Here is a 144,179-nt window from a genome sequence, read left to right as displayed (position 1 = left end):
ATGACTAGATATTCGGGGATGAAGGTACGAATCCAATCTAAAAGAGAAAGAACTCACCCTAATACTAGGCCTCTACTTATTCTTCTCATATTCATGTGCGCTTTCTGACTAACATGCAATCAATAGGTTAATCCTAAAACTGTTTAATCTATGTTGGTTGAATATTAATGCACAAACAAAACTATTATTGGCGATCACTTGAATTAAAATCATATTACCCTAAACAAGATTATTAATTATCTTATTAAGCATGATTTCAAGTACAAATTCCCTTTAAACCTGCACAAAAGGCGTGATCAAGCAATAACAATAATATATATCAAGCAACATGATAAAACAATCATCATCATAAAAATAATATTCTCATTCATAAAGCTTAATATATTAATAGCAAGATCCTAGGCATGATACTAACATGATTAATAACAAATCTTAGCATGTCACTAAACATTAAAGATCAAAGCTTTAATCCTAACATGATACTAACATGATATTAGAAAGAATAAGAAGCAACCTAAACATGATACTAAAAAGCAATAAAAGCATCCTAACATGACCCTAGAAATTAGAATAATATAAACATGCTTTTTATATCAAAAGAATAAGTAATTAGATTACATAATTTGTTGCCTCGTATCTCTTTCTAATAACAAAATACACGCGTTAGTAACTTCAAGGAAAATATTAAAATCAAACAATTAAATTAAATAATTGAAATAGGGATTTGGGACCAAACCCTTAGAAATTATCAACCTTTCACGTCTAGGGCGAAGACAACTTCGAACTTGGCTAGGTGTGTCTAGAACTTGTGAATGTGGAATTTTGTAAAAAAAGGTAGGCTTAGAAATAGAGAGAAAGAAAAGCTATTAGCTTAAGAGAGAAAAGAGAGAATTGTTGATGATTGTGAATGATTGTGAATTGTCAATTGTGAATGATGATTGTTGGTGATTTGAAAACGGGGGTCAAGGACCCTATTTACAGAAAAATAGTCCGAAAACAATAGAAAATACTTCAAGTTCTATATGGAATAAAACTGGTACCTGTCGCCAGCGACAATGTCTGTCGCCATGCGACAGAATTAGCGCACAGCGACAAGATCTGTCGTTTGGCGACAATTAAGAGATAAAACCCGCTTTCAATACAGAATCCTTTTCCTAATATAATTAAGTAATTGGAATCCGCGTAAAACAGTTTCAAGATCAGATTTAACACTTGTTTTATTTCAAATAGAACTCTTTAAAATATAATTATTAATCCTAATTCTATTAGAATTTAAAAGAACCTTCTAGATTATTCTAGAAGATCAAAGTCAATCCTAATAATTTTAGGAATAATAATTAATAAGCCCTCATCTAGATCATTGGGCCGCATATAAAAATCATTTCGGGCCCAACTTAGTATTTTGGCCATAACTTCCTCATTATCCATCGGAATTGAGCTTATAATATATCGTTGGAAAGTTCTTTGCGAGCCCAATCCAACTACAGTATTATTGGACCCTTATCATGGACTAAACTAAATTGGACTGGCTATTATCATAAATAGAGTATATTTTCAAAAATAGAAAGAAAGAATTTTAATAAAAAAACCGCATCACTAGACTTTCCACACTTTCACTTCGTTCGATAATCATATGAAGTGAAATATACTCATCACTGGGTTTGGTTTTGGGGAGACACATTTGGGTGTCTACAACAACTTATCTCCCCTAGGGTGAACTTAATATGGTGTGTTATGGCACTCCTCTATGATTTTCCTTTTTATGTCTTCACACTTCTGTGGTATACACCATCTCTCCTTGTATCTCAAACTCCCATTCTCATGAATCTTGAATTCAATCTCCGCACCACTAGTCACACGATCCCTAATCTTCTGAAATGACTCATCCTCCAGTTGCTTCTCTTTAATCTCCTCAAATATGGAAGGTTGGATGGTTAAGGCACTCAGCAATCCCTCTAACTCTCCTTGGTTAATAACCTCAAGATTAAACATTCTCATATCCTCACACAACTCATTGGCCACAACCAAAGCATTGACATTATGACTCGACTTTCTGCTAAGGGCATCTGCAACAACATTCGCCTTTCCCTCGTGATATTGGATGTGGACATGGTAGTCTGTGAGAAACTCTAGCCATCTACGTTGTCGCATATTCAAGTGATCTTGGGTGAAGATGTACTTCAGACTCCTTATGATCCGTGAAGATCTTACAAGAGACACCGTAAAGGTAGTGCCTCCAAATCTTCAAAGCGAACATAACAGCTACAAGCTCCAAGTCATGGGTAGGGTAGTTGACCTCATGTGGCTTCAGTTGTCGCGATGCATACGCTATCACCCTTCCATTCTGTTGTAGGACACATCCCAAACCATGCTTCGAGGCGTCACTGTATACTTCGAATCCATCTCTCCTATCATGTAACACCAGCACTGGTGCAGTAGTCAAACGCTCCTTGAGGGTCTAAAAAGCTAATTCACAACTCTCGTTCCACTCAAACTTTCTCTGCTTCTTCATAAGGGTAGTCATGGGTCTGGCTATCCTCAAAAAGTCTTTAACAAACCTCCTATAATACCCAGCTAATCCCAAGAAACTACGAACATCAGTCACATTCTTAGGTGTAGGCCACTCACTAACCGCTTTTGATCTTCACAGGGTCCACAGATACACCCTCTTTCGAAATGTAATGCCCCAAAAATGCAACTTTCTCCAACCAAAATTCACACTTGGAAAACTTGGCATATAGCTTATTCTTCCTAAGAGTTTCAAGGATAGTTCTCAAATGATGAGCATGTTCTTCCTCATTCCTCGAATACACCAGAATGTCATCAATAAACGCAACTACAAATTTATCCAAGTACTCATGAAACACTCGATTCATCAAGTCCATGAATATGGCAGGTGCATTGGTTAACCCAAAAGGCATGACTGTAAACTCATAATGCCCATAACCAGTTCTAAAGGCTGTCTTTGCAATATCTTTATCTGCAACCCTCAACTGATGGTACCCCGACCTCAAATCGATCTTTGAAAACACACTTGCCCCTTTCACTGGTCAAACAAGTCATCTATCCTAGGTAAAGGGTACTTATTCTTCACAGTCACATTATTCAACTCTCTATAGTCAATACATAGCCTCAAACTCCCATCTTTCTTTTTCACAAACAAGACTGGTGCTTCCCAAGGTGATGCACTAGGCCTAATGAACCCCTTGTCTAACAACTCCTGCAATTGAGCCTTCAGCTCGCTCATTTCAATTGGTGTCATTCTATAAGGTGCTTTTGAGATAGGTGCAGCTCCAGGAACTAAGTCAATGGTAAACTCGACTTCCCTCTTAGGTGGCATTCCCGAAATCTCTTCTGGAAAGACATCTAAAAACTCACTCACAATGGGTACATATTCTATTCGCCTACTCTCATTCATACTCAAATCTTGAACACAACAAAAGTACAACAAATACCCCTTGTTCACAAGCTTCTTAACCTTTAAAGCATAAATAATCCCAAAACCCTTAGGCTTTCCTAACCGTCTATAGGACATCGTCTTACCCAAAGGATCACTCAGGTGCACTCTCTGTATCTCACAGTCTATCTTGGCCTTGTATAAACTTAGCCAATCCATCCCCAGAATGACATCTAAGTCCCCTAGGTTAAACTCAATAAGATTCGATGGAAAGATAGCTTCTCCTATTTTCAAAGGCAAGCCTTTGAATATTTTATTACAATGAACAAGTTTGCCCGTAGGTAGACTGACTGATACATCAACATGACTCGATTCAGTTAAATTTAACTTGCGCACAATAGAAGTAGAAATGAAAGAGTAAGTTGCTCCAGAGTCAAACAAAGTGTTGACGGAGACCGAATGAATAGAAAAAGTACCAGTGACTACGTCCGAGGACCTCTCAGCTTCTCAGCGTCTGGGAGTTTTGCTTCTTCCTTGGTAACCATTGTTGTTGTTGTCGTTGCTAGATCTGTTGTTGTTGTTACCATTCCCAAACTTCCCATTCTGACCATTTCCTTTATTCCCCTGGTTCTTGAAATTGTTAGGTCTCTGTTGAGTATTCCCGCCATTCCCACCATTTCCTTGTTGTTTCTGTTTGGTGTAGCACTCATACTCCCTATGCCCCTTTTTGTTGCAGAACCGACAAGTCACCAAATTCCCATTCCCATCACAATCTCTCCCAAGGTGGTTTCTCCTACACCTCTTACAATGGTAGCTCCTCTCTCCATTGTTAGCATTAGAAGAATTGTTAACATTTTGGTTACCCCTATCAAACGAGTTCCCATTCCTAGGCCTCTTAAAGTTACTCTGGTTCTCAGGTTTCCTAAAGTCTTTCCTTTTCTCCCCGGCCTTAGCACTCTCACCCGTATCCTTGGAGTTCAGATGGTACAGGTGTGCAGCCCTCTCGTATACCTTATCTAGGGTCTTAAAAACCTTCCCAGCTAGATCCTTCTGTTACTGCTTGGTTAACCCCTGCTCAAACCTTTGAGCCTTCAGTTCTTCAGTCGGCACAACCTCGGGAGCGAACCTAGCAAGGGTCATGAACTTATTATAATACTCAGAGATTGACATATCTCCCATTTCTAGACTTATAAACTCCTGAGCCTTTTGTTTCTTCAGGAATGGAGGGTAAAACTTGTCTCTCAAAGAGGTTTTAAATACTTCCCATCCAAAGTTGGGTTCGGCTCTAACTAGTTCAGAGTTATCTCTCCACCATATGTCGGCTTCGTCCTTAAGGTACATGGCTTCCTGGTCCACTTTCATGCCCTAAGGGCAGTTTAGTGCCACAAATAATTTGTCGAACTTGCGAATCCAGTTTTCTAAGAAGGTAGGGTCAGCACCTCCCTTAAAAACTGGTGGCCTGACTTGGGCCAGCTTTTTAAACATCTCTGCTTGAGGGTCGACTTGGTCTCCCCGGTTTTGGTTCAGATTTTCAGCCAACAAACGAATAGCATCAGCTAAGGCAGCGTTCTAAGCTATTCTAGTTCTACGCCTGAAAGAGAATAAATATACACTCCAATTCAAATACTATTCACACATATTCATTAAATCGAAATATTTCATTTTTCCACATAAATTGGTTCAAAAGGGTACCTTGGGTTTGCACCCTTTTGTCCCAAGCAAAATCATATAATACCAGCACGATTCTTACGCAGGATTAAATAAAGTTAAGAAAATAATTCCCATCCCACGCCACTCTTATTAAACTCAATCATAAACAAAGAAATTATCCCAAAATTATACGTTCATGAAAATTTGACTTGCTCTCACTTACGAATTAAAGTAAAATGGAGCTTTTAAAATATAATAATCAACTCTTATTATAACTTAAATAAAGGTATGAATCCCAAATAATAACTCTGTAGCTCTAGCTACTTATTAAAATCCAATAATCTAAATCAAGACTAAAATGAGGTTCTAATAACCATTTTTAATGACAAATGCCTTATTCATACTAACTTCACCCTAATAAATATAATCCTCAAGGAATCACATTACAGTTATTATCTTTCTTCTCATCATAATTATTAACATCAAAATCAGGATCATTTTCATCATTTGAGCCCTCAATAATTATTACCTTGTACAGCGGATTCGGGTTTCTAGTAGCTATCTTCCTAGCATTTGGATCTTCAAGTGGTGGTTGTAGCCATTCAAGATCATCTTCATCTGAAAATTCAATAAGAGTATACTCATGGAAAATTCTATTGTAGGTTTTTATCTTATGCTTTTTATTCTTTGCTGTCTTAAACTCATATAAGCTCTGGTAATCATCCTCATCAGGTTGAGGTATTGCTGGTGTAAGAATCCTTTCCATAGTCTCCAGAGTATCTTCACTTCGAGTATCATTCTCGTCCTCAGACACAACTATGGGGTCTCTCATAGTACCATTCATGCTTTCAGACGTGATTATTGAGTCGCTCATCTCCTTTCTACGTCGACCCAACGTAAAAAACATTCAAAAGCATAATACAGGAAAATCACACAAATAAATCAATTAGAACACCAATTGCAACATGTTAAAAAAAATAAACACTTCATGTGATAATTAAATGGAAAGATATGTATGAAATATGCATGCATTCCCTTCTTAAGTCTACCTAAAGCTCACCAAGTAGACAAAACAAATTTCGAAATTATTTTAAATAAAATAATTTAAAACATACTTAGTTTCGAAATAAAAAAAAAATATTTTAGCCTTTGAATTCAAAATCTTCAACCATTAATTAGGCGCCTAAGACATACTAAGCTAATTGGCATTAGTGGTAATTAAATCTAACCTAAGCTCCCAGATACCACTTTGTAACACCCCTATAATTCTCTCTTTAAACCTGTGAGAACCCTGAACAAAATCCAAGAGAATTACTGGCGTGCTACCGCCTCGTGTTCAAACGTTAAGGCTATATCATAAATTAGCATCGGAAAAACTAAATCAGTTATATAAATAAGTTTCAAAACCAACGAATGAAACCAAATTAAGTGTTACAAGTTGGAACCATTAAGGCCCTTATCCAAAATCCAACAAAAGTATCAAATAATTAAAACTGGAGTTTAAATAAATTCAAACTTGTGAAAAGAAATAAACTGCGGTCAATAACCAATACTCCACTCAGAATCCCACAACCCCGATGCGAATGCTGCATGTGTAAGAACCTGTGGTTAATCTGCTCCCCAATATTACAAATGTAAAAATTGGATCGTCACAGGGTCATTGAGAGGCGAAGGCCATGACCAAAGAAAGACACACAAAAGCACGCAATCAGCAAAGCTGAGTACATACAAGCTGCGAAACAAATTAAGAAATCTCTAACATGCTACTAATAATTAAACATCATGCAACATTAAATTACAGACTCAACACACGACTCAACTACTAATTTTATCAAGACTTCACTAGTTGGTAGTAGCTAACTCATTTTATTTATTTCATTGGATTAAGCAATAGACAAGGTTGTCCAACCCATGCTCCATTTGGAACATCAATAAAAGAAAAACCCCATGCCTCCTTTCGAAAACATCAATAAAACATCCAACGACCACGGGCGCGACTCCATGACCGTAGCTAGTATGAGATCTCATCTAACTCCTAGTTTTGAAAAGTATTTGAAATAAGAGACTCGTAGATCAGACGGCCTCGAGAAAAGTGCACGGCTAATACCCCGTGTACCCCAATCCTTGATTGTCATTACTCCAGATGTACACAAATCCAGAGTTTTATTGCTCATCCATCTTGCACTTTACGTGATTTACAAGTTTAGACTTGGTGATGACTCATTTGCAAACAACACAATCAATCCATTATCAAGTCAATCAAGTAAAGCAAACTTTCAAATTTCAATTCTTGATATATTCGTGACAAGCAACATTTATTATTTAATCCTTTAACTACCTCGGTGTATAAACACCTTGAGTGCATAAAGCACCCCACAAACTATATAAGACTTAAATTCTTCCTTTACTCATTCTTTTTCCATAATCATGAATGAGTAATAAATTAATCATTTCACCAATCACATACCTTTGCCTCTAAGCGCACCGTGCATAATTAGAGCATAAATATTACTTGCAATATAGCATAGTGCACATCATACGAAATTCACAATGTATAACCAAACAATTTAACCCAGTCATCCCTATACATGATACTAAGTTCTCGATCCGTCCTTAAACATGCACCTAAAAGCAAGGTTTCGTAACTTGTACGTACCTTGAATAAACAAATTGGTTGGCCACTTTAGGAACTAGAAGTCGGCTTCTACGAAGTCCTCTCCTAGACCAAACAACAAGAACTAAATCAATACCCAAACAAATAAATTTACAGTAATACCAAACTACTTTAAAACCTCTCAAACCATCAAAATAAAGCCTTTAAATTGTTCCCATTAGTCAATAGTAATAATATAACATCCCAACTATAAGTTTATATGTAAAATTATGAAAATATAGTGTATAACACGAAATTCCAGCAGCTTTAAAGTAACTAAATAAATCTGAAATTTTAGTTTAAGTATATAAAATAACCCCATAAGCATACTTACTTCAAATTATCACTATATAGCAAGTTAGTGTGTTAAAAACCCAAAAATATACCAATTCAATGCAATTAGAAGCTTCAAATTAAAAGTATACAAATCTGAAAATTTATACTTGAGGTTGTAATTTAAAGTTCAAAGCTTTTTAATCATAAAATACCCACAATAATTATTTTATAGGCTTAGAAGCATAAAAACATGAAATTAACATAACTTGCTCATAAAAATCAAAACTTTAATAATCCAAAAACTTATATATAGTCAAAATAATTAAACTTTGATGTAATTTAAACATAGTATAATTAGATAACTTGATTAGCACGTTTTCAAGGCCTAAAACATGAAAAATCAATGTTTAAACCCTAAATTTTATACATACATAAATCTAAAATTTTGTATAATAAATTAAACATGTCAAAACCCCACAAATTCATGATCTTTTATAATCTAAGTATATTATCAAACCATAATAATAATTTAGAATCAAAATTAGACAAATATTAGAACTTTAAATCAATTGAATACAAATAAAAGGAGTAGAGAAAAGGGAGGAAGAAGGGGGCGACTACTATCAAAAGGTGGATGTACGGTGGCGCAGGGGGGGCGGCGGCGTCTGCTGGGTCGCCGGAGGTGGTGCGTCGGCTGGGCAGCGGCGGTTGCTCAAGGCTTCAAGTTTTTTTTTTTTGTTTTTGTTGTTGTGTACGTGAAGGAGGAGGAAAAGAAGTGAGGACTTTTTTTTTCTTTTCTTACGTGAGATAGAGAAAGAGTGTAGGGGTTTGGGATTTTTATTTGGGTTTTATTTTCCTAATCTTATTAGGAGTAGAATTTGGGTAGTTGGGCTTGAGTAGGAATTGAGTGTTTGGGCTAGTAATTTAAAAGGGGTTATGATTTAAATTGAACACTTAACAATTTTGGCTTGAAAATCCTATTGTTTAGTCAAAATAATTCATACTATGAAATTAAAATAAAAAAATTATTTGTATAAATGATAAATAAATATATTAAAAATATAGGGGATTACACAGTAGCCTTAAGGGAATTTTTCGAAAGGCTAAGAAAATACAACATGAGGCTAAAGAAAATAAATATATTAAAAATATAGGCGCTTTTGGAGTCACTTCAGGAAAACTCTTGGGCTATGTCATTAGCTCTAGAGGAATAGAAATAGACCCAACTAAGATTAAAGCAATCATGTCAATGCCGTCGCCCAAGACCGAGAAACAAATTCGAGGATTGATTGGCCGGTTGCAATACAAAAGTAGGTTCATATCCAAGTTGACCACGATATGTGAACCAATATCCAAGAAACTTAAAAAGAATGTACCAGTAATAGGGGACGATGAGTGCCAAAAAGATTTTGAAAAGATCAAAGCCTATCTCGCGAATCCTCCTGTATTAGCACCAGCGCTTCTAGGAATTCCTCTTCAATTGTACCTAACAGACACTAAAGAGACAATGGGAGCTATGCTTGCGCATGAAGTAGAAGGTAAAGAGAAAGTCATCTACTACTTAAGTAAAGATGATCGAGTATGAAGAACGCTACACACCACTTGAGATGCCTCGCACTAGTGTGGGCCACAACCAAGCTGAGACACTACATGCTCGTTCATACAGTCTATGTGGTATCTCGAATGGACCCACTAAAGTATCTTTTCGAGAAATCTACACTCAACGGGCGAATATCGAGATGGATAGCTAACTTAGCCCAATTTGATGTAAGGTTTATGCCTCAAAAGGCTATCAAAGGATCAGTGGTCTCGGACTTCTTAGCAGATTTCCCAATAAAAGATTTGACACCAATGCATGAAAATGATTTTCCAGACGAAGACTTAATGCTTACAGAAGATGATACTTGGACATTATACTTCGATGGAGCTTCAAACCAAAAGGGTTGTGGCGTAGGAGTACTATTAGTATCACCTAAGGAAGAACACGTCCTAATCTCCATAAAGCTAGACTTCGACGTTTCCAACAATGATGCAGAATATGAAGCAGGTGTGGTAGGCCTCGAAACTGCTTTGGCATTAAGAGTAAAGAAACTTTGAATATTCGGATTTCCAAAAGATGGAAAGTAAGGAGTGAAAGCTTAACTCCTTATCAAACATACTTGGAAACTCTTACTGATCAACTTGAAAAGGTGGAATACACATATCTACCAAGAGAGGAAAATCAATTTGCTGATGCCTTGGCAAGACTAGTCTCAATGGTTAGAATTCCTAAGGAAATTGAGCAAATGCCTTTAACAATAGAGAAAAGGCATAAACCAGCTTACATCCAAGCTATAGAAGATGATGAAGTATTTCAAGAACAAGAAGAAGAGGAAGAACCTTGTACACCGACATCCTCAACTATGTCACCAAAGGAGAATATCCACTTCACGCTAACAAGAGAGCAAATCAAGCTCTAAGACTTTTGGCTTCCCAATATGTGCTCATAAACAACGAGCTACACAAAAGGGTACCTAAAGGTAGAGCTCTCCTATGTGTAGGCAAAAAGGAAACCTAAAGAGCAATGAGAATAATCCACGAAGGAGTGTGTGGAACTCATATGAATGGAAAAATGCTAGCCCAAAAAGTGATGCGTCAAGGATACTACTAGACTACCATGAATAGGGATTGCCATCAATATGTAAAAAGATGCCCCAAATGCTAAATATACGCTAACTTACAACATGTTCCTCCATCACTCCTTTACCTATAAATCGCCATGGCCATTCTCAACATGGGGTATAGACATTATCGGAAAAATCACTCCTCCCGGGACAGAAGGTCATGAATACATCCTAGTGGCAATTGATTACTTCACAAAATGGGTTGAAGCGGCATCATATGCGAAACTCACCGCAAAACAGGTAGCACTTTGTATCGAAAGAAACATAATATGTCGGTATGGAGTCGCACATGAAATGATAAGTGACAATGGAACTCACTTTCAAGCGGAATGTGAAGAATTGCTTCAAAAGTATGGTATTCAACACCATCATTCTTCCCCATATAGGCCTCAAGCAAATGGTGCAGTAGAGGCATCCAATAAGAAATTAAAGACCATCATCAAAAAAATGACAAAAAAAATTACAAATATTGGCCTGACAAACTCCATTTTGCTCTTTGGGGTTGTCGCACGTCAATTCGCTCGTCCTCCTTAGTCTATGGGATGGATGCCGTACAACCTGTAGAATTAGAAATACCTTCCCTACGCATTGCGTTGGAGAGTAAACTCGATGAAGTCGAATGGACTATAGCAAGATATGAGGAGCTAATTCTACTCGATGAGAAACGACTAGAAGCTCTACATCATACTCAATGCTACCAAAGTCGCATGGCTAGACTTTAACAAAAAGGTTAAGACAAGAAACATTAAAGAAGGAGACTTAGTGTTAAAAGCATTAAGGAAAAATGTTCTAGACCCAAGAGGCAAATTTAGGCCTAATTGGTCTGGACCGTGCATTGTCAAAACTATCCTATCAGGAGGTGCCGCGAAACTAACGGATATGGATGGTAATGAATTCTCAAATATGACAAATCTTGACCAGCTTAAGAAGTTCTACCCATGATAACTTGAGTAACATACTCAAGAGAGCTACGTTTGGCTTGATTCCTTAGGAAAGGATACGTAGGCAACCCTTTACAGGGTGCGGCCACTTTAATTTTTGCAAATCTCACATCCCCGCATCAGTTCGCCGACACAGAATAAGCGGCTCGCAGAATTCAAGACCAACGCAGCCCGACAACATCTATCGCCCAACGACAAGATTCATTGCAGCGCGACAAATCCAAAATTCCAGTGCCAATATTTCTTCATCGATCTAGGCGAATTTTTGTGTATTTCGAGAATTTTCGACTTCCGTACTCGAATAATTTTCGAAATTAATCCAAGTTGTTTTCATTGCATTAATAAATAATTCAATGTAAAAAAGTCATTTTAATTTATAAAGTTGAAAATTGCATTAGTAAAGGTAAAATAAAGGCTTAAATATAAAATTGACTTGAAAAAAAAATTGCCTAATAAATTGATAGTACAAGCAATGCTCTAATCTGTCTTCTCTTTTCTAGCCCTTTTCCAATTCTTCTCCGCCTCTTATTCATCATCCATCTCTTTCACCAATAAGGATCCCTTAGAAGATCTGCACACAATTTTAGAATTGATAGTTTCTCCAATAGCCATTACACCATGTTTCTTTTCAACCCATATTTTCTTTTCTGCAGAGTCAGTTTTCCTTTTTTCCTTGCCCTTGGTAGTAATTTTCTTCTTAGGCATAGCAGGGGTCTTGAATTCAACTCTTTCACCTAAGCGTTCCTTAGGAGGAATTTTCTTATCTCCTAGGTGGTCTTTCACATTAGTCTTGCTCATCTTTCAGACTTTGTTCTTGTCCTTTTGAGATCTACCAAATAACCACTGCTTCACATCCTTAGATAGAGAAGGAGAAACCTTTTGGGTAACAACTTCCCACAAAGGTCTAGCACACCAATAGTCATCAAACCTCTTTATGTCTTGTGAAACTAGAAATTCATAAGGGCGACGAAGATCTCCGAAGGGAATGGTTTGAGCAAGCCCATATTGTCTCTTCACTCTAGATGGATAATAAAAGGTCAACTTGGACAAGCTAGGAAGACAACAAAAAGGTTAGTTATTAACACCAACCATCTTCTCAATCTTCCACCAAGGAACAACCCATTTGATGGCAAAGTCGCGAGTCTCAAAGATCCTACCCCACTCCCGGCGGCCCATCTTTATGGAGAAGCACTTCTTCCTTCTTACAAAGCAATTTGGTGTATATTTTTCAATATTGTCAAGAGGGCCGATTAATTCAAGCCTCTCCATTAGCCACATCTGCAAAAAAATTCAATGCAAATAATTATTATTACTATACAAAATTAAGTATTTTTTATTTCTGTAATTAAAATTATTAATTTTCTACCTGTAATAATATTGGAGAACCTCGAAAAGGTGCTTTTGGATTTCTTTTTAATTCATCTAAACTAAGCATAGTTTCTCCAACAATTATTGGCATTGGATTTCTTCCTGACTCAATTTGCTCCATGACAGACACTAATATTGTTTGACCCTCATGAATATTACCGCTAGTGAGGAGATATTGGCTAAACATGCAAAAGAGGAAAGCTCTTCTCTTATAAACATGAAAAGACTCAGAGCGTGGTCTATCAAAATAAAAGCGTGCAAATTCTTTCAAATTAACCACATTCCCATGCACTATGTCTTTTAAGTCCCTATCCCTAAGGTTCAGGAAACGCTCAAAATCTTTACAATAATATTCGCTCACCTTAGGAATTACCGCAAGATCTAAAGAAGGGAAGCCAAGAATAGCACCAAATTCTTCCGGTAAAGGGCAAATTTCATCATGACCCAATCTAAAGCAATGAGTGTCTAGATCCCAATACTCTAAGGCGGTATGAATAAAGTCTATGTCAAGATCTACTCCCTTAATGCCATACAAACCCCCCAAGTGGAAAAAGTCAAGCTCCTTCCTCTCCTTAGCAGTCAAAGACCGACACCACTCACGAGTAAAATCGCTAAAACTCTTAGACATGATGGAAAGTTAAAGCTGAGCTTATTATTTTTTCAGTTCGAATTATACTAAAATCGACATATTTGGGGGCTAATTATAAACAGAACTGACGCAAACCAAATCCCGAAAGAATCCGGAAAAATAAAAGCAGCGCGCCGCGACAGGGCCAGCGTGCCGCGACAAGACCAGCGCACCGCGACAGGAGCGTCGTGCCACGACAATTTAATTTTCCTCCGCGTCAGAATTACGCGCTTAGCTGACCATATGTTATTCGACTTTGACTCGGATTCGTACTTTGACTTTACGGTTTTGATTCCTTTCAAAGCCTTATCAAAACCTTTTTTGGCAATTTATTCCAAACACTTATCCCATATTTGATTATTTTGAGCTTAATTGAATTTAAGCTTATTTTTAGTCAAACTGAATTTTATTTTTCATTTTTCCTTTTTTGGGGGAGAAAGTCGGATACCCTCCATTAATAATTAAAATGACAGAATTTTTTGCGCAAAAATTAAGCACAATTTTTTCACACACTCACATGCACATAAAATGAAAAATAAAAAATGCAAAAGATAAAATAAACATAGTAATCATAGGATATATACAATATGTCTAACATAAGTGTCGAGTCATATAATACAAAGCAAAGTCCTACAAAGTCAAAATAAAAAATATATACAGGCACAACTATGATGGCGGAGGACGCAAGTGTGGAGGAACTCCAAATATGTCAAAAAACTGTGCAGTCCGAGGAGTCGATCCCTCACCAACATCACGATCATTGATGGTCGGAACCGAAAGAGGGGGCCAGTCCATCCTGCCTCAACCTATTGCTGTACTCCCAACTGTTGAGGCTGCTGTGGCTGTAGCGACGATGAACCAACCTCATACGTCCCACCACCCGCTAAAGGAGCCGATGTCGCGCCTCCTTGGCCAGTCAGCCTCTTCGAAGCACCCTCAGAAGAAGAATCAGAATCCTCGAGTACTACAGTGTGGTTCGACTCCGCTCGACCACCTTGGCTCCCTGCCAAAGTACGTTGACGCCTCGAGCCGGGATCCGGATCTCTCCCTCCGATCCTCGGGTCTCGTGCGAGTACGTGTCGGAGTAACATGCTGAAATAGAAAGACAAATCAAGTCAAGCATGGAAAATAAGCAAATAGAGTAAGCAATGATGTCAAGAGAAATACCTCCATGCCGTCATCACCACGACGACAGCTAGCTCGATGACTCAATCTTGGCGTCCATAGCTCTCGCCATCCTCGTCATCACCTCACGTGAGAACTGTCAAGAATAAAAGTCAGGAACAATCGAATAACATGTATGTAAACAAAACAATGATAAAGGACTTACTAAGGTCTGGTGACGAGGTATCGACCTCTCTACCAAGCGCCAGGGATCAGTGCCAAAGGAATCATCTCCTTGACCGGGCCAAAGGACCCTAGATAGGTGATGGACACCGGTGGAGGCACAAACTTCGCAACTGCTGCCGCAGCCTGTCGAAATAAAATCTAGGTGATTAAGAATTTGCTAGGGGGCTATCAAAAGAATAAATTAAAAGGCACAAAATGTACCTCCGCCTCCTCTGATATGCAAGGTGGTGGAGCCAAACGCGGCAAGTGACTCTCGCCATAACTACGGTCCGGATGGCTATGACGCTGCCAATCCGTACCAGCTGGCGATCTGCCTAGATGGACTCTCATGTCCGCCTGGTCCAACATGTGTCGTGGGGGACGAGCAAGAACAGCAAAGGACTCTAAAGAGTGCTGAATCGCAACTTTCTCACCCAGATATACCACAACGTCATATGTCCCCTGAAAATAGCGACGTTGAGTTGTATACTGGACAGCCCGCGCAGAAAGGTCGAAATCGGCCAATGGCCAAAATTGGACCTCGGGTCCCTACAAAACGAACACCCATTAGATAAGATCCTACTAAGGAGCAGAAAACAAAAGTGTTAAGCAAAGCATACTGAAAGAAGCAACTCTCGAACATGGGCAGTAGCAGTCTGGTCACTGTAACGGCTGACAGGCTAAAGTCGTATCACCTAATCAAAAGTATTACCTAAGTCCTCTAACTAATGTAGATAGGGAAGTAGGGTCGAATCCACAGGGAAACAAGTCTTTCTGTTCCTAATTTATTATTATAATCTAAATTATCAAGTAACCAAATTTGTTGTCGTAAAAGGAATTAAATTAAGGAGAATAAAAGTAGAGAAGAATAAAAGTAGGGAAGAATAAAAGTAAGGAGAAATCAATTAATAAAAGCCTAGGGTATAGGTTCACCAATAAATAATATTCCAGGGTAAAACACAACAATCAATCATCAATACATCAATTAATCAGACCATAAAGGGCTTTCGCTACGTATTACAATCACAGAGTTAATCTACGGGTATTAAATCTCATCTCTCAAATCTCGACTTAACCATTTATAAATTAATCTACCTATTGAAACTAAGCCTAAACATCCATTCTCATCTCTCGAATCTCGAATCAATATTGCTAAATTCATACAAAGTAAATCTGGCCAAATCTAATTGCATAGCATTAAATCAATCAATAGGAAATTAATCAAGCATTGACAATCAACAATAATAAATTACCCGTTCATATTATTTATGGATCCCCACAAACCCTAGAAGGAAAACTACTCACACATAATTAAATCTAAACTAAATAAAGCAATTAAACAAGACATAATCAAATAAAGAGAATATATTACTAGAAAGAATAGAGAAGAAATTGTTACCAAAGTTAAGGGAAATAAAGGATGGAATTAAACCAAGAGTTGTAGAGAGAGACACAAGAGAGAAATTAATACTAAGAGTTTAATTAAGGGGAAGAGAGAGAAAAGTTAGAGAGAGAAAGAAAGTAGGAAGGAGTAAAGAGAGAATAAGAGAGAGTGAGAGAGTATGAGAAAAGAAAACTAACTAAAAACTAATTAAAGAAAAGCTAAACAAAACTAATTCTCCCCCTCACTACCTACGTACTACCTCCTTCTTTATAGGAAAAGAAAGGTCAACTTCCAACTCCCACTAAAACTAGGAAACCAAAACAATCTCCTTAAGCAAATAAAGATACGTGAATTCAGCGAAGTAAGGCCTAAGGATTTGTAGGCCTGATATCTCAAATAGCCTAACGTTGAGTGGACTTGAGTCGTTGTGAACTCGCTGATTATATTTGCCCGATCGGGCCATGCCTCGCCCGATCAGGCCCGGTCAGATGGAGCTACGAGCTGGGCCCTATGGCTTCTTTTGCTTTGGGTCCATTTCTTCTTCCTTTCACACTTGGGTTGCGACACTAATTTGGTTCATGATAATAATACAACATTGAAACTTTGCACCTCTTTACTTAATCGAGCCCTTACTCACCGAACAAAATTCCGTTAACTCGGCCTTGGGCTTAAAATATTTGGTCATAAAATACGATCTAACTCCAATATCTTTGTAGTAGCTCAATAAGCTCGGGAATTGTCATAAATCTGCAAATTCCTACAAAATAATACCAACTCTACAAAAACACTAGAAAACGTATATTAGTAATAAAAATAGCTCCGCAGAGCTCAAATAAGCACAAATATGACCATGGGACGGGGAATAAACATATATATAAAATAGACTCATCAACGACCTCCCCAACTAGCAGCAATAGGAAGCCCTCGAGGTGAAGGCCTCGCCGGTGAAAGAGACGGGAAGTACTTGTAGAACCGGACTTATAATAACAAGGAAGCGTCAGCAAGTGCTAACACATATCTTATGTAAACTTTAGTAAAGGGAAGCAAAGTATACCTCTACGATCCTCCTAAAACTAGAAAGTGTGACTTCCTCATCAAAGCTGCGATGGCGACAAGCAAGTCGCAATCCAAGCAGGAAGTCAGCATAGGCCATGCTGGCCCAATCATATGTCCCGACCATATGAAGGTCACGAAGAGCAGGCAAGTAGTAGAGTAGCACTCGACTACCCTTGTCAGGAGAGAAAGTCTCTGACAGAAGGATCAAAGCAAAGATGCGCACCCGCTGCTCCGGGGTGGTCGCATCATCTCGAAAAGCCTCTACGAGCATAGTCCAACGAATGCATCGGCTACTAATATGCAACGGCCGAGCCTCGCTGCGAGCTCGAACAGAGATAGGACCGATCAACTCCTTTACCTCATGAGAGAAAACAGTGATATCGCTGCCGAATGGAACTGCAGCTGACCGGAACTCTAGTCCAGTGATGAGAGTGAAGTCGACGGGAGTGATGGTAATCTAACCCCAAGGAAAGTGAAAAGTGTTGGTGGTGTCCCAAAAGAACTCCACGAAGGCTCGAATCAGGAAACGGCTCGATGACAGAGAATAGAGAGCCTGAGTGGCTTGCAACAGTGGAGTCATACCACAAGACTCCTACAGTCCACGCAACTCCTCGTCGGTCATCCCGAGACGAACTCGCTCTGAGATGTGAAACAAGGGCGCGAAGTACAAGGTACTCCCATCCCACTCAGGTAACTCCCCTAAACTGGTAGAAGTACCCTCGCCGGTGTCGACAGGCTCGTCCTCTCGGTGAGCCCTACGAGAGCGTAAGTTGGAACCTCGTCGTCGAGTCATGCTAATTATGAAAGAAAACAGTAAATTAAAAGTTCCATAGTATCCAAGGTTCGCCAAGCTGCATGATACTATGTTCGTAAAAAACAGAGTACGTAGTACTAAAAAAGAGCATGTTTTTTATTCAAGCAGAAATAGCATTTTCAAGCAATCAAACAATTCCTTGCAATACTAGGACAAATATTGTGACAAATTGAGCATGAATAGATAACAAAAACATGAAGAACAACCACATTGTTCTCACGAACTCAAAGAGCTCAACAATGGCAAAACGTACATTTCTTCGCCAAATTGAGTCAAACAAGTCTCAAAACACTCGTAAGGTGATATACAAGCATAAACAAACAATTTCATGGCAAGAAATTCAACAAACAAAGCGAATTAAGCAATATAAGCTCTGAATTTCCCAGAAAACCGTGAGTAAACAGGCACAAAATTCGCACAAAATTAGGTGTTTGAGCAAAACTTACATAGATCGACAAACTAGAAATGACAAACTTTGATTTACAAAAGATTTGAGTGAATTTCGTTGAGAAACGAAGGAGAACGAGCAAGAAGAAGTTTCAAGCGAAACCGGCGAACAAAAGAGGCAGCAGCGAAAATGAGGAAAAAGGAATTTGAATCCGGAAATCCCGACTCCGTTGCGCCGCGACAGAAATCATACGCTGCGAAAAACCTGTCGCGCCACGACATTGCGTGGCAGCGTGCGCTGGCTCCCTCTCTTCAGCGACGCAATCTGTGGCCCCCATATTGATTTATGCGGACCTCATGCAGCAATCATGGGTTCCTGGGTATTGCCAGTTAGCCCCTATAAGGGTATTGCCAGTTAGCCCCTATAAGAAAATTGACATGATTAGTATTCGGCTCGATTACAATCGTAGAAAAGTGATCGACCTGATGATGATCGTCTCACTTAGCTAAAGCTAGGGGTGAGCATGGGACGGGTACCCATACCGTTAGTACTAACGGTTCGGGTACTCGATAATCAAAATCACTAAAAGTGATACTCATAACCGGAACCGATAAGTTCGGGTACCCGGACTTCGGTTACCCGGATTTTCGGATCGGTTATCGGGTACCCAATAAGATATCCAATAATGATAATTATACTTAATTATGTAGTTATAATGATATAATTTACAACTAATTAACAACAATACCATATGATCTTGACCAAATTATTAATAATATTACTAATCATTGATATTATAAAGTGATTATGAAGTAAAGTAAAAGTTTAGATTTATATTAATAGATTTAAGTAGGGAAAAAAAGCAAAAAAAAATGTTTATCGGATCGGATCGGGTAACCGTTAATTTTAAAATGATACCCATAACCATACCCGATAACAAATTATCGGAATGGGTACCCGAACCGTTATGGTTATCGGATCGGGTACCCTAATTTTCAGAACGGTTACGGATCGGTTTTTCGGGTTTTCGGTTTTTCGGGTAGTTTTGCTCAGCCCTAGCTAAAGCGCCTTAACATGGGCTCATATCAAGCACCAAGTATTGGTTCATAAAGCAAGCACAAACATCAAATGCATATCAAAGTTACAAGTAACGACACAACAAGCATTCCAGAGTGCACCAGCAAGCAAACTGAGGATTAACAAGCAGTAATCTTCAATAATTTTCCTAAGAAAGTTATCACGCAAAAATAGAAGATTGCTAAAAGCAGAGCGATCTTCGATGATGTTCCCTAAGATGTGGAAGATCGTCAACAAAACTGAAGATGGCTACAAGAAGCGGTCTTCGACGATGTCCCAAGGTATAGAGGAGATTGTCTACAGCGACGAGGTACTGCCACAACACTGGAGATGACGAGGTACAGTCACCTTCGACGATGTTTCCAAGGCACTGTGGAGGATTGTCGCAAACAGATGAAGATAGCGAGGCACTGTTACCTCCAAGATGGCATTCATGAAGCACTGTGGAGGTCGTCAAACAAAAATCGGTTACCCCATAGGTGTGTACTCGACGGTGCAAGATACGCGTTTCTAACTCTTATATTTGTTTAACTAATGCTAGTTTGCAGGTATCGGTGTTGCAAGGGTGATTTAGGATCGCAGAAAGTTCTGAATCATTCTCCGTCCCTATCGCTACTTTGACTTTTGTTTTCGAAATATGTGTTTCTCCAAACTCAGTCAAAGTGGGGGCTTCTGTAGACACCTAATTGTGTCTCCCCAAAAAACCAAACCCAGTGATGAATACCTTTCACATCATTGATTATTGAACAAAGTGAAAGTATGAAAAGTCTTGTGATTCGGTTGTTTTAATAAAAATATATTTCTTTCTGTTTTAAAAAATGTGCTCTATTTTTATGAAAATTTCCAGTCTAATTTAGTTTGGTCCATGATAAGGGTCCAATAATAGTGTATTTGGATTGGGCTCGAAAAGAGCTTTCCAACGATATATTATAAAGCCCAATTACGATGAATAATGAGGAAATTATGGCCAAAATACTAAGTTGGGCCTGAAATGGTTTTATATGGCCCAATGATCTAGTGGAGGGTCTATTAATTAATATTTCTAAAGTTATTAGAATTGACTTTAGTCTTCTAGAATGATCTAGAAGGTTATTTTGAGTTCTAGTGGGATAAGGAATAATGATTATATCTTCTAGAAAATAAAGAATTCTATTTGGATTAAAATAAGTGTTTCAAAAGATATTATATCTGATTTTCAAAGATAAGTACGGACATTGATTAATCTAATTTAATTAGATTAAGGATTCCGTACGGATTTTAGAAAACGCATGAACCATCGCAAAACGACAAAACTAGCGCGCCGCGACAAAGCTGTCGCACGGCGACAAGGCTGTCGCGCCGCGCCGGACCCTGTCGTGCCGCGACAGAGGTAGTTTTATTCCAGGTTGGATTCGGTCTTTTTCTGATCGTTTTCGGACTATTTTTTTTATAAATAGGGTCGTATTTCCCCGTTTTTAATCATCAACAAGTTTAATTCGCCAATCATCAACAATCATCTCATGTATTCTCTCTATTCTTTTTCTAAGCCTACCCTTTTTACAAACACAATTCCGCATTCATAAGTTCTAGACACACCTAGCCAAGTTCGAAGTTGCCTTCGCCCTAGACGTGAAAGGTTGATAATTTCTGAGGGTTTGGTCCCAAATCTTATTTCAATTCTTTGATTAGATTTACTGTTTTAATATTGTCCTTGAAAATACTAATGTGTGTATTTTGTTATTAGAAAGAGATACGAGGCAACAAAGTAAGTAATTTCATTGTTATATTTCTTTAGAAAGCATGCTTATATTATATTAATTCTTAGTATCATGTTAGGATGTCTTTATGATTCCTAGTATCATGTTAGGATGTCTTTATGATTCCTAGTATCATGTTAGGATGTTTTTTTTTTATTGCTTTCTAGTATCATGCTTAGGTTGCTTCCTATTTTCTTCTATCATGTTAGTATCATGTTAGGGCTAAAACTTTGATTTTTAATGTTTAGTGACATGCTAGGATTTGTTATTAATCATGTTAGTATTATGGCTAGGGTCTTGCTAATAATATTATTATGCTTTAATGAGATTATGATGATGATGATTTGTTGTATTAATATTATCGTGTTCCTTGATATTATTATTGTTATTGCTTGATCACGTCCTCTCTTGCAAGTTTAAAGGGAATTTGTATTTGTAATCACGCTTAATAAGATAATTAATAATTGTATTTAGGATAATATGATTTTAATTCAAGTGATCGCCAATAATACTCCCTCCGTGTTTTTTTAAGTGTTACACTTACCAAATCCGGCCGTGTTTTAATACGTGTTACACTTCTTTTTTGGCAAAAAGCTACATTAAAATATTATATTTCTCTCCTCTCATGGTCCCCACCTAAATCCACTACTACTTTTTTTTATTATATCTCTCCTTTCACATTCATTACTTTTGAATAAACTATTAACCCCACTATCTTTCTTTTATAATTTTTTTTAATACTCTAACTACCCCACTTTCCTCTTATTTTATTAGTCAATTAAATTGCCTAAAACTATGTGCGGGTCAAACTGTAACACTTAAAATAACACGGAGGGAGTAGATTTGTTTGTGCATTAATGTTCAACCAACATAAATTAAACAAGTTTAGGGTTAATATATTGGTTGTATGTTAGTCAGAAAGCGCACATGAATATGAGAAGAATAAAGTAAAGGCCTATATTTAGGGCAAGTTCAATCTCTTTTAGGTTGAATTTGTACCTTCATCCTTGAATATCCAGTCATGGTTTAGGACCACTATGGAGTTAGCAAGCTCATGGATCGTGAAGGGGTGTAACCTTCATCCTGTGAACGGTTTACAAGTTCCTAAAACTTGTTGACGACTCTTTTGCTCTAGCTTTCTTCCCTTTAGACGCCACCATACTTAAGTGTATGATCATAGTGGGATTCAAGTTTGGGATGCTTGAAATATTCCCCACATATATAAAAGTCAAAGACATGACAAATATATTGCATATTTAAGCAACCAAATACTACACTAATTGTTGTACCTCTGTGGTTGACCTTGCAGCTTTCTAGAAGTGCTCTTTGTACACAATCCCAGGGAATTTGGTCTTGAAGTTTCTCCAAATGTGCTTGCAGCAGTACCTAGTGGCTGCATCAGGCATAACTCTAGCAAACTTTGAGTGCTAGAAAACTCAGATATAGGGTTTATAGTTTAGGAATCATGCACTTTTTGTGTTGGTGGACCCTCATCTACATTATTTAATGAGTCACTACCCCCATTGCTTTCCATATCACTACCTTTCCCACTTTTTTTCTCACTATCTGTGTAAAAAGAGACACTGGCCCATAAATTAACCTCCTATTGACATCATCCACCTTCTCCTCATGCACAACATAAAGGTGTTAAAAACCATCTTTCTCAGGTGCTTCAAGAAACTCTGATATGTCCTTATCTTCCTCTATTCTAGCCCTCCCAGTGTGTAAAGAACATCCCTTTTTCCTATACCAAATTTCCCCAATCTCATCAAAGCTTAAAGCAGACTTAATCCAGTAGGCAAACTCAAAATAGCAAACCTCCTCCATATTCACACGCAATGTTATCTCGTACTTTGTTGGGTCTACATTTGGTTTTTTCTCATAAGTTGTAGTGTTTTTCTTAGTCACAAAATAGCCACCACAGTACATCCCAATGTTAATGGGTTCCATGAATTTAAACCGAGGTTAAACACATTCATTCTACCATTAAACCTGACAAACACACCAACAAAAACAAATTTCCAGAAATTCAACAATCTAGGGCAACAATTTCACAATTCCATACAAAATTTTCAGCAATCCAAACCAGTTTTCATGTATAATTTTCCCCATCACAGTTCAAAATCATCAAACAACCAACAACAATTAGGTTAATTATGTTTGTTTTATGTTGATTTTTGGTGATAAACCCTAACAATTTATACGCAAATTGAGCAAATGAAGAACATACATGGGTTTGTACTTCACTATGTAATTGGGAAATGTTGTTTTGCGTCCAAGCATCGTCTTTTTTCATCCTTTAGCCATTGCAAACAGTAAAAAAATGAGTTTGTTTTCTTATCTACAAAAAACCCCAATTTTTTTGGGCAAAATTTGAGTATAGAACTGATTAATTAACACTTACCTCAATTTATTTTTTAAGTATTAATGGCGAGCTAAGAGAGAGAGAGAGAAAAAAACCCAATTTGATGTGATAGTGTTGCAGAACATTCATGGAGGAAAGGAGAGAGAGAGTAAAGAGGAAATTCTTTGGAGAATAAGGGGAACAAATAAAAGGGGGAGTGCAATTATCAAAACGAGTGGCAGCAAGTAGGAAAAGAAGAAAGTCAACGCCTGAAAGTGTTAGTCAATGCCCAAAAAGAGGGCCCAGGTTTCATTCAACAAAAAAAGTGATCGTGGTGGTTTTTTTATCAAAGAATGCTTTAAAAGGATTTTTCTTGTAAAATGAGGCATTTAAAAGGTTTTTTCTGGCAAATTTTTTTTGGTGTTTCACCCAGTTCACCCTTTGGGTTAATCCGGATTTGGAGATCAGTTCTGGGTGGTTAGGTTCCAGTCCCCTCCCAATTATTGTTGCGGGGATCGAACACGGTTCCTCCCTACCAAGTGTAGTCCCAATCACCACTACACCAACAACCAATTAGTTTTTTCTGACAAATTTTCCAATCAATAACTGAATACTAAAACAGACACCAAGAATGACTTGTGTCACATCCTGGTGCTGTTTTTTCCCTCCAATATTCCCCTTCTCTTTTTAACCTTTATCTTTTGTTAATATTTGGTTTTATAATAATATCATTCTAAATCTTTTATATTATCTTTAGGAAATTTTGACTTTTGCTACCTATCAAACACATCAATTTCATTTTTGCTACTATGAAAACTTTTATTTTATTTTACTACCTAACATATGCCTTTTTTTTAACTTTTGCTACCAGTTAACGTTTTCAGTTAATAATTCCGTTAGTGAGATCCAGCCACCCTCATTACCACCTTCCGACCACCACTACCTCCTTAGCCACCCTAAATGCCTCCCCGTCAGCCACCAAAATAAAAAATAAAAAAAAAAATTTAAAAAACCAGCCACCAAACTCAGCCCCTCTCGTAGTCCTGGCCGGCGCCGGCGAACCCAGCCTCCTCCCTTCCCCCACCATCGCAGCCCCCTCCCTTAGCCCACCATCGCAGGCTCGCAGCCCCCTCCCTTCCCCCACCATCGCAGCCCCATCCCTTTCCCCCACCAACACAGGCACGTAGCCCAGCCAGCAGCCACCCCTCCCTTTCCCCCTCCATCGCAACACCATTCACCACCTTCGCACCAACATCGCAGCAGCCTCCGCTGCTCCATTTCCAACCCAATAATACCTCCGCTGCTCCATCTCTAACCCAACAGCACAACAGCCGTACAGTCCACCACCTCACGCCAGCAACAGGGCAGCAGCAATTCCTCCCTCAACCAACCCATCAGCCCAATTCGCCACCTAACCCAGCTCTGCTCGCGCCACAATCGACCACCTATTCGCCACAATCAACCAACCACCACAGATTTCCCCCTTGTTGCTACCCCGACCAGCCACCACAGATTTCCCCCAAAAATCAGATTTCCACCCAAAAATCGAAAAAAGGGTCGACTTTCATCCGCCGGCGAAATTCCGGAGCCCCGAGACCATTACCTTTGCCGGCCGCCAGCAGGGGAGGGTGTTTAACGGGAAGGGCTGGGTTTTTTTTTTAATTTTTAATTTTTCATTTTTATTTTTAATTTATTATTATTTTAAAAAAATAAATAAATAAACTTAACGGAACCCTAACGGATTCCGTTAACTGGTAGCAAAATTTTAAAAAAAGGATTTGATAGGTAGTAAAATAAAATAAAACTTTTCCCTGGTAGCAAAAGTGAAATACACCTGTTTCACAGGTAGCAAAAGTCAAAATTTCCTTATCTTTATGACAAATATATATTCCTTTTTATTTGGTGCTCATAATTATTCTATATAAATTTACCTAAATAATTATTTCAACTCTTTTTTAAAAAAATATTATTTCAACTCCTTTTTAACTATCTTTTAAATGGAGTATTATTAGATTTTGCCAAAAAAAAGTTATAATAAATTGATCATTTAATAGATGTTACAGAAATTACTTTAAAACATCACTTATTTTTTTTCTACCTCTAGCTAATATTTTATTTCAATTTAAATTCAAAATAATTATATATTCAAGTTAATTATAATTTTGTTTATGAAATTTTACTACTATACGTACATATTATCACAAATTGATTTATAGAGTATATTATAGCTATAAAATAAATGTTTTGGTTAACAAATGATTTTTTTAGATATAAAGGTGATATATTATTTGTAATTTTGTGTATGTTTACACTTTTGCTAATACTTTTTTTTGGAGATTTAAGTTTGTTGTTTGATTGATTTTTGATGTTTATTAAAAATGCATTTATAAATAAGTATTCACTAATATGACCACTAGACCTGATCAAGCCTCGCCTGAAAAATTCTCGAGTACGGGTAGACTAAAAAATCCATTTTGTAGATGATTTGTTGCTTTAGTAGAGATTATGACATTATAATTTCTATATATTTGATTTGTATGCTTTATCAAATTTTATTTGTTGGATATAATTAATTTTCTTAAAAAAAATTAGATTAACCGTGCATGCGTGCATGACACGGGTCTTAAGCTAGTATATTATAATACTACTAGCATACAACTTTAGTTTAACCAATTTAACCAAAATATTTAAGATTTAAGATGCTAGTCCTAATAAAAAGTTAGCCGAAAGAAGAAAGGAAAATTCCCTAAAATTGCGCGTTGAAGGTGCGCTGTCTTCCTCTGTCCATTTTCTCTCTCATCCCCAACTCAACTCGTTTAGAAGAAAAAAAGGCAGAATTTCTTTCTTCTTTTTCTTCCTAAAATTTATTTTCTTTCTTTTTTATATTTTTTTAAATTTTTACAACCTTCAATTCAATCACTCTTTCAACCCCCTTTTCTCTCTCTCCTACCTTCAGCATTCAGATCTGACCAAACCTCCATTGAAGCAGCTTCTGAGGTAAGTTGTTTCTTTTTGTAATCATCATTTCAATTTCATAATCTAGGGTTTATCTTTGATCTAATTTAATTTAATTATCAGTGCACTAAGTTTAGGATTCGAAAATCTCAACTATTGATTGGTTCTAATTACTAAGATTATCAAAGATGCGATTCTGTTGCTAGAAATTTGATAATTGAATCACATATCCCTAAAATTATGTGAATTTTCGAGCTTTATTTGATAATTGAATCAAATTTGATTGCTAATGTATTGCACAAGCCTTTAATGTTAGGATTCAACTATGAAATTAGATGCCCTGGCCTGTTTGGTTAGCTTATAGGATTTTATGAGTGGGATTTGGTTCTTTGTCAATGTTGATGATGTTCTAAAAAGGTTTCGAGTTACAAAGGGAATACAACATGGTTTAGCTGAGGTTATGTCATGAATGATAGTTATCCAATACTATTTTACAAAGACTTGTACGGTTATGCTGTTTTAGTAACGAGGGTATTAATTTTAACGTCTTGTCTTGTATCGAATCATTGCTTTGAAATGGCAATCTGATGAACTGCGTTTATATGTTGTGTGATCAGTTTTTATTTTTTATTTTTTATTTTTATCAAACTGTATTTTCGATGTGCAGTGCCTATTGAAGGGGAGAGAGTTGGAGGATGTCGATGAAGAAGGCATTTGGCCAAACCATTCGAGACTTGTAAGTTGTTTCGTAACCTGGTTATTTACCCCTTTTTTATGCTCCTTGAAGAAATGAAGAGGAATCACTGACCTCTTACTCTAATAGTATCCCTAAATACCAGATTTCCTAAAAGTGTGCATTACCAATTGCTAGTTGGTGTGTCGAACATTGTTTTTGAGTCTTAGCTATGTTCTACATGCCAACAACTGGGGAATATGCTGATATGTTTTATAATTATTATAAATTTCATGTTAGACATGCTAAATAATCAGATACTTTTGTTTGCCTTGGCAGAAAAAGGGAGGTCAACAAGAAAGTTCTTAAAGTCCCTTCAGTAGAGCAGAAGGTAAACCCTCTCTTATTTTTGATTGAGATTTTATCATCAATACATGGTAATCAATGTCATACAGCTGTGCAGTACGCTTCATCTTGCTTGCTAAATCTCAGTCCTTTCCATTTCTATGGATTTCTAACAGATACTGGTGTTGCTAATTCGGGTCTTTGGTTCTCTGAAAGTTTTTGTATGTATATTTAACTTTGATAACATTTGGATGGGTTTATGACTTCTACAGGTTCTTGATGCAACTAGCAATGAGCCTTGGGGTCCTCATGGGTCACTTCTTGCAGACATTGCACTGGCTACAAGAAATTAGTAAGTCACATTGACTGCCAAATAAATCCCTCTATTTTCTTTTTCGATGTCTTAGTTTGAAAATGCTAATTTTGGTCAATTTTTCACACTTATGCAGTCATGAATACCAAATGATCATGGCAGTATTATGGAGGAGGTTGAATGATACTGGCAAGAACTGGCGGCATGTTTATAAGGTCTGGGAATTTAACAATACAAACTTTCTTGATATGTACTTCCCTGTTGTTTTTAGTTGTTACACTTTTTACTTTTTGCACTTGGACCATCTTTGGTGATTTATATGCTAGAAAAAAAATGTCTTGTGGTTTCTTTTTAGATTCCTCTCAATGTATATAACAAAAATATTCACTTATAACTTTACCTATAGATAATTGAAACTCTATGTATTAATCATTCAATTTGTATATTGGCAAGTGTGAAAACCAAGTAGTGTAGATAAAAAAAATTGGAGGGAGTATTGGAATGTGTGTTACTGTTGATTGTTTAGGCAATTGAGTACTTGAAGTTCTCATTTTGAGTTATGACTCACCTTCTCTGCAACTATTATTGTTTGTAGTTTGTTACCAGAGTTTGGATTACCTCATTTAAAGAGAAGAGGATGACATGTAATGGTTGAAATTGAGGGATTTGAACGATGGTTGTGACCTTTATAAACTTAAATTCTTAGCACAGAGGCAGGGGGATGGGGTGGAAGTGGGAGTTGTGTCTAAATTTCAGTTCATTAAAATAGCTGATTGCATTGTACAAGGGAAAGTGGGTAATGGAGATGAGAGTGCAATGGCTTAGTATGCCAGTTTCTTTCTTAATGAACAGGGGTTTACTGGTCCTATTCAATTTATTAGTATTGCTGCTGGTACTGGTTCTAGCTGAAGATTAAAATGATGACTATGAAAGATTAAAGACAATTCTAATCTTTCTATTGTTGCTTGATCTAAGTTTTGTTGATATGTATGGCATTGATGCTTTCAGGCTTTGACAGTTTTGGAGTACTTGGTGGCACATGGGTCTGAGCGTGTTATAGATGAAATAAGAGAACATGCTTACCAAATATCAGTAAACATTCAATCTTCAAGTCTTACTTTTGATATCCACTTTTTAATCGTTCCATTGTTATTACTACTAAGGGTCCCTCTTCACTTGTGTGTGATTCTCTAAACCATTTCTCTGTAGACATTGTCCGACTTTCAATATATTGACTCCAGTGGGAGGGATCAAGGAAACAATGTGCGAAGGAAATCTCAGAGCCTTGTGCAATTAGTAAATGACAAAGAAAGGATAATAGAAGTTCGGCAAAAGGCTGCTTCTAATAGGGATAAGTGAGTTATATTTTCAATTGTCATCTAATGTTGCCATGTAGCAATTTCTACTTGTGGATGTAGCTTCATGGTCTACTCTGTTGAGTCTGCTCCTAATACTTCTTTTGTAAATTTCTTATTTTGTATGGCCTTTGATGCTTGATATTTTTGCTGCTTTGTGCTACCCCTTGAATGTCAGATGATGCTTCTATGCCTAACATTAACTACATTAAGTGGTATATGAATGTGGAAAAATCTCTAAGTTAAATTTGCCTTGGAAGACATGTTCTTGTGGCTTCCAACTTTTCTTTGCTAGTTTTTCTTAAGTAGGAGTAAGCACCTAATACAGACATGTGAAATAAGTCTCAATTTCCTTATGACAATGTGGGGCTGGTAGTTATTGATTTGGGTTGAGAACAAAAATTAGCTATGTTGGAAACATAAATGACCAACACTTGCTTTTCCTTTTTATCTAAGAATCTCTTGTTGTATAGTTATCTGGTGTTTTTTTTTAAACATATTTCATAAGGTAGCTTATTTGTTGATAAATGAGAAACCTTATATTCCCTCCGTCCCATAATATAGTTCTTGTTTTCCTAATTTGAAGATCCAAAATGTTGTTCCTGTTTCTATTTTTGGATAATATGTAAAGACCATTATACCCTCACTTTTTTAATTTTATTCATTGTACTTCCTAATTTACCCTTGAATTTTGCACATGCCTTGTACTTTTTTCCTCTTTCTCTCTCTCACTTTTGTCTATTATTGTACTTTTCACTTTTATTAATGTACTTCATCCACTTTCTCCTCCTATTTCTTAAATATCGTGAAAAAACACAAATAGGAACTATATTATGGGACGGAGGGAGTACTAAATTTTATCAGATCTAGTTGTTGTTGAGATAATTTTACTACAGGTCAATAGTGTCAGGGCTTTACTGTGTTCATGCTGTCTCATGATGTTTGTGTGAAACCCTCCCCCTCCACCTCCCCTGTATTCTTCAGATTCTTGTATTGTTTCGACTCCCTTGGAGGCTTGGATTTGTTTCGATGGAAATTGTTGCCAGGCACTTAAAACTGTACAAATCTGAAGTGCCCACCACTCTCCCTTAATTGCAACATTTCTCCTCATCCACATCCAATTACTATGTTTTATTGACGAGGATGCCTTCTTGTATTTGGTGAATGTAAACTGTTCACTGTGAAATTCCATATACCGAGCTATGGATTGGTTGATGAATAATAAATATTCAGTATATTATACAATTTCTCTTTCCCATATCAGTAGATTCAGGTTAAAATGACATGCATAGATCTGTACAATTAAGTTGTGCATGTATGATCTCGCCCACAATTTAGTGGAAAATTTGTTTGTTCTAAAACATGTGGTGAATTGGTTGCTTAGCTGTTTTTGGGCAATTCAGTATGTTTGTGTAAAGCTAAATTGACTTGTTAACAGGTTTCGCAGCACATCTGCAGTGGGTGGAATGTATCGACCTGGTTCAGGTGGATACGGCGATGATCGGTATGAAGGCCAGGATGAACGCAATGGTTATGGAAGGGAGAGAGAATGGGGCTCTAGAGATGATGAAAGGTATGGGCGTTATGGGGATTCCTATAGTAGAGAGGGAGATCGTTATGGGAGAGACTCTGAAGAAAATTATGGGAGAGATAGGTATGGGGATGACGACTCCAGAGGAAGAGCTCGAAGTGATGATGACTACCAGTATGGCTCAAGGGGTAGGAGTTCTGACAGAGATGGAGATCGTGCTTACGATGATGAGGATCGTCATTCAGCTCGGTATGTTTATATGTATAGTTATATGATAGCAATATGAAGCATCCTGTTGAAATTGTTAAGTAAATTCTTTCCCTGTTGCAGAGGAAGTACTGGCAAAGCAGAAGATCATAACGATGGAAGGTATATAGTTGCCTTTTCAGTTCTATTGTGAATCAGTATTACTTACATACTTTGTAATTTTTATTGACTCTTTTTCTTCAACTTCTAATGCTATGAGCCTATGAAATCAGTATTATAATTTTCCCTCATTTAATCCTTTTGGTGCCTTTTCACACTCCCTTGGTTTGTGGGTGCATTGGTTTGTTCTGCAGGCCAATTGAGCGCAAGTTTTCTGAACAAAATATTGGTGCTCCTCCTAGCTATGATGAAGCTGTGGGTGTTACTAGAAGTCCTACTTACAGTGACAGGTATTGTCGGCCACAACTTTTGGTTTTGGTGCATCATGTACATAGTCATTTTGTAGTTGCCAATTTCATTTTTTTACTCTACTTCTTGTAGGGATGGAGAAGCACCAGCTGCCTCAACCCATCAATCATCTCCCCCCACCGTAAATGCTGCTCCTCAGTCATCATCCCCAGTTGCTAATGCTGCCCCTCAATCATCATCTCCTGCTGATAGTATTAATCCAAGTCAAGTAAATCCTGAGAATGGTGTTCAATCTCATCATAATATGGAAGCTGATACTTTTGATGAATTTGACCCCCGTGGTTCTGTTTCAGGTTCGTAACAAAGTTAACAATTGCAATGTGGTCGAAAATGGCTAAATATCACTGGTGCATAAACAGCATGTGAACAATAAATGCCATAATTTAATGGAATATAATGCAGCAATTAACCCTATCTTCAAAGTTATATAAGCGGTTTTTGATAAAAGAAGCATAAATTAGCCTCTGCTGTATGTGTCAAATGTCCTGCTTGTAGAAATTGCTATATGGAGTTCTCGTGCTCGCAAAATTCTCATTTTACATCAGCCAAAGTCCACTCATATCCACAATCATTGTTTTTTATTGATCTAAGAATAATTATTATGCAGAGTCTGATATATTCCTTTCTATTTTTGCTCACAGCTGTACCAACTACATCGAACACTGTTGAAATGGACTTGTTTGGGTCTCTTTCAGATGCATTTGCACCAAGTCCATTAGCTATCATGCCAGCTCCATCAGATGTTTCAGACTTTCAATCTGATTCTGGGAACACTGCTTCTAACCCCTCGTTTGTCGCACCTTCAGGGACTAATGTTCCTAACCAGGTAGAGAATTAACCAGAGATTAATTTTCTACAGGACCTACACATCTAGCTTTATAGAAAGAAAGCTAAGCAGCATTGTTTTCAAGTGAAGTTTGATATATGCACACCTTTTAGTCAGTGATGTGTGTAATTGAATATCACTTCCACAGTATATCTTATATATGTCAGAAACTTTTTCATTCTGAGAAATGGTGGTTGTAAATTTTATCCTTTTTATTACCTACTCAACTTCAAATTTTATATTGTCCCAAAAGAACTTTTTGCTTCACTTTTATCATTTTTTTCTGTCCCATCTATCTATATATTATCTCTTTGGTTAATTTCTCTATGTTTTTCTTTTTTGATACCCTTCAAATTCATACTACATATTACAACTATATAATGATCATCACATTTTAGCTAATTGATTGTATCAAATTTTAACATTAGTATTATGATGACAGTCTTTTGAAGATCCATTTGGCGATTCACCTTTCAAGGCCATCCCGTCAGATGAGGCACCAACTCAATTCCAGAATTTTGCATCCCCGTCACCATTTCAGCCTGCTGTGAATCCTTCAGAGCATTCACATCCTGCAGCTCAGAAGGTAGAGACTCCTAATCTGGAGTTTGCAGATACTTTCTCAGGCTTAACTTTTGATCCGCCTACTGTTACCAATGTACAAACTCCACCAAATCAACAATTTTTGCCTCAAGAGCCACAATCCATGCCTGATAATGATATACTTGCTGGCATTTTACCTCCTTCTGGACCTCTACCCCCACCGGCTTCTGTTGGATCTTATCCCACTTCATCAAGTATGCATCCTGCAACTGCTTCACAAGCAGCTTTTCCTCCAACTTCTCACAATTCAGCAGGAACTGGTTTCATGACCCAAGCTGGACCATTTTCCCAAGTCCCTGCTCAGAACTCGGGTGTGCCACCCAGCCATCATTATTCGCATCCCTATTCTGGTCCTCCCACTGCTATGAGTTCAAACTTGGCACCCCAGACACCAGCTGGAGCATTAAGTCATCATAACAATAATTTCATGGGTGATTTTCTTCCACAATCTGGTGCAAACATTCCCTCATCTTCACAGTCAGCTCCCTCAAGTTCTGCAAATGCTTTGGCTCTTGTTCCACAACAACCTGCTAAGAAGTTTGAGCCTAAGTCAGCTGTATGGGCTGATACATTGAGCAAAGGTTTAGTTAACCTGAACATTTCTGGACGTAAGTATATTATTCATGCACTTTATTTTTTATGTTTATTATTTCATCCATATGTATTTTTTCCAAGTACTGAAAAATATTTTCCTTCTCTTGCAGCAAGTATCAATCCATTGTCAGACATAGGTATTGATTTTGAATCCCTTAACCGCAAGGAAAAGAGGATGGAAAAACCTAGTGCAACTCCAGCAACTTCCAATGTCACTATGGGCAAGGCCATGGGATCTGGTTCTGGAATGGGTCGTGCTGGTGGGGGTGGGTTGAGGCCTTCTCCAAACCCAATGATGGGTCCTGGCATGGGTGTTGGACCTGGTGCTGGTATGGGTGGTGGACCTGGTGTTGGCATGAGTATGGGAAGTTACGGGTCTATGAATCAACAACCAATGGGCATGGGCATGGGGGGCATGGGTATGGGAGCGGGAATGAACATGGGTGGCATGGGTATAGGAGCGGGAATGAACATGGGTATGGGGCAAGGAATGCAACACCCCAATGGTTTAGCCCCTGGATCAAACATGAACAATTATAATCCCATGATGGGAAGAGGTGGTTACCCACAGCAACCATATCGATGATTGTGGTCTTCCCTGTGTGCATTTCTGAAGTAATTGAGTAGTCTGGTGATACATGTACCTGTAACAATAGCTGGTGAGCAAGCGTATATAGACATGAGAATTCTTTATTCCTATCTCCATATGATCTCATTTGACACTGGCAACGACTGTACCCAGTTTCCAGTGATGGTATCAAGGATCCCCCTTTTCATACACGATTCGAATACAGAGGGAAGTAAAATTCTGTTTGATTGAGTTTTGTTATTATTATTTTTTTGTATGATGAGAGTTGGCCTACCTCAGGCTTCACAATATTTGTTATATTCTTGGATCACATAAGAAGTATGATGTGGTTTGTCCGTCAGACAATAAAAGTATTAATGAAGAGAATTATTTCATTGCACGTTGCTTGAATCGGGATTTTGCCTGAATCGGGTTTGTCCGTCATAATAATATTAATTTTACACTTATGTGGCACAACACCGGACGAAAACTTGGTATGTCAAGTGTCGTTGTCTCTTAGTCTATTTGGCCGGAAGACTCGACTATATTTATTAGTAGACCTGACAATTTTGACTTAGACTCGATGACCTGACCTGTGACCCAAAACCGACCCAAAACCACAAAATTGACCCGACATGGCTCATACCCGACCCGAAAATGGAGTTGACTCTATCTTGACCCGATACTCGAAATAACATGATCATCAATCGATGATGACCAAAAGTGAACTCTAAGTCTAAAAATATAAAGCCCCCACCATTAGACTGCTGAGCACATAACATTAATAATTGCAATGTTATATATTAATAACTAGATTAAGTCCCGTGTCACACACGGTTTTTACAAAATTTTATAATAAATTATGTTAATTTAAAATCTATCAAAAAATAATCCTCATATTTTAAAATGAAATGAAAAGGTTTGAATCTAATTTATATCTAAAATTGAGTTCCGAATCAAAAGTAAAAAATATAAAATAATATTTTATAAAATAAAGGAAAGTTTGAAAAATACCACCACGTAAAGTAGTGAATTTTGACATTACCACCTCAAGTTTTTTTTATTGTATCGTACCACCTAGTTTTTTCCAAAATGCTTAAAAGTACCATCACTTTTCTAAGTGACGTCATCATGGGTCCCACAAAACGACCTCTTTTTCATTTTCCCTCTCTTTCCCTTTCTCTTCTCTCGATTTCCCCTATCTTCTCCCCTCTTTCTACCTATTCATCTTGCAAATTTGATTTTAATTATAGCTTTTTCGCAAATTAGGGTTCTAATTTATGCAATTAAACCTTCAACGAACTGAATTGATTAATGTAATTAGGGTTTGGGTAATTAGTTTGGGGGTTTTGCTCAATTCAAAAAATTAGGGTTTATGAATTGATTAATTGGATGAATAACTGGACAATTAAAACATGTGATTGGGGCAAAAACACAATTAAAAATATGTAATTGGGGCGAAAACACTAACCCAATCCCGTGATGATGTCACTCAAATACGTGGTGGTACTTTTTAGCGTTTTGGAAAAAACTAGGAGGTACGATACAATAAAAAAAAGCTTGAGGTGATAATGTCAAAATTCACTACTTTACATGGTGGTATTTTTCAAATTTTCCTAAAATATGTGAATATTAACTTTTTAATAAAACGGATGTTCAGTAACTTACTGAACATTCGTTATAAAGTGACAATAAAATGCGCAAAAGTTACACTAAAACGCACAAAAGTTACTCTGACATACATAAGAGTTATTTATGCTTCATTGATGAATTTGACAAAAGTGACACTAAATTTGACAAAAGTGTACCCGATGTACAGTAAATTACTGAAAACCGGGGGTATACAAAAGCTGTTGTTTTTTAGGAAGTGAATATTATAATTATATGATTTGGTGAATATTTTTTTAAGAAAGTTAATCACAATTATATAAAAAGTGAATTTTTTTTCTAAGGAAATTAATTTAATTAAAAAAAATAAAGAAAAAAGTTTTGATGGGAAAAAACGGCACCAAAAAGTGACATATGTCATTCTAGTGTATGTTTTATTATTATGTTATTGATTTCTCTTTTTGTGCAGGATCACGTGACCCACCATGTACAAGGGTGGGTCCACCCCTTTTTGGGATAGCTCTAAATGAAGTCCAATAGCCTCCACGTACCCCTTTGAATATTGGCGATTTAGTGAGCTTCAATAGAATTCCAATTCATTTGGACTAACAATGATAAGAACACCTAAAATTTTCAGTTTTTTACAGTACTTTCGGTTGGACATCTGTACCATATCCTTTCCATCTCATTCTAAAATCATGTAAATTGTGAATGACACTCAATAAGCACATAAGTTTAATCTACCTTTAATTGATTAAAAGCGTGAATAGTGTCCTGATTGTTCAATATTCTCCAAAAACACAAGAAGTTTAACACTCAAAAACAAAAATGTCGTAACAAATTTTCAGTGACTAATTTATTAATTTGGACACACGTAAATAAGTGTCATTTCACGAGTTTGGTGGATAGTTCATTCTCCAACTTTTGGATGTAGGGTTATGGGTTGAACCTCACTTAAAAAAAAAAAAAAAAAAAAAAAAAAAAAAAAAAAAAAAAAACTTATTGTATGAAAATTTTCAAAACTCCTTTGCTCTAACGGCAGTAACGGGTCTTTTTCTTGCTAAAAAAATTAGTCAATGTCATTTTTCACGAGTGACATAGTAATTTGCCTGTAGCTTTGTAAGAATATAAGTTTTGCATGGGATAATATCTGAAAATAGAAAATATAAAATAAAATAATAATCTAATAAGAGCAACCATACAAATTTAATTATTTTGGGTACTTTATGTCTCGTCTTGAAATTATTGGGCATCCAATTTTTCCTTGCTTGGTCATGAGAAGATTTTTGAGCTATCCGTTTCATGGTTAATCCAAATGTCGTGTAGCTATTCAAAATAAAATAAAATCAAAATATCGTGTAACCACTAAACCCCCAAATTTGTGGTCAAGACGTTGAAGAGAGACGCGTTTCTTATTTTGGGCTTATGAGAGTGACCTTAGGTGAGACCTTAGATATTGTAGCACAAGTCACTTGAAAACGTGCCTAATTGGTAAATTTATAAGCAAAAATTTGAATTTCATCCGATTCAATTAGTTTTACACCAAAATATAATTTGATCCAAAGTATTTGTTCAAGTTTGCATTTGGAGGTTTTAGAATACTCGCACTTCATAATTTCATATAAATATCGGAGCATTTGAAGCTACAACAAAACATCAAAAAGTAGAATTTTCATTAGCAATAGGAAATTTGTTAGAGATGATGTATACACTTGTATCATATAATTCCATGTTAATATTTTTAAAAAACTTTGTAAGATCTTTAAGATTATTTAATTTAGCCTTTTAGGATATGATTTGCTTAATAATATTGATATAATCATATCTTTAGACTTTATAGTATATTAAATATTCTTTGTTAGACTCCAAACGTTGAGGAAATTGGGTGAGTACAACTGTACAAGTGTTCACTGTAGTTTGACAATTTTGCATTTCATGTTCTGAATGAATGAATTAAATTAAAGATAAAAAAAAAAAAAACATGAAATAGTATCTTACATTCAAAATTTGAGAGAAAATTCAGAATATTTCAGGGAATATATTCTTACAATTTGATTACCTGAACTGGAATGATCAAAATCAAACCTCAAAAATTGGAACAACATCAACCAAATATTAACAAGATACAACTCCCACTTATATATACACTAGTAATACAAATATATAATAAGGTACTAATGAGACGAGATAACTTGCAAGCTACTAATGAGTCGTCAACATTTATTACTAAGCAAATCACGGCTTCTTATCACAAACGACTTGGTCTTGAGTGTCTTGACGGCCCTAAAGCCTTAGCCATATCTCTAAGCACAAATTTCTGAATCTTCCCAGTAGAAGTCTTAGGCAACTCATCCTTAATCACAACAGTTTTAGGTACCATATAATGTGGCAATTTCGCTCTACAATAATCAATAACATCTTGGTCTGTTGGAGGATTTTCCACGCCTTCTTTCAAGCTCACAAAGGCACACGGCGTCTCGCCCCAATACTCATCCGGCCTAGCCACCACGGCCGCCTCGTTCACCCCGGGAAAACCATAAATGACTGATTCAACCTCGACACTACTAATATTTTCACCCCCACTAATAATAATATCCTTTGATCTATCCTTAATTTCTAAATACCCATCTTGGTGCATCACACCAACATCCCCTGTTTTAAACCATCCATCATTTCCCATACATTTGGAAGTTGCTTTAGGGTCTTTTAAGTACCCCAACATCAAAAACCCACCTCTAAGAACAATTTCTCCTACGGATTTCCCGTCTTTCGGGACCGGTTTCCCGGTATCTGGATCAATCACACCCACATCCCGGTTAGAGAGCATGTTAAGAACCACAGGAGCCCCACACATGTGTGTAACGTTGTGGGCCCGAATAGTGGCGAATACGGTGGGGCCATCGAACTTCCGTAGACAGATGTTCGTGGCCCCGACTGCTGCCATACCCCATGTGAAGCTCCAGCCGTTGGCGTGGAACATGGGTAAGGTCCACAAGTAGACTGGCTGCTTGGGTACGGACCAGTCGATAAGAGCGTCCATGGACATTATGAACGCTCCTCTGTGGCTATGGACCACTCCCTTGGGTGCCGAAGTGGTACCCGATGTATAGTTTAATACAATCGGATCCCACTCACTTTTTGGTCGTACCCACCTAAAGTTTGAGTCACCCTTTTTAATCATCTCCTCATAGGTCGTTAAGTATTGATTACTTAAGACTTGAGATTGGATTCCGTCTTGATTATTATAAATTTTTAAATTTTGATCGGCTTCCTCTATTAGGACAAGGCGTGGGCGAGGGTGGGAGGGAGGGAGGAGAGCCAACGCTTGGAGAAGGACTGACGAGAGTTGATAGTCGACGAATACGAGTTTTGATTCCCCGTGGCTGAGGAGCACGGAGATAGTCCTCGGGTCGAGGCGGGTATTAATGTTGTTAAGGACCGCACCACACATAGGGACAGCAAAATGGAGTTCATATGCCGCAGGTGTATTAGGGGCTAAAACGGATACAACTTGGCCTCTTTCAATTCCATAGGACAAAAGAGATGATGCGATTCGAAGACATCGATCATGGGTATCGGCCCACGTGTAGGTGGTGCCTCCGTAAACAACGGAGGCACACTCGCCGTACACGGTGGCCGCTCTTTCAAGGTAGCCTAGAGGGGTAAGTGGTGGAGAATTAGCAGGTGTGGGTTTGAGATGATCCATTTGAGGAGTTTTAGACAACAAAGTCAAAAATGTGTTTATTTTGTAGGTTACGTTTAAAGGGTAAATTGCAAATGAAGTAGTGTATATATGTAACGATAAGGAGAAGAGATATGATTCACATGTCACTGTTTTATCATCAATAATGGATAGATTATTGCAACGATCTCGAAAGTCGTGATAATTTAAATCTTTTTGTAAAATTACCACGAAATTTTCATTTGATGAAGATTTGAGAGATGTCGTATTTTTTGTGTATTATAATGTGTGATATGATGTAATTGAATAATTTAATTTTGTTTTCTCTATCTTATCTACCTAATCTCCTTTTTAAAGAAATTCCTAATACACTTTGACCTTTAAAGTTTTTAATAAATAAACCTCATTGTAGATTGGGAAATTGTGGATGTAATCCAGTACTCCTTTCATTTCATTCAAGTGCTCTTCGTTGGACACTTAGGGCCTGTTCATATTTACTGAACTGAACTGAACTGAACTGATTGAAGCTGAACTGAACTGAACTGAACTGATTGGAACTGAACTGAACTGAACTGATTGGAACTGAACTGAACTGAATTAAGCTGAAATGAATATTTTATGTGAGAGGGAAATTAAGAGCTGAACTGAACTGAACTGAACTGAACTGAACTGATTGGAACTGAACTGAACTAAACTGAACTGATTGGAACTGAACTGAACTGAACTGAACTGATAGGAGCTGAACTGAACTGAACTGAACTAAAATTAAGTAAATATGAACAGGCCCTTAATAGTCTTCAAAATTTAAGAGAATAATAATGATAGTGTCCATGTGATGCACGGATTTAACCAAAACAATATTGCATACAGTTGTATATTTTTAAAATAGTTTTAAGTTCAATACGTAACTTACTACAATAATAATGTTTTATACTACAATCCTTAATTCAATAGTATAAAGGAAGTGGATAAGAAAAACAAACGAAATATGGAATAGGATAGGTCAAGATGAGATGAAAGAGGAGCGAGAGTTTAGCTCGATAGTCAAGGCGATCTTTTGGGAAAAAAAATTAAAATCAGTTTATTTTTGGAAATCCAATTCAAATTGCTTCTCTTTAAATTAAAAATCTTGATTGTCAAAAAAAAAAAAATTGACGTCAGCTTTACATTAGGTTGGAATTTTTTATATTATGAAAATATTATGTGTACAATAGTGATTTACTAATGTCAATGTTTCATATTTTAGTAACAGTTAATATGTAGATTATTTATTAACATTAAAAATTTTATCTCAAATAAGTGCACTTGCAAAAAGTAATAATTTTTGTGATTGTGTCGGTGTAGAATAATATTATTCTTTTAATAGATTTTGGCAAGAAAAGATATAACACATTTAAAAAATAATAAATTTTTGTATGTGGCTAGCCACATCCGGCTGGCCACACGATGTGGCCAGCCACAATTTTTATTTTTATCTTTTTAAAAATACCACAAGTCTTCTCTCTCCTCTTTTCTATTAGCTTCTTCTCCAAGACAAACCACACATCACCAACAACCATATCTCTACTCCACCCATTTTCTCTCTCCTCTTTTCTTAGCTTCTTCTCCAAGCCAGATCACACATTACCAACAACCATATCTATACTCCACCCATGTTCTCTCTCCTCTTTGCCAAATTGCTGCAATTAAAGGCCGAAATTGTAGAAATTGGGTGTCAAACCACTGTGGAATTTTGTGATTAATTAACCTTAAGATCATCAACAACATTTGAAGTAGTGAAATCAATGAGAACCGAAGAAATGTGAGCTCGTTTTCTTCGTGGAATCTTCGATCGAACATTCTTCGTCAAAATTTCAGCAATAGAAACAACAATAGTAATATGAGTAGATGGTAGAGTATTTGTAGGGTGCGACTGGTTTGGTCAGGAGTTACTTTTAGGGTGTTACTAATTTGGTCAGGGGTTACTTGTAGGGTGTTACTGGTTTGGTATGGAGCCTACAAGCAACCCTTGAATAAGTAATCATACAAGTAACCCTTGAATAAGTAACTCATATAAGTAACCTCTTGAATAAGTAACTCATACAAGTAACCCTTGAGGTAACCCGTACAAGTAACCCTTGAATAAGTAACTCATACAAGTAACCCTTGAATAAGTAACTCATACAAGTAACTCGTACAAGTAACCCTTAACCCCTACAAGTAACCCTGGAATAAGTAATCCATACAAGTAACCCCTGAATAAGTAATTTATACAAGTAACCCCTAAAAAAACCAAGTAACCCCTAAAAAATACAAGTAATCCCTGAATAAGTAATCCATACAAGTAACCCCTGAAAAATATAAGTAACCCTCACAAAACTAGTAACCCCGTTATGCGTGTGAATAGTAACCCCGTTATACGCGCGTCAGGGTCCGTTATTTTTGCTAACTTGGCAGCAGGCCACACCGTGTGGCATGCTGCACCAAATTAAAAAGGCTCTGATAGATTAGTTGATCGCAAACTATTGGGTGCGGGCACCCGTACTTAGGTATGTGTGAGTCCGATCTTCAAAGACGACAATGATGATGAAGACGACGATGATGATGACGATGAAGACAAGTAAAACATATAAGCCAAGCTAGCCGCACAAAAATTTATGTGCGGACGTCCGCACGCAATAGCTTTTCTTAGTTGAGTGTGTGTAGAAGAAATAAGAAGCTTGATTGAAAATTACATTATAAAAACATTATTATTGTACCCCGTTCGATATCCGGGTTGTTTAATAATCCTATTCGATTCGTATATATTCAATAATATTTAATAATTATGATCAATTTTTATATTTTAATATCATGTAAGTAGATATATTTATAAGGGTGTTGATATTGCCAAGGCCAAATTATTAGATTATGTTTGTAATATTAGAGGTGATCATTGCTCGGGTCAGGTCGGGCCAAGCTTTGGGTCCGAAATTATGTGCCTAAACCCGCCCAAAATGCCCGAGTCGTGCGACTTTTGGGGTCATTTTCGGGCTGGACAAAAACAACTAAAATTACATAAAAGCACATTCCCAAGCCCGCTCAATAAGTTATAAAAATCGGGTCAAACCCAACCCATTTTCGGGCTGAAAAAATGTGCCCAGGTACCGCCCAAAATCGTGTCAGGCCGAGTTCACTTTGATCAGCTCTACGTAATATATGATAATCGGTCTATAAAAATCAAACTTATTAACAATATTTGTAATGTTTTAATAATCTTTTGTTCCCAATAATGTTTTGTAATCTTTTATTTATTACTATAATAGTAGTTAAATATTTCAATTAAAATCTTTCCCACTCTAGCTAGTGATGACGATAAACACAATTAGCTAGTCGTCATTTTCCGGAGAAATATATCATACACTCAAGGAGTTCTAAATCATACGATTAATATCCATAACCCCTGCTTATAATCAACACCAAAAGATATAGTTGCAAAACACTTTTTAATGATATTTAAGAAAAGTGGGCCTCATTTGGGATATTGTCAGGAGTATAATTTAGTGGGTCATGACTCATGAACTTTAAATAAGGGTATAAATACAGATTTAAAAAAAAAAAATTCAATCATAATGTGTTGTAACTATTGTGACATTTTAATTTGAGAAAAGTGTTGCAAGTATTAAGAAAAATGCAGGAAGTGCAAAGTAGTAGTTTCACAACTTCGAAAAAAGTAGTAGTTTCTCAATGTTAAAGTAAATTTTTTTGTTTCTTAAAAAAAAACTTTGTATATCATAAAAAGGTTAAAATCTATAGTGAGTGTTATATACATAACGAAAAGAGTATAATAACCACTTACATGATACTCTTAAGAAATTAAGGACTAGTAACTATAAGAGATACATACTGATAGGGTTGGCCCAAGTTACTCAAAATGAGTAACAAAGCCTGTTACTCAAATGGCAATGTGGTAAATACTACGGAGTACCATTTAACTTTCTCTCTCCTCACCCCTCTTCTACCTGAAGTCTTCACTACCACAACCACCAGCAAAAGATTCACAACCATGGTGTTGCACCCCGACCTCACTTTTTCACCACCACAACCATTATCACAACCAATTTGCAGGTGAAGGGTAACGACAAGCCCGAAAACCACCCCAACCACACCCACTTGACCCGAATTCTCGAAATACATCCGCTCACAGACATCTACCTCAACCTCGACGGGGGGAAAGACTGTGTTTTCTACATCCCTCTTATACTTCACTTTTTCCCCCTTCTTCAACCACCATCAACATTCAACCATCTACAATCATTCAATTTTTGGATTTTGCAAAAGATAAAATGAGTGAGGAAGCTAAGCCAGCAACAGACACTGGAAAACACGGTGCCGAAGATCGGAAACCGCCATTGATGAGGTTGATTTGCTTAATTTGTGGAATTTGTTGTTGATTTGCTCCTTTTTTTCTTTAGGTTTTGATAATCTTAAGGTGGGTTATCGGGTTTACGATTTCGGAAGGGGGTTGGTCGGACGTGTAGGTGGGTCACCGGAGGTGGAGGGTTTAAGGCGGCGGCTAAGTTGGGGGAAAGGGCTGCTGCCAAGGGAGGGGGAAAGGGAGAAAGGTGGCTGGTGGTTATAGTGGTGGTGGTGTTTTTTTATAATTTATACATTAATTTAATTATTAAATAGTTAAGTGAGAGTTAGAGAGTAATTAGAAGAGATTAGAGGTTAATTAAGTTAATTAGTGATACCAGGTTTCTTTGAAAAAAAATATTAACTTCGGGTTTTTTACGATAAAGCTTTTAAAATTTTTTTTTTTCGCAAAATGATGCATTTAAAAGATTCTTTTTGACAAATTTGTCTTTTTATTATAAATATTAATTATGTAGGATTATGTATTTGGAAGCGGAGATAGTTTTGAAATTATATCCGTCGAGGAGGGGATTGGGATGAATTTTAGACCAGCCACAGGATAGGGATGGGAAGACCAACATCTGCCCCGCCCTGCCCTGCCCCATTGACATCCCTACTTTCCAACATTCACCTATCATTTTTTGGCTTTGACCCGTATGTGCCGATCACATAACCCTTATAATTATGCTTCCATTCCATCTTCTTCACCCATTTCTTCATTAATTGCCAATGAAACAATTTTTCAACTAAAGTATGAATTTCATTCTTATTTAATTTCTTGATATTTCAATGCAAATTCTTCAATCTCAATCTAACTCTTAACCTTCTCATAAAGCACCAAAACTATTTTTTGCTTCACTTTAGCTCCTTTTCAAATTCACATGCTCCTCATCTTATACTCACAATGATACTTCCTCCGTTTTCTTTTACTTGCAACACTTCCCTAAAACGGAAATGTCACAATACTTGCAACATACCATAAAAGGAAAGTATCTTTATTGTTTTTTACAATTATACCCCTAATTTACTTCCCTCATTAACTGTTAAACACCCACTCACTACCTAACATAATTGATTACTATTACTAATCTTTCCCTCCCTTTTATTGACATACATACTTTATTTTCTAGGATTCTTTTTATTTTCTGGATTGTTCTCATATTTTCTTTGAGTTTCACATGAACATTGAAGAACCCTAGTTTCATTATCCCACTTTCTCTCTCATCCAAAATTTCAGATCTTGGCCAATTTTCCCTCAATTTCGTAAATTCTTCATAAATTCTGTACATTTGGCCCATTGGCTTCATCTTGAACCAAGGGAAGATGTATTATCGTGCATTCGTGCGTAGGAAACCGACCGCAAGGCTCGAAATGTTGCCGTGTCGGGCTGCAAGGTGTTCCTAATTTAAATACTGGGTATGTTCTAGCTCGAATTAGGATGCAACCAGTTGATTTTTTTTTATTTTTTTTCTTTATATTGCGATTTGCATGCATTAGAATTGGAATTTATATTATACACTAATTTGGGGGTAATATTATGCGATTGATTTAGATCTACCATCTGAAAGAATCAAGTTCATTTTAATAAGCTGATTGGACATGCATTTTGTTCAATTTGGATGTCATTTGATGTTTTGACTATGGAAAAATCAGTAGTACTCTGAACAAATATGGTAGTATGCTTATGATATTATAAGCATTTTAATAGTATTGCTTCTTCCAAGGTACTAATTTGGGATATAAATAATTGATGTATGCCTTTTTTTAATGGATAATGGGAAAAAAAAAATTGAAGTTCTATGATTACTATGACTAGTGTGAATGTGTGATTAAATAAATACGTACTTAGTGGATAGTGAGTAGGAATCTGGAATCCTAATGATAAAAGATTAGTTGTATCTTTTTAGATACTATCATTAATTTATTCTTGGTATCATGATATTAGACATGATTAAATAACCCCTTGTTCATTTCAATGTGATCAAGTGTGGATTCATAGGTTATATTGCATTCTAGCAATTACAACTTTATTAAAATATTATAGGTTTATGACTTTCCTTTTTAATTGTTTAGCTATATGTTCTCTCTTGGTTTATTAATAAGTGATTGTTATTGTTATGAGTTGAATACTTTGTTTTAGTTAAATTTACTAGCTAGGTGGTGTTTAAAAGAGGTTTTTGTCTCTTGTTTAATAGTGTAGTTTCAAGACTTCTCCGTGAAGCAGTGCTAAAAATGAGTAGGATACGCAACATCACAGGTAATTTGTGTCTTAATCATCATCATGAGGAGGAAGACGACTACAAAGCAACGGGTCACAAAAAAAGTTGTGGTCTTGTTAAGGAAAATCCCATCCCTCATTCAAAGCCACACATCCTTCCTCCATATGCCCCTTCATGGGAAAGACGAGCAATTAGGATTACCAATGACACTGGCAGTTTCAAAGACATTCATGGCACTATTTACTATGAGTATGAAGATATCCCTCCATATGATCCTTCTGCGTGGGAAAGACAAGCCACAAGAAAATGCAATGTCACAAGTATTTTCAAAGATATTCATGGTAATATTTACCGCGAGTATGAAGATCTACATCACCCTGATGTGGAATGGGAACAGAATCAACAAAGGCTTAAACGGGAAACATGTGGGTCTCAGGCATATGATAGTGAGGAAGACTACAAAACACTAGGTGACAAAGAAATGTGTAGTCCAAAAAAAGAAAATTCTTGGTCAAATGATGACTCCGAGTTCATCCCTAACTCAATGCCACAAGACCTTCCTCCATATGATCCTCTTTCATGGGAAAGGCAAGAACCATGTTTCCACTCCCCTAAGATTGAAAACACATGGCACAATGTGAGTGAAGCTCCGGATACCCCAGAGGAAATCTGGAGAACTAATGTTCTCACTCCATGTAAACTTCGTATCGGGAATTTGGTATCTCTTGATGTAAGATTACAGCAAAGGGATTCACCAGGTAAATTATTAACATCTGCAGCATATAAATGTGTGTACATATGTTCCTTTGTTAGATTTCAAGCTGCTAATTTATTTTTTCAAATGTTGTTTTCTGTTGCAAGCAAAGTAGGGTCTGCTGCATATACTGAAAAGGGTGAAATACTTCCATTGAAAAATGATTTCATGCATAAGATGGATTATGACTCCGACGAGACTCAACCTTGAAGAACATGGGTTGGTATGTCCTATCTCTTTGGTTAGATTTGCATGAAAAAATAAAGTATAAAGGTTATAGTAAGATATGCTTGTAATTAAGATGTAAACTATAGTCATGCATGCAATTACAATTTTCTTACACAAAATATTGTGTCCCCATAGGGCCATAGATTACAAGTGCATGTTTACAAAAACTTCTACTTTTCACCATTACAATTTTCAACTACGTTCTTAATTAACTGAGTTTTTACAAAAAACAATCTACTTTTTTCCACCACTTCACATCTCATAAGTTGGACCTTTACATCGATACAAAAAGTTGTTTTCTTATGAAATTTTCAAAAGTGACTTCCTTGTTTGCATTATTGATCTTTCACAACATGTTGGCATTTGATGATTCACCCCTTTCTATGATTCCTTCGTTCAAAAAATTGATCGAATCTAGGACCAACTCATTTGACACTTCAACATAGGATGGTAATAGACCCAACCTTTGAAGTCTTTTCTTGCCCTTATGAGGATTTTTGAAATTGTTGCCTCCCTTGACTTTCATAATTTCCTCCATTACATACATTGAGTGAAGCCAAGTCATGTTAATGATCCTTGGATCATAACTAGCATATGAGGTCAGAACACTTTCAACCAACTCTTCAACTGATTCAGGAAACTCTTAGTGTTGAATTGCTTGAATTGCCCTAAAAAACCCCAAGTCCAATACATTGAGGTCCGGAGATTGAGCAGGCTGGCAGATTAGGTGCATGTCAAAACCATCCTTATTTGCTTCTTCCAAAAATTCTGGATCATCAATGTTGATGTGAGGCCTTGCATTATCTTGCTGGATCCATATAGTCTTGCATGCGTTTTCTGGCCATGTAGCTCTAATTGCAGGCATCACTTCTTCTAAAATCATTTTCTTGATGATATCCCTTGTGATGGTTTGTTTTGCTTTCGTTTCTATAGTGCCCTTTTCTCTGTTTTTGCTACTTCTTTGTGCTGGCACTTGTTCAGTGAATGGAAACATCCCTGTTTTCCCATCCCAATTTATGTATCCATTTGAAGCAATGTGTGGTCTGGCCGATGTGCCCATGAACATGACTTTTTGCACGTGAGTCCTACTTTGAACAGCTCTGTATGGATCTTGTTCTTCTGATAGCAGGTAAAATCTTTGTGTTATCCTACTCATGAAAAACCATTTTTCATCGATGTGGACCATGTTGTACATCATCTTAAACCTTGGTAATGTGTGAATAGTTCCTGGTATAACTCTAGATAAAACAAACTGTAATCTTGTTGTTCTATGTTTGTCTGTTAACTTCTGTTTGATTGAGTTTGTGTGTGATCTTAGAATCCCCTTCTTAAGTAGCCTATAAACTGTAGATGGGCTAACACCAAGTGCAGCTGCAAAAGATCTTAGTGTTGTTCTCTGTTTAAGTGGAATAGAGCATAGAATTTCCTCATCGGTAAGCAAAGGCTTCCTGCCACAATTTTTCTTTGCATGATTAACACAAATGTCTTGGCCTTCTGTTTTTTGTTTTTTAGCTTTCGACCAAATCCTATGGATTGTTGTCCTATTAACACCATATTTAATACCTAAGTGCTTCATTAATCCCCTTGGTACATTCAAGTTTGTTGTTTCTGCAAACAGTTCCATAACTAATTGTTGCCTCAATTCATTGTTCATCATTGGTCTTTTTTTCCCTAAAATGTGTCCAGAATTTGGGTATGGGATCTGGTTGTCAATGTTAGCAAAAGATGGAATATTTAAATCAATGCATGCATCATTATAAGCTTCATACTCATCATGCTCATCATCAGAATCAGACAAATACCATACCTCATCATCATGAACATCATCATCATCAATTTCAGCATTTATGGCATCTTCCATTTGAAGCATTTCTTCGACAGTGACGATGTTAATGTTGTTGTTCTTCTCAGGAGTGTTGGAATCATTGCCAAAGTGATTGTTGATTACACCTTCAAGATCAAGACGCTCTTCCATCGTAATATCCGGAAAATCGTCAAAGCCTTCGCAAATCAAGTAGCTTCCAAATGAATTATCCATGGAACAAACATGCAGTGGAGAAAAAATCAATAGAAAGTGTTGTGTTCAAGTGTAATTTAAGAGAAATTAGAAAGCTTCTTTTATCTGAGAGAAAGTAAATTTAGAAGTGGAAAAAAAATGAAACATTGGAATTGTGTTTAAGTTTTTTAAATATGATGTAACTTTGATAAAGTTTGTCAACTTTTTAAAATTTGGTGGGGTTGGCGGGATATTTAAATTTTTAGAGCTTCCACCAAAATTTTGGGCTTTTTAATCAATTGTAAAAGCCTTACGTGGGAAGCACTCAGATTTAATTACACTTTGATTAAAGTCATTAACATTACTTGGGGACCATGTGCACATGCTGTTGGCTTGTTTTCTTAATAACCGTGCTCAATGGTGTGTTGTAAGTAAAAGAAAACGGAGGAAGTATAATTCTCCATGAACTCTCAATTGGATAAAATTTATCATCTAAATAACATATGAATTTGCAAAACATAACAAATTCAAATTCGAGAAGAAAAAAAACCATAAAATCAAAATCGATCTTGCTTATGTTGCTTGATTTTCAAAATCCAAACTAATTATGCCTCAAAATTTACAGATAATTCTAGCATGTTGGTTTATCGACGGAAAATTGTGGAAGATACAATAAGTCTAGAATTGGTGAATCTCAATGAAGCTTCTAGATGTAAGTGGAATATTGAGGAGCATGTGTGTGGATGTTTCCACACTGCTCTTCCACCTCCATATATCATTAAATATTAATATTGAGCATCATTTGAAAGCATGCAACCCACCAATATCCTCCAATGTCCCACCAAGTTTCTGATCCTCGCATACACTCTTTAAGTGTTTTCTCCTGCTCATAACGTTTCAGCTTAGAGATATTATTCTACAATAATTAGATTAAGGAGGCGAACTCACTACATTAACTTGGTTTGGGTGATGCTTTCACACCATGGAGCACCAATGATATGCATCAATTTAGTAACCCATTGAGAGGCAAAAGGGACCCAATGCATTCAACGACAACAAAATCATGATCAACACTACTTTTGCTGGCAATGTGTATATTTCTTTATTGTCAAAACTTTACTCAAGCACAAATAATAACACAATGATCAAATTAAATACCTTTATTGAAGTGCAACAAGTCGTAAAAGATAATAACTCTACCACAACATACTCTTTTATCACATATACCTCAAAATTGACAAAATATCAAAATAACAATGGAAAATAAGTATAAACCTAAAACCTCTAGATCGAAATAATGACCCTTATACATTTTATCTAGTAAGGGCATCGTACAAACTTTTTCTTGTTAAGGTTAAACGCGTCCGTTGCACCAATCTGATTCGTATTCGGATGTAGAGTCAATACAAAGCAAATAAAGTATTTATTAATAGGTAGGATGTATATTCATCCCAAAAATGGAAATTGTGTACGGGTATATTTTTTTTTATTAATAACTCAACGTTATATGAACGATTTATCTATTTAATAGTACTATATCAATAAATGGACATATTATATTAGATATATTTATTTGCAAATTTAATTATTAAATTTAATTTAATGTAAATTATAGGAATATGATTTTTTTTAAGATACACATTAAAGCAAATAGAACAAGATTATGTAATAATGTAATATCATGTATTTTTAAACCCGTTTTATGAACTATTAATTTTATTTTGACTTGAATACGTCATATTTATTAATAATACATATTATTATGTTTAAAAGTGATTCAAAAGAATTTTATTTAGTTTTATTTACGAAAATAATTTGGTTAAAATTATGTTTATTAAAAGATTTTGATATGCAAGCCGAGAATTTAGTAGCCGAAAATAAGATTTTTCTACTTCGAGTATTTCTTTGCTCCAAGTCAAAGGACCTTAGTCCATTTTCACTCCTAAAGCATGACCAAAGTCACAAACTTCCTTTACAAGCTTGAATACTTGACCTCCAAGTTGTTAACATCATACATGATGTCAATAGCATGACCTAATAAACTTCCTCTACAAGCTTGAATACTTGACCTCCAAGTTCTCAAACTCTATAAATAGAACCAATGTTCAACCATTTTAATCCAAAAGTCGCTTGCTCTTAAAGCTCTATCCTTCTTTTCTTCTTTCTTCCTCCCATTTTCGTATTACTTCATCCCGTATATGTTTCTGGCCATTTTTCAACCACTTTTGATCATTTTTAGCCTTTTGTTGTTTGAGACAAAGTTGTTTCTCTCAAAAAATACTTGAAGTTAGGCTCAAGAATCACTCAATTCGGAGTTATATACTATGAGATATGACTTCTGCAAGATCTGACTTCTTCTTTTCAACGCGAACCTTCCCGTGAGCTTTGCTACTTTATATTGTTTTGCGGTTAGTCTTTCAAAACTAATATCGATTTTCAATTTATGATTTTTATAAGGTTTCATATTTTATGCTTATTTAGAATACTCCATACAATGTTTATTTAGGAGATAGTTCGTGGTTGTAAATCTAGGTGGAATAGTTATAAAGATCAAGCTAGGTACGTACTCATGGCTAGATCTTTAAATATGTGATTTTATACAAATGTGTTTTGTGTTTTGAATGATGAAATATGTTTGAATGTTGAACAAGGATTTATGAATGTTTATGAAATAACATTTGAAATTACTGTTTGATCTTTGGAAATAATTTCAATGTTCTAAAAAGTTGTTTATACACATACTTGAATTCAAATTCTTTTTAAAGAACAAATGTTATTGAAATTCCATACATGCGAATTGGAAGGTTGATTTATCAAAGATATATATTGGATTTTTATGACTCCCACTATACGGAGATAAATTGAAGACTATGGGCTATGTATGACCTAGTATTTCCCCTTGATAGCATAGGAGTTACTAGCTTGGGGGTGTGCACACTTAGGTGGAAAAGTGGTTTACGAAAACATTGATCTTCCATTTTTATTGGAATCTATTTTGGGAAAGTCGTTGGTTTTGAAATGTTGATAATTTTTGGAATGTTTCTAAACGTTTCTAAATGTGAAATTTCTATTTATGGAAGGTTTGAATAATTGTTATTTATAAATGCTAAATCTTACGAAAGCATGTTTAATGAAATAACTGTAGGAACTTATAGGTACAATATGCGGAAAATACATGAATCATATTCATGAAGCACCTAAAACCTAAGATCATGCATAACACATAAAGAATTAGAATTAATACCTTTGAAGCGTGATTCCACTAGTGATCGAGCAAGAACAAGAACAAGGGAGATAAAGAACCCCAAACGTGATTCCTCTACTTGGTCCACGGGCACAGATTAAGACCTCCACTAATACTGTTAGTTGCAATTGAACCCTTCAATTGACCTTCTATGGAGAAGAATGAGCAACGGACCAAACACGAACCACGACGAACCACCACACGCGCCACCTAGGGTGGCCGGCCGTGAGTTAAGGTGAGGGAGAGAGAGCCGTGAGTTTAGAGAGAGATTTTGGGATTTTGGGATTGGTTGCCTTGATTGTCAAATTGCACAGTGTGTGAATATGACTACTTACTTGCAACCCTAGGCATGGATCTTATTTATAGATCCCATCCATAAATAAGAGTCCATGTCTTAAGCCCAAATCCTAATCCCAATCTAACTAGTCTAACTCTTTTCCTATTCACGATTGATTAAGTGCTCATGAAGCCCATTAATGGGCCTCCAACTTGCTTAACCCAATACCCTTGTTGTGTGACCTTATAGGATCCATTCTAGTGGGCTTTGGACTATTTGACTAGCCCAAAGATCATTGATCATAGTCTAGCAACAGATAATGAAGACCCAAAAGAACGAACTTATTATCTCCATAATAGTGATCCTTGATATATCTAGTAATTGCACTTATCGAAGACATAACTCCTTCAATCTCCCACTTGTCTGAGACAAGTACGCAATATTCAAATTCCTTAAGTCAATGTGTGTCAATTTGATAATATGATTGCATCTCATGTCGTGATCATATTAATCTACAAATCTTTTCTTGAAACTGAGTTAGAATTACAAAACAAATGGTTACTATGTAATCCATTTGAGCACGGCCATGCATTTTCTGAATTCTCCCTCCTCAAGGGGCCAAGACACATTCCTAATTAAATAGGTAGACTCAATCCTATCTTGTGGCAACTAAAGCTCCCACTCAACTTCTGAAATGACCGGGAAACATCCTTTATAATCTCCAGTTACGGGCAAACGTTTGAATGTACCACAGTCACAACATCAATTGAATGAAATCAATGTTCCACTCATGTCAAAGGAATCCACTAATATATCCGGAAGCTCTATACTTGAACTTCAAATTAGGTCTATAGTTCGATCATGCATCATTCATGCATACCCATGTGATTGACCGGACATCATCACTATGCCCCTATAGCCCATGAAACTGCGCTATCCAATCAATCTTACATGCTAGTCCATTCATTGAAATCATTTATGTCCACTTTAATGATTTCGGACTAGGAACTTAAATAATATATGGATTTTGTTCACCTGTGGGGTTTCATTCACTAGGTCATCAACCTGATGAGCCCATCAATCCATAATTATTTTGGACATTTTATTTAATATCGAAAAACCATAATTAAATAAGAGAAATTATTAATTTCTGATTAAACATAATTCTGCCAATGAATGTATTACATATGTAATAAGTCTTTCTCAAAAACAAATACAACTTAAATTACATCATTAGCTTCAATCCAGTTGCACTAGTATGCTTCTCATGCTTAGGCAATGGAAGGGGTTTAGTAAGCGGATCAGCGATATTCTCATCCGTATGAACTTTGCACATCTTGATATCTCCTCTGCCAACGATTTCTCGAATGAGATGATACTTCCTCTCAACATGTTTGGATTTGAAGTGTGACCTAGGCTCCTTTGATTGAGCAATGGTGCCATTATTGTCATAATGCAACTCGATTCCCTTTTGAGCACTTGGTACTATGTCCAACTCAGTTAGGAACTTCTTAATCCAAACTGCTTCCTTAGCTGCTTCAACAGCAGCCAAATACTCTGATTCTGTTGTAGAGTATGCGACAGTGTCTGCGACAGTGCTTTGCTTTGAACTCTTCCAGCTCACTGCTCCTCCATTCAGACAGAAAATGTATCCAGATTGTGATCTGAAATCATCTCTATCTGTTTGGAAACTCGCATCAGTATAACCTTTGACAACCAACTCATCTTCGCCACCATATACTAAAAACATTCCTTTAGTCCTTCTCAAGTACTTAAGGATGTTCTTGGCAGCTGTCCAGTGTGCTTCACCTGGATTTGCTGAAACCTGCTACACATGCTTAGAACATATGCAACGTCTGGCTTTGTACAAATCATGGCATACATTATCGATCCTATTGCAGAAGCATAAGGAATGATAGTCATACGTCTCATCTCGTCTGGCAGAACCGGACATTGAGATTTACTGAGCGTTATGCCATGGGACATGGGGAGAAATCCTCTCTTGGAGTCTTTCATCTTGAACCTGTCAAGAACCTTATAAATATAAGTCTCTTGGCTTAGTCCAATCATCCTTCGAGACCTGTCTCGATGAATCTTGATTCCCAAAATGTACTCGGCGTCACCCAAGTCTTTCATGGAGAAAAAACTCTTCAACCACTCCTTGACTGACTCAAGCATTGGTATGTCATTTCCCATGAGCAGTATGTCATCCACATACAAGACTAAGAAGACTACGCTGCTCCCACTAGACTTCTTGTATACACAAGGTTCTTCTTCGCTTTTGAGAAAATCAAACTTTTTGATCGCCTCATCAAAACGAAGATTCCAACTCCTTGATGCTTGCTTCAATCCATAAATAGATTTCTGAAGTTTGCATACCTTACTAGGATTTTCTGGATCTTCAAAACCCTCAGGTTGTGTCATATACACTTCCTCCGTCAAGAACCCATTCAAGAAGGCGGTTTTGACATCCATCTGCCAAATTTCGTAATCGAAAAATGCAGCAATCGCTAGAAGAATCCGAATGGACTAAAGCATAGCTACTGGGGAAAAGGTTTCATCATAGTCAATACCATGAATCTGTCTGTACCCTTTTGCAACCAGTCTTGCTTTATGGATGTAGGCATTTCCATCCTTGTCTTTAATCTTGTAAACCCATTTGCAACCAATAGGTTTTACCCCATCAGGCAAGTCTACTAGGGTCCACACTTCATTTTCAGACATCGATTCCATTTTGGATTTCATGGCCTCAAGCCATTTATCTGAGTTGGGGCTCATCAAAGCTTGCTTGTAGGTTGTGGGTTCCTCATTCTCTAATAAGAAGATTTCAGAATCCTCAGTTAACAGAACATCAACAAACTGTTTGTTTCTGATTCTGGTAGACCTACGAGGTGTAGGAGCAACAATAGAAATGTTCTCTTCAACTCTTTGAAGATTTTTGCGTGAATTAGATTCAAGTGGGACGATAGGAGTCTCGCTAGTCGAATTAGCTTGCTCCGACGCATGATTAATCGATTCATGCGCCCTCGCCTCTAATGTGGAGTCATCCACATCCATTTGTTGCTCGTCTCGAATTTCTTCGAGAACTACTTTACTCCCACTTGGCTTTCTAGAGAGGAATTCCTTTTCTAGAAAGACACCTGATGTACACATTCTATACCATATTTTACCCTCGATTTATAGCTATTTTTGTATGATTTCTAAGCTCTACGGAGCCATTTCTCGCTAATATCCTCCTCTCTAGTGTGGCTTGGTCTATTTGATTGATTTTGTAGGCATATGAAGATTTTCGGATGATTTGGACACGTTTTGGATAGCCACGAGAGCTTAGTAGGATGGAAGAGATTTTTCCCGTGTCCGCCCTGGAGGGCAACATTGCCCTGGCAGCCAAGGCGAAGAAGAAAAGAAGTGAAAAAGTTCAGCCCCCGTTCGCCCGGACCGGGCGGCATTGCCCTGGCAGACCGGGCGAACAAGATCTCATGCGAAGAGCCAAGTTGTTTGTCGCACCCGACCGGGCGGCTTTGCCCGGTCTGACCGGGCGGAGTTTCGCGGAGCTGCTTTCCCTCTTTTTCGGGATTTTTCTTAATTAGGGATATAAATACCCCTTTGTAAAGCTCGACTAAGTACTTAATCATTATCTTAGCAGTTTTAAAACACTATTAGAACCCTAATATTCTCTAGATCTAGATTACATTCCACTTTCAAGTTTTAATCTTTATTCATCAACAATTGGTATTTTTCTTCATTCAAGCAATTGGTATTTATCCTTATTTCTTCTTTTACTTTTAATTGCTTATAATCATGTTTTCTTCATTGAATATTGTTTTTTCTTTCGTTAATATGTGTGAGTAGTTTCTTTATTCCAAGATCTAGCGGAACCCGAATATGATTGATGCAGGATTTAATATCTCTTACTTTAGATCTTACTTTAGATCTTTTGGCTGTAAATGTTTTGTTCATAATAATGGTAAAAGGAACTTAGGAAAGTTTGATGAACGTAGTGATGAGGCTGTATTCTTAGGATATGCATCTAATAGTAAAGCATATAGATTTTATAATAAAAGGACAATGTGTGTTGAGGAGTCTGTACATATTATATTTGATGAAACTGAAAAGTCTTTAAATGATGTACAGGAGTGTGATAATGATTTTGAAATTGGACTTGTCCGCAAGACAGATCCAGATGAAAAATCAACATCATTGCGGAAGCAGCAAGTGGAAATTGGTGAGGAAACGAATCTGGAAGCAAATGAAGTACCAGAAACAGAGAATGCACCAGGAACCCCTGTTCAAGAAAAAAATCAGAATCTGAATGAGGAGGATTCTGTTGAAGTTCCAACTGAGGCTCAGGAACAAGTTCCTACAGAAGAACCAGTCAACAATGATCAGGAAAGATTGTATCCAGTGAAGGATTTTACTCCTAAACGATGGAAATATCAGAAATCACATCCGGTTGATGCAATCATGAGTGATATTACAAAAGGAACTCAGACAAGATCCCAGCTTAGGAACATCTGTGCATTTTATGCATTCCTATCTTCTATGGAACCTAAAAATTATGTTGAAGCTTTAACTGACGCAGACTGGATTAATGCTATGCAAGCAGAACTAAATGAATTTGAAAGAAATAAAGTTTGGCATCTGGAACCTAGACCCAAAAATAAGAAGACAATAGGACTAAAGTGGGTGTTTAGGAACAAGCTGGATGAGCATGGTATTATTGTCAGAAATAAAGCAAGACTGGTTGTACAAGGCTTCAATCAACAAGAAGGAATAGACTATGAAGAAACATTTGCTCCAGTAGCCAGGTTAGAGGCTATACGTTTACTTATTGCTTTTGCTGCTTATATGGGATTCACGTTGTTCCAGATGGATGTAAAATGTGCCTTTCTAAATGGATTTCTAAATGAAGAAGTCTATGTGGAACAACCTCCTGGATTTGAAAATTCAGAGTTCCCAAACCATGTCTACAAGCTTGACAAAGCTCTCTATGGGCTGAAGCAAGCTCCTAGAGCATGGTGTTCCTACTACAAAATGATTTTAAACGTGGCAAAATAGATAAAACTCTGTTTTTAAAATCAAATGGAACTGACATATTAGTTGTACAAATTTATGTTGATGATATTCTGTTTGGTACAACTAATGAATCTCTGTGCAAATATTTTGCTGACCTGATGAGTGGAGAATTTGAAATGAGCATGATGGGAGAATTAAATTTCTTCCTTAGACTGCAAATAAAGCAATCTGAGAAAGGAATCATGATCCATCAACAAAAGTATATCAAGGAACTGATCAAGAAATACAAACTTGAAAATGCTAAGTCAAATGATACTCCAATGGGAATTGCAACCAGATTGGATGATGATCCATCTGGAACTAGTGTCGATCAACCTATGTATAGAGGTATGATAGGGTCTTTACTCTACTTAACAGCTAGTAGACCTGACATATCTTTTAGTGTAGGCTTGTGTGCCAGGTTCCAAGCAAACCCAAAGGAGTCACACCTGAAAGCTGTAAAGAGAATCCTTCGATACTTGAAAGGATCTGATAACTTGTGTCTCTTCTATCCTAGAAGTGACTCATTTGATTTGTACGGCTTTACTGATGCTGACTATGCAGGTGATTTGGTGAATAGGAAAAGCACCTCAGGTATGGTATAGTATTTAGGACCTTGTTTGGTTTCTTGGGGTTCCAAGAAGCAAAACACAGTTGCTTTATCCACAGCTGAAGCTGAATACGTGGCAGCAGCAGCATGTTGCTCACAGATACTTTGGATAAAACAACAGGTTAGAGATTTTGGTCTTATTTTTGAATGTGTGCCTATCTACTGTGATAACACAAGTGCTATATGTATTTCTAAAGATCCAGTTCAACACTCTAAGGTAAAACATATCCACATTAGGCATCACTTTCTAAAAGATAATGTGGAGCAAGGGAATATTAAATTGGAATTTTGTAGTACGGAATATCAACTTGCAGATATTTTGACCAAACCCCTGAATAGAGAAAGATTTGAGAAATTGAGACTGGAACTTGGGATGATCAAGCTGAATTGATTGCTTCGGAAGTTCCTAGATATGGAAAAATCAAAAATAATGGAAATAGAGCGAAAAGAGCATCTACCACAATTTGGTGTGATAAGCATAGCTGAAGTGTCATCGTTGTTAACTACCAAAAGTAAGTTCATTAAATTGCTTAACTGTATGAGTTAGTAAATATGTACATTGCACATATGTAAAAAGCGTGTTCCAATTGTGTATTTTGAGAAATTCTCTTAAGATTAATTGAATTGGAAAAAAAAGGGGATTCATCCAGTAATTTTAAAAAAAAAAATAAAAAAAAAAAAAAAATTAATTGAATGTGTTCAATTAATGACTGAACAGTGAAACTCCTGAAATTCTCTCACACCGCTTCATTAATTATAAAAGCTGTTTCACCCACCTCTTTCACCTCACTGTCAAATCAAATAAACCCTTCTCAGTAAAAAACCCTTCAAGCCTTTAAAACCTCCCAAATCAACAATGGTGATCGTTGCTGAAATCGTCTCCTCAGAAAACTCTCAATCCTCCGAAAACACAATTCAAGAGGAAACATCTCCTTTAACCATGGTAAACTACAGATCATCCTCTACTTCACACAAAACTCCCGAAAACCCTAGAAAATCACCTCCAAAACCTAAAGAAGTTGAAAGTAAGAATGATCGAGAGGAATCATCTGTCTCAAGTATTCTTCAACGGCTAAAACAATGGAAAGAGAAGAAACAAAGTGAGAAGTCTTTTGAAGAGCAAATCAAGGAAGTGGATGATTTCGCTCAAGAAAAACATGCAGAAGAGACAAAAGAAGAGACCGAAGAAGAAGAAGAGATGAGTGAGGGAGAAGAAGATAAAGAAGAAGAGAAAAACTCAGAAAAGGAAGAATCTGAAAAGGAAGATGAAGAAGAGGAGATACCTGATCAAGAGGAACTTGAGTCACAGGCTAGAAGGTATGTAGTAGGACACCGTATTGATGTAGCTTGGTGCAAGAAAGCAAGATTTTTAGAATTTCTTGATTTAATTAAGTTTCAAGGTTGGGAATTTCTATTGTCAAGAGTTTCAGCAAACTATTTGTACCCTATTGCTATGACTGAATTCTGTCAAAATTTCCAGGCGAAATTAGGGGTAATTTCAAGCATTGTTAATGGGATAACAATTGAATTGAACATTGAAACCCTAGGTTACTGAGGGGTATGACACCTATATTAAAGGAAAGGGCAACGTCAATGTAGGTAACTATCTGACAGGGGACATTGTTGAGGCCTTGGGTGGCCAAAGGGGGAAAAGGGTCATGAGTCATAATGATCTAAGTCCCTTAAAAAAACTGCTGTTTAATCTTGTGAAGAAGACTATTTTACCTAGAACTGCTAAAAAGGGGGAATCTTGTCTGATGGATATGGCAGTAATTTTCTGCATATCAAAGAAAATTAAGGTTAATTTTCCTTCTCTGATGTACCAGCACTTAGCACACTGTGTTCCTAGTAGGACTAAAGTGGGGTATGGAGCCATTTTATCTACTATATTTGAGAATGCTGGTGTGGTTCTAAAGGGTAAGTATGGGGCTCTGGATGAAAAGCCAGAAAATGTGATCAATGAGGAAACTCTAGTTGGGTTGAGTTTAGAGGTTGTGAAAGGAAAAATACAAAGAATAGAGAAGGAAGAGAAAAAGAAAGAGAGAGTAACAGGAAAGAGGAAGGAAAAGGATGTGTCTGTGACTCCTGTGAGAAAGAGCAGGAGGATTTCTGCCAGTACTGTTCCTCAAACCAGTATAGAACAACCACTGGAGGTGGATGTTGAGGAAAATATCCTCAATTGGCAAGTTGCTGAGTTGACAGATAGAATGGAAAGGGTTGAGAACCCAATGAAGGGCTCTGCTGGAAAACTACAGATGCAGACCCTAGAAAAGATGGTGCAGGAGCAGGGGAAGGAGTTAAAGGAACTCAAGAGGTTGTTGCTGAAACAGAACAAGGAACTTCAAGAGCATAAGGAGTCTCAAGAGCAAGAAATGACCAAGGCTCTACAGGAACAGAAGGAGGAGTTCCTGGTGAAGCTCAAGGCACTTGAAGACAATTTGGAGATCTCAGCACAACAAACAAAGGAGGACTACAAGAAAATTCTAGAGTTCCTTGAAACCTAGCCTACCCTATTTCTTTTCAATCTATCTTTAGCCTAGCCTATTTTCTCTGTCTCAGTCATGAACACTTTTAATTTCTGCTTTTAGTTTTTGAACAATTATATTTTGTCTGTATATTTTCTAAAATTGTTCAATTGGATGATAAATATTTTGGTTTTCAATGAACAGTTGGAATCTTGCTCATACTTGTGGGCATCTGTATGTATTGAACACTTGTGCAGCAAGGTAGAACTTGCTTGGGGTTGATTAGTAGCACTGCCTTCAGTTTCCCACACTCGATGAATTGCTTGTGGGGCTGTGGCTAGATGTTTATTAACTTGACTAACAAGAGTTTTTGATAATGCCAAAAGGGGGAAAAGATGAAGGCAAACTTGGAGGCTATAGTTGTTCTGGGTTGCAGTTGATAAAGTATCAAAGTTTCTCTAATATGATGCTTGCGTATTTTAGATAGTTTTCAGTTTATTTCTGTTTTTTTTTTTTTTGTGTCTTGTTAATGTTTTACTTTCTGTCAATAAAAACAAAAATTTCAAAAATACGTCCTTCTGTTTTGCTTTACTTGTTCTAGAGTTTGCTTAAGTTTGTCATCATCAAAAAGGGGGAAATTGTTGAAGCATAAAGGTTTTGATGATGAGGAACTTAAACTAAAAGCAAACTCATCTAATAAAGATTCTCTAGTGTGTGATTAGTCAAGGTGCAGATAATCTTGGTGATTGAAGAACCATCTGAATCTAAGAAGACATGAAGAAGATCTCTATTAAAGAATTTAAACAAATCAGAGGAAGAGTTCTCTAACAAGAACTAAGTTCCCTAACAGGAACGTTCCCTAACAGGAACTTGAAGACTGACAGTTAAGTTCTTTGGAGGAACTTGATGTGCATGGAGCCCAAGTAACTCATCTGATCAGAGTGCGGCGCATCAGTAATAGTTAAGATTTTATTCTTAGATATTGTTGTTAATGTGATAAGTTGGTTAGTGCACGAAATTTATTAGAAACGTGATAAGTTTGCTTGGTAAATAAAATAAATATGGAAAATGATAAAAGATAGATTTTAGGAAAAGATTTATTAAAAAGTTTATCTTTTCTTCTAAAATCAGTTTATTAAGAAAATAAGTTTTCTGAATAAATATCTTTTATTCTTACTATCAGAAAAGATTTTGTTCGCATTTAATTTGCTAAAAATCGTGTTTTAAAAGATAAGTCAAAATGGCATATTTATCTTTTTGGAAAACCTACTGTCTATACAAGTGTTACTTGTATAAATAGTAGAGATGGAAAATGATTTAGTTTTCACGAGTTTATGCCGAGAGAAATCACAGTGTTTTAACAGAGTAAGTTTACCAAGCTTTAACTTAACATATTAGTTTCTGATTTCGTGCATTGCTTACCTATCATAATAGGCGTTTTATATTTTTATTGGTTGGGTTATTTGGGTGGATTGATAATTTGGTGTTGCATACAGTTTGTGTTAACTTCGTGGTGAAGTTGTGAGTGTTTTGTACTTTGGCAGTACGAGTAGTACTTTAGTAGTACGAGTGAATCTAAGTGTGGTGCTTAGATTGGGTAGGATAGAATCCTATCAAGTAACAAGTCTAGGGAGGAACTTGTGAAATAAAGGTCTGTGTTGAATGGGTTGTAACTTGGTGTTTGCCCTATTTTAGTGAAGTGTTTTGTGTTTGAAATCCCTAAGGAAGGGTCGAGGTTTTACTTCCAGTTGGGCCCTGGAAGGTTTCCTCGTAAAAGCTGTGTGTTTGCTTAAGTTCCTATACACATTGTTTATTTATCCGCAAAAAGTAGTCATTAGGAACTCGATACAATTCACCCCCCCTCTTGTATTAATCATCTCAACTAACATCTATACACTACGTTAAGGTTAATATAAATATTAGTCATGGTCATTTAAGTCTTTACAATATTCATTTCAAGGTCATATCATCTATAATACTTAGAGGTTAATATATTGTGATTGAATATGGAATTCACTAAGATGTTTGACTTCACCCCTCTTAGAGGTTGTTTGGTTGAACTTCTTGGAATGGGTTGGAATGGATTTAGAATCCTCTAAATCCATTCCATTGTTTTGTTTGTTTGGTTGGATTATTTAAGTATGAAATCTCATACCTGGCCACCTACCTGGGGGATGCTAACTCCACCTCATTCCATTGGAATCTCATACCCATCTCCCCCCTAAGGATTCCTAATCCATACTACCACTCAAGTATGAGAATTCATTCCATGGTTGACCAAAAAACTTTAGATTAGTATGGGATATAGACATATAGTATCCATACCACCCAAGTATGAGAATCCCATACTAATCCATTCCAGCTTAGTGAACCAAACAACCCCTAGCCTTAAAAACATGGAGAATACAATTACGAATTGTGAGGCTATGGTAACAACCGGAATATTCCAAACAAAAATTTTAGTTAATGAGAAGGTACATTATAATAGTTTCAAAATAATTTTCGTCTTTTAGATGTGTTTACTTTAAAAATTATAATGCAAAATTGAATTATATATAAAATCATGTCTAAACGTAGGGATCTAAATTACAAGCAACTATCAAAGAAACAATCATTCAACGATTTGATGGTCTTGTAAAAGAGGTCGGGTACTTCTCATATTATCTCTAGCTTCGAAGTGACTAATAATACAGGCAAATATTTGGCTACTAACCATGCCTATAAAGTGAACTTCTATTATAAATTTATCGGACTTTTGTTAGGGATTGTAAAGATGCACAACTTCCTCAACATGGCTTCGACAAAATCCTTAAACAACAGGTCAATTATTGGCTTAAGAAAATGTATATAGTTTTTGACATAATGCATAGCTTAGGAAAATGTATATAGTGGTGGGTAAGATATAAAGTTATAATTTTGTCTACAAGTTTGGTGAATTTGACCGGTAATAGAGATTTTATATTGTACAACTAGAGAAGCAGAAGGTATGACAAGAAAACTGTAGTTTTTCCTTAACGAGAGATAGGAAATTAATTAGTCTACTTATTGTATATAGTTATGTAGAGCATAATTCATTTAAAGGGAATAAAATAAAAGAAATGCAAATGACATAAAATATTTTTCAAATCACAATCCTTAATTTTTGTTCTTATCGACCATTATTGCGACTAAACAAAATTTTAATAACTAATTTAGTGAATTGAAAATGAGCACTTTATTTATTGCTAATTAAATTATTATTATTTTTCCTACGGGATTTATAATGCTTTTGTCAAAAAAAAATTGATTTATAATCGTGCATCGCACGGACATTATGCTAGTTTATATATAAAATCTAACGCATCAATATAACCTTGAAATCATTTCTTTAGTGTTATATGAGTTACTCGGTTAGTGTTACATGGGTTACGTCATGACTCATGAGTGTTATAGGGGTTACTTGGTCAGTTAGATGTTACTTGATCAGGGGATTACCCAATTAGTGTTATAGGGGTTACTTGGTTAGTTAGAGGTTACTTGATTAGGGATTACCCAATTAGTGTTATTGGGGTTACCTTGTTTGGCCACATGGTGTGTCATACACACACAAAATAAACGCGTTGTAATTAATTGTAACGTGATCAAAGTATAACACTTTAAAAAAAAAACACAGAGGAAGTAATTTTATAAGGAATTTTTTTTGGGTAATGAGAAGGCCTCTACCGGGCCAGAACCACTCACATGTCCTCCCGTCTCGGGTTAACGGACTAGGAATTTTAAAATTAGGGGGAAGGGTAAGAGAATCCTCATCTGTAGACACCTAAAAATGTCTCCCGATCGAAACTCAATGATGAGTAAAACATATTAACTCAATGATGAGTAAAACATATTGAAAGAAAGGAATACTTGATTCTTTCTTAGAAATCCATGCCATTTCTATTTTTTATCATTTCATAAGCCATTTTAGTCATTTCAATAGCCCAAACACTTTTTTTAGACCAAAATCCATATCTCTTAGCCTATTTTCATCTTTTCATAACTCCAGTCCCGAAATCGAGCAAATATGATTTTTGCGCCTCATAATTTTTATACAAATTTTACATGGTTAGATAGATTTTGAATTAAGCTTTCCAATGATATATCCTAAGCCAATTCCAAACTATCACGAAAAAGATATGATCGAAATACCAAACTCTATCCAAAATCAACACCCTTGCACTATTTTGACTAGGGCTTTTGACCATATCTTTTGATCTAGATAAGATATTCTGATTCTAAATGAGTTGGAAATTTGACTTCTAGATATTTCCAATGATATATTATTTCCTTAATCCGACTTCAATCAAAAGTTATGACAAAATAAAAAAAACCGTAAAAATCGGGTTTTCGACGCATGGCGCCAGTTTTGCCGCGACACGCCAAAAAAACTATCACGTGGCGCCAGAAAAGTGCGACAATTTTGTCGCGTGGCGCCAAGTGATGATGTGGCGCTATAGTATTTTTCTTTTTGTTGTGTATTTTCTACCTTTTTTTCGTCTCCTTTCGAGGGTTACCAACATCGTTTTCTACTCATATTCTCCCAACAACTCTTATTCTCTTAATCTCCCATTTTTCAAAACCTTTCAAGATTATTCCTTTGAGTGTTGCTAAACATCAGTACTTCATACGAAGCTCTATCAGTGTTAGTTCCACGATGTGAAAGGTTGATCATAAACCATGAGGGTTTAAATCTAAACTCAATTATTTGTTTTCTATAGTTTAATTTAGTTTATTTGATTATTAAACATTCAACCGACTTATACGGGAAACATTGGGTTCATGACTCAATCTATACCATCATCCTCGAATGTCCAGTTTTGGTTCAGGACCACCATGGGAGTTAGTAATCTCATGGATTATAAATGGGTTGTAACCTTCATGGATCATATATGTTGTTCCTATCGATATATGTCAAATTCGTCTTCCTATGATTGTTAAGCATATTGACAGGGTAAAGTCGTATCACCTAATCAAAAGTATTACCTAAGTCCTCTAACTAAACTAGATAGGGAAGTAGGGTCGAATCCACAGGGAAACTGGTCTTTCTATTCCTAATTAATTAATTATAATCTAAATTATTAAAGTAACCAATTGTTGTTGTAAAAAGGAATTAAACTACGGAGATCAAGTTTAGGGAGAAAATCAATAATAAGAAGGCCTAGGGTCACAGGTTCACCAATAATTAATATTCCGGGATTACGCATAACAATCGATAACTAACATTGCACAAATAACATGATTAACAGGCTCTCGCAATTTACTAAATCTAAGTTCCTATTGAAAATAGCCTTTAATATCAAATTAACATCTGCTCGATTCATCAATTCAATATTGCTAAACAATTACAATCAAATCTAATTGCAAAGGATTAAAACAATTCAATAAGAAATTATCATGCAATATCAATAATCAATAATAACAAATTATCCCGTCATATTAATTATGGATCCCCATAAACCCTAGAATTAAACTACTCGCACATAATTAAAACTAAACTAAACAAAGCAATTAAACAAAGAATGATAGAAGAAAGAGATTAAATTACTAAAAGAATAGAGAAGAAATTGTTACCAAAGTTAAGGGAAATAAAGGATGGAATTAAACCAAGAGTTGTAGAGAGAAAAACAAGAGAGAAAATAATACTAAGAGTTTAAGAGAAGAGAGAGAGAAAAGTTAGAGAGAGAAAGAAAGAAAGAGTAAAGAGAGAATAAGAGAGAGTGTGGTCGAAAAAAGACCCTAAACTTGTTTAACAAAAGCGTATTTATACTAAGCTAGAAAAATCCTAAGCTAAAACAAATAAATCCGGCGTTTAGACTTCCTCCAAAAACACGCGCCCGATCGGGCGAGGCACCGCCCGATCGGGCGCGCCTTTTTCTTCGTTTCCCTTATGATGCAGCTGCGCCCGATCGAGCTACAGCTTGCCCGATCGGGCCCGACTCCTCCTCGAGGCTTGGACTTTGATTGGGCTTCGATTCTTCGGCCCAATCCGGATTTCCTCTTTGGGTCTTGAATACTTGGTCCAGATGCCTCGGTATTCCAAATACCGAGCCCTTAATCACCGGCTTGATAACTCTAACCGGCCTTGGGCTTCAAAGACGGTCGTGCTCCTCCAATGTCTGTAGTCGCTCCATGAAAACCCGGGAAAATGCTCCAAAAGTGCAATTTCCTACAAAACTCAACCAAAACTATGAAAACACTAGAAAAACACCATTTAGTAATAAAAGTGGCTCTAAAGAGCCAAAAACACTACTAATTATGACCAAGGGACGGGGGGTAAAATACTATATGAAATAGACATATCACATATTCACCAATGCTCCACACGTACGCACACATCGAGCGACGCTTACATCACTAAGTGTCGCTAGTGAGGTTTGATTCCACAACTTCTTGATCGAGATACGGAGTATAAATTTTTCTAATAGACTAAGCTTAGCATGGTAATTAGGGTTGTACAAAGTGCGGTTTGGTGCAGTTTCCAAAATTATTTAGACCAAACTGCACCGCAAATTGCACTTTAATGCGGTTTGCGGTTTCTATACTATATTTGGCCTCAATAGCACCAACTATAGGTTGGGTGCAGAGAATAGCACAACCTTTATTGGGTGTGTGCACTCTATATCACAAAGTATTAAGTTTGGTGCAGAAAAATGTCATAAATGATATCTGAGACTATAAATTCTACCGAAAAAACATATTTTTATTATTTTAATATTTTTAACCAATTTTACCCTTTTTCAAAATTTCTCTCACCTATATAATTAATTTATTGTGCTACGAACATGCCCCATGATTATAATTCACCCATTACCCCTCAATTAGTAAAAATTAATACTACTCCTTGAATAACACCAAGGTAAACTAGGAAGAAGACGAAGACCAATCCTTAAATCCTAGGCAATCAATTGGCACAAGACAATCATTAAATTATACTTTGGTAAATTCTGAAACTCAATTTCTACCTCTATGCGAATACATACATTTGGTTATTTTTCTTTTTATTCATAATTCTATAAAATAAGTGTACTTTTTGGTGTTATGATGATTTGTTGAAATTGATGTGTTGTTTGGATAAATTTGTATAATTTTTATTGTGAGATTTCGATTTATGACACTGGAAAACTTTATTTGCCAAACATAATTCATTTGTTGCAATTCATCATGAATTACGAAATAAGTTAAAGAAAAGTAATTAGGAACCGCTGCTAGTTATCATAAAGTAACTAAGGGCTTGTTCATATTTACTTAATTTCAGTTCAGTTTAGTTCAGCTCCTAATTTCCCTCTCTCATAAAATATTCATTTCAGCTCAGTTCAGTTCAGCTCCAATCAGTTCAGTTCAGCTCCAATCGGTTCAGTTCGGTTCAGTTCAGTTCAATTCAGTAAATGTGAACATACCCTAAATAAATTAGGAAAAATTTGAAAATAGTGATACTTGGTAAAAAAAAAAAAAAAAAAATATTAAAAAAAAAATACAAATTTTGATGTCATTTATGACATTTTGTGCACCAAACTTAATAGTTTTTGATATAGAGTACATATAAAAAAAAAAAAAAAAAAATTAAAAAAAAAAAATTGAACGACCAAATCGTGCATTCAAATTTCCAAGCTTAAAAAACACAGTGAATCAACCAGAAGAAGAATAAGAGAGACAAAATATCGAAACTGAATTGCAAGAAGAAAGATGCGGGGTAAGGGATCGAAGCGGCAACAACCATCGTTGACAACCTCCATTTACCTCCATCTTCGTGCTGCCGAATTTGAGATTCTCTTCTTCCTCTTTTTTCTCGTCGCTTTTCTCCTCTTTAAAGATCTCGTAAGTCTCTTCAATCTCCCCTTCTTTTTTTTCTAATTTTTGAATCTAATCTTCATTTAATTATTTTTTCAATTTGAAAATTGATTTCAGTTGTTAATTGTTGTTTCCGAGTTCAATTTCCGTTCGTTAATTTGAGTTTTGATTTATGGTTTGTTTAACCTAGAATTTCTTGGAAGATTTGCTGTAACACTTTAGGGTTTTTTTTATTTTTTAATTTATGAACTTTTTTTAGGGGTTAGAACTGCGATATGATTTGTAGGTGGATAAATTGTTGATTTCATTAGTTATAGTCTAAATTCATGTAGAGCATTAGATAGGAGCAAGTGGAAAAAGAGGATTTTCGTGAATGATTCACAGCCGAACTCGTCATTTTTGGAATAAGGATTTAGTTTTGTTGATGTAAATAGCCGAGTCAATTATAAGTTTTGTTTGAAGACTGCACTCGGTCCAAGTGATGAATGGGCCGGGGATTTCTTGCATAGCAAGCACACGTAAACTGGCCTTGAGGAAGGCTCCTCCGATGCCGAAGTCAGTACAATGTTTAGAGAGAGAAAACTATACAAGAGAATTAATTGCTTGAGGCTTAATGTGAATGAATGGAGAGAGAGAGGATTGATGACTTTTATACCTTGACATAATAAGGAGAATGGGCCTTGGGTCAAGCAGGCTTGCCACGTTGACCATGCTATTGACTTGACTCGGCATGGATTGTAGAGTTGAACCTTGACCTTGGGCTTTATAATTGAATCATGTATGGACTAACTAATTGAAGTAAATTGGACCCAAACTAGTTTGATTCACTGATTTTGTTTAGAAAAACAGCCTTTTTCGTCCTTGTTTTGATGAATGTTAAATCACCATTGTTTGCAGGTTAATTGTAAGTCATACTGGTCAATTAACATTGATTTAGCTTCATGTTATTTTAGCAGAACAGCCCTCTTGCGAGTCTTGCCCTCATTTAGCTTAATGTTGAAATTCCACTAATTGCTCGTGAATGTTGAAGTGTTAAATACCATTGATTGATTGCTCATTGGGGAAAATTGGAGTATTTAAAGTATGCCAATTTAATTATGCCCCAAAAATTATTGTCATATGGGTTTCATAGGATCGAGAAAGAAGTCCAAGCAACATAGTCTCTCAAGTAGGTTTGCATTAGGTTTAGTGACTTTAGTCAATATTCTGTTTAGAAGGTTTAGTGAATTAGGTATAGTAATTATTATTAGAATTAGTCCCCCTTTTGTCTATCGAGGTTTATTTTATGTTTTCTTAAAATTGAGATGCCTTTTTGTTGAAGTTGCTTGCCCATTATGTCTTTATCTCTGAGCTGAAAGGAAGCATATTAAGATATCCTATCATAATTTGTGTCTATGTACATGAATAATCACTGCTATGGGTAGTATTCCCATAATAATCGTACATCAAATTTTTTTTCTTTTTTTTTTTTTTTTTTTTTTGGGGGGGGGGGGGGGGGGGGGGTTGGGGTTTCTGTCCCAAATGAACCGGTGACCTACATGAACTGAATTAGCAGGTCACTTGGGCCATGTAGCATAATATGATTGTGTCTTTTGTGGATTTCTTTTCTTAAAAATTCTACCCCAACTCCCTTAGGCTTCCCGTAGTTCCCCCTCCTTCCCGTCGACCACCATGCTTCCCCTTCCCCTCCCCCTCCAAAACTAACTCGTCTGCTATGTGTCATTGATAGAAACCATCACTTTCACTTAGACACTAAAATAAAAGCACCTCAAGCTATTTTCTCATATTAAGGGCCTGTTCACATTTACTTAATTTCATTTCTGTTCAATTCAGTTCGGCTCTAATCAGTCAGTTCAGTTCAACTCCTAATTTCCCTCTCCCATAAAATATTCATTTCAGCTCAGTTTAGTAAATATTCTCTGAACTAATTGGAGCTGAACTGAACTGATTAGAGCCGAACTGAATTGAACTGAAATGAAATTAAGTAAATGTGAACAGGCCCTTAATATGAGTAAATAGCTTGAGGTGCTTTTATTTTAGTGTCTAAGTGAAAGTGATGGTTTCTAGCAATGACACATAGCAGACGAGTTAGTTTTGGAGGGGGAGGGGAAGGGGAAGCATGGTGGTCGACGGGAAAATGTGAACAAGCCCTATGGGTGCGTTTGGTTGGGATATTCATCAAAGGGAATGGGAATCAACTGATTCCCTTTGTTGTTTTTTGTTAGGCATTTTTTTTCCATTCCCATTACCCTCTCCATTACCCCAAATCCTTCCAACTTCATTCCCCCCCCCCCCCCTACACTTTTCCATTCCCTTTCCTTAGCCACCACAACACCACCATATCCAAACCAGTCACCGCCATCCTACCCTATCCCCACCACCCAGCCACCATCGCCGCACCTCCATCGTCCCTCGCCGAATCTCCCCCCCCCCCCCCCAATTGCCGGAGCTCCCCCCATGCCTCGCCGGAGATCCCCTCCCTTGGAAACTCCCCCACTCCCCGCAAAAACCCTAAAAACCACCGCCCAACCACCACCAACCGACCCAACTTCACCGGCTCACCACCCACCCAAATCACCCTAAACCCACCCGAAAAAACCCACCCACCCTCCCTATTAACCACCCCACTGAAAACTGCCAAAACCACCTTCCCCGAAAACAATCATACCAAATTCGACACAACCATCACCCATACCCACCTTTTGTGTAAAGCCACCTCACCCAATTCGACACAACCACCACCCATATCTCCAAAACCTCCGGATCCACCATGAAAACCACCCAAAAACCAAGCAACTAGATCTAACAAATTTAAACAATCAAGCAACTAGATGGTGGGTGAGAGGGGAGACGGTGGTAGGTCATGAGAAGGGTGGTGGCTAAAGTGGTGGTAAGTGAATGGTAGATTTAAGGGGTAGTGGTGGTTGTAGAAGGAGGAGGTAGTGGTGGTTGCAAATGTGATTCCTTTGTTTATGTAAAACAAACAATAATACAAAAATGAGGGATTAGCTTCCTTTCTCCCCCTTTCCCTTTGTTGATTCCATTATGTTTCCCTGATGCTAACCAAACGGCCCCTAAGCAAAATTATTCTCATAAAATACAATTTGTTGAATGTGGGCTATGTGGCTTCATCTGAGAGTCGTGATTCACACCCACAAAATTTTCAGGATCATTTAGAATCTGAAACTTTTATTGGATAATTGGCTTGCTCAAAATCAAAATAAATAGCAAATATTGCTGATTAGTCTTTCTTTTTGTTAATTCAGGCATATGAATGAGCAATGAAGGAAATGCATAAGAATATCTTTATTGTAATAAATCTGCTCATAGAAGAAGGAAAAAAAAAACGGGATTTGATGTTGTTGCTGAGTAATTACTGGAGTTTCTTTTATTTTAGTTTGTGGAAACTCTTTAAATTTTAGACTCTAAGTACTAGTGATTCAAATCTAAAAGTCAAATTAAATGGAGTTGTGCAATGGTTTTGAATGAATGGGGATGGTGGTATAGTCTACATTAATGTATGGTTAGGCAAGGTTGATTTAGGCGGAAGATGGGAGTGGCTGGAAGTTGCAAATTCAACGGCGACAAGATGGAAGGAGACTTAGTGGCAGTGATTTGTTGGTGGGGGAAAGGACGAGGGTGACTAGGTAGGGAGTGCGGTTGTTGGCAGGGCAAGGGAGCTGGTGGGTCATAGGTGGGAAAGAGAGAAAGAGGAAGGAATGCAATAAAAAGAATTAGCGGTTGAACAAGTTACTGGTAATCATGGATCATTTTGGGAAAAATCCTCCCATAGTTTGGATTATACAAGTATTTTTATAGTTGGGATTGCTATAGAAATACAATTCATAGTTGAGAACTTGAGATTTTTTGTGTATATCTTCTATAAAATTATCCCTTTGTTAGGAAAAAGTTACCTATACTATTTTGTAATTTTATAATATGAATGAATTGTGATTAAATGTCCAAACATCCCCCATTAAAGGGAGGGATGGATATAAATTGGGTATGAGACAACTTAATTTAGGGGTACTCTAGTAATTGTAGTAAAATTATGGCTATTATATTTATTTATTTATTTTATTATGAGGTATTTGGACAATTTGACTATTCTTTCTGAACAGTAGAATTATCTGCTCAATAAAACTCATATTTGATAGAAAGCTGCAATAGAATGTAGCAATCATACATGTTTCTTATAAGTGGTCTATTCTTTGTTACAAATTCTTGTATTTGTAACAAGAATATGTAACATACCTTCTGCTTTTTTTTTTTTTTTTTTTTTTGACGAGAACATACCTTCTGCTGCTATGCCTTACTCAAGTAATCAGTTTACATCTCCTTAATTAATTTGCAAATGAATTGGTATCTTTTTTAAGTGAAATTTTGACCTTTGCAGGCAATAAATAAAGTGAATTGTTATTGATGTTACTTCATTTAAATGTTCTTTCTATACTGAAAGGCACCCATCACCCTTCATGGAGTAGCTCAATCTGCATATACTTATCATTTTGCTAATGAAATGTATCACTTTCACATGACTTTTAAATCCATGCATAGTCGCCGAATGTAACTCGAATAAATTATTAGTGATCTTAGATAGATGACCTTGGTTTTCTAAAAGGCGCCCATCACCTTACATATATACGGAGTATCATGCATCAATCTACTTCTCTCTACAACAGATTAAATGAAAGTGTATCGTCACGGGTGAGAGGTAGTGGGTGGGGACGTGGGGTTGGGGAAGGGGGACGTAGGTACCAAAGTTCTTTTTGTATTATAGATGGGATAGCTATAAATGAACATGCTATTGATTTAATACCAGTAACAGACTCACAGGAGTTTGATAGGCCGTGCAATAAGCTGGAGTGTGTTGTTTTACTGGACTATCTGATCTACTTTGTTCTCAACATTGAATGCAGTATAGCAATAATTCTTAAATGTTTGATTTTCGTGTAAAACAGCCAGCCATAGGAATCAACATGCTTGGTTATATCCTTTATTGTGTCTTCCAAGTCAACTGTTAATGTTTTCTCATAATTGAGCTACCTGTGTTGGAATTGTGCTTTTCAAATGGGTAGGTATCAGCATGCAGCTGTGGATTTTCCTATAGGATAGTGTAATTTTGTAAGGCTTGCTGTATGTTGTAAGCAAAGGAGAGGGAAAGGTCGTTAAATTATTAATTTGATAGGATTGTGGTAGATTTATCTTATCATGGTGGTTCTTATTTATTGCAGACATCAAGACCTGAGTACAATCAGATTCTGGTGAAGAAGCCTCAACATGATTTCTGGCCCTTCTAGATATTGATAATGATGTCATAAATTTTTTCTTCTTGATTATGAACTTATAATTATGTATCTTTTTGTACGATAATTTTATCTGTAGTACAGCTTACAAGTTAGTCGAGAATGTAAATCTATGTTTCTGATCTATACTTTATAGCAATTATAAAGACAATTGTCTGATTTCTGTTTATCATCCAAATTGTCTGACAACCATCATCAATCTATATATCTGCAACTAAAGTAGACTTAAATATAGTTGGGGTGAGAAGGGCCTAAAATGAAAGATAAATTGGCTCCTTCTGAACCTTGGTCTCAGCTATGAAGTTCTTACTGTCTTTTGCTAATTCAGGTTTAAGGCCTTATGAAATTCTCAAGCCCTACGCAAGTGATTTTCCAGTTAGCCTTTAAGATCTTCTTGGTGGTTTTTTACAACATTTTTGTAAAAAAATGGTTTTCCACAAAAGGATTAATATGTGTTTTTTGACAAAATTTCCTATATTTTAAAAAAATGATTAAGTAATGTCAGATTCGACATGTATATATATATATATCCTATTTATAATATATATAAACTTTTTATATATATTCGACTATATACTTGTAATAGTATGCAAGTATTGTCAGGTCCAGCACCAAAGTACACCATCACAGCATAACCATTCTCAACATGCGACAATAAGAATCTTTTAGATTCATCACCATAGCAAACGGAGTTCATTCAAGAGTAGTACATGGGGCGATGTATCAGGAGACCCTCACTTCAAAATTCTGTTTTAAAGGAAATTTGGCCAATACATGAGCAACATAGTTACCCTTCCACGAACATGAGCAAAACATGAATTATGTTAAGTCAATGCATCAACAAAGATCCCAAGTGTGAGGAACAATTCATATCACCACTTAGGGCATGTTCTCATAGACTGGACTGGACTGAACTGAACTGAACTTATTAATTATTGATTTTTAACTACCGATTAGTGATCTTTGATTATTTATTATTATACATATGTGTATGTACAAGCATACATATTATTATTATTATTATTATTAAATGTTATTATTATTATTAAATGTTATTATTATTATTATTATTATTAATAAATGTTATTATTATTATTATTATTGTTATTATTATTATTATTATTATTATTATTATTATTATTATTATTATTATTGTCGTCGTTGTAATAAGAGCGTAAAAGAATGAAATCTGGCTTTATATCATTAGCAATATCATTAGACATAAACTGAACTCAGCTGAATTGGACTGATTGGAGCTGAACTGAACTGAACTAAAATAAATATAAATGTATGAGAACAGGCCCTTAGTAGTTAGTATAGTCTGGTCACGCTTTTTATAATGCAGTTAAAGCGATAAGAACCATTGAAATCAACACATTACCTTTCATGGAAAAACAAAGCAGTATTAGCAGTAGAAAAGGCTCAAGTGTAAATCATAACTCGGGACATCAGTTAGAGTAAAACCAACAGTTCACAACAACTTAAATATAAATATCAAAATCATGGAATTAGGCTAAGATCAAATCAGATCATATACGTAGTATAAAAGCAAATAAGTTTGAATCAAACAGATAAGAAAACATGTTTATTCCATATCATTATATCATATCACAATTAAAAAAAAATAAAAAAAAAGTTCAGGTCAAATTAAAAATAATCAAATCACATCAGAGAATTTGTTTTACAAATTAGTAATAATTATAATATATTCATTTTGGACGGCTTTAATGAGAGCATGAAATCCATGAATGAATGCATTATCTGCATGGTACAATTGTAAGTATGATGCACACGTAACATGTTAAGGCATCTAGAGAGATATAACTTTTTTACATTGTTGTACAGTATTAATATGCACATCCTTTTAAAGGTGGATTTTGATTGAAATAGGTTCTTTATAAAAAGCAAAACCTACATATGAAGTAGCATAGCCAAAACTAGAGATGTCAATTCAGATAACCGGATGGAGTTTGGATCGGATTTATTCAAGTCGGGTATGTTCGGGTCAAAATTATTCTTTTAATTCAGATCGGGTCGGGTTGGGTTAAACTCGGGTCGGATCAAATTCGGGTCATGGTCTATCGAGTCCGGGTCGAATATGGGTCCATATCAGTTCATGTTCGATTCGGATAAATTCGGATCGGGTTTAACCGGGTTAATTTCGGGTCGGATGAATTTGGGTCGGGTTGATTTTCGGTTCGGATGATTTTGGTTCGGTCAAGTTCGGTTTGATTAATATAAGGTTGATCTGTTGATTCATTAATTGGTTAATTTCGATTCAATTCCTTTCTGTGTTTGGCTGGATTTTAATCGAGTTGACCCAATTCATATTCAAATAAGGTTATTTTTAAACTAGAGTTATTTTTGAGTTTTACCTTATTATTAGGTCAATATCAAGTCATTCATGTATCATATGGAGTATATTTTATCGAGTTGAAAGAAGAGGTTTTAATGTTCAAGTATTACAAACTATTTGTAGCAAATTTTAGATGAGATGAATATAAAGCTTAGAAAATAATTTTATATAATTGGTATATGCAAGAAGTAAACTTGTTACTCCGTATTATTTCTTTGTAGTAAAAACCGTAAACTTATTAATAATAACGGAGTAGTATAAGAACTTGAATAAAAAGGTCAAAAATTAATAATGGTCGGGTTAAATTCAGATCGGGTAAAAATCAAATCGAGTTAAAATCGGGTCAGGTTAATATCAGTTCGGGTCAAAACAGATCGGATTAGATCGGTTATTTGCCGGGTCAATTTTGGATCGGGTTGAGCTCTGGTCAGATCAAATCAGTTCGGTTAGAGTTCAGGTCCGGTCAAATCGGATTCGGGTTGAGTTCAGGTCTGATCAAATCGATGCCGGGTTAAGTTCAGATCGGGTCGAATTCGGATTCAGGTTGAGTTTGGTTTGGTTACATGATCGGGTTTGGGTCTTGAATTTCTCGGATCAGTTACAGTTCGAAACGGATAGTTTTTTTCGGGTCGGTTCGGTTTTGACACCTCTAGCCAAAACAAGAAAAATACTTGTCATACAAGTTCTGTTTTTTACACATTTGTAATTCAAACACGAATATAAAAAGCTAAAAACAACACTATATTGTTTTATTTATAGGATTTTCAGTTAATTTCACATATTTGTAAGTTACAATAGCAATACTCCCTTTGTTTTTGATAGATGTAGCCATATTTCGCTTTAAGATATTTTAATTTGATGTAGGAAATTTTGACAATTACCACCTTCTATTATGTCCATTTTAGCAATTACCACCTTCTATTTTTTTATTTGAAAATTACCACCTTCTATTTTCAAAAACATCAAAAGTTACCACCTCCTTGCCTCCCAACTACCACATGACGTCATTCTGGGCCCACTCTTTCCCTTCCCTCTCTATTTCCCTCCCATTTCTCATTCCTAACTCGATTCTCATCTCCCCTTTCACTTTTTTCCCCCAAAAATTCAGAAACACTTCAATTCACTCCTCCAAATCAAAATTGACGAACAATTATTGGTGGTTGCTGCAACATGACAACGATTCCATGAATAAAGGTATGTTGTGTTCATCTTAATTTCTTAATTTAGGGGGTTTCAATGTGTGTTAGGGTTTATGATTGTAATTTTGGGGATTAAGGTATTGTAGTTGAAATTAGGGTTTTGCGAATCAAATTAGGGGTGAGGGTGTTCAATTGGTGAACTAATTAACAACAATTTGTGAATTATTACCTGGTTCTCTAACAATTTGTGAATTATTACCTGGTGAACTAATTAACAACAATTTGTGAATCATTTTCACTTTATATTATCAAATTACCTTGCTTTTTTCTTTCGTTTTGCTAATTCCAACAACCAAAGGCCTCCTAGCTTGGTCCCCCTTATGACGTTTCCAACCCAATTGTACTCTCTTACTGCGCCTGGAACAAGGTACAATTTTGGGCAATTTAGCAACTACATTGACCAAGAATTATGAGGGAGAGAGAGGATGTGACAATAGGGAGTAAATTTTCAGAAAGTATTAGGTGGGTGAGGATGAATTGATTGCCATTAATGGTGAAGGAGAGAGAAGAGAGACAGGGGAGATGAGAATCGAAATAGGAATGAGAAATGGGAGGGAAGGTAAAGGGTGGGGCCAAGATGACGTCATGTGGTAGTTGGGAGGCAAGGAGGTGGTAACTTTTGATGTTTTTGAAAATAGAAGGTGGTAATTTTCAAATAAAAAAATAGAAGGTGGTAATTGCTAAAATGGATATATTAGAAGGTGGTAATTGTCAAAAGTTCCTTTGATGTACCCACATCTTTATTCTATTTTTAACAAGCAAAAATATCTATCTTACTCCCTTAACCTTTAAGATGACCCCGGGATGCATCCCGTAATGTTCAGTGAAATTCCGATACCGGGTCCCGACACCTACTAAATCGCTCCGATTACGTGTATTATAGCCTTTATATTTTGCTTTCATATATCTTTTTTTCACCCGTTAAGATTATGCATCCAAGTACTTCCAAGGGTTCCCAAAGGGATTTGGGAGTCATAAATAGTGCCCGAAACCATCTAATTCAGGCAAAACAGGGGGTTTGGCAACGAATGCTGTCCGAAGCCTTTCGGCTTTTTAAAAACTTGGAAGCAAGCTTCCTTGCCTAGCCTATGCTTTAAGACCAGTTTCCGTAGGAGCATACTCATTTGTAGATTCTGCTATCATGTTTTTAAATATGCGCGCTTTCAAAGTTGTTTGGTTGACAATATAAAATGGGGGAAGTGAAAATTCATGAGATTTGATAAATTGAGAAGTTGTTTGGTTGACAAAAAAAAATGGGGGAAGTGAAAATTCATGGGAACTTCAACATCCCACAAAACAAGGGAAGTAAATTACCTAGACCCCCATAGATCAATCAAAATTCATGGGATTTCTAAATTCCCACATTGCCAACCAAACAAATTTAGGAAATTCTTAGGAATTTCATGAGGGAAATAACTTTTCATGAAATACAATTTCCTATGGGAATTTAATTCTCATGTCAACCAAACAAGGCATGATATTTACCTAATTCCACCCACTCTTATGTTATTCCTTACACCAATCCGCCTTTTTACCACTCTCTTATTTATTTGAACTAGGGCAGCCAACGCGCGCGTTGCGCGCGGAGTGGTTAGCCATTACGGGTTAATTTTTCTTGGCCTATATTTGCACTTTTTTTTAGGACAATGTTGAGATAATTTATTGGTAAAAGAATATCTCTCTACTGCATAGGCATTGTTTTTTGCATTTGTAAGTTGAAAATTTAATGTGATTGGTAAAGCTTATAACACAATATAATTAGGTGATTGCTAAAATTTATTGGTAAAGTTGAAAGTTACATGCAATTATGCCATAACTCCCATTGAATATCAAACATTTTAAACTTTATTATTCTATTTTCCATTGAATTTCTAATTAATTGGGTAAATCTTCAAATTCATCCATCTAATAGAGTCTTCTAATTAATTTCGATCATGGGAAATAGACTGATGCATACAACCTCTTGTAGAAAAAAGTCTATTTATATGAAGAAATTTTAGTTGCTGATTAGTTTATGAAAAAGCATGGTATGTTATTATTGTGTCAAATAAAGGACAGTGACTTTATTTGACCCAAAACGGATGGTTATGTGCTTACCTATACATTTTGTAAATTATCGGGTGCTAAATTGTTGGTCCTTCCCCTTGGACATAGACTATGTATGAATATATAATAGCAAGTTTGCATGCATAATAAAAGTCAAGCAAATAGCCAAATTATGTTTTTTGGGTGTTTAGTGAGCCATAAGGGTAGGGTAGAGGTGAGAAACTGAGAATCGATCCCATGATCTCCTGAAATCAGGAGGAAACACTATCAGAAAGTAGCCAGATTATAAAATCGTATGAGTGATATGACAACTTCATAGCACATCATTATGAATTAATGATAACCTCTTTGCAAGAAGTGTTCCCGAAACACGTACAATGGGAGTGGAAATCTTAGAAGAGACTGCATTTCACAACACAATTCTTAAGATAATTGTTGTCGATTGCTACATTCATTCCCATGAATTGTCCATTTTCATCCTTCAACTAATAAAGAAAATAGAAATACCAGCAAGCCTTGTGAGATGCAAAAATACCTGTGATAAAATGTGGAAGAATAATCTAATGTATATTGATAGAAGTCAGTTTTCTACCAAAAAAAAAAGAAGGCAAATCATTGGCTGCCAAAACAACCTACAACAAATTAATTGAAAAGAAGCATTACAATTTACAATATGTTGAAATCAAGGTAATCGAACATAGCAGTAGAATATTGCAAACATTTGGGCCGTATCGATCTCCGATAGAATGGGCAAACATCATTTATATGATTTCCCTCTAAATAATTAATAATTTTGAAATCAAAATAGGATTCTAATTGCAAATACAAAGCTAATACTTTGTTAATGCAGAAGCAGAAGTACAAAACATTTATACTCACAGAGTCACGGTCATGGAAGCTTGGTCAATGACTGAACAAACCAAAACTCCTCCCTCGACATAATAAAGAAGCAAAGAGAGTTACCAGTCGGTGACCCACCTCACAGAGACCCCGGCCGCCCTCTTCCACCACCTCCCCCTCTCCTCGTTTCCTTGTCATTTCTTCTTTTTCCCTTTGTTTCTTGGATTATTTCTTTATATTATCAACTTTTCTTGGCCCCAATTTGATTTTAATTGTTCTTGATTCGGAAATTTTGGAATTTTTTTGGCCCCAATTTGATTTTGATTGTTCTGATTGTGGAATTAAGTACTTCAATGGAGATGTGAATGGAGATGGAGAAGAAATAGAAAGTATAAAATTAATGCTCAGTAAGGGAGGTGAACAGAGATGAGGAGGAGAGTGAAAGCTCAAAATTCATTTTGGATAAGAAAATGAATGGACAATTTGTCGGGAGAAGACAAAAAGTGTAAGAAAAATACAAAATTACAAATGGGGGTAAGAAGGTAAATAAACATTTTGAAAGGTATAAAGGTCCGTGTACTGTTTATAAGAGCAAGTTTCTACTTTTTATAATGTAGGGATAAGAGTAATAATAAATATTCCTATCAATATAAATAAATAGTCATAATTTTATTTACATTCTTAACTTGAAAAAAATCAGATAAGAGTAGATTTGAACAGATAAGATATAAACTATAGAGAACAAACTCAATGAAGGCAAGTATTTTATACCTCCACATGACCACGTGTTCAGTGCTATTGTCTCGACATTGGTTAGGTTGGCGAAAAATTGCGTGACAAATTATCATATAAATCTCTTTGCTGCTCCCCAACATAGAAATAAGAGAATATTCAAGACATGTTAGTCATTTTTTTTTAGTTTAAAACACCAATGACGCAATTAAAACAATTATACCCTTTTTTTTTTTTTTTTTTTTTTACAGCAACTAAAACAAAAACTAAATAGTAAAGCTATGTAAATTAACCCTACACCGATTAGCAATCTCATGAAGTCCTATGTTAATTCGGATGATATACTACAAAAGGGGGGTGAATTGTAGTAAGTTCCTAGTGCCTACTTTTCGCGGAATATAAAACTGATTGCTGTTAGGAACTTAGACAATGCAAAGCGGATTTTACGAGGAAACCATCCAGGGCCCAACTGGAAGTAAAACCTCGACCCTCCAAGGGATTTCAACACAACCAATTCACTATAATAGGGCGAAACACCTAGTTACATCCTATTATACACGGACCTTTCTCACAAGTTCCACCAAGGACACTTGCTACCTGATAGGAACCTATCCTACCGACCCAAGACATACTCAGGTTCCTTTCACTCACTGTGCACTCACAGCTACCACTTGAATTTTAGAGAATTCAAACTCATACATGAATTTTAGAGAATTCAAACTCATCACAGCCCAATACATAAAACACTCAAAACCCTTTCTCCCAATTACAAGATCTCAAAGAATAACTCTAAATACATATTAATGAATAAAGAGATAAAACTAATATGCTGGACACTTAAGATCTGTCTGGAACTTACTATACGAACTGAAACCAAACCTGACTGGAACTTTGACCTGGAGGTTTGACTTAGCTTCGTGGTGAAGGATGAAACCATTAAGCACGATCACTAAGCTTCGTCAGCCTCAACTTTGAATGAATACATATGAGCATATTTATAGTACACCCAAATTATTCTATTCGTAAAAGATAAGTTTTCTCAAAAGATATGTTTCAAAGATATTTTCCAAAAATAAGTTTTCCAAAAATATATCTTTTAGTTAAGAAAATATTCTGTCAATAATAAGATATATTTACTATAAAATCAGATTTTATTTAAATCTTATATTTTCCAAATATACTAGCACATCTTTTTACAAAAGATATACTTACCATAAAATTAGATTTTATTTAAAACTTATTTTGCTGAAAATAACTTATCTTTTTCCAAAAGGGATTTATTAGAAAATAAATATCTTTATTCTGCAAAACTAAATCCCTAAAAGATATGCACGTATTAGGTAAATATTTATATCATTAAAACCGACCTTTAACGACGTGCAGACTTAAGTTCCAATTAGGTTCTGGAACTCTGACAGTCTCTGAGTTCCTGACAAGTCAGTAACTCTAATTTCATTGACTGTTTAGAGTTCACCTTGGTTCTGTAGACTTGTTCCAGACTTACTTTTATGTCCAACATACTTACATGAATCCTAGAGCTATATAATTCGATTTCTCTATCTTCATGTTGTTTCTCTGAAAATCTTGTTCTGGAATCTTGTAGTCTTGATGTATTCTAGATCTTGGGTTTTGCCCCAGCATTACACCGGAACCAAGTCGTTACAACCCGTTGCAAAGTTCTTGTTAGGGAACTCCTCATGTACCTGTTAGGGAACATGCTCCGGCTCTCGTGAGAAAGCCTGCCGAAGGTTCCTTCTATATCTTGTTAGAGAATATCTTCAGGTTCCTTCGTGGTTTGGTTCTCATGGGAGAACCTGCTTTAGGTTCATTCATTCTCTCTTGTTCCTCTTGAAGTCTTCTATGTTCCAACCCATTGACTTCACCTAAGTCAGTTCCTGTCTTCACATAAACACTTAAGAGAAACATTAGATTGAAGTTTGTTTGTCATAAACAAACTTCAAGTGAGAGAACTAATTAACCTTAAAGCTAATGTAAATACTCCTACACATATATGACTCATGTATGTATAGTGTACTTACCTCATGAAGCTAACATATGAAAACACCTATTTACGTAGTTACCTTCATGGTTCTTTAGCCATCATCATGCTTATCAACCATAACACTTATCATTGTTCTTGTTCCTGTATTGCTTATCCTCTATTGCTCAAGTTCCTTACATATATACTTGACATTGCTCAGGTTCCTTGTATCCTGTTCCAAGCATAACTTGTTCTTTCTATGCACAACTTAACGAACACGTTAGATAGATAATCATCATTAATTTACAATCATCAAAACCTAATTACTCAACATCCTACTCTCCAGATGATGCAGCTCATAAAAGACCTCCCTGTTTGTAGTAATCTTGAATTGTCCATAGCAGCCGTACCTCCCTCCTTTTCGAATGTTGAATCAACTGAATTAGAGCAAGCCAGTCTGTAAACAAAAGTACTCGTTCATACCAACTGAATTATACCTCTTTGTTAACAGAAGGTTTCAATCCCACCAATGCTTTTTCAAAATGACTATTATTAATTATCCAAGGAATGGCACCTGCACCCTTTTGCTTCAATGATCGCATCTCGTCATGACTCATGAGCAAACCTACTGGCTTGCCACATCTAGAAGTATTCCAAAAAAAAATGCTTAGGCCTTGTTTGGTTCACCTTATTTTTACTGATCTGATCTGGTCTGGTCTGATCTGATTGTCTGATTTGACCAAACTTTGACCTTAAGTGTACGATAATCCATAAGGAAAAAATATATCAAGTGTGATCTTGTTAGATTCGTAATAATGTGTAGTTTATTAATATATAATTTTCACAATTTTTTTCAATACGAAATTAAAGATATTTAGCGATAAAAAACCGCACATAAAACGAGGTTCTAATCTGAACTTATTATTTCTGATCTGAACTTATTATTTCTGATCTGTACTTATTTTTTCTGAATTAAGTAAAAATAAGGTGAACTAAACAATGTCTTAGCCTATATTGCTAATTGAAAGGAATATCAAGATTTTAATGAACATCCACTAAGGGATGTAGGAGTACCAGAATTGTGATAAAGACATAGCAAAGATAAGAAACAAGGAATAGGGTGAACAAACCAGGAAAGCAAGGTCAGTGCCACTAAAAGGATCACAAGTTGTTCTCTCTACAATAGCAAGTAAATCCACATCGGTATCTATAGGTTTCTTTCTTGCAAGAGCTTTCAATATCAAGCCACATTCCTGTGAACTAGGTAGAGGAATGTATAATAGTTCCTCGAATCTTCCAGACCTCTGTTGGATAATGTAAACTCCTTGAATTAGAGTGTATTCCATTGATACGTATATATAGGGTTACAAAGAGGAGACCTAATCTTGTTAGGAAATCTCCAAAGATATTTACAGAATAATCACAATAATATATCCTTCTATACAGAATAATATCTAGAATATTTATCATATTCTATCACACCCTCACAGTCATAGCGGAAGGAGGACGAACGCTGAGACTGGACCGAAATTCCAAAAATAGTTGTCGAGGTACGCCTTTCGTGAAGATGTCTGCAAACTGATAACGTGAAGGAACGTGCAATACCCGTACATGCCCCAACACCACCTTTTCGCGAACGAAATGAATGTCCATTTCGATGTGCTTGGTGCGTTGGTGCTGTACGGAATTATGAGATAAATAAATTGCACTGACATTATCACAATAAACAACAATGGCCTGCCGGAGAGGACAATGTAACTCCAAAAGAAGATTACGAAGCCAACATGCCTCGGCAACAACATTCGCGACGCCTCTATATTCCGCCTCTGCACTTGATTTTGAAAGAGTAGGTTGACGCTTAGAAGACCAGGAAATGAGGTTGTCCCCTAGAAAACAACAATAACCTGAAGTTGACCGTCGAGTGTTTGGATACTCGCCCCAATCTGCATCAGTATAAGTGATCAAGTGCGTAGATGATGAAGGATATAAATATAACCTGTGATCAATGGATCCCTGAATATAACGCAGAATACGTTTCAATGCATCATAATGAGTCTGTTTGGGATCATGCATAATTAACAGACTTGCTAAACTGCATAGGTGATGTCAGGGCGAGTAAAAGCGAGGTACTGTAACGCACTTGCAAGACTACGATAGAGTGTTGGATCATAAAATTTAGGTCCCGTCTCTGCACTAAGCTTGGATTGAGTATCCACTACATAGGTGATGTCAGGGTGAGTAAAAGTGAGGTATTGTAAAGCACCTGCAAGACTATGATAGAGTGTTGGATCATGAAATTTAGGTCTTGTCTCTGCACTAAGCTTGGATTGAGTATCCACTGGAGTCCCCGTAGGTTTACAACTAGCCATGCCTGCGCGCTCTAAAATTTCCTATGCATATTTATGTTGAGACAAAAACAGATATGAAGGAGTACAAGTAACAGAAATGCCTAGAAAATAATTCATAGGACCTAAATCAGTCATTGGAAATCATGTACGCAAGAGAGAGATGATGCGGTCACGTAACAAATCTGAGGATGTAACCAACACAATATCATCAACAGATAGTAGCAAATATGCCAGGTCTTTCCCATGCCAGAAAATAAATAAAGAATTGTCACTTTTAGCAATGACAAACCCCATCTGCAAAAGATAGTTAGCAAACCGCTGATATCAAGCTCTCGGAGCTTGTTTTAGACCATATAGAGCCTTTCGGAGCCTGCAAACATAGCCTGGAAACCGTTTATCAACAAACCCGGGAGGTTGATGCATAAACACACACTCATTTAAGTCACCATGTAAAAAGGCATTTTTCACATCAAGTTGGTGAATGGACCACTTTCGAGCCATAGCCAAACTCAAAATTGTGCGTATAGTAGCCGGTTTTACAACCGGACTAAAAGTTTCATCACAATCTACACCTTGGACCTGAGACCTACCATCACAAACTAAACGAGCTTTGTGTCTTTCAAGATCACCATTAGCATTCAATTTATGACGAAACAACCACATACAATTAACAATGTTCACTAGTACAAAAACATTCATTTGCGTCACTCATTTAGGGTGTATTTGTATCACTACAACGAGCGACACAACAGCTCGCGACGCAAATGACACAAAGTCATTTGCGCCGGTCCTATGAGCGACGCAAATGACTCACAAATGTAATAAAATAAAGTTATTTGCGTCACTCGTTTGCTAAAGGAATGACGCAAATGATTCAACAAATGTTATAACCTTGAGTTATTTGTGTCACTTGAATTATAAATGAGTGACGCAAATGATTGGTTTGAGGAAAAGAAAATAAGTTATTTGTGTCGCCTTTTTATTCAATGAGTGATGCAAATGTTTTTTTTTTCAAATCTATACATTAAAAAACATTATTTTATTTTTTCATCATTTCACTGTAATATTATAATGTAAGACAAAATTAAATAATAATTAAATCAAGTATATATTTCGGCAAAATTTCCTTTGTATTTTGGCCTACCCATAAATTTGTTAATGACGGCAATGTAATAATTAACAACCTTTCAAAAAGTTTACAACTCAAAATTATTGGTATCATCAACCAACGCAAGAACAAAGACCAACCCAAATACATTCATTTCAAGCCTAAGAACTAAAACAAAAAAAAAAAAGTCAAACAAATAAATGGATTTAGCTAAGTTTAAATCTAAAATTCAACGTTGATTATAAAATAGTATGACTAAATATCTCGAACCTCATTTATCTCCTCCCCATTATAAGGTATTGTTCTTGAAAAATCCTGTTAACACAACACAAAAACAAAAACTAATCAATTCAAGAGTGTAGCCAATTTAAAATAAATTGATGAATTAGTAATGAAAAATCTGACAACACATACTAATAAGATCCTCACTACTATGATGATGTTGAACTGTTTTAAATATATAGCACACGACATAGTAGCCACATCTCACGTCCTCCCAATTTTTTGATGACACTACACTAGAGCAGACGCAGACCTTTCATCTATTGTTCGAGCGCATCTTAGCCACAAAGTCAACAAACTCATTCAACTTATTTCAAACACGATAAAAACTAAACATGAAAAATAAGAATACTAATCATTCGCACCACATTTTAAGGAAAAACAATCTCAGATTAAAACTTATTTCACAATCTTCATCGTTTTTATTAATCAATATACATGCAACAAAATACTCAATGCACCTTAATCTTCAAGAACTTCATGTCATACACTTTCATAACCCAATACATGTATTGAAAAAATATAGCTAATTACAATATCAAAGAATACATAGAATCTTACAAAAATATATCTTTAACTCTTAAGCTAGTGAAATCATAATTGTAGTTCAAAATCCACCTTAGAAATGCCACAAGTTGAGTATATTGAAATTTAGATTAGCAAGAGTGTATAATGAAACTCCAGATTGTGAAACCTGTTTCGGGGTTTTTTGTGATCTCCTCGGATACTGGTCACGCTCTGCTGGCAACGAGACTCGGACACCTGCAAAACAACGAATATTCCGTTTATCGGAATATTCGCCTCCGACGATCAAGTTAGAGATCGGTAATCGGAAAAGCTAGAGATAGAAAGTAGAGAGAAGTTGGAGCTCTTTAATGCTCTTTTTTAATGTTATGTCACAATCCACCCCTCCCATCATAAATGATTGGGGTATTTATAGGAGTGGAACATGTGCCCCTCTAGGGTATGTACCCTAGAATGTCGTGACGTGATTGGCTACGCAATCAGGGGTCGCCACGTGTCATGGGGGCGCCGTTTTACGGCTTTCAAGGGTTTCTCGGGATTTGGGCCTGATGTAATCAGGGCCTTTTTCTCTTTCTGATGTTGTATTGCGTATTTAAAGATAGCTGACATGTGTCACCCTGTCAGGTGGACACGTGTCACACTCTCATAGGGCCACGTGTCACCTTCTTATTGGGCCACGTGTCACTATGAGATTGGGCCACGTACCTGGGGTACTTTACTCTAAACATTTGCCCCTCAGAGGGGGTGGCTCGTACACTTACTGGCCGCCTCCTCTGATCTTGCATTCTGGACGTCCTGGTACTCTGGGTTGGGTTTACCTCCCATCTGCCCTAGACGTCCATATACTTTGGACTCAAAGCTCTCTTTGCTACCTGGACGTTCGTATATTTTGTTCTGGACGTCCTCATAGTCTGAAGTGAGCTTGTCTTCTTGCTCATTTGGACGTCCATACTTTGTACTGGACGTTCTCGTACTCTGAGAGAGGCTTAACCCCTGGTTCATTTGAACGTCCACATACTTTGGGCTTTGGACTGGATGTCCTCATACTCTGGGAGGAACTTCTCTCCTGGTTCATTTGGACGTCCACATACTTTGGACTGGACGTCTTCATGTTCTGGGAGGAGCTTATCTCCTAGCTCATCGGGATGTCCTCATATCTTGGACTGGACGTCCTCATACTCTGGGAGGAGCTTATCTCCTAACTACCCAGGGCGTCCACAGCATTTAAAATGAACATCCTTGCTTTTTAGTCTGGACGCTCTCGTACTCTGGGAGGAGCTTATCTCCTAGCCGCCCAGAGCGGCCTCAGCAGTGGGACTAGACGTCCTCCTATTTTGGTCTGGACGTTCTGATACTCTGGGAGGAGCTTATCTCCTAACTACTCAGAGCGTCCACATATTTTTGAAATGGATTGGGCTTCCTTGATTTCAGGCGTACTCTATGGTTCTTTCATCATGTTGTGTACGTCTGAACTTTCCCCTTTGGACTAAACGTCTGGGAACTGGGCGGACGCATTTTCCTCTTAGATATTTTTAAATTCTGGAGACTAAGTGTTGAAGGTGTAAATCTCTTGAATTTGTGACTTAACTCACTTCAACTCACTTTGACGTGCCGTCAATTGTCCGTCTGATTTTTTCACAAGTTAACAGAACCCTAACGTCATTATGTCTCTTTCTTCGAGTAATTTTTTCAAAAAAAATTACCGTTTGAATGTTTAGGCGGGAAAGGTGGTTTTACCATTTTGCCCCGCATGAGTTCATTCTATAAATATGGGAAGTGAATTCTCATTTTCACACTTTACCTAATTGTGAATTCTAAAGAGAAGTCAGAGCAGTCTAGTGAGAGAAAGTGATTTTCCTTCTAATCTTCAAGAGCGCCGCCGTGAGTTTGAGTTGTCCGGGCATTTTTTGAGTTTTCCGGTCAATCTTCAACAACACCAAGAACACTTTTGAAGTTTTCAGAACGTACAAAGGTAGGCCGTCTACACTTCTTTCTTTACTTGTATTTTTTTTCTTTTATTTCAATTTTGGATCCATACTCGGCTTCGTCCGACTCACCTCATGAGGCCGGCCGTTCGCCTGGGACTGATGAGTCTAGAGTGGACGGAAAAGAGTTGTCTCCTCGGAGTGAGTCTATGTCTAGTGCGTACATACTCACCCCCACTTATTCTTCTCTGTCCCCTCAGGCAATGGCAAGAACAATGCGTATGCGCGATCTTCATGCGGCCAGGAACCCAGACGGTAGTCTGGTTCACCCTAGGGTCCCTAATGACCCTAATAACCCAAGTACCATGGAGGTGGAGACTACCTTCACCACCCAAACAACGACCGCCTCCACTGGCTCTCATCACTTGGCCGTGGAGGTCACTTCTTCCTTCGAGGAACGCCTACAAGCTGAAGGCGCCTCGTCCACTCCTGCTCCGGAACTTAGGTTCCCTCAATTTGCCAGTTCAGTCATGGATGGGGCTGAACTGGTAGCCTGCAAAGACCATCCTACCGATCTTGGGGCGGACGCTGCTGGTTCGTCCGTCCCCTCTTCCTCTCAACCTCTACTTCAACTGGGCGGGGCGGATAGACCCATGACGGGAATCTCAATTAGGGAACCGTCCGACCTGCCTATTCGCAACGCCCCTCCTTCGGGAAATCAGGCGGACGCTGCCAAAGACAAAGGCAAGCATCCATTAGTTGAGGAGGGCGTTCCTTCTTCCATGGGCGTACATAGCTCAAGAGGCCGAAGCTCGGCCGAGGCAGCAGACTTGGACAGGGTGCTGTCTTCAGAGTTTGGGAGTGCCCCTTCTCACCAAGTGGAAGAGGAAGAAGTTGAGAAAGAGGCCGTGGGTGAGACGGCCGAAGGTGAGGCGGCAGCCGAAGAAAACGTCGCCAATATTGACAACTTCAGGGACCCGTACGCCTGTACGGTTGGAGAGACGGCCCTGAAGTTCTTGAAAAAGGATTTTGAGGAGTATAAGGAGTCCCTCCATTTGGGGGAGGGATTCGAAATACAAGTCCCCAGGAAAGCCATTGCTGTGGCTACCTGGGATGATGAGAAGCCGCGCAAACGGGCGTTTTGCGTTTACAGGGCCGCTTTGGATGTAGGCCTTCGCTTCCCTCTTCATCCATTCGTCCGGACAGTTTTGGACGAATATGACATTGGCCTTTTCCAACTGACGCCAAACAGTTGGTTAAATATTTTTGGGTATTTGGTGACGTGCATCTGCAAGGGTTTCACGCCAGACTTTGCGGTCTTCTGTGAGATGCACTCACTTACTCGGCTGGAGAAGGATACGGATGGTTGGCTCGTCTTGAGCGCGACCAGGGATTACATGGTTGAGGTCGACCGTGTCAGCAAATGGAGGGACTTGAAGCACCGATTCTACCGCATCAAAACCCAAGATGCGGAGTTCAACCTCCGCATGAACAAGTGCCGTCCGGATCCCATTCAGCTCGGACGCGGGGACCATAAACCTGACAAGCCGCCCATCCATCCAAGCCCCACGAGCACCAACTTGAATATTTCATGGTCAACCGAGTCAAGCGGGGTAACAAAACCAAACGTGTCCCTCGCCATTGGGTTCCTCTTGCCAATTGGCTTAGGGACACTACCTTCATGTCTGTGTACGGCCTGTACCAGAACATGCCCAAGGTGGACACTTAGATATATAAACTTTTTGTACGCACGTAGAGTTTTTAGAAAAATATTCTAACACTTTGCTTTTTTCTCTTTGCAGGGGAGGCGTACGCTATGCTTGACCCGGCTCAGAAGGGAGAGGTGGCGATGTCCGAGGTGGACCTTGCTCGATACAAGGCTCGTTTCAAGATGTACGAGCAACTCAGGGAGGTAAACACCTAGTTTATTTTTTGAATTTTTCTTTCCTCATTGTCCGTTCTGCTATATTGGGAGGAGCCTGCTTCCCGAGTTTGCACGGACGCATTTCGTCCTTTCATACATGTTGGAAGGGAGCTCCTTCCCAAATTCACACGGACACTGACATGCTTTCTGCCTTGTGTAATTTTTCTAACTTTGCTTGTGTTTTTACAGTCTTCTTCTACTCCGAGAGCAAGGAGGAAGCAACCGGCTTCGTCCACTCCTGATGCGAACGCATCTAAAAGGAGGAAGACGGTTGCAACCAGGACGCCTTCAAAATCCGCGGCAATGGCAAAGTCGCAGACTGCTACAACGCAGTCTCAAGGAGAACAGCCCCGGCTGACACAAAGCGGGGTCTCCAAGCCCGTGGAACCTATTGCTGATCAGGTCCACGATTCGTCCGTCCCACTGGACGATGGGGGTAAGTCATCCCCAGAAAAAATGACCGGCTCCATCTCGACTCTGCCTGTCGAGTTAGTTAAAAAATTGGATTGGCTAAATGCCAGTCAGTCGGCCAGTGACACTGCTGGCCGTTTAGACAACGAGGGGAACGCCTCTTTGCCGCCCCCTCCTATCAATCTTTCTCCTCCAAGCTTCTCCACTGGTTAGCCTTTCTTCTTTATTCTTGTACCATATAATTTACTTGTACTTGTAAATTTTAGCTAACTTTTCTTGTACGGTCGTCCGCAGACATCTCAGAGGAGTTGCAAATGAGGCTGCCCGGTCAGTCGCTGACTGGCGCGGACAGGAAGGCCATGCGCGAGGCCATGGTTCGCGCGATTCCCCAAGCGCAGCGTGATAAGCTGCGGGGAATCAATGAGGGCTTTCTCGACCCTATGCTCAACTGTACTGCTGAGGTACGTCTCCTTTTCTCTATACTTTTTCTTTCTAACACTTAGCAAATTTTTCTATATTTGACTAAGTTTCCTTCTTCTGTCCGCAGCTCTTCCTCCGCCTGAACGCCTTCCTTGAATGGAAGGATAAAGAGAACGAGCGGCTGAAGCAGGCTTGGCTCAAAATCAGGAAGGCCGAGGATGCTGTGACGGGGACGGCCGCCGTCCAAAGGGTGCATTTTGAGACCCAAATAACCACGCTGGCCGACAAGGCGGCGCGGCAAACTGAAGACCTGGTCAAACTGGACAAGGCACTCGAAACGGAGTCCTTGGCCAGGGAGGCCATGCGGGTTGAGAGGGACGAGACCGTCCTGGAGAAAGAGAAATGGAGGCTGGGCTTCGAGGCGTCTGAGGCTTTGAAGAGTGAGCTGAAGTTGGCCCCCCCAACCTTAAGTCTGCTTTGGACGAAGCGGACGCGCTGAAGGCCGAGGTTGAGGTTTTGAGGAAGTCCGTTTCGGACTATGCTGAGCAGCTAAAAGCTCCTCGGCCGCCCAGCGCGGAGGAAATCGTCCGCATTGAGCAGAATGCCGAAGACAGACTTAGGGCATACTTCTTCGATGCCTTCGAGCTGATGGTGGATGATGGTGAGGCCGCATACTATGAAGAACGCTTTAAGAAGCGGCTGAACAATGTATGCCTCAGGTAAGAGGCGAAGAAGGCCGGCCAGCCTCCTCCAGAGCTAGTAGTTACTTCTCCCGAGTCCGGAGAGGACGAGGGGGAGGGAGAGGATGAGGAAGAGGGGGCGGACGGTGATGCCGCTCCGGCCGAAGACGCCAAAGTTGCGGAGGAGCCTGCCAAGGATGATACGGCTAAGTAGAGCTCAGGTCCTCCAGCAACCGTCTGCTCAGCTACCCAGCTTTTTCTTCTTTTTTCAGCTCTACTTAGCTTAGCTTATTCTGTACTCTCTCTTTTTTTGTTCTTATTTTGAGGCCGCCTATTTGAGCGGTTTTGTAAACATTTCGGCCGCCTTTTGCGCGGTCAGTTTAATGGAAATTTTATCCGCCCGTTGAGCGGTTTTTTTAATTCTGTTTCATACTGCAATTTTTTGCAATGTTGTGCTTTTTGAATGTTTTTTGTACGTCTCAATATTATGCTTTTTCGTACGCTCCTAGGGATATGCCCCTTTATTCGGTGTTCGCCTAGTCCATACTCTAAGATGTTTGATTAACTTGGTAGTTTTTATGCCTTAAAGGGTATGACGACTAGCAAGTTAATCAAATCATAGTAATGATTGCCCTTGGACTAGGTGAAGCACCGAATCAATTTAATTGGCCGTTCAGCTATCTTTGTACGAGTAGTCCGTTGAATCTATCGCTCGGACGTACCCTAGAAATCCCAAGTATTATCTCAACTTAGAGATTCCTAACTCAGCCGGGCTAAACGCCTAGGTATGCCCTTGCCCTATTTGTAAAGGACACTTGCTTTTTAAACAAGTTCAGAATACCTTGCCTCAACCGTCCGCCTTGAATTGGTGCGGACGCATTGTTCTCTGAATTGAATCAGTAAGACTGATAAGGCGTGTTGCTATATTGGAAGCAACTTAGTAAGTCATTTCACTCGGCCTTTACTTACAAATCATAATATGCAAATAAAGATAAGTAAAATAGCAAAATAGTTCAACAATGCTTGACTTTTCATTAATTTTGTCAAAAGTACATTGTTGCGGCCGTATGGCTTTGATTACATGGCTCGGTCAATAGACCTAGCTATATACACAACTTTTTGGCTAAGTACTTAGAGAAACTTAAACATGATATTTCTTCAGATTGTCAGTGTTCCATGTCCGTGGGATCTGACGGCCATCAATTGCTTCAAGGCGATATGTGCCGTCTCGGACTTCTTCCCTGATTCTGTACGGCCCCTCCCAGTTTGGGGTCAACTTGCCGTCCTCATTGGCACGACCAACAGCTTCCATTTTCCTCAACACCAGATCCCCCATTTTGAGTGGCCGCTTAGACACTCGGCGGTTATATGCCCTTGTCATTCTTAAGCGATAAATTTCATGTCTAAGCGCCGCATTGCCCCTAGCTTCTGGAAGAAAGTCTAGAGCGGTCTTCATGGCCTCCCAATTGGCCGATTCATCATAGAGCATTACCCGCAAAGTGGGCTCGTACATTTCAATTGGGAGTACAGCCTCAGCTCCATAGACCAAAAAGAATGGAGTCTCCCCTGTTGAGCTCTTTGCTGTCGTCCGTATGGACCATAGCACATTAACCAACTCATCTGCCCATAGGCCGCCTGCCTTTTCGAGCTTGCGCTTGATCCCATTTGAAATCAACTTGTTATAGGCTTCAACTTGGCCATTGGCTTGTGGTCGGCCGACTGAGGCAAAACAATGAGTTACGCCTTGGTCCCCCAACCATTCCTTGAGTTGGCGCGTCTCAAACTGAGGTCCATTGTCGAACACCATTGACTGAGGTACCCCATACCGAGTGATTATGCTCTTCCAAATGAAGGCTGACACATCCGTCCATTTGATGCCCCGGACGGCCTCAGCTTCAACCCATTTAGTAAAGTAGTCTACTGCCAGTAGTACATATCGTCTCTGGCCAGATGCAGGAGTATACGGCCCCAAAATGTCCATGCCCCATTTAGCAAAAGGAAGCGGACTACTGATGGCTGATAGACTATTTGCTGGACGATGAATAAGGGTTGAAAACCTCTGGCACTTGTCACATTTTTTCACCATTTACATGGCATCCGTATTCAAGCTCGGCCAGTAATATCCCAAATGTGTCGCTTTTTCAGCTAAGGCTCGTCCTCCAATATGTGAGCCACAATGCCCCTGATGGAGGTCGTCCAACACATCATGCCCTCTTTCAGGAGTTATACATTTAAGATAAGGCTTCACAAAAGCTCTTTTGAATAGCTCCCCATCCTTCATCTCGAACCAGGCCGCTCTCCTCTTCATTAGCCAACTCTCTTTTGGGTCGTCCGGAAGTATTCCATCCCTTAGATAGGAAATAATTCCGTCCATCCAGGTTGAACTTCTATCGATTATCTGAACGGGCTCGGCATCAATACTCCTTTTCTCCTTTACTTCCCAAACACTGATCTTGGAGTATCACATGATGCCGAGGAAGCCAATTTGGAGAGCGCGTCCGCTTGATGATTTTCTGAACGAGGAACTTGTTTGAGAGAGAAATGTTCTAGGCCCTCGGCCTCATCCTTTACTAGCTGCATGTACTTCATCATGGTCGGCTCCCTGACTTCGAAGCCACCATTGACTTGGTGAACTATTAGCCGGGAGTCCGAGCATACTTCAACTTTGGTTGCCCCGGCCGCTTTACACATCCTTATGCCGGCCAACAATGCTTCGTACTCAGCTTCATTATTTGACGCTTGGAACTGAAATCTCAATGCGTACTCATACTTGTCTCCCTCAGGAGATTCACATATAATACCAGCACCACACCCGGTGGCTGTTGCACTACCATCCACAAACACCTTCCAGACTTGGTCCCCGGCCGGCTGAAGATTAGGCCGTGTCATTTCAGCCAAAAAGTCCGCAAAAGCTTGCCCCTTGATTGCCTTCCTTGGCTCAAACACAAGGTCAAAGCCCCTGAATTCCAAGGCCCACTTGAGCATGCGGCCACTTGCTTCTAACGTTGAGAACGGCTTCTTCAAGGGTTAGTCTGTGTAGACCACAATTGAACGTGCCAAAAAGTACGGCCGCAGCTTCTTTGATGCCATGTACAAGGCCAGGCCAAATTTTTCAATTGGGGGGTACTTAAGCTCAACATTGTGAAGTACATGGCTGATAAAATACACCGGGACCTGATGGCCGTCCCTCTCAGCAAGAAGGACGGCACTTAGAGAATGTTCAGAGATGGCAAGATAGATATATAGCTTCTCATTCTTGAGCGGACTGACGAGGCGAGGTAATGTATGCAAGTGACTTTTCAACTGTACGAATGCTTCCTCAGCCTCCTCTGTCCACTCGAACATGGCTTTCTTCTTAATGGTTTGAAAAAAGTAACGGCACTTATCCCCTGACCTTGACAAAAATCTTCCAAGGGCTGCTAAACAGCCGGTCAGTCTTTGCACCTCCTTAATTGTTCTTGGAGACTTCATATCAAGGACGGCTTGAATTTTTTCAGGGTTGGCCTCAATTCCACGTTGATCAATCAAAAATCCGAGAAACTTGCCGGACTCAACACCAAATACACACTTCTTTTGATTCAACAACATCTTATGCCGCCTGAGTTCGATGAACGTTTCTCGTAGATCCTTGAGATGGTCGGCCGGCTCTTTTGACTTGACAATCATGTCATCAATGTACGCCTCCATGTTCCGGCCGATCTGGTCTCTAAAGACTGTGTTAACAAGCCTCTGAAAGGTAGCAGGGGCGTTCTTGAGGCCGAATGGCATGACTTTGTAACAGTACAACCCCTGCTCGGTCACAAACGCTGTCTTTTCTTGATCTTCTTCCCACAAAGGAATTTGGTGGAATCCGGAGTATGCGTCCATAAAACTCATTAGGGTGTGTCCGGCCGTAGAGTCAACCAAACGGTCAATCTTAGGCAAAGGGAAGCTATCCTTAGGACACGCCTTGTTCAAGTCCGTGTAGTCCACGCACATTCTCCAAGTTCCATTCGGCTTTTTCACAAGAACTACATTGGCCACCCAATCTGGGTAGAAGCATTGCCGAATGAAACCGGCGTCCAGCAGCTTTTTCACCTCTGCTGCGGCCGCCTGATTCCTCTCTTCTCCGTGATTCCTCTTCTTCTGGCGGACAGGTTTTATCAAAGGATTCACGGCCAACTTGTGCACGGCCAGGTCAGGACTTATCCCTGGCATTTCACCAACTTCAAATGCAAACACATCTTTGAATTCTCTTAAAAGCTGAACTAACTCATCCCCAAGCAATCCCAAAGCTATAGTGCCGACACTAACTGTCCGTTCTGGGTGGTTGAAGTCAAGCACTATATCCTGGTGGCTGCCGACCGGCTGGGGCCTTAACTCATCTGGCCGGCCGACGGTCATTAATTGCTAGGCTTCTTCTGCCCTGGCCGCCTTACGCTTCTGGCCGACCTGGTATGATGGGAGTGAGGTTCCTTCTTCCTTTGGCTCGACAATTTTGGGCCGCGCGCTGTTGGCTTCACGGCCAGCTGATTACATTCTCTGACTTCCTTGAATTGTTCCAATTTTTCCGTCCGACCTTTCAAACTTCAATAACATTAAGTGAGGCACTATGACCGCCTTGGCTGCATTCAGGATGACGTTGTAGCCGGTCAACTCTTTAACAACAAGGAAGCAGACGACCATGTCTCTCCCCTCTCCCTTCTGCCCGAAACAGATTGGAAGATCAATCCGTCCGACCGGGTGAATGACATTCCCCCCAAATCCTACCAAGGGGTGAGTGATATCCTGGAGAGCATCTTCTGGGAAACTTAAATTCCTTAGGGCAGACAGGCTGATGATATCGGTCGAACTGCCCGTATCAATCAATATTCATCCCACCTTCAAATTTGCTATCTTCATGACAAAGACCATGGGATCATTGTGCAAAGCCCTGACCTCTCCACGGTCAGCCTCACTTATGATCACTTCAGGAAATGGCTCGGCCTTAACGGCGTCCGTTTACATCACATTTGACAAATTTCGAGCATCCCGCTTGATTCCTTTCATGGTAGGGCCGCCTGAAGCAAAGCCTCCTGATATCACGGCCACAAAACCTGAATCAGTGCTATTCCCATCATCTTCCTTGTCATTTTTCTTATCACTTTGTTGCTTTTTCTCGGACGTGTTGTTTGTCCGTTTGAAGGTGAATTTGGACTTGGTCACATAGGGTTTCAGCAGACCCTTGTCGGCCAACTTATCCAACAGCCTCTTCAGATTGATACAATCGTTCGTGTCATGACCTACATCCTTGTGGTAATGACAATACTTGTTCTTGTTTCTGTACTGGGCCGAGCCTCTCAAAGGCTGAGGCTTCTCAAACTCAAACTTGTCTTTTATCTCCATCAAAATGGAGTAGCCATCCTTGTTGAACTCATAGTGAGGCTCGTACGTCTTGCTTTTCTTTGACTTGGGTTGCTTGTCATCAGACACCCAGATTTCTTTTCTTTTGTTTCCTTCTCTCTTTCGGCCGGCCGAGTCTTGCTGAGAAGATTGCTTCTTCTCAGCCCCCTTGGCCGGCTGTTCTGATTTGGTGAGCGAACAAAAGTCCGCGGCCTCAATATAGGCTTCGGCTTCCCGCAATACACCTGCGTATGACCGAATCTTTTTCCTTACCAAATCGAACTTAAAACCATTATGCCTTAATCCCCGGAGAAATTCTGAGTATGCCATTTCATCCGGAAGATTATCAATTTGGGCTTTTTCTTGGTTAAATCTTTGGACATACGAGCGTAGTCCTTCATTCTTTCCTTGAACAATTGTTGCCAAGTTGAGACTTGTCTTTCTTGGTGGGATGTTGTATGAGAAATTTCCCACAAACAACAAACTGAGGGTAGTAAAACAATTTATGCATCCGGTCGGAAGGCTGTTAAACCAATCCTGGGCCACCCCCTTAAGAGTGGCCGGGAAGCATCTGCACCATGTAGCATCATCTACACTTTGCAAGTACATCAAAACCCTGTACGAGGTAATATGCTCTTATGGGTTGCCCGTACCATCATAGGCACCCACTAATACACTCTTCACTTTTGCTGGTTGAGGGGGCGTTAGTATCTCTTGCGAAAACAGAGGCGGCTTATCTCCCAAATTCAACAAACGCATCTGCCAATCGATAGGCTGAGGCTGCGCGGACGTTCCAGCCAGGTAGGGAGCCTGGCCGAACACCTGGCCATACGGCCCATATTGCCTAAAGACTTGGGGAGTTGGCTGTACCAACCCATTGAGTACTTGAGGGGGCTGATACTGTGATGGCTGAATTGGTTTGGGAGTAATGGTATGAGCGGCTTGACTTCTGCTGGAGACGGCCGTGTTGGTGTATTGAGAGAAAGATTGGTTGGAGGCTTCATCCGGCATGGTTGGGGTAGAAGCCGTGTCAGAATATGCGGCCCTCTCCCTTTGCCTGTGCCAAATGTAATCCCTTGCGTCTTTAAAACGCTGTGACGGCTCAGTCTCAACTCTTTTCGGCTGTGTGCCCCTCCCCCTAGCCGACTGTGTTTTCGCCAACAGGCTAGAGAGGTTGGCCCGTGGGACTCGGGGAGACCTTCCATGCGGACGACGGAATGGGGTATTACCAGCATCAGTTGCATTGGTCTTGTTGTGTGTTTTCTTGGAAGCACCTCCTCCCCCCTTTTGCTGGTTAGCGGCCAACTCTTTGCGGAGCTTAGTCAGCTCGGCCATTAGGGTAGCTGGGGTAACAGGAGATTGTTCGGCCTCTTCAAATGAGGCAGTCAAAGGATTGCTTGAATGTATGGTAGTACGTATGTCTTCTACATATTCGTCCTCGCCTGGACGAGGACCGGTATTAGGTGTCTGACCATCTATTGCCATAACGGACGAGTATCCCCACAGACGGCGCCAAATGTTTCGGGGTTTTTTGTGATCTCCTCAGATACTGGTCACGTTCTGCTGGCAACGAGACTCGGACACCTGCAAAACAACGAATATTCCGTTTATCGGAATATTCGCCTCCGACGATCAAGTTAGAGATCGGTAATCGGAAAAGCTAGAGAGAGAAAGTAGAGAGAAGTTGGAGCTCTTTAATGCTCTTTTTTAATGTTATGTCATAATCCACCCCTCCCATCATAAATGATTGGGGTATTTATAGGAGTGGGAACATGTGCCCCTCTAGGGTTTGTACCCTAGAATGTCGTGACGTGATTGGCTGCGCAATCAGGGGTCGCCACGTGTCATGGGGGGCGCCGTTTTACGGCTTTCAAGGGTTTCTCGGGATTTGGGCCTGATGTAATCAAGGCCTTTTTCTCTTTCTGATGTTGTATTGCGTATTTAAAGATAGCTGACATGTGTCACCCTGTCAGGTGGACACGTGTCACACTCTCATAGGGCCACGTGTCGCCTTCTTATTGGCCACGTGTCACTATGAGATTGGGCCACGTACCTGGGGTATTTTTACCGTAAACAAAACCGATATTCGGTGATGAAGAACTAGATTATGCCGCTTCAATTGTAATGTTAAATTACCTTTAATATGAGAGAAATCAAGTAAGAAATTAACTAATACATCAAATTATAGAACAATTAAACCAGAAAAGTCGAATAACAATAAGATTAGAGTTAACCTATATATAAGAGAGAAACCTTTACATTATGCCCCTGCAATTCACAAACAACTCAACAACAAAATAGCTCTCCGCAACAAATTGCCTGCTGCAACAAGCCACACCACCGCACTCACCATCGACCACCAGCACCAAGTAATTCACTAAGTAATTCACTGATCTAACTTTGTATCTAGATACAAACACTCGATTAAACAAGAACAATTGCTCAAAATACCATGAAATTGTGATAGATTTTGTGAAGTCAAGGTTTACATAAAATGAGAAATTAAAAAAACTCACTCACGAACCTCAATTTTCTAATCGATTTTCTATTCTTTCGCCCATTGAACTCCAGCAAATTTTGATGACAACCTTAGACACTCCACTCCACCCAAACCCCACACCGCCACACTCACTACATACTACCAGCCATCTTCCTCGCATATTTAGGGTATTTCATCTCGATATCAACGGTTTTAATAGTTTGAATTTCGTGGGCGGCTTGGGTTGATTTTTGCTCAAAAATGGGGCGTTTTGCCTCGGATTTGCTTGAATATGGGGAGTTTTGGTTTGGATATTATGGGGTTTTCAATAAGTGGTTCTGCTGTTGAATTCGCTAGGTTTTGCGGGACGAACGACAACAAGGCAGCGTATTCGGTGAGTTGGACGAATTTCTTGAGGTTTTGGTGTTGAATTTTTGGGGATTTTGCAGTTGAATTTGCTAGGGTTTTGAAGTTCGAATGGCGACATGGCAACGAGAGTATTTTATATTGAATGTGAGGAAGCGCTGAGTAGGTCGTAATCGTAATAGTCATTTGCGTCACTCAATAAAGACAGAAGTTTTACTCACAAAGTTATTTGCGTCACTTGTCAATAAATGAGTGACAAATAACATTACTGTTTGCGCGTTTCTATTTATGAAAGTGACGTAAATATAAGTAAGCTGAAATATATCAGACTTTTGCTTCGCTTTATAGTTAATGTCCGACGCAAATTACTTATAGTGAAGCTAAAATATATCATTTGCGTCATTTGTTTCTACGAGTGACGCAAATAAGGCGACGCAAATGAGCATTTTTCTACTAGTGGTTCACCCTCGTAGGTCTAGGAACCAAATCCCAAGTCCCCGTTTCAATTAAAGTACTATATTCATCACGCATCGCAGCATTCCAATTTGGGTCGAAAAGGGCTTGTTTGTGATTTTTTGAAAGCAGGGAACGAATAGACACAGTTTGACCAAACTTGGGGTTAGGTTTAAAGATGTCGTGCTTTGACCGTGTTTGCATTTGGGGTAAGAGTGGTGGTGGTCGAGTAGGGGTAATTGGAGTTTGACCTCGAAGGGGTGGAGGTGTGTAAGTTGGAGAGGATGAGGGCATGTTTGCGGCAGGGCTGGCTGGTGTGTGGGAAGGTGTGGCAGCTTGGGTGGGGCTGTGCGGGGTACTAGCAGGTGTGTGCGGGGTGCTAGCTGGGTGTCGCTGCTCGCATTAGTAGACACTACTTCTTGGGGCGCGCACTGGGTCTAGCCTAGGCAGTGCTTCTTGGGGCGATAAAATCCCAGTTTGCTGGTGGCGGCAGTGAGGTCCGCAGGTGGGTTGCGGTTGCCTGCTGGGTACCGCAGCCTGCCTGCGGAGTAGGCTTCCTGGGTGATGTGTTTTGCAGGTGGGGAGATCTTGGGGTGTGCAACATGTGTTGATATTGGAGCAAAGGTGATGGCTCGTCGTGTCCCAAAAATTCATAATCCGAAAGTTTGTAAGCTGAGATATTTCGATAAGGAAGGGTATGCTTATTGAAGGTAACATGACGGGAAATTCTGATTTTATTGGTAGAGATATCAAGACATTTGTAACCCCTATGCTAGGAAGGATACCCTAAAAACACGCATGGTGTAGATCGCAGAGCTAGCTTATGAGTAGCAGTCGCGGAGAGGTTTGGAAAACACAAACACCTAAAGACTCGGAGATGAGTGTAGGACGGAATGACCCCAAATAAGGCTTGAGCAGGAGTGATTTGATTGAGAGTTTTTGTAGACAAAATATTAAGGAGGTAGGTTGCTGTCTCAAGGGCATGATGCCAAAAAGAAGGGGGAAGAGAGGCATGAAATAATAGAGTACGTTTAACATTGTTAATTGTACAAATCATGCGTTCGGCTTTGCCATTTTGTGATGATGTGTGCGGACAAGAAAAGCGGAAGACTAATCCATTTTTGACACAAAAAAGATTTGAACGGGTCATTGTCGAATTCACGACCATGATCACTCTGAAAGGACTTGATAGGACGTTCAAATTGAGTGAGAACATAATGTCGAAAATTAAGAAAAGTTTGAAACGCTTGAGACTTGTAAACAAGGGGAATTGTCCACACATGATGAGTGTAATCATCAAACGCAGAAAAGGTTTTACTATTAGAGTTATGAAAAGGCAAACGAACATGTTTTCCCAATTGACAACTTACGTAAATAGTAGGGATAGACTCCTTATTACAATCAATCAAATTTCTACTTTTAAGAAAACTTAAAGTTGGGGCTCCGAGATCGATGTCCTATACGATTGTGCCATGTTGAAGGAGAGAAAGCTGTAAGAGATGTAGCTAGGCAAGATGACGGAGTTGTGACAAGATAAAGGTCCCCAGTACTATTGCATTTGGTTATTAGTTTCCCCGTTCGAAAATCCTTCACAGAAAAAACCACTAGGATCAAACTCTATTGACACAGAATTATCAGAGTAAATTTTCTAACAGAAATTAAATTCTTGATAATTTGAGGGGCTAACCCGTAATTGGAATGCGTTGACCGTTCCCTACTTGAATATAATTATTTGTGCTTAAATTAAAAAGGGGTAAGAGAGTACCGACATTATTCATCATGTGGGAAGTGGCTTCGGAATCCATATAAAGAGGGATCATAATTCTAGAATCCCATAGTCGCAAAAGCATTTCCTAGCTCAGTAGGGGGTCATGGCTGGACCGTACTCCGAACCCTGTGGATGCTGCTGTGGGGGGGCCTGAGTAATAGGCCTGTTGGGGCTGCTGACCTTGGTGCTGTTGCGGCCAGGTCTTGGTGCGGCAGCCCACTGTTGTGGGTGCGGATAAGGGGGGTAACCCCATTGCAGGGTTGCTGTTGCTGTTGCGTGGCAGCACTTGGTTGACTCGACGAGCCAGACTGAGCCACAAAGGAGGAAGGAGAGACAGAGACATTATTAGCACGCCGTGATTCCTCAAGCAACAATCGAGAGCGAGCAGTTTCAAACGAAGGAAGGGGCTCCGTTTGTTGAACCATTGCAGCAACGGTGTCGAAATCCGTATTCACAAGGCCCGAAACCAAGCGAATTACCATTTTCTGCTCCGACACAAGTTGATCAACCTTGGCAAGTTGATCCTTCAGATTTTTTAATTCCCGACAATATGATGCTATGTCAGAAAATTTGGAGAGATGCAATTGATTAAATTGGTTTTCAAGATAAACGGCCCTCGTAGTTTTGTTATCTTGAAAAATCTCCTTGAGTTTATCCCAAAGATGTTGTGCCGTATCCCCTCTGCACAATATTGTTTCAAGTAAATCGGTAGAAATTGTGCCATAGATCTAGTTTTTGACAACCGAATCAAGCCTCTTCCACATATCATCGGACATATCAGCATGCCTTTTAGTTTTAGAGTCGATATGATCAAGAACATTATATGCATGAGCATGACATTCAAATAATTCAACCCAATTTGAGTATTGAACCTTCACACAATCAAGAGTTAAAGGGATCGAATTTCTGATATTGTTGACTCTAAAAGCAGGATGAAAGCCTGACGAAGAAGATTCTCCATCCTTGGTCATGGTGGCTGGCTAGGTGGTGTGGAAGTAGATAGGGTGGCGGCAAGGGTTGGAAAGTGAAACGAAAAATTAAAAAAAATTGCGGAAGCTAGGTTGGATCTAAAACCTATGCTATGATACCATATTAGATAATATAAACTCCTTGATTGGAGTGTATTCCACTAATACATATATATAGGGTTACAAAGAGGAGACTTAATCATGTTAGGAAATCTCCAAAGATATTTACAGAGTAATATTTATTATATTCTATCAGCCTCAATAAAGCACGATCTATCAACTCAGGCCTAGAACATCCGGATAAAGACTGTCATATAGGAGGATTTTGGCATTGATTAAACATATTACTAGCAGTAATAAGTAATGAAAAAAAAGTATACCGATTTGTAGCACCAATGACATAAACCCCCCGCCTTTCCTCTGCACCATCTAGCTCAATAAGAAGCTGCAATGACAATTTAAGATTTTAATCATCTGAGTGCCCATGTGAAAAATAAACCAAAATTATACAGTGGTACAAAGTGAAGAACCTGCTTAAGTATCCTATCAGTAACCCCACTAGATTCTCCACGATTTGCAGTCAAAGCATCCACCTGTGACAAGTTCAGCATTTTCAACTGTCATCAATTGAATTTGATTCCTGAATTTATCTTGTAGTCCTATTCTTGTTATGATACACACAATTAGCAATACACCGATATAAAAGAAGAATGGGCATATAAAAAGGAAGGATTTTTACATCCTTAACATGGTGAGAGCTTTAAGATCTTAATTTAAGTTTCCAATAAGTTTTTTGGGATGAGAGTGCATTAGTTTCCAATAAGTTTTTTGGCCGTCACTTGACAATTCAACAATCAAGAGATTAAGATCAAGAGGTATTAAATATTGCTTTAATATCTCAGATTGGGCAAGTTGTCCACTAACAATCAATTATTAGAAATGTAGAATTATTTTTACTATCAAAATGTATACATAGGAGATTAAAGAAAACACCCTACAAGATTAGATTTGATGATTGAGAGGTGAAAGATATTGCAAAAAACACAGTATTTCATGATGAGACCAAACAAATGGAAATAGATTACATGCCATTGGATAGCAGATGGCTGTAAAAGGAGACATAGCTGATAATAATTAACATCTCAAATAAGAAACGAATTTGTTTGCTAAGACTCTCAAGCATCAATTCACGAAATTATAAGGAAAGTTGGAATTCCAAATCTGAATGCACCAAGAAAAGGGAGGGTGTGGAAAGCATTAGAGGCTTTTACACCAATATGAGTGGAGCATATAAAAAAGAAGCAAGTATTCTGAGGTGATTGAAAAGGATTTAAGCCTACAATCATCCCACTTTTCATCTCAAAAAGGAACATACAATCAATAATATATCATTTTCACGTCTTCTCCATATAAATGGGATTCACATTATTTAGTCACTAAATTGTTGTTGTTGGGGCGTATATAAGCATCTAAAACATTATATAGATTGATACGCCACTTTGATTTAGGATTGCAAGACTTTCGCATAGGTTAGGGAAATTAATGATTGGTTTAATATAATAATACCACTTCTGGCTTTGTCAACTGTTTCATGAAGAAAAGCAATAGTGACCTCATCATGTAGTTATGTACATAAACCCATTGCCTATTACACTACAATTTTGCCTTCAAGATATTTCATCATAATGCTTGGCTGAACGGCTGTTCAAATTTGCCTTTCTTGGCTATATTAAAACTTACAAGCCAACAAAGGAAACTAGCAACGAGCAACAACAATGTGAACATTTAAAACAATAATTATAACTTCAAGAAAACATTATTCATACCTCATCAAAGAAGAGAATACATGGAGAACATGTCCTTGCACGATTAAAGATCTTGCGAACAGCCAATTCACTTTCACCAACATATTTGTCCATAAGTTCATGACCCTGGTAAGATCTTCGGACTAGAATCCTCCTCATAACTTGAATCAAGGGATGAAGATGATAATGCTGAAGTCTATGTTGATTGTTGAACTTGACCATCTCTACCGCCACTACTATTATTCCGCTTAAGCTGGGAAAGGGTCTGTCTAATATTTTTGGTGAGTATAGCAGCTTTCATCCTCCTGTAATCCGGATAAGTCTTACGTAGATATCCTCCAAGCGTTGTTGTAAAATCCTAAAAGCGGAACGACCACCACGGGAATTCGATCCCTTTCTCATAGTGTTATCAATTCAAATTACCAAACCCCTAAACCAAAGTAATCTGTCATTAATCAGGTCATCTTGAAAATGGCTTTTATACAATTTCATTAACAAAGTAATTTCACAGTACAAAATAAATAAAAAGCGCATTCCTTTCCAATTAAATTGAATAATAAAGTAAACATTCCTCAATATTTAAACTTAAATAATCAAAGTAGGATCGAAAATTCACTTTAAATTCACCTCGCTTAGAATATAATAAGAATAGCAAATGAAATCGCTCATTATAATTATTCATAACTTGAGTTATTATATTAATAGTTCAAAAAATCACCTTAGAAGAACCCTAAATTGACTTAACAAACAAACAAATTGATGATAATGTGAAACTAAACCCTAGAATTGATAAACTGAAATTCGGTGAATAAATACAAAAACCTAACCTTAGAAGCAACGTGAATGGAGGAGAGAAAGCTGAGAAGGCGCTTCAATGGAGAAGTCAGAGCACGCTTCAAATTTCAATGGAGAAGACAGAATACAGGGGAATAGAAAGGCGGAGTCAATTACAAGGATCGACCGGCTGGTTTATAAAAAAAAAATCAGGTTCATTCACAGGTTGTCCCATCCCAGTTTCTCATAGTCATACGTAGTAACTGTTTGACCTAGTTTCTACAAGTATTTCTTTATCTAAGAAATAGAAATTGGGCCAAACAAAGGTTTTTTAAGAAACAAAAACACTTTCTCAAGAAGCCCAAAATAACCTCTAGAGTGGGAAAAATAACAAGCACCAATTTTGAGCTTCTCTATATCAGTTTCTCGGGAGCTGATTTCCCATTTAATGAAACTTTTTTTTGGACAAAAATATCCTTAACATTTTACAAAAAGACCTCAAATATCCCATTAAAAAAAACAAGAAACCCCCTTCTCTCTTCACCTCTCATAAAGATCTGAGCTCTTTCTCTCTCCAAAAACACAAAGCCCTCAACCCTCAAGGCCAAACGAAGGCGGCGTCCGACGACATGCAATCCGGTCCTCCTAGACCACCGGCGCCATCATTTTGTCCACCCAAGAGGACACAACCAAGCAATAATAAGGTAATGTTTTTTTACTTATTAAAATTTTCTCTTTTGTGGGTGGAACCCTAATTTCTTTGCATTGATTTCGAAATAGGAGAAAGATATAAATCTCAATGGTTCTCCTCATCCAAATCATCCCAATACTTCACGAACAAGAAGTTCTGCCAATGAGGTTAGTGAATTGGTCCATAATACAGATCTTGAAAATTTCATTTTTGATTCAATTTATACGAATTGGGTTCTTTCATTGTCAATTAAAATTTTAATGGTTGTAATTAAATTCATATATAACAATACATTTGGATTGTTTGAACCAATTGAATTCAATATTAATAGTTTACTAGAAAGAATGAGAATGTTGTTAGTTCTGTTCAAGCAAGACTGTAATAACTTAAACGACAGAAGAAGTGAGGATTGCTTGTTTTCAAGAGACAAAATACTTGGAAGCAGTATAAAATTAATTGGCATAAAGTGGAATGTATATGGTTGAAACTTTTAACTTTATGTATCAAAGATTGAAAGAAAAATCTGGAAGGGAAAAAATAAAATCAGGGATTCCCCCATCTGTGATCTGCGTGTCTTTTCAGCACCTCCCACCGTCACCGGAAATATGTATTTCTTCGGATTTTTTACCTTATATGAGTATATGACTATTGATAGTTTAGGAATATTGCATTTTACCTTGTAGATTCTGGTGCTCCCTTTGGTGGATGAATTTGTGCAGATCAAGGTTATGTTTTAAAATCTGATATATTAGTCAGGCATGAATTCATTGATAAGAAAATGATTTGACAATGGTGTAGTATATGTACGTAGTTGGATGTTTATTTAGTAAATTCATTGCTTGTGTTGGTGTCAAAATTTACTTGCTTATATCCAGACAAGGTGATAGTGGAATGGTTGAAATATATTTATGAGGTATTTAGGTTATGATGTCATAGTATCATATTCTTTGTAAGAACTTATACACAGGGAACCATTACCTAACCTTTCTTAAAGGTGAGTAATAAAGTTTGGCTATACATTATGCATCAACAAATATATATATATATATGTGTGTGTGTGTGTGTGTGTGTGTGTATAATGAAATGCATGTTGGATTTAAAGAGTACTTTGAGGTGCCTACTTGGGTGAAGCTATTATATGATATGGAAATGGTTACTGGAGCTGCTAATTGATCTTACTTGCTATGTCTTCAAGTGTAATGTTGGATGTCAGAACTATGTTTTAAGTTACGGTATTAGTATCAGTAGTAATTTTAGTAGTGGTAGATGTGCAGTTAGTAGTACTAATAGCTGCTGCTGCGACGTTTTACTTATTGTGCTTATTGTCCTTAGTTTCCTCTATTTCCTTTATCTAGCTGCTACTCTAGGGACTAATGGTTGGATTACTTGCATCCAATTTTCCTGTACTCATATGGATGTAAGGATAATCTTTAATTAATATATTTTTTCTCGGTTGTGTTAAAAAAAAAGTTCAGCTTATATATAAATCATAGCCTTATGATATTTGTCAGAGTAGTCATTAGAGATTGATAAGAGTACACAAAAAAGATGCACCTCTTGTTATAATTTAACCGTTGTTCATTCTTTCAGATGCTTGTAAGCTAAATTATTGTTTTATGAGAAATGCTTGTGTGTTGTAAGGTTTGTCAATATAATGCTGGTAGAATTTATAAAGCGTGACCTTGGGAGGCAGATTACATTATTATGTTGTGTGTATGGTTGGTGAAGCTTATGCGTAATGCACAACGTTTCATGGCTTTGTTTGTCTTTAGATTAACGAATAAGTAAAGAGGTCAAAAGCAACTTGGTCTGATGAAACAACTAAGATTTTTTGTGAGGTTTGTGCTGAAGAGGTCCATGCAGGGAATAGACCACACACTCATTTTAGCAAAATTGGTTGGAATAATGTGGTTATAAAGTTCCAACAAAGGTCTGGTAAAAAGTATGACCATAAACAATTAAAAAACAAGTGGGAGAAGTTAAAAACGGAGTACGCTACATGGAAGAATCTCGTAGAAAAGGAGACAGGGTTAGGATGGGATCATGAGAAAAATACAATTGTTGCATTCGATCAGTGGTGGGCACTCCAAGAACAGGTGAGCATAACAATAATCTGATTTGTACATTGCCTTTTTCAAGTAGTTAGTTTTAACTAATTACATTTATTTATTTGTATAGGCCAATCCGAGTGTTGCAAAATTTCGTGAAGCTGGAATCCAAAATTTAACAGAGTTAGAGATCATGTTTGCTAAAATAATTGTTTCTGCTACAACTTCATGGAACCCTTATTCACAAGATGATATTGAAATAGAAGACTTGTCTACCATAGGAAACGAAGAGATAGAAGATGAGGAACAAGTTGACATTACTATGGATGGTAGTATCAATGAAACAGTATCTCAACAGCTTGAAAGTGAAAGCATTGACAAGACCAAAGTCAATACAACATCGGAAGAAAGAGGAAAAAAAAACACAAAAAGGAAATAAATCTAAAGTTAGCACAGCTAAGCTCATGCAAAATGAGCTAAAACGTATTGTTGGTGCGATGGAGAATTTCTCTCAATCTAGTGCTACTGTAACTTCAAAAAGAACTGACCTTCCTGGTTGTAGCATTGGAGAGTGTCTAACATTGCTAGCTACAACACCGGGGTTGAAATAGGAAGTGAACTTTATATGTTAGGAACTCGTTTATTTGTCAAACGAGAATATAGAGAGATGTTTGTAGGTATTCCTGATGAAAATATACGGAGTTGTTGGCTTGAGCAAGAATTGGAAAGGGAGAAAAAAAGCTTCTCAACGTTAATTATTTTTTTATTTGTTATGAAACATTGTATTTATGCTTTGATTGCTACTCTCTTTAATTACCTTGTTGTAACAGACCAACTTTCTTATTTATGTCAGTTATTTTGATTTTCTTAGTATTTGTTATATATTATTATCATTATACTTTCTCATATAATATTAGCTTTTTATAGTTGCTTTGTTATATAAGGTTTACTTTAAAGTATACAATTTTAATTGGTTCCTTGTTTTTTTTAATCATATTAGTTCAAATGGAAGTGCTTATGATGATGTAATGGATGAATCCTCCTCGGAAGAAGAAGACGATGAAGATTTATTACTTCAAGAACAACTGAGGGGTAAACAAATGATGTTATATGCCGCCACAGGGGTAACGATACTTACCAAATACTATCTTAAATATTTAATTAAACAGCCTACTAGGATTTCGTTATGTTCTGGATGGCAATGGTTGCAAGAGGTTTTATCTACACCGGGTGAAAGTTATAGGATATTAAGAATGGAACCCCATGTGTTTTATAGTCTTGCTAAATTATTAATGGATAAATATGGATTAAAGCCAACTAGGACCATGCCTGTTGAAGAAACACTCGGAATATTCATATATTTATGTGCACAATTTCAATCTAATCGTAATATGCAAAATCGCTTTAAACATTCTGGTGAAACGATAAGTAGAAAATTCAATGAAGTTCTTGAAGCAATAACAAGATTTTCTAAAGATATTGTAAGACCTTCTGATCCAAACTTCAAGGAGGTTCCAACTAAGATACGAAATAATTATAAATATTGGCCACATTTCAAGGATTGTATTGGTGCCATTGACGGAACTCATATTCCATGTGTTGTTTCGGAGGAGGATAAAATCCCTTACATTGGGCGCAAAGGTAACCCTACTCAAAATATTTTAGCAATTTGTGACTTCGACATGTTATTTACATATTTTGTTGCTGAGTGGCCGGGATCTGTTCATGATAATCGAATCTTAAAAGATGCAATGGAAGACCGCAAGAAATATTTCCCTCATCCACCCGAAGGTATATATTTATGAAACTATATATTATACTATCTTCTTTACCATTATTATACTATGTTGTCATTATCTAATATTGTACAATGTACAGGAAAATATTATGTTGTTGACGCGGGTTATCCGAATATGAAAGGATTTTTGGCTCCTTTTAAAGGCGAACGATACCATGTTCCTGATTTTCGTCGTTCAACACAACCTCCAAATGGTTTCTACGAGGTCTTTAATTATTCACATTCTTCATTGAGAAACGTTATAGAGAGAACATTTGGTGTCTGGAAAAAAAAGATGGAGGATATTATCAATTATGCCCAGCTTTTCGTTGGAAACTCAAAAGAAACTTGTTGCAGCTACTATGGCTATGCATAACTATATAAGAAGACACTCGCTTGAAGATTTGGAATTTGATAAATGTGATGCAGATCCTTATTACATACCTGAAGTTGAAGGGGATGAGGATATTGGAGGCAACCCGGTAACTACTCTTGAAGAACATGATGTATCAATGGATGATTTTAGTATGGAGTCTATTTGCTACAATATTGCAACTTCTCTAATAAGTCGTGGATTGTAACATTATTGGATCTTTTATTAGGAATAATAATATCAAACATTCTATTACAATAAACGTATGAAACTTTTGGATATGAATTTTTTATATTTTGACAAAAAAATCTAAGTATTTAGACTTATGAATTGTTCAATATTTTAAATTAAATTTAATCTTACAAGCTATTATAAACAATTTGCTATCTAAAAAACAAAAAAAAAAACTATTATTAACAACAATGTACAAGAAATTAATACTAATTTATTCTCCCAAATAATTTTTTTTTTTAAAAAAAAATAATATGGGCCAAACAGGGTAAAATAGTTTCTCAATCTAAGAATCACTTCTGATTTTTGATGGGCCAAACAAATCTACTACCTCCGTTTCTTATTATGTGCAACAAAGGGGTATTATTTGTGAGACATAAAATATTCTTTTGTTGCACATAATAAGAAACGGAGGTAGTATTTCTTACAACTGTTTCTCTAGAAATAGTTTCTGGAAAACTACTTCTGGGAAACAGAAGTTGTTTTTCAAAAGCATGGCCAAACAAACCCTACAATTTATAAGGAAAAAAAAAACTCATAATTAGGGTTATAAATTTATAACAAGTTTTTGGGTCCGGACTCCGGACGATGCCCCATGTCATGGTTTGGGTATAAAAATATTGGAAAAATTGCAAATAATAATATAATCTTTCGCCGGTTATTTTTTAATAATACAACTTTTCGATTATTTCTTAATATTACAACCTTTGCAGTGTATTGAATTTTAACAGGCAAAAAAACTTGTAACCTGTTAAACAAGTTACCATAACACGTGTTGTCATGTAATTGGTTTAAAATTTAAAAAAAAATAAAAAATAGATATTATATTTTTAATTAAAATTGTTTAACATTTAATTAGCTTTTAATTGGTTTAAAAAAATAACTTTTAATTTTTTGATAAAATAATTTTAATTAAATTATATCCACCCAACACCCTGCCACCACCACTTCTCCCTCACCCCCTCCCCTGCTCTTCCCCTGCCATCACCGCCCAATCAACAACAACAGCGCCAGACCACCCTTGCATCTCCCTCGCTCACAACCCTGCTCCCTCACTGCCACCACAACAACATCACCTCCAAGCACCACACTGCCCCCTTTGCTACACCCACACGCACCACCAGGTCCACCACATCAGCCACGATTAACACCACCCAGCTCCCTTCACTGCTCCCACGTGCACCAATTGGGCCAAATCCTCAACCCCGATGCACCGCCACTTCACCGCCACCACTACAGAACCCATTTGGGTTTCGGGTTTAACCTAGAAATCCCGTTTTCTAGGGTTTTGGGTTTTCTGGGTTAAGCCGATTTTGGTGATTTAAGGTGAGGGAATGGGGTTTATAGGAGCCGGAAAACAGGGGAGGGGGTGGTTTCAAGGCTGCGGTGGTCGGGAAGGGTTTGAATCGGAACCGTTGCTCGTGAAGGTTGAGGTTGGTTGCGGTTTTCGCGGGTTAATGTTTGTTTGGATGGGTGGCGCGTCAGGTAGGGGAGGTCGGAGTAACAATGGGTAGGGGTCGGCGACAGCGGGTGATCCCGACGCCGGCAAGCCGGTTTCTGGGCTGGGGAGAGGGGAGATGCGTGATGGGAGGGGGAGAGGGATAGGGAATGGTGGCAGGGGTGTTTTGTTTTTTTTTTTTATATTTTTTTTAGGAAAGTTTTTTTTTTAATAATAATAAAAGTAATTTTTAGTTTTATATATTTTAAATATTAAAAATGTAAAAAATATTAAATAAATTTTATAAAATCAAATTAAATTTACAACCCAGTAAACTTTCTAAAAAATAAAAATAAAAGGCATAAAATAATGTTATCATGAATAATTTTGGAGGGAAATTTTTTAATAACAACTTGACATGTGTCTAGCATGATATCAGCGGTTGTTATTTTAGTATTATTATTATAGATCATTTGTTAATTTTTGTAAATAAAATTGAATATCAAAATTTATTATTTAATATACAGTAATCTAAATGTTATATCGTATCAGTTTGTTTTATTTGTTAGTTAAAGGGATTTTTTTTCCCACCTATATATCATAAAAAATTCATTAAACAAAAATATTTCGTGGTTAAAAAAACCTTAATTTAAAATTTGGATGTATTTTAAGTACTTAAATATAACCTATATAAACTAAGGTTGAGTAACTAAAAGAAGTGAAATTAATTTTATAATCATATTGTTGTTAAAATATACACATATAAAAATTTTAGAATTTATGAAAATAAATAACTCTTTTTTTTTTTTTTGAGGAAAAAATGAATAACTCTGTTTAATACAACTTTATTGTCATAAGATTTATTGTTAGAGGGATGGTTAAAGTATAATTTTAATGAATATGAGGTCATGCTAACAAATTATAATTTTGTTTTTTGTGGAAACATTGGTGATTAGTAATTAATAGTAGGTGACATGACAACATGTGGCGAGATTGACAACACGTGACAAGATAACAATGCTTGCCATTGAGTTTTAATATTGATATATTTGATTGATTGTGAAATTACATGTAAAACCGTTGCTTTGAAAAACTGCTACTATAAAAAAAAATTGCATTTATTTACAACATTTTTCATTTGGGAAACTTTGTTTATCAACAAGAGAAAGTTGGAATTTCTTTTTAAAATAATAGAGAAACATTGGAATTACCTATTCATAAATGCCCTATAATATTTCCCTCAAAAAAAGACAAAAAAAAAAATTGATGACCAAAAAAAAATACTTCGACGTTTATGGTATACGCTTTATACTTCGTATATTCACGACCAGTTGATAACCAATATTAACAAGTTAAATGACAAGTGTCACAATGTGATTCGAAGGATTTTTAAAATTTTTTTAACTTTAACTAGTGCTTAGTTCGAGCTTCTTGTTGATTTCTTTGACCTTTCATTTCTCATTTAGCTACTACGGAGTAGCGTTTATCTTGAGCTTTGGATGCACTCTATTATTCATCATATCTTTTTGGCTTTATCTATCCAAGGAATGATAAATGGAATATATGATCTTGCTAACTAATAATTATCCCTTGGCTTTTGGAAAAACTCACATTTGATTTAATTATATCTAAGGAAGAAAGAGAGTGAAGAGATTTGGTCATTTGAGAGGTGTTAAATACCGCCAACAAAATTTATCATCACCTCCAATGAATAGACCATCAAGTCCTTAATACTTTACTACTATCTTCCCTCTTGCCACCAATCAGGCAATCCATCACCACCTTGACATCACCATTCCTTCTCACCAGTGACGACCACCTCCCCTTATCCTAAACTCTTATCCTTAACCCTATCTAACACTAATCACAACAATAATAAACATACTCGCATCTGACCATCAAGTACAACGAGGAAATACAAATATGACAATCATAGAATTTTTGTTTTGTATTCATTTAATAATGGGCAGTTTGGTAAAAGCAGCAAAGTAAATCATGACTCCACCATTCAAATGTTCATTAGGGGCAAGCCCCAAATCACTTATTCTCTCTCTTATAATCTACACAATGAAAGGTGCATTAGCTTTGGTGATGGAATGACCGTGACTCCGGCGATGAGTGGTAGCGGTGCCCATAACTGAATCTATATCTTTCATCCGCACTCTACACGCTGGCCACTATTACCGTATTATATCGGCGATAATTATGTCTAAGAGCTTCTTGACAAAGCTTGTTAAGGATTTGTTATATTCACCTTATTTTCACTTATTTCAGGTATAATAAGTTCAGATAAGTTCAGTTTGGATTAATAAGTTCAGATAAGTTCAGTTTGGATTAATAAGTTCAGATAAGTTCATTTTGAATTAATAAGTTCTGATAAGGATTACCTAAGTACAAATTACAACTAAAATAAGTTTTAATAAATTTCTAAGGTACAATGTTTACCAATAGCGTGAACAACGGGGTAAAATGGTAAATAAATGTGATTAGAGAAAACCAACTTTGATCACCACCTTTAACACACTCTCCAAAAAGTCTCAACGCGTAACCAACAAAATCTCAATAACAAACCAAACCAAACCAATACAAAATTCATTTCCAAATTTCTTCATCACGGCAAAAACAAATTTCCCCAAATCTCCATTTTCTCTCTCCTCTCCTTCAATGGCGTCATCGTCGGTGACCTCCATTTTCTCTCTCCTCCTGATCTCCACCATCCTCTCCTCCGTCTCAGCCCGACCCGGCCTCCCTTTCCACCCCTGCAACACCCTCATCGTTTCCACCTTCTCCTTCTCTTTCCTCCCTCAAAACCCTAACTCCGATCACCCCAATAACCCCCATTTCATCGTCGTCTCCGCCGATCTCCGCCCTCTCCACCACCACCATTTCCGCCACCGTCGTTTCATGCCCTTTTCCGTCGTCGACAAAACCCAGAAGCCCGAATTCAGACCCGAACAACCCATCAATGAAAGACCCGAATTCCTGCCTCTTGGGTTCAGTTCTTTGAGGGAAAGAACCAAGGATATTCTCAGTGTTGTTGCATCGCTTCTCTTTGGTGCTGCTTGTGGTGCTCTTACTGCTGGAACCATGTACTTGATTTGGTCCTTGTTCAATCACGGACATGGGTCTTACCGTTCTTTGGATGGGTTTAACAGCGATAGCGATGATGATAACGATGACGATGATGATATCTTTAATCCTAAGAAACCTGGGTATGTTGCTATTCCTGCTTCCCCTGTTAAGGGTGTTGATTCTGCCCCTGTTGTTGCTGTCGCCGCCCCGGTTCCCGGTTCTGCTAAGGAGTCTGCGTGATGTGGGTAATCAGACATTTCTTTGTTTCATGTTTTTTTCGGGTTATTAGTTGTAATGTAATTTGATGAATGGATGAAATTAAAGGTTGATGAATGTATAAGTATAACAACCTGGTTGGATTTTTATTCACTGTTAATGATATCTTGACTGATAACGATGATGATGATGATGATGGCTACGTTATTATATATATAGAAGTATAATTACTGTGAATTTATGGTTATTTATGGTGTATCTTGACAAATTGATAGTAAATTGAATTTTGATGATTGATTGCGAAGCTGTTTAAGGTTCTAAATTTGATTTAAATAACGAATGATACTCAATTTGTGGCTTTGTGATGGATGGTGTTAGTGTGTTAGCATCCCAGGAAATAATGTGTAGTAGTTGTTGATTTTTCGAGCCTGCATAATGGAAGGTTAAAGATTGGTGATTTGGTTGAGCTTGATTTTTGTGAATTTTGAATGAGAAGGGGAATGCGGTGATAGCTGAATTTGTGAGACCGTTTTTTACTTTGATTGTTGAATATTCATAATATTCTACTTTGGTATTTTATGTGCTTTTTAGAGTTGCTATGTGTCTAAATAAATTGTTGTTTCGACTATCTGAATGTATGTGGTAGGCTTTTAGTTTGTTGAAAATCTTCTAAGATGTTTGGTTTGTTGGGAGGCTGATGCTGTTGAAATCTTGCAATTTTTTCATGAATCACTAGTAAATTAGCGTTGTTGTTGTTGTATTTTTTAATACCACAGCTAGTGTTATTATATCATTTTTTTGCATCTCGATTTGTGGTTCAAGAGGACTTGGAAATCTGGGATGGGGGGATTTGCACTCTCTATAAACTGCGACCCTTTTTGCTTCACAAGCTGGTTGTTTCACTGTTTTTTACTAGCCTTCTTGGTTTAGGACCTAGACCAATCAAGACATCTAATTTTGATTTCTAAGAATGATGTTTGTTGTATGAAGTTTTCATTTACCCTTCTAACAATCATGTTGATACTTGATACGACTTGAGCACTTGACATGGCATATGAGAATTGATTTATGTCTGACATCTTTGACAGTGATGATTGTCCAGCATTGTGCCTTTTGCCCTTTTTATGTGATAGTGTCAATTAGCACACTTGTTTCTTAATGTCTTTCTCTCCTTGTACCGAACACCATTTATCTTGCTCCATAATCTATTTTCACCTATTCTATTCTTAGATACCTTGATGAACACCCACAGGAATGAACTGGTTGTATCAATGTTTCCACACTTTTTTCCTTCTGTCTTAACCCTGTAGACTCCTTAGTTATTGCATGAGTTGTTTGCTCCATTTCTTCCTCTCATCTGTTTGGCATCTTTTTCGTTTGTGAAAATTATGTCTTTAGGGTTTCATGGGAAGGATTATGCTGATGTGATTTGACTAGTCGGAATGTGTGCACTGTCACTCTAGAATCTTAATTTGGCCAGAACTCCAGAAGCAAGAGCCGTACACTGAGTATCTGTAAAGTGGCAAGGTGTAGTGTGTTGTGCTCTACTTGTTCAGGTTTGGTTTCCAAATTTGTAAAGATATGAGTATTTTAGAATACTAAACAGATTATCAAGTTATTGCTATTCATCTGTCGGTGTTACCTATGTTGTGGACCAGCTGAGAATTGTCATTGTTCCTTAAATGATAATCATGTGAAATTTGAGAATTTGTCAAATCTAGTTGCACTAGAACTTTGCCTGTGGGGTTCTTGGTCTACCTGTGAGCCACTGGGAAAAAATTATATGGATGCTGTGCCTTGGATAATTGTCCTGTGTATCATTTGCTGGAATTACTCGATTTCAACTCATGCTTTTCTGTGCTGATGCTAAATCTGGAACACTGTTGACTCTGCTGTTAATTAATAACTTTAGGTCTTACTAGTAAAACACATGTCATTCACAGCATATTAGAAGCATTTGAAAGTTTTTTTATGATTATCTATTTACGTAGTTTTTTTTGAAATATATGTGAGGACTCAGTTTAAGCTCACTACTTTGAGTGTTCTGCTGCTGCAGATTTGCCTTGTTTCAGTGTGGTTGCTAATATATATCACTCCGAATGTCTGAATTGATTTTTAGTGAAACTCGTTTATATTTTCTCAATGTTTGGTTCACGAGTTAATGGTAGATATCAGAGCGTTATTATTGGATGCCAATGGGGAATCATGACTTTTGCGGATGGGATTTAGGTTGGTTATGAATTATGATCACTTTATGCCTTTATGTAGGTGTATTCACCTCTTTGCTTCTAGAATAAGTTGGGGTAGTCAGTGTTTTGAGTCTTCATCTAAATTGATTACTCGATACTGTCGTACATAGTAATGTAGAAGACATTCTGATTTGACGATTACAGTGTGTTTAGATTGAAGGAAATGGAGGGTGAGGAAGGGAAGGGAAGGGAAGGTATGGAGTGTCTTTTATTTGGATAACAAATGAGGAAGGAAGGGGATTGAAGGGAAAAGAAATGGATATATTAAATTAAAAATTCATCGATCTTTCCAATTTTGGAGAGATTCAGAAGGACAACTCATCATTTTTCCCAATCCTCTCCCTTTCCTTCTCTTACCCTAAAAAATCTAGCACAAGTACCATGGTATAGTTCGTGGAAGTGCTATTCGGAAAACTTTCAATCACAACTACAATTAAAATAGGAGGTCTGCGAGTTGTGAAAGAAATTTATTTTTCCGGTGATTGTATTTTGTTATTAGGCTGAACAGCCTAGTGTTTTGTGGTTGTGATTAGCCTACCTTAAGTATCACGTTGTAACGTTGCTTCTGCTCGACAAAAGTACATTAAGTCAAAGTCTATTTCCCTGCCTTTTTTTGACAAAAGCCAAAGTTTGATTGAGAAAAAAAAAAAAAAAAATGAACTTAATTTTCTCTCCACAGAATAATAGAATATAAAGTCACATATATTATCTTTGGACGTGAAGGAAAAGTTGTTAGTACATTTTTAAAATTGGAATTGTCTTTGATTGGATTTACTTATTATGATTGAATCAAGACATTTATCTTCTTCAACTTTTAAAATTATTTTTGTAATTGAAAACTAAAGTCCTACAAACTACATCAATACACCCCATAAAGCTACTGCTACAAGATCATTGGTTATTCACACTCATTTTACCAAGTTTAACACAAGGTAAATTGGAACAAGGACAACGAGTTCTTGCTTTGATGGCCACAAGAGTAAAGAAGGTTGCAAGTTGTTCCTTGTGTCGAGCCTTTGTGCCTTAGGTTGCTAGGTCTACACCATACAATCCACTAACTGTGTGCATGTTGAATCTTTCTAAAGAAATATAAAGGCACGACCCTTGTGTGTCATTATACTGTATTTGCCTACCTTAATCCAGTACTCCCTCTGTTTCAAATTACTCGCAACGTTTTGACTTTTTGCACTATTTACATACCTCATTTTGACCATCTTTTTTAGCTATTATATAAAAGTCAATGTAATCATGTAAGATGTTGGGTATTGACGGTCAAACATATACATTAGCACGTGTCTAGTCAAAATGTTACAAGTAAATTGGGACAAAGAGAGTATCATTTATTGTATTTTGTATGTTTTGTCGGGTTGAGTCATATCTAATTTTACCCTGTTGTACATTTTGAATTAAGAAAATGTGTCATAAGCCCAACATGGAGAATAGCAACTGTCATTTCACGGGCCAATTTAAACGCGAGTAGTTGGGCTTGGGCATGAAACCATCTTCATCTTTTCGTTGGCACTTAGCATAGAACTTTGCAATAAGAACCCAAAGTATCTACGGTTGGGGTCATTGTGAAGATATGAACAATCTTCATGGCTAAGGTTGTTTTACCAAGAATTGCGAACTTAATTGGCCAATTGCTCCCCTTCTATCTTCAAGACTTAGATGGATAAGAAACTTCTGGGACCCTAGGAATCAATTGGAAATACAGCCATATGTCAAAATCATTAGAGCAACAAGCTTCCTTGACATTTTTGGTTCTTTTACAAGATGCATATACAAGTCGTTTGTCATCTGTGAATGAGAGTTTGAAGATTGGGAATCAAGAAATTATAGAAATAGGATCAATGCCCATTTTTGGTTGGTGTTGGGATTATATTGTAAATAAATAACAAACTTATAGAACTACCATTATTATTTATTAATATACTCCTTTAACATCATTAAGAGTTTTTACTTTGGCCTAAATTAATCCCCTTTCCCTAATATCACCTTCCCCCAAGTATATCCTTGAGAATAGAAGACAAATATTCGTAAGCTCATTTCCAAATTTTAATCTCAATCCCCACAAACAAACATGAAATTGTGAACACTAGAAATTAATTTTCTCACCCAAACAATATGGAAACTAATCATAAACGAAGTAACTATTTGGTTTGACACTCTTCATACAAAGTATAGTAAGTAGACAACTTAGGGGTTCTTATACGATTATTTTCAGTTCAGTTCAGCTCCTAATTTCCTTCTCTTATAAAATATGCATTTTAGTTCAGTTCAGTTCAGTTAATGAGAACAGGCCCTAGCACCTTATTAGAGTTTTTTTTTCTATTTTTTTTAAGCGTTAGGTGTGATTCCTAACATAATACGCAGTACATATTAGAAAAGTTTATGCACCTTACACTATGTTGAGACAGAGTAAAGAAGTTTGGTTTCCTGTTTTTTCTATACTATTATATGCGAAATATTTATTATTCATGTTTTGTTCCCAGTAAATAAAGAATTATTACTTGTATACGATACTTCATTCTTGTATATTGTTTCAAAGTGGTACTTAATTGTAAAAATTATGACAAAATTGCTATATTTCAATTTTTGGTACAAAATTGTATCAACGAAGTCCTAATGCATACTTGGTAGGGGACTAATAATGCCAGAACATAGCTAAAATTGTGAAATTGTAACAATTAATTGTTGCAAAAAGTACAAAACCCATGTAAGTATGGAATTTAAGTCAGATTTAGGGTATGTTCTCAATAGATTATTTTCAGTTTAGTTCAGTTCAGTTCAGCTATAATAAGTTCAGTTTAGTTCAGTTCTTATCTTAATTTCCTTCTCTCATAAAATATTCAGTTCAGTTCAGCTCTAATAAGTTCAGTTCAGTTCAATTCAGTTCAACTTAATTCAGTCAATGAGAACAGTCCCTTAGAAGCTTACAAGAATGACAATTTGACATAGACAAACGATATTTGTGAAATGTTGACAACCACAAATGGACGATCATATAGTTGACGTCCTATCATGGCTTAAAGCAAAGAAACCATTAAATAATTAAGTGAAAGACATATTAAATTGTTCAGCCAAAAAAAGAAGAAAGATTAGACTGCTTGAATGTGAGAGGAGTCAAATTCAGGATTTCTGCTGCATTATTCTCTTAGTGGCGTAAAGTGTGTGCATATTTTGTACTCCATGTGCTATTAGAGTAGATGATAATGGCGTATGTAATACATTTTGGTATCGAGGCCGTGTTTAGGACAAATGAGGACGGACAAAGGAGGAGGAGGATAGGTATACAGAGGAAAATGTAACATTCAATCTTCAACTAAGGAAGTAAACTATAGGAAGTTCTAAATAAAGTTATACCGTATGAGTTAAACACACAAGCTTTTGTTCAGAGCAAATATAACATGGATTGTGAAGATGAGCTTATAGTACTCTGGAAATCATCTTTGTAATTTGTACCGCACATGTATAGTGCCTATGTTATTTGGACGTAGAGGTGAGTTTTGTTGGTTAGAGTCTCAACTCTCACAAACCAAACCTAATTTAGTAGATTGATTAGGCAATGGTACATCTTAGAACCCACAGCGCATATAGACTAGCAAGCACCCTGCAGCATAACTTTGGAGTCTTAGAGACCAAATCCTAATTTTGCTCCAATTGCTCCTTAATTAGCAAGATAAAAAGATGGTTATTTCATGCTTAAATGAATCAACTAACTGTCATCTGCAGTTGCCTCTGTTAATTTGCTGAGGGTGGTGGAACTGATAGATTTTTCTGAACACCATAAAACCGACCACAACTTCCTCATTAGGAATATGTAATTCAGGTGCAAGAGCCAAGAGCAATACTATGATCTAGCAAGAAGGATCGCAAGTGCTTGTCCATTTGAAGCAAAGACAACATTACATCCTCCATTCGCTTGTGATACCTATGCCCAGCACCAAATTCAGAAACAACGCCATCCACTTCAATTAAGCTGCATCCTGGCACCTTTCTCACCATCTTCTCTTGCATCTGTTCCCGTACATGCATAACTCCATCCCACTTCTTCGCTGATGCATAAATATTTGAAAGAAGTGTGTGAACCCCACTATAGTCGAGACCTTGCTCCATTAACTGTTTGACAATTTCTTCCCCCAACTCAACATCACCATATTCTCGACAAGCATTGAGTAGTGCACCCAATACATAAGAATCGGGTTTCACTGACATCTTTCTCACTAGCCGTGCTGCCTCTTGTAGCATTCCTGACCTTGCTAGGAGGTCAATCAAACAGCCATAGTGTTCAACTCCCGGTTCAATTCCATACCAGTGTTTCATACTTTTGAATATCTGCAATCCCTTGTCTACCAAACCCATTCTACTACATGCAGCCAGGACACAAATTAATGTAACCCCATTTGGATCAACCCCTGCGCGCTGCATTCTATTGAACAATTCAATTGCCCTCTCACTCTGCCCATGATTTGACAGTGCAGAAATTAAAGAAGTAAAAGCAAACACATCCTTAGATGGCATATCCTCAAACACACGATTAGCCATTTCAATGCACCCACATTTCGCGTACATATCAACCAGCACCGTGCCTAATTTCACATCCAATTCCATCCTATTTCTATCAACATACGCATGTATCCACCTCCCTTGATCAAAAGCTCCAAGACCCGCACATGCCGTAAGTGCCCCAACCAAGGAAGAATGATTAGGCCTAAATCCATTTATCTGCATATCATTAAAGACTTCCAGAGCCTCTTCAAAGAACCCCATTTGAGCATACCCAGTGATCATCGCACTCCAAGAAACAACATTTCTCTCAGGCATTTCATCAAACATCTTTCGTGCATCCACAATTCGGCCATCTTTAACATACCCATTAATCACAGCAGTCCATGTAACGACATCCTTAATTGCACTCACATCAAATAATTTACGAGATGAATCAACCGCATTACACATAGCATACAAATGAATCAACCCATTTTGCACAAAATCATAATTCTCCCAACCCAATTTGATACTCTGAGCATGAAGCATAATTCCTAAAGGCAAATCACAAATATCATTAGTAGCTTTAATAACAAATGAAAATGTATAATTATTGGGAAAAGAACCAGAAGAAATCATGTTCTTGTATAAAGAAATCGCTTTGATGGGTTCATGATTATCAATGAAAAATTTGATCAAAGAGTTCCACATGTAATTGGAGCGATTAGGTGAGAAAAGGAGGAGTTTATAAGCATGAGAAAGGTGTGTAGGGTGGTTTGCGAAAGCCGACACGAGTTTTCCGACAGCGTAAGTGTCGGAAAGCGTGTCGGAAAGCGTGCCGGAAGTAATGAGGTGGGATTGGATTTGGTTGAGGTGAGGGATGGTAAGGCATTGGTGGTTGTCTAGGAGGGAAAGGATGAATTTGCTTGATTTTAAATGATGGGTTTTGGAGCCAAAAAATGTCATTGGTAAAAGTTACCTAGCAATGTTTTAAGATGTACGACTAATTGAGTATGTCATTGGCATGATATAGTACACTAATTATAAGAAGAAAGTTTATTTACTTGTATTGGAGGGCCCATTTTTTTTTTTTTTTATATTGTGGACTACATCATACCACGTAAAATGGCTTAAGGTGATCAAAATACGTTTGATTATCCTAGAATTTTTAGTATTAGAATAGGTGTATAAATTGCTAATTGAGTTAGATAAGTGTTGTTTTCTCAATTGGAAAGGTGTATATTATGGTGTGAAGAGGGGGCATGGGAAAATGAAACTAGGGTAGAAAGTTAAATGTTAATGATAGGCAATTGTGTTCAGTTGGAGTTGCGATGGTAGAACTACTTGCCATAAGTGAAGTACTAGTAAGTAGTCATACTCATAGTTTGGGGAAGAAATAATGAATATCAAATTTTAGGAGTTGGAAATATCAAACTTTGAAATACATGCTTGAAAATCCAGCATACTATAAGGGTCTGTTCTCATACGTTTATTTTCAGTTCAGTTCAATTCAGTTCAGCTCAGTTCAGTTGAGTTCAGTTGAGTTCAGCTCTAATCAGTTCAGTTCAGTTCCTAATTTTCCTCTCTCATAAAATATTCATTTAAGCTCATTTCAGTTCAGTTCAGCTGAGTTCAGTCAATGAGAACATGCCCTAAGACAATAACCATATTAGTATAAAAGTCAGCACCTTAATGATACAGTGGTGTATAAGTTAGTATAAAGGTTAAAAGGTTGCAACGAATTGGTATAAAAATTAAACAAATTGCAACTTTTAACCTTAATCTTGTTGTTTTCAATCAATGAACTCTTTGTAAATAAAAAAAAAAAAAAAATCTTGGCGAGCATCGCCTATTATACAAATGTTTAATTATAATTTCTATTTTAAATATTTAATCTTTCCATGCACATTTACAAATATATATTTGCTCCTTTTTCATTAAATTTACTACCTATAAGCCAATTTCAAATTATTTTTGGAGACATTATAATATCCTAAGTAGGTTTTTTTGTTTCTCTCCGAGATTTTGTTTGCTCATAGTTTTTTAGTTAATATTTGTTGATAATTAGAGGTGGGCAATGTGTCGTGCCGGGCCACCTTTTAGCACACCCCAGCCCACAGCAAGGCCCACATGCCGGGCACCGGGCCGTCCATTATTTTTTTTAATTTTTTTAACAACTTTTAAAATGGATATACTATTTAAATAATTTTATTAATTTATATTTATATTTATGTTTATTATTATTATTATATTATTATTGTTCTTTTTATTATTCTTATTTTTATTATTATTGTTCTTTATTATTATTTATGTTATTTTATGGTCGTGTCATGCCATGCTGGCGGACCAAACTACCATGCCGCCCGCGGGTTCGTGCCGGATTCTTAAAATTGTGTTCATGGCACGTCCCACGGCCCACTTCTCGGTCACCGTGTCGTGCCGCTGGTAGGGATCGTGCCATGCGGGGCCAATCTCGTGTCGGGCCCGTGCCTGCCGCGCACGGCCCATGCCCACCTCTAAAGATAATCTTAGGTGGGCATGGAGGAAAGAAGTATTTGGCCTTAAATGAGTAATAGACAAAAAAAATATATTGCAAAACAACGCGTCTTTTTGTGTGACTATGTGACTGGTTAACACACCGAAATACTGATCGAATTATCCCTGACCGACTGACCAGTAACCTTTAGCATGTCCGCATAAGTACCCCCTAATCAATCGTGTAACTCTTGATCATGGAACCCTTGATTGAGTATCTCTTAATCAAATAACCTCAGTCACATGATTTTTTTTTTTCCATAGGGTCTTTTTAGTATTCCCAATCCTTGCGCGGTGCTAAGGTAAGAAATTACTTTGTAAGAATTACCGAAGTTGCAAAAAGCCAGAAATAACTGCAAAGTGCAAACTTATAAACAGTTCACCATCTCCCTACCAACGCCAAAACTAAACCTCAAACCAACCAAAAATGGAGAAAAACTCCGACACCCCACCACCGGAAAACCACCAACCAATACCACCTTCCGCCATAACCACAACCCAGAAAACCACCCCAAAACCCCAACCAAAACGCTTCATACGAAACCAAATCCCATCCTCAATCCTCAACAATCCTTCCTTAAACGCCGCAATCTCTCTCCTCCCCTCCAATTACAACTTCGAAATCCACAAATCCGTCCATCGAATCCTCTCTCTCTCCTCCCCTTCACCGCGCATCGCGCTCCAACTTCCCGAAGGGTTGCTCATGTACTCCCTCTCTCTCTCCGACATCTTCCGCACCTTCGCTTCTGCTTCCGACGTCTTCGTCCTTGCTGACGTCACTTACGGCGCTTGTTGCGTCGACGACCTCTCTGCTGCTGCGCTTGGCGCTGATCTCCTCATTCATTACGGACATAGCTGTCTTGTTCCGGTGGATAATACGGTAATCCCTTGTTTGTATGTTTTTGTTGAAATTGGGATTGATGTTTCGAAACTTGTTAAGACGATTGAATTGAATGAATTGGGTAGTAGGAATTTGGCTGTTGCTGGGACTATTCAGTTTGCTGGGGCAATTAGGGGGGTTAAGGTTGAGCTTGAGAGATTAGGGTTTAGGGTTTTGGTTCCGCAATCGAAACCGTTGTCTGCTGGGGAGGTTTTGGGGTGTACTGCACCTAAGGTTTCAATGAAGGATTTTGGGGGTGTTGGGGTTGGTGGGGATGATGGAGATTTGGTGATTGTGTTTGTTGCTGATGGGAGGTTTCATTTAGAGGCGTTTATGATTGCGAATCCCGGGGTTAAGGCGTTTCGATATGATCCCTATTTGGGGAGGTTGTTTTTGGAGGAGTATGATCATAAGGGGATGAAGGATTCGAGAATGAGGGCGGTTTTGAAGGCGAAAGAGGCTAAGAATTGGGGAGTTGTGTTGGGGACACTTGGGAGGCAGGGGAACCCGAAGAGTCTTGAGAGGTTGGAGAGGAAGATGGAGGAGAAAGGGATGTCATGGACCGTTGTTTTAATGTCGGAAATATCACCTTCTAGGATTGAGTTGTTTGAGGACTCGATTGATGCTTGGATTCAAATTGCTTGTCCTCGATTATCGATTGATTGGGGTGAGGCTTTCCATAGGCCTTTGTTGAATCCGTTTGAGGCTGAGATTGCGCTTGGCTTGATTCGTGGTTGGTGGGAGAGAGATGATAGTGTTGTTGGTGTTGATTGTGGGAGAAATGGGGGGAGTTGTGGTTGTGATAATGAAAATAACAAAGGTGGGGTTGATCATGGAGGTGATTATCCTATGGATTACTATGCTCAGGATGGAGGAGATTGGAATTCAAGTTACATGAAGGGGAAAAATCGCCCTACTAGAAGAAATCTTCGATCAAATGTTGCTGATGGGAGAGTCTCCTGATTTATTATGTTTATAAACCATGTGCATTTGTCTCATGGTTTTGTGGCTTCTAACGACCGTCCTTCAAGCAGAAGGCTAGGCAATTTTGCAGCACTCCAAGTGGAAGAGCCAACATGACTTGTAATACTCTTTCTCCTGTCTTTGTTCGTTTATGTGGATCTTCTTGTTCTTAACTGATTGAATGTACGATATTAGTTTACAAGAAATGAAAGGGACGTCCCACTTTTTCTTATTTCTTTCCTTTGTTTATTAATTCTTGTGAATGATTTATATGATATTCATAGGCAAAGATACTTATTAATTCTATGATTAAAATGCAAAAATGGGGCTTTGCCCCTCGTGAGCACCAAAAAAAAAAAAATTAAAATGCAAAAAACAAAGATACTGTTTACTACTATGCTTTATTGTGGACAAATGGCATCACCAATATGGATGTAGATAGACTTGGTTGTTAATGAATCCGGTAACCTAAATTATAAAACTCAAAAAAGAACTGAGGATTTGAAATGGAAGTAGGGGAATTAAGGTAAATAGTGAGATGGAGATAGGGGATGGATGATGGATCTTGGTGAAACAAAGAGAAGGAAGAAAAACGAAGGAGAGGGAGAGAATTCAAAAGAACAGCATATACAGAAACAACTGACAAGAACCTTTGGCTTGTTGTATAGTACCATACATTAATCTTTGTAAAGTTTTGATTTTCATATGAAGTCAAGGGAAGGATTGATATGCTAGGGTAGCCTGATATGCTTTCTGATAAATTGATACCTACTGTAAAAAAGTTGTAGTAGGAAGAACAGTAATGAAGGATTCCCTAAGTAAATAGAACCCGATGATCTTCGGGTTCACATTTACCATATTAATAGACTGAGGAAAGATCATATGAAGTAATCAGAATGCTTGTTAGAAGCACTTTGGGGATAGCATTAAATGTCTATTGATTTTGCCAGACAACTAAGCATGTAATGGTATTATTTTTATAGCTGGCAAGAAATAATTTGTGCTGTCTTGCATACATAATAAGAATTATGCATAGTATCTTTTTTATGTCATGCTCTATATGAGGCAATTTTTCTAATTTGAATATTTTAAAGGAATCTGTTAGCAACATTGGTTTGAGGTGATAAAGTGTACATGTTGGGTGTAAAAAGGAAGTCTCGTTACAGAAAATTTATATTAAGAGATAGCAAAGCAAGGAAATAAATTGAATGATGAGAACAAAATTAAAATTTTTGTCACACTTGATAAGTTAATTACTGTATGGAAGAGTAGTATGGAAAATGGACTGGAAGAGATAATATGAGCAACAACACGTTTTCAGTAGGAAGAGATGTAACCAACTTACCCATGGCTTAAATAGGCGAAGATGTGTTATTGAATTTTTTAAAGCAGTGTAGAGCTTTTCCTCTGATTGTATGTGGTCATGTGGCCAATGGAAAAAGGGTTCATTATTGAAGACACCTGCTGCTAGAGTAAATTGGCCCTCTAGAAATAATTGTGGTCCATTAAGATGAATGGCTATGGGGTTAGTTGGTATTTGTACAAAGCTGGTTTGTCAAGGGTGAAAATCATCAGAACTGAAGTTGGATATCAAGTTGGAAAAAGCTTGGTTAGAGCTTAAAATCTGTCATCTTGTCTATGTTACTTAGGCTATAATAAGCTGAGCAATAGGTTTCAGGTCTAATAAGTTTGGATCAGCTTCAAAAAGTTCAAATCAGGGATAATTAGCTCACATATGTTTAGGTAAGGTTGTATAATTTTGAATCATTTTATACAGTAGTACAAAGTAAAGGTCTTTTAAAGTATAATACAAATATGGTGTGCTTTGTTAGCATTTGGGTTGGTATGTTTAGATAAGTTCAAATTAGGTCTATGGTAGGCTTTGTTAGCATTTGGGTTTGTATGTTTAGATAAGTTCAAATAAGGTCTATCAAGTTCAGCTTAAGACGTGTATGGGGTTTTCTGGTGAAAAGAGCATAGCCGAACTGAAGAAGTTCGTGTTCTGGCTTCAGACTCTGGTTTTTTATGGAAGTAATGGGGCGATGTTAGTCCAAATTGAAGTGTCTGTATCCATAGTTATGACACAATGTTGAATAACGGGACCAAATTGTCTAGATAATTAGGTGAAGAGTTTGGTTATTCGAGCAGCATTGTCTGGGCAGCTGCTTGAGTGGATGGTAGGCAGTTTTGTGCTGCAATTGGATACTGATTGGTGTGAAGTATCATGGTAAAACTCCTGTTCCATTTTCTGGCTGAGGCATGTTCAAACTTTTATTTGATATTGAGCGTATGATGGCAACTGATATTCATCTGGCTTAGACACTTAGATGTAAACAGCTATAGAGGAAGATACCCTGAACAGAAGATTGCTACTGGTCAAATTTTTGTTGTCAAAATAGTAAAATCAATCTGTTCTTTACTACTTGTGTAGCTGTCTCTAGGCAGATACAGAATCGGGTGGATTGATTCTGAATTAGGTGGGCCATGGGCAGTCAGTTGAGCTGTCAACGAGGTGGGGCCCCTTCAAAAGGCCCTGACCCGGGTGGGTATACTAAGACAGGTCCTGCTCGGGCTTTACCATTTATGTGAAATATAGGTCGGTTTACTCGTGAAAGTTCTTATACCGTCTGTTCTGCTATGTATAATGTATCAGCAGAATTTCCGGCAAACCCTTTCTACTAGATGTCTTGCTTGGTTGTATAGGCGATTAGTCAATTTCTGGATTGATTTACAAGCAAATGTATAGGTTGAGTGGCCTGTTGTTGTCATGAAGCAGAAGATTTGCTCAAAACTTACAATGGAAAAAATAGTTAGATCATAAACTTGCATGTGCTTATCCACATCTTTTTCTATTTTAGGCTGAAACATAACATGATCTACTGTAGTTGTACTTTTTTTCTTCCCTCGAATTTGTTGGATATAAGATCTATTGGTTTTAGTGATAGACTTACATGGGGTATGGCTGGTTAAATGGACCATACCATGAACTTTTTACTTTTTTCTTCAATGAATGGTGTTCGTTTGGTAATTTGGTTCACTTGTTGTGATAGTTTGCAATTCAGTACAGTTTTGCACTGATTCGTTAAGGATGGTCTCCTAAAAATAAAATTTAAGTGGTACAAATTCTACAGATTATTCCGGAACAAAATACTTTATGCTTATAAACAGGTGGAATTCAGTGTTCACCTCTGTTGGTGTATTTATGTTCAAAAAATTTGAAGCTCTTGAAAATTGGCTTGTTATATAAATGTACAATCTTTTTTTTGTTGATGTTTAATTGCCTTAGGTACCTGTGACAAATCAAACGATTATAATCTCTGGTTCTCTTCAGAATTCAGAAATTATGACTTTCAAAGGACAATATCTGCACTTGCTATTTTGCTAATCACTTTGGAAGTGGCAAATGAGTGGCGTAGGTCAAATTAAGTACGGGTCAACTTCTTGGATCTATAGTGAAGTAGAAGTAGCTTATTACTGGGTATGATAAATCAATCATTATTGCTTATCTTAGCTTTTAAATCAGGTCCAGTTATGTTCGAGTCAAAACCGTGTACTGTCAAATGGGATTAAGTTTGGGTGATGAAAATCTTGCCACAGATCTAACTAGTGAAGTAGGTACAGAGTGGCTGATGAGATTGTCATGTACCAGAGTACCAAATATCCCAAATTAAAGACACCAACAAGATTTGGAGATGGCCAATTACTTATTTCTTGCTATGGAGAAAAAGCAGATCCTGAGGATAAGCCATGAAGACATCAACTGTGGACGTGTGGTGTTCCGTACCTTCTAAAATCACTGCTATTTTTTCATGTCCTACTGATGTCCATAATGTCAATCTACCCCCTCCTGACAGAGATGGACCTTGATCGAGGGTATTCTCGGCAATTTATATGGATTGGAATTTGGAAACCTATGTGGAGTCTTGTAACAAAAGAAATACAGAGTACCAGAAATACTCGTCTTATAAAACTTACCTAAACTTACTGTTACGGTAAATATATTTTGTATTTTAGGGCCTATTCTATTCAGCTTAATTTCACTTCAGTTCTTAATTTCCGTCTCTCATAAACAATTCAGTTCAGCTCAGTTCTGTTCTGTAAATCAGAACAGGTCCTTAGAGAATTACAAACATGTTAAATTGATGAGTCGGTTTATTTTATAAGGGTCATTCCTAAGGGTCAATATATAACATGACCCTAAAATCTCTGAAAAATGGGATCTATTAAGAAGGTTACGTGAAGAACACAATTCAATCAAAGAAATCTAGAAAATGCAAAAACTTTATATCTTGAGAAATCAGAAAGACGAAAATGGGTGCCCCTATGAGTATGAGTGAGTAGGGGAAAATAATGGTGGTGTAATTGGTAGCAGTAGTTTGTCAGAGCATGTAACACATCTTTGTCATGGAATCTCCTTTTACTTGAATGAAAACGACTGTTTAGAGTGCAATTATAACTCATGCCTATTTTTTTTTCTTTTCTTTTTTTTTCAATATTACTAATGACTTTTTTTTTCCTCATAATATACAAGTACCTCCGTTTAAAGTAAATGCATTAATTTAATACGAATACACATTTTTGACCAATAATGGCCGTGTTTGGTGAATAGCTGAAAGCTGAATCTGATTAAGTTAGCTGATTGTATTAACTGATTTGACTAACTTATTTTATTAGCTGATTGTATAAAAGTGTTTAGTAAATAGCTGATAGCTTAAAGTTGTTTGAGTATGTGAAATGACCAATAAACTAATTGTGGGATAGGTAATTTAGGCAGGATTTTGAATTAAATGGGGGTATAAGTGTCATTTCACCATATATTAATCAATAAACTATTTGAAAAAGCTTTTTCTAAAAGAGCTTATTTAGTGGAATAAGCTCTTTTAATAAGCTTCCCATCACACCTTAAATGGGAAGCTTATTTAATAGTCAATAAGCTAATGTTGGTCAAATAAGCTAATTTTGCTCAAATAAGTTGTTTACCAAACACACCCGATATCTACTACGAAGTAATTATAACAAAGTATAATATTATCTCCATGTGTTATTACTTATAAAAAAAGGCATGTTTTATTTTTTTTAAGGGATAAAGAATTAAAGATATATTTTATATTTGATACAAAATCTCTTTATTGCAAATAATAATACATGAAAGTAGTATAAAAAGGTTAAGGTGTTGACAGTATGCCTAAAGATATTCTAAAATGTCTTGTATTTTGTAAAAAAAAAAAGTTAAATACGCGAACTGATGTATTTATATTGAAACAGAGAAAGTATAATAATTTAGGACTAATACAAATTTTTCAAAGAAAAGAAAAAAAAGGGAAAATAAAGGAGGAAAAAAGTGAAGCCGTGTGGTACTGTATTGGCAGGTACAGGTTATTAGAGTGGGCACTTGAAGAAAAGAAAGGAAAGAAACCCCAAAAGCCAATAAATATAGGGCCATGTAGGCCATTTAGTCATTAATAGTAGATATTATCAACCTTCGAGGGTCCTTCTTTCAACATTTTTTTTGTCTTTCTTTATCATCTCATTAATATTTTGATGTTACAAATAATGCAATCTCTTTTTAATTTTTGTAGAAAAATATTTAAAGATTATTGTTAAGTGTTATATATATAGACTTGACTGGAAAGAATGTGCACTATCTTGAATTATTACATGAAATTAGTTGGTTTTAAGTTGATTTTTTTTTTTTTTTTGACGGATAAGTTGTTGAAATTAATTTGCTTGAATTGAATAAATTAAACCTATACAACTTGAGTTTGACACAATTTGATTTTAGCAACCATGAAACGACCCAAACTTGATTCACAATACACCTTAAGGCAAAAATGAGTTATAATTGAATAATTGACTACAAGACCAAAAATTGACCAAACCATCATTCCAATCAAAATCAACCGAATTGTAAAATTACTATTTGACAATTCAAACTCAAAATAAACCCAAAACACCAACGAAAATCGACTTGTACATATGACTCATCATCTGAAAATAACTCAAAATCGAACCTAATTCAGATTGGTTGTAAATAATACTATAATCTCCTTGTAGAGCAAGTGTAATCTCTTTTTCTAATCTTGTTATCCAATGGCTCTTTCATCCTCCTTTAAATTTCTCTCTCTATCTTTCTATTTATGTGTCTTTTAAGGTATAATTTTTCTTTTGCACCAGGGCAGTAACAGTGGTCCTAAATCATGTATATAAAGGCAACCTTTGAACTTTGAGACATTCTCTGTCGGAGGAAGCATCATACATCATCAGTCCATCCAACTGTATCTTTGTTTCAGCATGCTTCCTTGGGGACACAAAAGCTTCCCATTTTTTTTTTTCATTTTTTTTTTGGCACTACTACTTACTCTCTATTCATTAATCATATATAATCATGCATGATTATATACTTAATTTGTAACATATTATATTATATAGTTTTATACCATATATATTGTATATATAACCTTTAATTATTACATGACTTCCTTTGACATAACATAACCTTGTCTTTTTTTCTTCTTCTGTCTAATAATATTATCATGCTAAAACCTTTTGCTTATATTATTATCATTGTTGGTTGACATTTCTTCTTTATTTATTTTTTTTACTAAATTTGGACAGTATGATTGGTTTAAAATGATGGGGTTTCAACTTAATTGTCATTGTTTTAAACCAGGAGATTTCTGGTACTAACTGTAGGGCATCAAGTATGTTTAAGATTAATCATTTCGGCGGTTCGATCTCGAGTTTGTTTGTTTTTAGGGTTTGAGAAGATGAGATAGTATATATGATACGATGAATACTATATAAATGCAGGTGTAATAATAAATCATAATATATGATGTTTCCTAATACCTGGTTTATGAAGTGGAAGGTGTAATAATTTTGTGGTTCATTAATTATATGATCTTTAACTTTAGTAATCAATCATTAATATAGTCCTTGTGTTTTTAACATTGTTAAGCATAATTTATTAAGGAGTAACTAAACATCATTATCAATTTGGATCTTAATGAAGCATGGTGATTGGTTGTTTCATTCTCTTATTCTTTCTTGTTTCTTGTGGCTTTAATTTGTTTAGCTTTTTTTTTTTTTCTTAGTAGCTTTTGTGGGTCCCATACTTAACCTGGAGAGATGGAATTCTACTGATCCGTCTGTTGTTTTCCAACAGCCACCCCTCACCCTTTACGACACCTCAAAGGCAAATTTTTATACGTGGTTGGATATATTGTGTCGTCAAGGATTACTTAAGGGATTCGGTAAGAGGTTACTTGAGGGGTTTGGTCAAAAGTTACTTAGTTAGAGGTTACTCTCGGTTAGGGTGTACTTGAGAGGTTACTCGGTCAAGAGTTACCTTAAGGGTTACTTAGTCAACAGTAACTCGAGTAACCCCTGACCGAGTAACTCGAGTAACCCTGGCCACACTTTATGGCCAGCCACGCAGAATAATCCCCCCACATCAAATACTACGTATGTTTAGCAGTTATAAATTTATACAAAATAATAACACAAAGTTGTAATTAATAATTAACGGAGGTAGTATTTGCAAATTTGCAAGTATCAGACATCAAATATATGATTAAAAATTTATTTATTTTAAGTTAATTTGTATTTAGTCTTATAAACACCTAACAAATGTAATAGAAATCTAGTATTGTGAAAACTGTAATACCAGCTGTTCTTTAAATTTGTTTTATATATTACAGTATACTACTTTACTCTCACATTCACTATATTTTACTAGGTGCACAAGAGTATCTTACATGGTTGATGTTTATCCATTCCCTACCATATAGGGGGTGGTGATGGTTGTTAAGAGGCTAGAATATATAGTACCTAATTTCCACTCGATGAGTTAATGTTGACTTAGATGGAAGTGTGAAAAGAAGTCATGTGGTTAGGAGCTCATCATCTCTTGATCCCACCATACTAGCTAGGGATCACATACGCATGAGGGGGTAAGCTCTGAGGTTAGGTGAGTGGATAGACCAATTTCTTGATTAAAAAAAACTAGACTAAAGATCCTATTTTAAGGATGATAGATAGAATAATTAGAAATGTTACTTTCCCCCCCTTAGTGGAAGTGAAGTAGTGAACAGGTAAAAAGTTTAAATGTTGTAACTCCTGTTTAAATACCTCCAAACTTCTTCGTTTTCTAAGCTGTGTCCATGCTTTTTTAAATGTCTAAGTTGTGTCCTCAACCTCACTAATTTTTATTAACAATAACCTTTGACGTTAACAATAACCTTTTTTATATTATTTTATTTTCTGATTTTTAAATTTTTTTTAAAGTGTTAAACCAATTAGAACGGGACACGTGTCAAATTAATAATGTCACGACACCATTGTTGATAAAATAACTTAACTTTCGTTAACGGATATGAGTGTCAAAAGGTATTGTTAATAAAATATCGTGAGGTGGAGGACACAGCTTATAACTTTGAAAAAGCTTGGGTACAGCTTGGAAACCGAAGAAGTTGGGGGGCATAGCTTAGAAAAACCCTTTTAGTTTTTTTAGATGTGTCTTGTTTATGCATATATACATTAGACACCAACATGGGTTTTAAACTATTACCGAAGATATAATTGTTTGCAGAAGTACCAAAAAATTGGTTTGTCAAGTGTTAAAAATTGCTACCTATCTAAGTCCCTGACATGTCTATTTTAGTGTTTGAACAAAACATGCAACTAACCTTTGAATGTAAATTGATGATGTGGAATGAGAAATAATGTATGAATGAATGAATGAGAGCGCCATATGTACATGACACCTACACTTTTTAGAAAACTTTATTTAATACTTCGTATTATATAGACACAATATTAAAAAATGCCATTAATGATACGAGAAGCATGTGAGCCGTCCGATCAACATAATCTAACGGCCTAGATTAGTTCCTAATTCTTATTTTAGCCTTGATTCTCATTATAACTTGGTTCTAAATATACACATGGATATAAATATAGATTATAAACTAGAAAAAAAAATTATGGTGCATTTATAAAAATATATATGGAAAGTGTCATCCCTAAATCGAACCCCTATTTGGGTTAATAAATGTAAAAACAAAGTAGGGGTATAATTTTTTTTTTTAATTTTTTTTGTGAGCCATGTTTATATGCATGCATACGATGTTAGCCACTCGGACAAGAATATAGATTCTAAACTATGACCGAAAATTTGACTAGGTAGAGATATAATTGTTTACAGAAGCACCAATTCAATAAATCGGTTTGCCAAATGTAAAAACTTGTTGCCTATCTCAAAGTTTATCATACGTCAGTTTTAGTGTCTGGTTAAATATACGTTGCATAAACACTCACTACACATTCCCAAGCACAAAACATGCAACTAACGTTTGAATGCAAATTGGTAATTTGAAATGATAAATAATTAATTATGGAGGGTGTCAAGTAGCATATATGTAAACTTCTTTAGCAAACTTCTTTCTAATATATAATTATAGATATAGATATAATTTTGAACATAGATTACAAATTAAACTAGAGAAAGACAAAAAAAGAAAGAAAAAGACCAATATATATATTAAAACTCATGGCAAGGGTTGCAATCTTGCCATGTGTTGCCCATCTTGCCATGTGTTGCCCATCTTGTCATGTGTTTCCATGTCACCTATATTAATTACCAATGTTTCCTCACAAAAATTTATTATTTGTTAGCATTAATTAATATTTGAACCCATAAGCCATAACATTTATATTCATCAAAATTGAACTTTGATTACCACTCCAATGACATATCTTATATGATAATAAAGTTGTATTATAAAAAGAGTTATTTATGTTCATAAATTCTAAAATTATAATTGTGAACTTATATGTGGATATTTTAACAATAATATGATTACAAATTTATTTTCATTTCTTTCAGTTACTCAACCATAATTCATATAGATGTTAATTAAAATATGTAACCTAAAAATGAATAACAATTTTACAAGTTTTTTTCTTTTTACCACAGAATATATTTACTCAAAGGAATTTATTAATTATGACAGCTGATTAATAAAAAAAATCCCTTCAACAATTACAACAAACTGATACAATATAACATTTAGATTACTGCATACTAAATAATTAGTTTTGATGTTATATTTACAAAATTTAACAAATGATATTATTTTTATAAAACCACCAATATATTTCACTTTATTTTGTTATAATTTTTAATATACAAACAATGACCCGGGACATCGCCCGGGCCAAAAACTAGTTGTATGGTATATATGTATTGTGGCATTTCTAAATACAACCCTTGTTTGGTTTGAAAATATACATACAAAAATGTTATAGAAATTTATTTTTGAAAAAGAAAAATACCACCATCTATAGTAAATTTTTACATTACCACCTCAAGTTTTTTTATTGTATCATACCACCTAGTTTTGTTCAAAACGCTAAAAACTACCACCACTTTTCTACATAACATCATGTTGGGTCCCACTTTTCATTTTCCCTCTCTTTTCCTCTCTTCTCTCGATTTCCCATGTTCTTCCCTCTTTCTATCTCTTCTCTCTCCTCTTTAACACCCATTACTCTACTCTCACTGCACCCACCCAAATTGAATGAAAAATAATCCTACATTCAACACTCCTCTTTTCATCTCTCTCCTTTCTTTCTAAAAATCGAGTTTGTGCGGTACTTTCTCTAAGTAAATGCGCAGTGGGGGAACCAATTGACAAGCCAAATCAACTGCATTGTAGAGGGGGGACCTAGCTAGAATTGGATGCTGGTGTTGAAAGTCAGCAAGCCAAATTAGGGTTTGCATATGAACATGATCATCTTAATGAGTAATCACCACTACCATGTTAGTGTTTTCGCCCCAATTTCATGTTTTAATTGTGTGGAAAAGTTTCTTATATTATTGTTCAATTATTCATCCAATTAATTAATTCGTAAAATCCTAATCTGAATTGAGAAAAATCCCAACTTGATTTCACTAACCCTAACTACACATGATTTTTCCCTTGATTTTGAATTGTTAATTCGTTAAAGTTGTAATTACAGAATTTAATACCCTAAATTGCGAAAATGCGAGAAATGAATTCAAATTCGTAAAAAGAAGAGATAGAAAGAGGGAAGAACAAGGGAAATCGAGAGAAGAGAGAGGGAAAATGAAAAGGAAGCCGTTAGTGGGATCCAACATGACGTCATGTAGAAAAATAGTGGTAGTTTTTAGCGTTTGAACAAAAATAGGTGGTATGATACAATAAAAAAAAAAAAAAAAAAAAAAACTTGAGGTGGTAATGTAAAAATTGACTATTATATAGATGGCGGCATTTTTCAAATTTTCCTTTAATTTTTTCATATGTCTCCCATATTTCTATGCATGTATTATGCCAGACTTGGATATGGATTCTAAACTATGACCAAAATTTGACTAGAGATAATTGTATACATAAGCACTACCAAAATGGTTTGTCAAATGTTAAATTTGATGTCGGCCTATCTTAAAGTATGTGACACAATAATTTTAGTGTCATTCACCACACATTTCTAAGAGCACAAAAGATGAAATATAATCAACCTATGAATGTAAATTAATGGTAGGAAATAATAAATAATGGCAGTGTGGCACCTAAACATGCATTCTTTGAAAAGCTTTAATAATAATAATAATAATAATAATAATAATAATAGAAAACAACTAAAGAAAATAATAATTTTTTTGAATAGTGCATTAAAAAGAAATATGGATTGTGTCATCTCTAAATATACAACTCATGTTTAGGTCAACAATTGCAAACAATTATAGGAGTATAACTTATTCATGTGTCTACCTTCTTCTTTTTTTTGGCATGTATATATGGGTCAAAATGGTGACCGAAGATTTGACTAGAAATATAACTGCTTACAGAAACAACCAACAATAAGGTTTGCCAAATGTAAAAATTTGCCACTTATCTCAAAGTCTCGGACACATCAGTTGCAGTGTTTGTGACATTTTATACATACTCACCACACATTTCTAATAACACAAAACAAGCAACTAAACCTTTGAATATAAATTGGTGATTTGGAATAAAAAATGATTAATGATGGAGAATGTCACATGACACTTAAACTTTCTTAAAAATAACTTTTTAATACATAATAGTAAAGTATTGATATAGATATATATTACAATCTAAAAAAACTAAACCAAGAAAACAAATTTTGTATGGTGCAATTGTAAGTATAGATATGAATTGTGTCACACCTAAATACATTCCCATATAGGTCAATAAATGCACAACATTATAAGACTTTTGCATGTGTATGTCATTTTTTAAATATGTATTTGTCAAACATGAATATGGGTTCTAAAGTATGGTTGAAGATTGACGGGAGATATAACTGTTTACAGAATTACCAACAAATTGATTTGCCAAGTGTTAAAATTAGCTGTCCATCTCAAAAAATTTGACACATGCATCAGTTTCAGCATCTGAGCAAGTCCACGTTGCGTACATACTTACCACACATCTCTAAAAGCACAAAACATGCAACTAATCTTTTAATGTAGCTAGTGTGTGACCAGAATGATGCACCGGGTTTTAATTTAAATGTCAATAAATATTATTTGAGCTATAAAATATATATATATATATATATATATATATATATATATATATATATATATATTAAAAGAAATTGAACAATAACAACTAATGAAAATATATAAATGTTCTCAAGTTGATGTTTTATATAAAGTATTTATAATATTTTAATTGAAATGAAATTTAATTAAAAGATAACAAAGATGGTAAGAATGCTAATTCATATTTCTAATACACGTGAAGGGTGTCACATTCCGTTTTAAGAACGTTTTTTTTTAATAGATATTAAAGTATAGATTGATGGTATGGAATGAGAAATAAGTAATGACAGAGAGTCTCACGTGGGCCCATAATACTTTTTTTTAAAAAAATAAAATAAAAAGGTATCCCTACCTTATAAAAAATATAAAATAATCTTAGAAATAATGTGTTACCAACTATACCCTCAAAAATGTGTTTTAAAAAAACTTGGGCAAATATGTATGTATATCTGTGATCATTAATTGCATTTGTTTTTATTATTCTCTTTGTTTTCACAAGTAGGTGTAGTTTCCTTATTTCTTTTTTTAGATATAAAACCAATAAAAATATTCAAAGCTTTTAATTTAGTGCCCTCTCCATAATTAGATCCCTTGCTTCCTTCAAAAAAAAAAAAGGTTCCTTGCAATCCCTTCATCACCACTACCTTTTCTTACTCTAAATTACCAAGATACTGTTTATTTGAAAGTTTTATCAAAATAATTCAGTCAAGATTAACCCATTTCTCTTCTGATTGAATTGCCTACAACGAGGCGCCATTGAAGCCAACTAATTTAGGCTTGAGACTTGAGTACCGATGTTCTCCATGCACAACGAGCTATGGTGCATACCAACGCCCCTAGGTTAGTGTTAATTTGAATTATGTAAAACATTTAAATAAATTATTTTTTAGCAATGTAGGGGAATTTGATTAATTAATAACTAGATTAGTCCCGTGCAATGCACGGATTTCTTTAAAATATAGAGTATATATTTTATGTATTCTTACGTATCAGAAAAATTATTGAGACATAACCATTAGTTGTAAATGCTAATTTTATAAAATTAATTTTGAAAAGAACAAATCGAATATGAAAATTTAAGCACATACACAAAAGTTAGATTTTTAATATACGATTTTAATTAAGCAAATAAAAAATGATTTTAAACTTTTAATATATAAAGGAAAATAGAAAAAATATATACATCAAAGTATTTTTTCCGTTCAAAAAAAAAAGTATTTTGTTCGATGAAGCATAAGGGAAAGATGTATTAGATACCAATAGTTGGTGATAGAAGAAAAATAAATAAATTAAAGATTATAGATAAATTGAGAGGAGGAGAAATTAAATTTAAAATTTGAAACCAAAGAAAATATAATGACGTCAGATTTTTATTTAGGCGGGAAAATTTTTCTTATAAAGCTGCAACGTGGACAATATGATGATAGCGGTTGTTCCTTTAGTTTATTTATAGATATCATCAACTAGTTAAGTCCTAAAACACTATGCTGTATAGTTTTCCTGCTTATTGTGTAAACTAATCAAGATTTATTTTAGTAATTTACGGGAATTTGATAAACAATATTAGTGATGTCTTTAATTATGTTTCACTATTCAGCTAATTTGCCGTTTTAATGCTACTTATGTAAGCTAACCAAAACTAATTTCGTAATTTAGTCAAATATGGTGAACAATAATACAAAGTACGTTAAATCCTACTGTATTTCATTAGCTTATTAAACTAATTCTTTTGTGGGAATGCGAATGAATTTACCTACTGTGTTTGATGAGGTTATTTTTTATTGCTTGAAAAATTAGCATTTTAGCAACTCATATTAATTGATCTGTCTATTTACAATTGTAACACATAATTAATAAGGTAAGGTCGTAAAGGTGATCGGTGTTTTTGTAAACCAAGGGCCAATGTGGGCGTTTGAGCGTTTCATATCAATCCTTTTCTAAACCTTTTTAATCATGCTTGGTTTATGATGATAATTTTGTTTGATGGCATATAAACGTCATTGAATTGTGATGGGATTCATATTAAATACAATAGTTATATTTGAGCAGATGTTATCAAGAAGTATAAAAAACTTAAAATCCTAAAATCAAGGGAAGTCGATGATAGAAAAAAAAAAGTGGTATTGATTTAAGTTGGGAAGGAAAGTGAAGGGAAAATGTAACCAAGTGCGTTCTTATTTCTTTATTATTAGATATATATATTAGATGATAGCAGCACATTAAAGAACTTACATCATTAAGTTTTTAGCTATAACATTTCACATATTATTACTCCGTATGACATAAGCTCACAAAAAAATCATCTAAAGAACACCACACTAGAAATATTATACGAAGTATTATTGAAACATGCAAATCAATTAAGGGGCCGTTTGGTTCGCAGAGTGGAATCATAATGAAATGGAGAAAGGGTATCAAAGAGAATGGAATGAATCTCTTCCATTTAGCATGTTGTTTGTTTTATAAAAAACACAAGGGAATCACCTTCACCACAGCACCACCACATCCACCATAGCAACACTCCTTTTCTTCATTTCCCAGCCACCTTACAGCCAAACCACCACCTCCTCGGAACTCCCCCCTCCCCCGACTCTCGCCGCCCCTCACCCTCACTCCTCCGACCCTCACCGCCATTTATTTACCCGAAAAACTTTCCCCCACCCACGTATAACCCTAAAAAAACCTCCCCTCCCCTTAAAACCGTCGTCCACCCCTCCCCCCCACACTCAAAACCCTAGCCGCTAGGGTTTCGAGGGTGGGGGGAGGGGCGGTCGACGGTTTTAAGGGAAGGGGGAGGGTTTTTTAGGGTTATTCGAGGGTGGGGGGAAGTTTTTTCGAGGAGGGGAGATGTTTTCGAGGGGAAGGGATAGGTGGGGGAGGTGCAATGTGTTCCGGCGAAGGGTGTGGGAGGTGCGCCGAGAGCCGGCGATGGTCGGGGGATGGCCGACAAGGTCCGACGACGGACGGGGGAAGGTTTCTGAGGGAGATGTGATTGTGAAAATGGTTGTGGTAGGGGTGACACTTGTCGGCGGAGGGGCGACGTTGGCTGGGGGAGGGGTGGCGAGGTGCCTGGGTGGTGGTTGTGCTGTAGAAGGTTGCTAGCTGGGGTGGGTATGGTGGTGGGTTTGGTGGCTAGGGAAAGGGAATGGAAAAGTCTAGGGGGGTGGGAAATCATTTTAGAGCAAAAATGGGTAAAGTCAATAATGAAAGAGGGTAAAGGGAATGATTGATAGTGACAAACAAACAACAAAAAAGGAAATGGGGCCTGTTCATTCCCTTTCCCTTTGATTATTACTTCCAACCAAACGGCCCCTAAGAGTTCTAAACTAACAATTGTCCCTTAATAAATGAAAGGAAAATAATATGATATGAAAGATGCAAACCAATCAAATATTGTATAATAATAATTTTGGAACAATACTGTTAAACTTTAGAGGGTTTTCAGAAATAATCGTCATAGAAGATTTTTATTTTTTTTTGTTCAACTGTCAAAAAAATCCCCCCTTATACGCAAGAGCTACTCCCGTGCGCGTAGGCCACCCTATTTTAATATATAAGTTTAGATAGATAAAGATATAGACATAGATTACAACTTAAACTAGAAAAAAAAGACAAAAAAAAAAATTAAAAAATTATGAGTTCTGTGATTCCTAAATAGTAAATACAACACTTATTTGGGTCAACAAATTCAAAAATATTGTAGGAGTTTAATTCTTTCATGTGTTTGTCAATTTTCTATGCATGTAAATGTCAGACATGAATATGGGTTCTAAACTATGATCGTAGATTTGACTAGAGATATAATTGTTTACAGATTCACCAACAAATTAGTTTGCCAAATGTTAAAATTTTCTGCCACTCAAAGTTTGCAACACGTCAGTTTTAGTGTCTTGTTAAATACTCGTTTCGTAAACATTCACCAGACATTTCTAAGAACACAATACAAAACATGCATGCAACTAACTTTTGTAGTATGTAAAATTATAAATTGGTAATTTGTTATGAAATGAAAAATTATTAATGATGTAGAGTTTCACGTGGCATGTAATTAAACTTTTAGTTGTATATGGGACAAATGAAGTATTAATTTGTTATTGTTATAGTAT

At 36.9% G+C, this 144,179-nt stretch overlaps 6 protein-coding genes, 1 long non-coding RNA gene and 3 pseudogenes across 9 annotated transcripts; 6 read left to right on the top strand and 4 right to left on the bottom strand.

Annotated features, from left to right (window-relative positions):
* The first annotated feature begins 26,449 nt into the window (after window positions 1-26,449).
* Window positions 26,450-34,542, top strand: LOC145574665 (clathrin interactor EPSIN 2-like). The gene is made up of 14 exons (XM_081632503.1): window positions 26,450-26,701; window positions 27,327-27,395; window positions 27,672-27,723; window positions 27,950-28,029; window positions 28,127-28,205; window positions 28,999-29,082; window positions 29,200-29,345; window positions 30,784-31,125; window positions 31,207-31,245; window positions 31,437-31,532; window positions 31,624-31,844; window positions 32,193-32,377; window positions 32,820-33,588; window positions 33,685-34,542. Exons 2-14 carry the CDS (start codon window positions 27,355-27,357, stop codon window positions 34,158-34,160), a joined length of 2,610 nt encoding a protein of 869 aa, XP_081488629.1. The 5' UTR covers window positions 26,450-26,701; window positions 27,327-27,354; the 3' UTR covers window positions 34,161-34,542.
* A 3,186-nt stretch (window positions 34,543-37,728) lies between these two features.
* Window positions 37,729-39,673, bottom strand: LOC145576432 (2-methylpropanoate--CoA ligase CCL4 pseudogene; annotated as a pseudogene).
* Window positions 39,674-46,038: 6,365 nt separating this feature from the next.
* Window positions 46,039-46,989, top strand: LOC145575312 (uncharacterized). The gene is made up of 2 exons (XM_081633197.1): window positions 46,039-46,783; window positions 46,895-46,989. Exons 1-2 carry the CDS (start codon window positions 46,039-46,041, stop codon window positions 46,987-46,989), a joined length of 840 nt encoding a protein of 279 aa, XP_081489323.1.
* A 661-nt stretch (window positions 46,990-47,650) lies between these two features.
* On the bottom strand, window positions 47,651-48,982 carry LOC145575311 (uncharacterized). The gene has a single exon (XM_081633196.1). It carries the CDS (start codon window positions 48,980-48,982, stop codon window positions 47,651-47,653), a length of 1,332 nt encoding a protein of 443 aa, XP_081489322.1.
* A 37,481-nt stretch (window positions 48,983-86,463) lies between these two features.
* On the bottom strand, window positions 86,464-106,697 carry LOC145576431 (cell division control protein 48 homolog C-like). Of its 2 annotated transcripts, XM_081634200.1 has the most exons (5): window positions 106,571-106,697; window positions 105,765-106,173; window positions 104,469-104,531; window positions 104,319-104,383; window positions 86,464-86,691 (listed from the first exon to the last, which is right to left on the bottom strand). In XM_081634200.1, the coding sequence occupies exons 2-5, from the start codon at window positions 105,963-105,965 to the stop codon at window positions 86,652-86,654; spliced, it is 369 nt and encodes a 122-aa protein (XP_081490326.1). In that variant the 5' UTR covers window positions 105,966-106,173; window positions 106,571-106,697; the 3' UTR covers window positions 86,464-86,651. The 2 variants fall into 2 exon arrangements, with proteins under 2 accessions (XP_081490326.1, XP_081490325.1); XM_081634199.1 differs by lacking the exon at window positions 86,464-86,691 and having other exon boundaries at window positions 102,544-104,383.
* Window positions 106,698-107,048: 351 nt separating this feature from the next.
* On the top strand, window positions 107,049-110,123 carry LOC145576430 (uncharacterized). The gene is made up of 3 exons (XR_014098383.1): window positions 107,049-107,221; window positions 107,298-109,304; window positions 109,387-110,123. It is a non-coding gene; the product is annotated as an uncharacterized LOC145576430 (long non-coding RNA).
* Window positions 110,124-110,548: 425 nt separating this feature from the next.
* Window positions 110,549-111,614, top strand: LOC145575310 (uncharacterized). The gene is made up of 3 exons (XM_081633194.1): window positions 110,549-111,047; window positions 111,135-111,259; window positions 111,378-111,614. Exons 1-3 carry the CDS (start codon window positions 110,549-110,551, stop codon window positions 111,612-111,614), a joined length of 861 nt encoding a protein of 286 aa, XP_081489320.1.
* Window positions 111,615-115,640: 4,026 nt separating this feature from the next.
* On the top strand, window positions 115,641-118,065 carry LOC145574664 (uncharacterized). The gene is made up of 2 exons (XM_081632502.1): window positions 115,641-116,392; window positions 117,762-118,065. The coding sequence occupies exon 1, from the start codon at window positions 115,740-115,742 to the stop codon at window positions 116,385-116,387; it is 648 nt and encodes a 215-aa protein (XP_081488628.1). The 5' UTR covers window positions 115,641-115,739; the 3' UTR covers window positions 116,388-116,392; window positions 117,762-118,065.
* A 3,838-nt stretch (window positions 118,066-121,903) lies between these two features.
* Window positions 121,904-124,088, bottom strand: LOC145576429 (putative pentatricopeptide repeat-containing protein At5g40405 pseudogene; annotated as a pseudogene).
* Window positions 124,089-125,980: 1,892 nt separating this feature from the next.
* On the top strand, window positions 125,981-130,940 carry LOC145576428 (2-(3-amino-3-carboxypropyl)histidine synthase subunit 1 pseudogene; annotated as a pseudogene). Its single transcript, XR_014098382.1, has 2 exons — window positions 125,981-127,598; window positions 130,765-130,940. The product of XR_014098382.1 is annotated as a 2-(3-amino-3-carboxypropyl)histidine synthase subunit 1 pseudogene (transcript).
* The last annotated feature ends 13,239 nt before the right edge of the window (window positions 130,941-144,179 follow it).

This window comes from Chenopodium album, chromosome 13, assembly GCF_948465745.1.
Source record: "Chenopodium album chromosome 13, dcCheAlbu1.1, whole genome shotgun sequence".
Taxonomy (NCBI): Eukaryota; Viridiplantae; Streptophyta; class Magnoliopsida; order Caryophyllales; family Amaranthaceae; genus Chenopodium; species Chenopodium album.
This window is presented reverse-complemented; position numbering and strand designations above follow the sequence as displayed.

Bases quoted from the DNA above. Each gene is read 5' to 3' on its own strand.
- LOC145574665 (XM_081632503.1), top strand. From the start codon at position 27,355: ATGTCGATGAAGAAGGCATTTGGCCAAACCATTCGAGACTT. The intron at 27,396-27,671 runs GTAAGTTGTTTC...TTGCCTTGGCAG, and splicing joins GGCCAAACCATTCGAGACTT to AAAAAGGGAGGTCAACAAGA. The intron at 27,724-27,949 runs GTAAACCCTCTC...TGACTTCTACAG, and splicing joins TCCCTTCAGTAGAGCAGAAG to GTTCTTGATGCAACTAGCAA.
- LOC145575312 (XM_081633197.1), top strand. From the start codon at position 46,039: ATGAGTAGGATACGCAACATCACAGGTAATTTGTGTCTTAATCATCAT. The intron at 46,784-46,894 runs GTAAATTATTAA...CAAGCAAAGTAG, and splicing joins ACAGCAAAGGGATTCACCAG to GGTCTGCTGCATATACTGAA.
- LOC145575311 (XM_081633196.1), bottom strand. From the start codon at position 48,982: ATGGAAGAGCGTCTTGATCTTGAAGGTGTAATCAACAATCACTTTGGC.
- LOC145576431 (XM_081634199.1), bottom strand. From the start codon at position 105,965: ATGGTCAAGTTCAACAATCAACATAGACTTCAGCATTATCATCTTCAT. The intron at 104,532-105,764 runs GTATGAATAATG...AACTTGTCACAG, and splicing joins GTATTCTCTTCTTTGATGAG to GTGGATGCTTTGACTGCAAA. The intron at 104,384-104,468 runs GTTCTTCACTTT...TTGTCATTGCAG, and splicing joins CTGATAGGATACTTAAGCAG to CTTCTTATTGAGCTAGATGG.
- LOC145575310 (XM_081633194.1), top strand. From the start codon at position 110,549: ATGGATAAATATGGATTAAAGCCAACTAGGACCATGCCTGTTGAAGAA. The intron at 111,048-111,134 runs GTATATATTTAT...TACAATGTACAG, and splicing joins TTTCCCTCATCCACCCGAAG to GAAAATATTATGTTGTTGAC. The intron at 111,260-111,377 runs GTCTTTAATTAT...GAAACTCAAAAG, and splicing joins CTCCAAATGGTTTCTACGAG to AAACTTGTTGCAGCTACTAT.
- LOC145574664 (XM_081632502.1), top strand. From the start codon at position 115,740: ATGGCGTCATCGTCGGTGACCTCCATTTTCTCTCTCCTCCTGATCTCC.